This window comes from Eschscholzia californica, unplaced genomic scaffold (genome assembly GCF_041429995.1).
Source record: "Eschscholzia californica isolate CP2 unplaced genomic scaffold, dmEscCali1.0.p SCAF_5, whole genome shotgun sequence".
In the NCBI taxonomy this organism is placed as follows: Eukaryota; Viridiplantae; Streptophyta; class Magnoliopsida; order Ranunculales; family Papaveraceae; genus Eschscholzia; species Eschscholzia californica.
The window spans coordinates 50,025,362-50,132,066 of NW_028238472.1; the positions used below are offsets into that span (position 1 = coordinate 50,025,362).

Genomic DNA, 106,705 nt, shown 5'->3' on the forward strand with positions numbered 1-106,705 from the left:
CGTCAGCGAGTAAGCCCATTAGTCGTGAATTCCTTAGGCACTACTGGTGACGTATTTTGGCCCATACGGAGGGCATACGGTAAATGACCAATAAGCTAATAGTTGAATTCAGATTTATGTAGTGCTCACTAAGTTTTGATTACGTATGCTTAGATTTGCCATTTTTTTCATAGACGTCAAGATTCATTATGTGAATTGAAATAGCCCGATAACTACCATCACTACAAATATTTTGGATTCTAAAAGCCATATCAAGACCTTTAAGATATTCCTTTGATCTGTCATATAATGATTAGGTTCAATTTAGATACGGATCAATGGGTGTGCGAGGGGGTGCGGCCGCACCCCCCGGATCCTACCGAAAAAAATATAGTAGTAATAACTTTTTTCTTATATATATAAAGGTATATATAAATATATATCTTCTAATGTATTCAGATGATATAAAGAAAACCTTGGCTTAGCGGTTAAAGTGGGGGTTGGAGGGTGGTTGTAATTGTGTGGACATGAGTTCAAGCCACAACAAGGATTTTGAGTATTTCTTTTGAAATATATGTATTTATGTCTATATATTCTAACTGTGTGTATAAATATCATCGAGTATAGCTTGGTTTAGTGGTTGAGGTGTTGACTTGTGTAACACTGGGAGCTCTACCTCTATAAACTTTAGTTGATCTACCCAACAATCCAACTTGATTTTCTACCTCTATATATATCTCCCATTTCTTCATCTCAAACGCGCACCAAAATCACTGTAAGCATTTTGAAGTATTTTAACTTTTATATAGAAAGTATTTCCTATAAAATTCAATTCATCTACCCTATAAACTTCAATTCATCTGGCATAACACCCAACTATCCAACTCGATTCTCTACCTCTATATATATGTCCCATTTCTTCATCTCAAACGCACACCAAAATCACTTCTCCTCTACTACTACTTCTTCTTTTTCATCTAATCAAGTATTCAAGCTCAACTAGCAACTATGGAAAGATATTTTAAAACAAAATTTTCTTCGGGTTCGTCAATTTCAACACCAGAAGTTCCAGACTCGACTCCAACGTTATTTTTCATCCGCACCTCTTAAGTGAGAATCATGGATCCGTCTCTGGACTAAATAGTTATGATTATCCGGTTGAGATAACACTAAATATATCTAAGTTGAGTTACATGCATGTCATTTATGACGGACATCCAAAATAATAAAACTAAAAGAGATACGTTGTGAGAAACTCTTAGAAAATAGATGAAAGATCATTAGTTATTTGAATGAGCAATCAACTTCTCAAAGTATCGGTAAATTTTATTTCGGTCATAAGAATGGTTATTTCAGATGAAATCAATTGTTTTTGTGGAGAACTAACGAGGTTAGGTTGAGATGGACTAGGTTTTAGGTTTTACATACACTGATACGTACCAGAAAAGTTTGCACTTGTTTTTGTTAAAATCATTCAATAATTGGTGTATTACCAAGCATTGGTGTCTCATGAAAATTGTTCATGACAGCTTCCATCATGGTTTTGTACATGTTGAAAATTTTCTGGTTATAGTTCAAACTAAAATGGCTCCAAGTATAGTAAGTCAATTGGAACTGCTACAAATATTAGTTGTTGCGCATATTAGAATGGGAATATCTACATACCAAGCAGTAAGACGTCATAAATTAACTATCAAACTCATAATATTAGAAACTTATAATCCCATCTCAATACAAATATAATGTAAAACAACACATGATATCGGTCTCTCTTAATAAGAGTAAAGGTTGTACTCAAGTCAAATACTCCTTCCTAAGATATAGATCAAGCAAATATTCTCATATATATCATATATATCTCCAAGATAATGGATACATAAATTAGGGTTATTTCTATACTGATGTTAATTATTTTCAACCATTGTATTACTCTTCTATTATAACTAAACATGGAGGTATATGATTTTGTTCAACCAAAACCTAAACTTTCATGGTATCTGAGCTGCAAATCTCTAAAGAGTATTATTTCGATCTTATTTTGCTTTCGCTTAACCGGCAGCGGTAGCCGCTCCATGACTACCGTCCGTCGGAATCATAGTTATTTTTCTTTTCTCTTTTATTTTCTTCTCTAATTTTTTAATTGCTTAATTTATACTTCTCAATAAATCTAGTAAAGGTTTAGCATCGAAATTTTTTGATATATTTTTCAATAAGGTTTTAATGGTGGAGATTCTAGCTATCAATATTATCGGTTATGGGTTTGAGGGGTTTTTTGTTATCAATGATGGATGAACTATATATAATGGAAAGGGAATCTTAATCTTAACGAGTTTCGTGGATGAAGTTAAATTGGTCTTCAAGAAAGTTTAAGGTTAATTCACTATTGGTGCATGAACGGTAAGAGAAAAAAAAGTGATGGTTTTGGTTTTCTTATTCGCAGATCAATAATATCGGTTGTCGTTGTTTGTCATCATTTGGAGTCCAATGTTGTTGCCTCCTTGTCGGTGTTTTTTTGTCAGTTTGTCTTCACAAGTCAGACGTCTCGTGTTGTTGCCATGAGCCTCTGAACCCAGTGGTTATGCTCACTAAGTGCAACCTTTCTCGTTGTGATTATGTCATGTTTGGTCAATATTACTGCCGTAATATTTATACCGATCTACACAAAAAATACGTGTTCATCAGCCAATTCCATGATTGTCTTTATGAAAAATACGTCAAAGAATCGTCTTATCAAGTTATTTCCAAACTGAACTTTTAATCTAATCTTCGTTCAATTTGCGGGAGGGTAATAAGGGTAAAAGTTGTACTCAAGTCAAATAGTCCTACCCAAGATACAAATCAAAGAAATATTCTCATATATATCTCCAAGAAATCTATACACTAGAATTAGGATTATTTTTATATTTGATTAAATATTTCCAACCATTGTAATACTCTTCTATTATAAATAAACATGGAGGTATATGGTTTTCCTTAAGCAAAACCTAAATCTTTCATCTCTTGAATCTTCTAGTAAGACATCTGACTTCTTTTTGTTCATGACAATTAAAAAAATGAAGAAGATAATTGTTTTTCCTCTTTTACTCTTCGTGTTGAGCTGCAATATTCATAAAAGACACGTAAGGATGCAAATTGGCTCTTTAATAAGTAACCAATAATTTTTACAAGTTTGAAATATTAGGGAAATGTTAAGTGTACAAAGAATCTTTGACAAGATTCTTGACACGATGAGTCACACGGGTAAAATAATGGTCCAGATCAAAGTCAAACTTTGAAAAACTTTCAAAACTTTTGTATTTTAGTGAAAATGACTCATCGTGTTAAGGATTTTGTCATTGTCTCACGAAAATATTATACCAATTTAAACTTTTTCTACCTCATTTTTTCAGTCATACCTTACATTCATGGCATCGTTCTCTTTGGGGTTTACACCAATGATGGGTTTGATATCTTCTTTGTGGTTTTGCAATATTGCAGTAGGAGTCACAGTCACATCAATGACTGATTTGACATCTTTACTTCATTCCATTTCTCTTTTAACTTGTGCTTCCATTGGCTAACAATTAAACAAAAGTTAATAAATGTTTTGGAATCAGTCTTAATAATTGTTTGTCGAAATGATGTAACAAGCTCCTTCTCAAACTTGCTCTTTGTGAAAGTTTGTGAGATCAAACTAAATCGTTAGTAACGATGCATTTTCTGAAAATAATAGGTATTATGATCGTATTGATCCTACATTACTCAAAGTAATTGACTAAATTTTGACGAAATAATTCATTACTTATGGATTTTTCTTACAAAACAATTAAGTCTTCGAACATGAAGTCGAAGCACTAACCCAGAATTACCCTGAAGGTAATAAAGTAGATATATGTAAGAAATAAAAAATCATTTAGTCTATAAAGGGTTTGACCTCCATTTATAAATTTTCTATATGATTTAAAAAGTTCTCGAGTTGAGTTATGAAGTATTGATAAACATTATTGTGACTCTTGAAGAGCTTATCAAAGCTTCAGAGTAGATAGTTAAAAAAGATTATTCAAGTAAAGAAAGTCTTGAAAATAAATATATTCTAAAATACTAAAAAGCTTCAAGCTTCAAAACAACTCATTGTCTCGAGTTGTAATCTATCAAAGAAAATTAAGGTCCAGAAGTACCTAATGTGGTACAGACATTACATTGCGTATGTTGTAATGTGGTTTCAGAAAACAACCATCATTCATGTATAAAATGTCAATCGCGTTGTACTTTTTTTTTCCTTCGTCAAGGTTTTGTCCCTTAGGGGTTTCCTTGTCAAGGTTTTAATGAGACATTTTAATTTTCTAAAAGTTGTATTCTTTTTCCTTCATTCAGGTTTTGCCTGATTGGATTTTTCTGACAATGTTTTGGCGAGACAACTCTATTTTAAGACAATGTAGTCATCGAATGATAAATTTAACACCTCTTATGCGTGTCAAGTGGACTGTACAATGAAATGTAATAAGTACATCAATTTCACAAGATGTTATAGTTATCTTACTGATGTACATGATACACAACTACGGATCACTAAATAGTGATTTCAATTGGTATCCCTGAAGGATTTAACAAGTTTCAGTTTAAAGTATGCATGAACTTTAAGGCATTATATAAATGCAACTTGAAATGTCAAATGCTACTAATAATATTTTTGTGTAACCAAAAGGAAGCTGAGGATAAAAAGTTGAACAATGCTCTCAACCTTCATAAGGGGTAGCAAGTTTATGAAGACACTGTTCTCTTTTTCCTTCGTTAAGATTTTTTTTCCCACAGGGTTTTTTCTAACAAGGTTTTAATGAGACAGATTATGTGTTCATCAAAGATGTGCAGGAACAAAGAATTTGTTCTCTTTTTTCTTCACTATTGTTTTGTCCTATTGGGTTTTCCTAGTAAGGTTTTAATGAGACAATTTCTGATGTGGTGGACATCCAGGGGGAGTGTTATAAGTATTTGATTTATGGTGGATGCCCACCACACTTTGTAACTCTCACCACCATAAGTTCTCCACCATTACTTTGTATTCAAACACCATTATTGTGTGACTATTGATTATGTAACTCATATAGGTAAATGCCTATATAAAGAGGTTTCTTGTTAATGAAATAAATATACCAATGAATCAATATATCAAACCAATGTATCCAAGTATCAATATATCAAAGTTCAACAAAAAAACAGAAAAAAAAAATCAATATATTAAAGTAGAGAATTTTTTACAAACATAAGAATACAATCTAGTTCTTCTTGTCTAGCAATCTCTGAATCTATATTTTCATTGTATTTCTTCTTCCTTCTTTTATTTTTCACAATAGAGGGTAAAAAAGAAGTCATTCATTAGGTGAGTAACAGGATAGGAATTGGTTGTGCAAATTAAAGTATAACATTAGGTCCTTTGTTAGGTGGGTAGCAGGGTTGGAGATGTTGGTGGTGGTAATTAGAATAGGTATTGGTGAGTAACACTTAAAGTTAGAAGATTTGGATTTTTGAGTTGGATTTTGAGTGGATCTCAAGGGGCTGAAAATACTTTGAGGGTTAAAATTTGAAGCCCTTACCAATTAATAAGTGGAGAAAGACAAAGGGCAAGGGGTCCAGGCGCTTTAGTAGGTTATGGAAAACAATGACAAACAACATCTTTTTTCAATTAGCATTAACAACATAGCAGTAGTATTTATAAGGCCAGCTTCCTCCGCCACCTTCAAGTGTGTGGAAAATGTGAAAATGGCTTGTTCTTGATTTTATGTTCATGGACTCCTATTTAAAGTACCCAAGATATCACTATCAGTAAGATTTCTATTAGCATTGCATTTAAATCTGTATAAAAATGGAAGTACATACGATATTGATATTGAAATCGATGGATTGCATTTAGCATAAGTAAATTTTGGATAAACTATGGGGATACGCGGGAAGCTGGTTACAAACTAGGGGGCCATTTGAGAAATAACCCAAGATTAATACTTAAAATAAAAGCCTAAAATCATATCGTTATATGGACTTTACTTTTACTTATCCGAACGTAGCCTGAAACTTCTATAGTGTTTTAAGGATATCTGCGAGAGCAGTTGATGATCGTAAGTATATCTGTTAGTATTAGACGTTCTAACTACTCTACCTTTCTCACTACATGCTTTTTCTCATATATATTCTATAACAAGTTTTCAATCTGCAACTTGATGGTGTAAATATTTCGGGAGACCAGAGGCGTGGAAGAGGGGGTGCCATAGGTGCGACGGCACCGGGCCCCCCAAGCAACAATAAAAACTGAAGAAATTGAGGTCCCTCGGATAACTTAGTTGTAGCTCATTTGGTAACCTCATTGTTTTACAAACAAGAGGTCAAGAGTTCAGATCATACTATCATTTTTTTTTCTTTTCTAAATATCAATTACAAATATATACTTCTAGACTAATGATTCAAAGGAAGTTTAATAAGTATTGTTTTCGTCTTCTTTTTCTCAAAAATGATTCTTGAAATTTGTATAGAATTAAAATTAATGTTTTTTTCTTGAAAAAAAGATAATTGGTTGGCCACTTATTTTGTCCTAAATTTTTTTTAAATTGTCCTAAATACTTTGAAGCATCGAACATAGTCCATAGTTATATTCATTCACATTCATCTAAAATATATCAAAAATGGATTTAGTAACTAAAGTTAATTTTTTTTGTTAACTATAAAATGTATAAGAAATTATTTACCTCTTAGGTTGTGTTTGATAACAATTTGGAGAAAGGAAAAAAAATAGAGAAAAATTTTCTGTGAGAAACATTTAGTCCGAGAAAAATTTACTCTATGATTACTTTCATATTTTCTATTGTTTGTTTCGCTAAGACAAAAAAAATAGTTTTCAAATAAAAAATATTCTTACAATCTCAAAATTTATATATAAAGTACTCATACCATGAAGTTCTCTTGGTCCTAAAATCTTATGAGCCATTAGTTTGTTGGACAGTAAGGCTGACATAAATAGATACGGTTGTAGGCAAAGAGGAATTATGTGGTAAAAAGTGATTACAGGAAACTTAATAGTACTTTTAACTACTTAAATCATCAACATTGTGTAGGTTTAAGGTAACTCGGAAATCTAAATGTCTATAATTGAAAATGAGAAGGAAAAAACTACACTGGTATAGAGATATGCTAGAAGATCAATTACTATGGTATCCAAATACAAATAAAGCTACACCTTCAGGCCTCCCCCTCATATCACCTTCTCTCTCTATCTTTCCAATTTATTGATACAACAAAACAATGCCCACTTAACTCATGTCCCAAAGTTGCGGATCAATAGGCACAGACAAAACAAAAAATATATATATGTATGTGGAGAGAGATGTGTCTAACAAAAAAAAAAGAGATGTGTCATGTGTGGTTGTTGTTTATGTATAAAAGAAGGAATCATGTCCTGTAGAAGATCATAATTAGGGTATGCTAGTGAGGAAGAGTGCTGCTAGTGGTATTAGTAAGTTTTAGGATAGAGAGTTAATTAGGGAGACAGGAAGCTAGAGGAAGGTATGCACCTGAAAAGAAGTAAAGAGATAGAGAAAGTTTTACTCAGTTGGAAGGCGGGTAAAAAATTCCTCCTATTTTGGGGAAAGTTTGGAAAAATAACTCACGTGAGGACATAATTCTCTTCCCCTAAATTAGCTACCAAACAAAAGAAAAATGTAATTTTTAGAGTATTTTTTTTTATTTTCTCCTAGAAAAGGCCTATCAAACACACCCTATTTTATAGAGAATTTTATAGAGAATTTTTTATATTATCGAAGGGCCCCGAATAGAACTTCGAACCGGACCCCATTTTTCTCAACCACGCCACTGTGGGAGACCGAGAGTAAACCGTGGATGTATGCTAAAGTAAACTTTATAGGTTCATTCACATAATGTGCTTCAGTGCTTATTGGTGGCAATTTCTTACTCGTTAAGCTCGGACTTAAATGCCTGTACTTTAAACATGGTTTATACTTCTTGAACATATGAAAATGGAACATATTTAAATATTTTCAGACTTTATTTTTATTTTTATTTTATTTTTTGAAAAATATATTTTCACACTTTAGTAACAGTTCAAGAAAAAGCGTGTGCCGCGTTTTCTTCTTGTAACTTTTCAAGTTGGAAAAATCTAGATGGCCAGAAAAGACAGCCTGATGACTAGAATAATGACATGATTGTCTGAGAGTGTGGAAAATGAACATGTCACGTCATCAATCGGGCAATGCCTAGGCAACATTTTCGGGCCATGTAGCACCGTTGTTTGAGGTTATAGAACGAAATTTACTGGCTACTGTAGTAGATCAATTAATAGAATCTGAATACTGGAGATCTGCAAGATTCTACTCTAGCATGTAAGTAATTACTCCGCTCGAGTGACTTTGGAGAAAAAAATGAAAAAGAGAAATCATATTATTAATTAATTGAAGTAAGAATCTCATCAGGAAATAAATATAAGATTAATGCTAGTCGGACAAAAAAACATAAATTAAATATTAAACTCATATAATTAGATATTCAATTTTATATCAACGCAATTGTAATGTCATTAATTTGTTTTACACAAATTAATTTTATTAAAAATAAATGGAAAACAACACATGTTATATGTCTTTCTTCAGTCTCCTAGTAAGACATCTGATTTTCTCTGTTTCTGACAAATCAATCAAAGAGATGATTATTGTCCATTTTTTACTTCTTTAGCAGGGCTGCAATATTCATAAAAGACGCTTTTTAGTAACCCAATTATTTTACAAAAAATTTTAATACCAAATTAAACATTTTCTATTTCATATTTTCCATCATACCTTAAACTCATGGCATCCTTCTCTTTGGGGTTTACACCAATGATGGGTTTGATATCTTCTTTGTGGTTTTGCAATATTGCAGTAGGAGTCACAGTCACATCAATGACTGGTTTGACATCTTTACTTGATTCCATTTCTCTTTTAATTGGTGCTTCCATTGGCTACCAGTTAAGAACAAAAGTTAATAAATATTTTGAGAATCGGACTTAATAAATGAAAATGATTCGAAGAAAATTTGCTTCACTATCATGTTTAAATGATAAAATGTATATAAATATATATTGCTTACGAATTGTGATAGTTGATGCAACTACCTGAAGTTGTTCTTGTACATGTTGATGTTTTTCCTTCTCGCGACACTTCTGTAGTTCTTGGTTAATTGTTGCAAGCTCCTTGTCCATAGATTCTTTTTGTTGAAGTAGTTGTTGAATTATCCTAGGGCAACCTCCTACTGGATCTTGTTCCCTAACTTTAGCTTCAGCTATTATACTCGTAACGACAAGATGTCGCTCATCAGGATTCATATCTTTTAAGAGCTTTTTCAGATTAGGTATGGAATATAGCTTCCTAACTTTTAGAAAATCTTCCCACTTGCTAACCGGGAAGTGTTCGACTAAAATACAATCTGGGGAGCATTTTTTCTTTTGATACCTACAACCACAACAAGGAGATGACCTCCGTTTCGCAGACATTTCGAATTCGAATGAAAAGAAACCCTAAAAAGTATGAGAAAGATAGATCGAGAAGATGTTACGACTTAGGCGAGGCCTTTAGCATATATATAAGTATAGTGTTGATAGTTGAGGTAGGAGCAAGATCTAAAAGATGGAGGTATAATTAAAGAACAATCTTACTAGATATTCTAAAAGTTAAATTTTATTTTGTTCCATTGTTTGATTTGTTTTCATAATCTCTAAATTAAATAAATTATTTTTGCATGATTGCCTTATTTAAGAATACTATGATATCGACATCAACAAGATTGCTATGACCACTGCATTTAAAGTTGTACAAAGATATACATTCGTACAGTCGCTATTAGCATTAGTGACTTAAACTTGTAAAAAGGACTATTCACTTTTGACACACATATATATATTCTGAGAACTTATTTTTGTTCATCAAAACAAACAAGTTGGTTATGGAAAACGATAACAAACAACATCTTTTTTTATTAGCATTGACAACATAGCAGTAGTAATTTTAAGGCCAGCTTCCTGCGCGATCTTCAAGTGTGTGGAAAATGTGAAAATGGCCTGATTTAATGGGGAATCCCCTTCCACTACGAAGGGGGGGTGATTTCTTTCTCAGGGTTAACCCATTCAACCTACCGGCAGTGGATTTTATGAAAACAAAATTAGTTAGGGTTCAGGAGAAAGGAGGGAGACGAGGGAGAAAAAAAATTGAATAAAATTTTAAAAAATATATTTGTGTGGAAGGTGGGGAGAGGGAAGTACATAGAACAGAATGAGAGAAGTCATCTCCGCATTTCTCACTAACTAAATTCGACGCAGAAAGTTGATCCTAAAATAGGAGGACATACGGGAAATGACCAATAAGCTACTAGTTGAATTCAGATTTATGTACTGCTCAGTAAGTTTTGATTACATATGCTTGGGTTTACCATTTTTTCTCATAAACGTCAAGATTCATAACATTCAAATGGTATGAATACGTAAACATAATGAAGAAACACATGAATTGAAAAAGCCCGATAACTACTATCACCAAAAATATCTTGGACTCTAAAGGTCATATATAAAGACCCTTTAATGTATTCCTTTGGTTTGTCATATAATGGTTAGGTTCAATAGTCATGATTATCCGGTTGAGATAGCACTAAATATATCTAATTTGGGTTATATATTATCCACGACAGACATCCAAAATAATCAAACTAAAAGAGACATGTAGTGAGAAACTCTCAGAAAATAGATGAAAGACTATTAGCTATTTGAATGAACAATCAACACCTCAAAATATCCATAAATTTCTTTTCGAGCGACAGAATAGTTATTTCAGTTAAAGTCAGTTATTTTTGTGGAGAACTAACGAGGTTAGGTTGAGATGGAGTTGGTTTTAGGTTTTACATACACAGGTACGTGGCAAATACGTTTGCAAATATACGTCAAACCTTCACCTCCATAATTCCATCTCCACTTGAATAATCTAAGAAATGTCACGTGATGGGTAGTTCGGGAATGTGAGTCGTTTACGCGACTTAAATTGCCCATAGATGGACTCTAGTTTAATTACCAATTGCAAAAGGGGTAACTTAGAATTACCATCTTTTTTGTTAAAATTTCTTGCAAAAGGGGTAACTTGGAAGAAAAGTTACTAACGGCTCAACCAGACCTTCTTCTGTCTCTTTTTCTCTCCCTCTACTTCTTCTCCAGCTTCCTTCAAACATTCTTTTCAGTTTTAGGGTTTTCGTTTGATTACAGTAACACATTCCTTTTGTTTTCTTCTAACTTCCTTTGTTCTTGGATTCAAATTACTCTCCAATGCTTCGCTCTAAAGGTACAAAACTTGCTTACTGGCTTGCTCAAAGGTCTCTAAGCTCCAACTCCATTGGCGCCTCTTCAAATCTCGTAAGTTTTCTTCTCATTCCCTTATCAATCTCTCTTCATCTCCCATAACATCATCTTAATCTCTGTAATCTATTTGTTTTTTTGTAAAACAGTTGAATGATTCGTCTCGGCGAGTGTCTCAGAGGGGATTCGTTTCTGGAACTTGGAATTCAAATGCTAGAAATTTTCGATATTTGAATTCAGAAACTAGTATGTTTTTATGTGTATTGGATTAATCTTAAGTTCTTGTTCATAAAAAAAAAATTGATTTTTGATTTGAGTGGGGTTTTACAGCAAAATTTAGCAATGGTGGTGGGAAGTTATTCAATGGAGTTTTATATAGTAGTAATTTGGGTGCAACAACAAGAAGAATTCATGGAACTGGTAAAGCAAAATCCTTTTATTTGCATTCATATGATTAGCGAATTTAGGGTTTATATGTTAGTTAGGTTTTTATGTGGCAATGAAATCGTTTGATTGTGTAAAGATTTTTCACTTTGTTTTTGTTAATCAGCTTCAATGACATCAAGAAACTATTATGATAAACTTGGTGTTCCGAAGAATTCAAGTCAATGTGAAATTCACAAAGCTTATTATGTAGTAAGTCATCACTTTCGGGGCAATGTACTCTGAGTGTTATAGTTGTATTATCATTCAACTCTAATGAGCAAACTCATTGTTGTTGTTGTTGTGGTAATTAACATTTTCAATCATTAAATTGGTATCATTTGTATGGTTTTCGCAGCTTGAGAATAAGCTTCATCTAGATACATATAAAGGTGATGCTAATGCAGTGAAAAAGTTTCAAGAGGTTCAAAAAGCCTATGAGGTATAGTATTTTGTATGTTTTCATAAATCAATAGTTATCATCTTCTCGCACGTTTCCACTATATTAACTTTCTTTTGAATTGTTCACAGGTTTTGAAGGATGAGGAAAAGCGAACACTTTATGACAAGGTGTGTGGATATACCGTTTAAACAATACATTTGTTACTTTGATTATCTAATGCATTTGTATCTGCCTCTTAGTAACTTAGTATCTAATGCACCGTTTATTTAAATAGTTAGAATTAGTGGTTGTACGGTTGTACCTGGTTGACCGACTAGCCTCCAAATAAGGAATCAACTATATTGATTACATTTTATTCTATCTAGTTGCTTATTAAATAATTTAGTAAGCCTTTTACATGATGTTGGTTATCAAATAACGATTAGAATGTAATTCTAATAGGTTCTCTTGTTTGTAATGTTCAAACTTTTGTTTTCTGTTCAGTAATTTAGTAAAAGCCTGTTTCATGATGTTGGTTAATAAATAATGATTAGAATGTAATTCTAGTACTCATTTCAAAATGACCAAACAAGCAATACTATGCTTGCTTGAGTTTTTAGTTCATTATTTGCTTAAACTGGTCTAATGTGGAATTACATGGTTATATTTCAAGACTCATATTTGTTAGCAGTTATAACTAACTGGGATCTTCATTTGCAATTTTTCGCTTATGTTATTATCTTGAACAGTACTTGAAAGAATTCTCCAGGCGAAGAGGATTTGGAGGCCAAGATGTCAAGGACTGTGAGGTCTCTTTCACTATCTCAATCGATCCCTGTGTCTTCGTATGCGTGGGTGTGTTTACATGTCTTGAGATGATGTTGTGGTGGATTGGGAGGCATGGATGATGTGAGGAGTCTGTTTTTCACATTGTTCTCTTCCTCTTGTCTCTTTTTTTTTCGTTTTTTCTTTCCTTGTATAGCTCATTTTCGTCTTAATATATTCATTCAAATTTTCAAAAAATAAATGTGCATATATGAGCAGAGCGGTTTGAAGTATTTGAATGCAGTAATTTGTGAAGAATTTTTGTAACATTCCATGTTTCACGGTTAAATATATAGAAGACTAAGGTTGGTGGCCAATACGTGGACAACCGTTTTTCTTATATGGACAACTATCTTATGTGGAGTCAACAACCCTTGGTTGGAGTGGTAAGAGGTACAATCTTCCACCCTAGAGGTCAAGGGTTCGAGACACGCTGAACAATTCAAAAAAAAAAACTATCTTATGTGGACAACCAAAATAATTAATTTTTTTATATGGACACCAGTTTCTAAGGGGACAACTCTCTATTATTTTAGCTCAAGTCCTCTTAGAATTAGATGTATTATTTTAACACCTCCTTTTTTTCTCATAAACCCTAAGTAAGTTTGGCCTTTCTCTACTACTTCATCTTCATCATCAACCCAAAATTCTAGAGAGATAATTTTTTTGGAGAAGATTATGACGTCAAACAAAGGAAAGGGAATTGTTGAAGGATATTCCTAACCAGAATGATTAGATCTAAAACCCCTAAACCCCGTTAAACTTTTAAAACCTAGAAATCAAAAATTTCAAAACCCTAGATCTTTTTTACAAAGTAGAGTTGCTCGTGCTTCGTGGAAAATCGACAAAACACGAGAGATCTTAATTTCTATGTTTTTGTAAAAAAAAAAAAAAAAAAAAAAAACTGACTTTCCAATTTCATAGATTTCCTACGAAAATTTGGCAAAACAGAAGGAAACTTGCCACGAAGATCTAGCATATTTTCGTAGATTTCCCACGAAATTCTGGGAATTTCTTCTTCACTTCGATTTTTTGGCTTGAAATAGTTTTGTATTCTTTCACAACCTATCAATGTAGGGTTTGATTAAAACTCATCTAGGGTTTGATAAAAAACAAAGGGAAGTAGTAGAAACTATAGTTCACTAAAAAACAAAGAGAAGTGATAGAAACTATAGTTTACTAAAGAATAAGGGAAGTGGAGATTGATGAGTTTTATCTTCTTCATTCATCTAGGGTTTGATAAAAAAACAAAAGGAAGTGGTAAAAACTATAGTTTACTTTTAGTAGCAGTACAAGAATAAGAATAAGACTAAGAAGAAGGGAGAAGAAGAAGATGATGAAGAAGATGATGAAGAAGACAACTTAGGTTTTCAATTTTGAACTATTATTTTGTTAATGGTCCACAAGTTAGTAACTGTTAGTATTTAAGACTTTATGAAGTTGTCCCCTTATTAAATCAAAGTCAACTAAGTCAAGCATAATTGACTCGCACCGAACCCGAAAATAGTTGTCCATATAAAAAAAACAGTTGTCCATATAAAAAAAACAGTTGTCCACGTATTGGCCACCCTAAGGTTAGACGAAGGACCATATACTTTTTTCGTGGTTGGTTTTGGGAGGAAGAAGAAAGTCACATTAGGGGTTAAATGGTAACTAAGGGAGATTGAATTAATTGAGAATAATTATAGAGGGACTTGTTTATGAAGTAAATGTAATTGGAGGACTTGAAAAGAATTAAAATACATGGGCACTTAAGTAAGCAACATGTGGCAACCTCACTTTCTCATCTCATTTCGACCGGCAGAGGGAATAAAATTGGAAGGCTAGGGTTTTAGAAGTCTGTTCTTTCCGTCTTAATTAGTTTGCGCTCGGTGGCCGGAATTCAATGAAATTTCTTTCAGGTAATTCTATTCGATTTGTTCTACATATATAGCAGTTTAGAATTTTCTATTTCGTCCCAGTTTAGTGGTTTTATGATAGTTATTTCGTATACTATATAGTTGGGTCAGATTTTCATTTAGGTAAGTAATTTGGAGTTATTTAGACGGTTATTATTCAATTTCTTCGAATGATATATGTTCAGAAACATGTTTACGATATTATGGACTGTTTCGGGGTATTTATATATAGATGGGGCTGCCAAATTATTTTACTGCTCGAATTTCATATTTGGACTAGTTTTGGGAATAAATTGGAATAAAGATGGTTACCCGAATTTTGTCATATTTCATACAAATGGACAATTCCAGTTACAGATTTATATTGTGGGGTTCATTATATGATTTGTCAGCTTATGAAGACTCTGAAATGAAAAATAGCGTTTATGGGAAGTCGATTGGTTGGTTAGTATGCAATTCAGGTATTCAGTGGACATTGTTATGGAGTTAGAGAACGATCAAAATTCCGTTATATTTGATGTCTTCCTGCTTTACGAATTTGATTTTATATTTTAAGTTTTCATTGTTTTCTTTTATCTATTGTTTTTGTTGTACGAGAGTTCTTACCGAAGAACCTCGAGGATTCTTACCGAAGAACCTAATGTTTATATTGGTTGTTTGCGATTTTGATTGAGGGGGGAGCCGCAGCATATCGTTGACGATCATGTTACGGTTTCGACAGAGTTTAAGTACCGCCAGGTAGAGGTTCTGAATCCTTTATCTATCATGATTTTATAGATTATGAAATATGTTAGGGTTTATAGTTATATATATGCGTCATTATAACAAGAGTTTAGGTAGCATGAAATTCGATTTTAAGTGATGAACTGAAATGTGCTTAAATGATTTTACTGCGATATAAGAAAGGATTTCAAACCATTTTTAACGATTGTGAACTACTTGGGGTTTTCTTGTATGTACCCGACTTCGGATTATGTCAACCTACGGGCACGTAGCTATTGAGGTTAGGATGACATATAGACATGGGTGTAACCCGTGTGAGACCGGTGAGGTGGTGCGGACTAGTCATGAAACCCGTGGGTGTTGAGTGCTCCACTCGCTCGCCATTGGTTCTCGTGTCTCCAGCTCGAGGCTCAGGGTCGTACACCCTGACCGCTAGCTTGGGAGGTGACATTGATTGGGATTCCTCTGCTTGGTGTGCGATATGACTATTGGTTGTTCCATTTTCGTGTTGATAAGATAATGAATTGAATGAGAATATGGGTTTTGTAATATGAATGAAACTGATTTTGAAAGATCGCATTAGATGCATGACAGAGTACCGAAGAGAATAAGGTTCAGGTCCTTCCATGGGTATTGGGGGACGGCTCTCTTATTCGAACTCGATGATAAAAAACGTATTTAGGTACTTAAGGTATATATGTATCATGAGGTAAACTCTTCAATGATTGTAGAGCCCCTTGGTGTGAGAGAGACTTACCGGCTAGGGGTAAGTCTCTTTCTCAAGGAGATCTCGAGGAGATGTTAATGCATTAGCTAGTGCCGTTATGGGACGGTACTATCTAATGCACTTTAGATTTTTCTGAGGTACTCTATCTTAATTGGGAGCGCACCATGGGCGGACAACTAATCACTGTTATTTTTTGTTAGATTAAGGAAATCGATTTTGTATATAGTATATATAGTAACTGATTTGATAAATCGTTTTACATTATGTTTAGACCTTATTAAATGAACTTTTGAAAACGTGATGGGGTTTGGATTGGTCTTCTACCAGAATAACTCGTGTCGGTGAGTATTATGGCCCCCTACCAGTTGTTAGTGTGCAGGTGCTTTGTCGTAGCCTCGAGACGGAGTGCATATTCCGGTTGGTGATCTTGTCTAACGAGGCTAGTAGTGTTACTTCATTTTCTTTGGTGTTCGTTTATTGGCTTTATCGTTATTTAAAAGTTATCTAGTTATTTCAGTAACCAAACTCGAATATGTATATACATAACACTTAAAGTTGTTTATAAGTTGTATCGGTGTTTAAGAGGCTTTTGTAGTTTTTTTTATTAAACTATAATTTCATTCATAACAAAGATAAAAATTCTGGACATTACATGGTTGAGAAATTAACTCCTCTCTTCAAACAACATAAGAGTTACATAAGTGAAGTACAAAACTTCCAAATGTAAAGTACCTTATGAAGAGAAAGAAGTTGCAAGACATAAACTAAAAGAAAAGACCCTAAAGGTCGTAAAAAGAGAAGAACCTCAAGATACGAATGAAAAGATCCTATAGATCACAAAATATAATCGAACTAAAACATAAGAAGAAATTATAAACCAAAACAGAGAAGTGGAAATCGTGTGAGTATAGATTGATGATGGAATAAGATGTTGTTATTCTCATGATTTAATTGATGTTGTTATTCCTCTCTTGATTCTCTGGAAGAACTGATCGCTGATTTTTTTCTGCCATGGCAACCACTCCAATTCTTCCGTCGAAGGGGGTCCCTTCGTTGTCTTTTGTAGTTTTTTTTTTGTGGTTCGGGTTTCGACCCGAAACCGTGTTTGTTTAGTTTCCGCTCTAGTTTATTTTTTTTGTATATGTCAATGTATGGTTTAAAGAGAATATCTTTTGCAAGGAGATGTCCTTCGACCAAGAATGCAGTGCAAGCAAATTGTCGGATAGGACAATTAGTGAAGAAGATCATCAAGTCCAGTTGATTTAGGATCGTAATGTTTAGCTAGAAACCAACTAAGATCGTCGAATTACGAAGTAATTCGCGGCTAACCTCGTTGGATCCTACATCGGGTTACACATAAGAATGGGTACTTGATCGGATGTTATGACTAGTGGGAATGAGATATATAATCATGGGAGAGTCCCATAAACATGTCTCATAGGCCTAAAAGAAGTTTGGGGAAATAGCACAAAAGGCCCGAACGAGGGGTTTTGGGCCGGAAGCAAAAAAGGGGAGGCCATCTTTGAGTAGACAGTTCCACTTAATGGGGAAGATCAGATCTGCCTTTTTGTGCATGGTTTGGACGTCCACAAAGCAAGAGAATCGAGAAATATAAACTAGTTTATATTTTTGACTATTTCCTTAAACCTTATTCAAAAGGGTTTTTATGGAACTTCCAAAGAGTGGGACTCTTATTAGGGTTCTATATAATAGTATGAATACATCATGAATTGAAAATGTGATAGTCCCACATCCCTTGCAAGAGTGTCTGAAGACTGGCCTATAGGTGTACGTTCAAGTTTAGTAAGTGTCGAGGTTTTGGATGAGCTCCTGGAACTTTTGTCAAGAACAAAACAATGTTCCATCACCAAAGATATCTTGAATCCTAAAGGTCATGTAAAGACCCTTAAAGTAATCCTTTGGTATGTCATGTAATATAATGGTTAGTTTTAGTAGATTAGATTATCCTGTTTAAAAAAACACTAAATAATTCTAAGCTGAGTTACATGTTGTCCATGATATACATCCAAAATAATAAAACTAAAAGTGATACGTTGCGAGAAACTCTCACAAAATAGACGAAAGGCTTGATTTCCACAATTATTTATTTGCATGAGCAATTAACGTCTCAAAATATCCTAAGTTTCTTTTCGATCGACACATTGGTTATTTCAGTTAAAGTCAGTTGTTTGTGTGGAGAACTAATGAGGTTAGGTTAAGATGGACTAGGTTTTAGGTTTTACATAAACAGTCTCCAGCAACATTATTTGGACTTGTTTTTGTTAGAAAATAACTAGTGTATTTCTAAGCCTTGGTGTCTTGTGAGCACTGTTCATGACAAAGCTCATGGTTTTGTAGGTGTAGAAACTTTTCATGTTGTAGTTTGAAACTTTAATGGCTCTAGGTGTAGTAAGTTGGAGACTCTTTCTTCTCTGCAACAACTCCTTCAACATTGTCTTCAAGACTTCAACAACACCTCTGTCAGTAAAGTTAGTGATGATTCTATTCCTCTTAATTTCACAGTTACTGGCATTTTGCTTTTTAGGGTTTGGTTGAGCTAGTTTTTTCATCTTCGTAAGAGATAGATGAACCTTCTTAACCTATTTTTCAGTTGATCAAGATGAAATAGTTGTAGTGATTTTGAAAGAAGTAAATCAAAACTATCGAATTAAAATCCATTACTCTTGAAAGGTAGCAAATTTAAAAAAAAATATAAATCAGTATCCTTACACTTCGAAAGGGGGTAAGCTAAAAAAACTAATTCAAAAGACATTACCTCTTGCAACGAGCATCTTCGAAATGGACGATTTGAATTTGCAAATATACGTGAAACCTTCACCTCCATAATTCCATCTCCACGTGAATAATCTAAGAAATGCCTCTGTAACACGCGTGTGATGGGTAGTTCGGGAATGTGAGTCGTTTGCGCGACTTAAATTGCCCATTGATGGACTCTACCTCTCAAAGAGAGGAGGTAAGTTTAATTACCAATTGCAAAAGGGGTAACTTAGAATTACCATCTTTTTTGTTTAAAATTTCTTGCAAAAGGGGTAACTTAAATTGCTCATAGAAGAGAAGTTACCAACGACACAACCAGACCTTACTCTGTCTGACTGTCTCTTTCTCTCTCCCTCTACTTCTTCTCCAGCTTCCTTCAAATTTGCTTCTCAATTTTAGGGTTTTGAATTAGTTACAGTAACACATTCCTTTTGTTTTCTTCTAACTTCCTTTATTCTTGGACTCAAATTACTCTCCAATGCTTCGCTCTAAAGGTACAAAACTTGCTTACTGGCTTGCTCGAAGGTCTCTCAGCTCCAACTCCATTGGCGCCTCTTCAAATCTCGTAAGTTTTCTTCTCATTCCCTTATCAATCTCTCTTCATCTCCCATAACATCATCTTAATCTATTTGTTTTTTTGTAAAACAGTTGAATGATTCGTCTCGGCGAGTGTCTCAGAGGGGATTCGTTTCTGGAACTTGGAATTCAAATGCTAGAAATTTTCGATATTTGAATTCAGAAACTAGTATGTTTTTATGAGTATTCGATTAATCTTTAAGTTCTTGTTCATAAAAAAGAAAAAATTGATTTTTGATTTCACTGGTGGGGTTTTACAGCAAAATTTGGCAATGGTGGTGGGAAGTTATTCAATAGAGTTTTATATAGTAGTAATTTGGGTACAACAACAAGAAGAATTCATGGAACTGGTAAAGCAAAATCCTTTTATTTGCATTCATATGATTAGCGAATTTAGGGTTTATATGTTAGTTAGGTTTTTATGTGGCAATGAAATCTTTTGATAGTTCAAAGATTACTCACTATTTTGCTTTTTGTTAATCAGCTTCAATGTCATCAAAAGACTATTATGATACACTTGGTGTTCCGAAGAATTCAAGTCAATGTGAAATCCACAAAGCTTATTATGCAGTAAGTTATATTGTGTGAACTCGCAATTAGACAATATAGATGCGTATCAGGCGTAGATTATTGTGTAAATAGTCCCACATGGGAGAAGGGTGGTCTAGTAACCAAGTATATAATGTGTAGGTCATCTCAACTCATTGCAAAATTAATATTAAGTTGGATGACCACAAACTTAATAATTATCACTTTCGGGGCAATGTACCATTAGTGTTATAGTAGTATTATCATTCAACTCTAATGAGCAAACTCATTGTTGTTGTTGTTGTTGTTGTTGTGGTAATTAACATTTTCTATCATTAAATTGGTATCATTTGTATGGTTTTCGCAGCGTGAGATAAAGCTTCATCAAGATACAATCAAAGGTGATGCTAATGCAGTGAAAAAGTTTCAAGAGGTTCAAAAAGCCTATGAGGTATATTTTGTATGTTTTGCAAAACAATGGTTATCATCTTCTCGCACTTTTTTACAATATTTAACTTTCTTTTGAATTGTTCACAGGTTTTGAAGGATGAGGAAAAGCGGTCACTTTATGACAAGGTGTGTGGCTATGCTCCTTTCTCTAGCTCTACCCCTCTTTCGCACCCCTCTCTCTTTTCTCTATGCTTCACTTTCATAATTTAATCAAATATTTTGTTCGACTCCATTAGTATGGTAGTTTATGCTATAAGGACATATAATTGTATGTATCATTTATTGCTAATGTATATTACGAATATTTATATGCCGTACTGGTTTGTAATAGGTTCTCTAGTAGTTAGACTTAGTGCTTGTACCTGGTTGACCGACTAGCCTCCAAATAAGAGATCAACTATAAAAACGGTACATGTTGATTCCATTTTATTCTATTTAGTTGCTTATCAAATAAATTAGTAAGCCTTTTTCATGATGTTGGTTATTATATAACGATTAGAATGTAATTCTAGTACGCAGTTCACACTGAGCAGACAAGCAATACTATGCTTGCTTGAGTTCGTTAGTTCATTATTTGCTTAAACTTGTCTAATGTGGAAATTACATGGTTATATTTCAAGACTCGTATTTGTTAGCACTTATAACTAACTGGGATCTTCATTTGCAATTTTTCGCTTATGTTATTACCTTGAACAGTTCTTGAAAGACTTCTCCCGGAAAAGAGGATTTGGAGGCCAAGGTGTCAAGGTCTCAGATGTCTCTTACAGTATCTCACTCGATCTCGGTTTGTTCATATGCGTGGGTGTGTTTGTATATGAATATATGAGCTGAACAGTTTGAAGTGTTTGAATGCAGTAATTTGTGAAGTATTTCATTATGTGTATATTACATTGGATACGTATTGCTCAGTATGTTCGCCATTTTTTTTTCATAGATGTCAAGATTAATTACATTGAAATGGTATGAGTACATCATGAAGAAACACATGAATTGAAAATGTGATAGTCCCACATCGCTCGCGAGAGTGTTTGGAGACTGAGCTATAGGTGTACGCTCAAGTTTAATAAGTGTCGAGGCCTTTTGGATGGACTAAGATATCTTGGCCCTTGAAGGCCTTATAAAGACCCTTGAGGTAATCCTTTGGAATGTCATGTAATATAATGGTTAGTTTCAATAGTTAAAATTATCCTGTTTGGAAAGCACTAAATAATTCTAAGTAGGGTTACATGTTATCCATGATAGACATCTAAAATAGTAAAACTAAAAGAGATACGTTCTGAAAAACTCTCGGGAAATAGATGAAAGACTTGATCTCCACAAACCACAATTAGTCTTTTCGATCGACATAATTGTTATTTCGGTTAAAAAGTCAGTTGTTTTTGTGGAGAATTAATGAGGTTAGTTTGAGATGGACTAGGTTTTAGGTTTTACATACAGACTCCAAAAACGTTTGTACTTGTTTTTGTTAGAAAATAAGTAGTCTATTACTAAGCCTGGGTGTATTCTGAGAATTGTCCATGACAAAGCTTGTATCATGGTTTTATACGTATCGAAACTTTTCATGTTATAGTTTGAAACTTTAATTGCTCTAAGTATAGTAAGTCAATTGGAACCGCGGGATATTATCTATTCCCCATATTAGAATAGGAGTATTCATATGTCGTAGTTTGGAGGTGTCTTCTCGGAGGAATTAAAGGTGGAAATTCTGCAGATAAATTGTTACGCTGTAGTGTTTTAATGAAAAATGGTACATATAAATTGCAAATGAATGATAACAAAGAACATTGGGATGATTGATGCAACTATCTGAAGTTGGTCGTGTACTTGATGAAGTTGTACTAACCGTTGATGTTTTTGTTGTTCGCGACAATTATATATGTCTTGGTTAAGAGTTGCAAGCTCCTTTCGTGTAGCTTCTTTTTGTTGAAGTAGTTGTAGGATTATCCTACGGCAACCTCCTACCGGATCTTGTTCCCGGACTTTAGCGACAAGATGTCGGTGATAAGGATTTTAGCTCTTTAGAGCTTTTTCTCTAATAGGGAAGTATTCAAGCAAAATACAATCTTGGGAGCATTTTCTCTTTTGATACTTGCAAGCACAACAAGGAGATGGCAAACCTATTCACATACATTATGATTTCAAATGAAAAAAAAAACTAAAAGAATAGGAGAAAGATGGATTGAGAAGATTGTAAGACTAAGAAGAGGCCTATGGAATGTATAGGTCATTTTGATAGGTAAGCAGGAGAGAAGGATATAGAAGATCTAAAGGAGGGATGACAATTAATTGACAAAAATATTAAAATGATATTTAGATGGAACTCTATAAAATAAGTTATTTTTGCATGATTATACCGTTAGTAAAAAGTAAAAGAACATGCCATTTTGATGTTGAGATCGATGGATTGCATCTAGCATAAGTAAATTAAAGTTTCGAAAAAATATATTTCACTTTCGACATGCGTCTATTGCAGAATTCATGTTTTCGTTCATGTTTGTTCTTAACAAACAATTTTTTTCTTTTTTTTTTTGGAAATATAACTTCATTAATTGGGCCAAACAGCTAATGATAACGTACAAAGAATTTAAACAGACTAAACTTTCAACTCCAAACAAATGAGGGAGTGAAAGAGAATTACAAGAAGACAGTCCGGTGGCAGTTTTGTATTTGTTTATCAAAAGTGGGGTCCACCACCCTTTGGCGTAACAGTTGGAGACCCCTCTTAAGACCATGACGTCGTGGGATCGAGTCTCTTGGAAGCAGTTGCCATCAAGATTTATCCTATGTAATAATTTGTCGGACTTTAGGCCTCTTCGTTGTTGGCCTTTAGACCTTATTTATTCTCAGTTTAAATTAGGCGGTTATCGTGCTCATTACATCCCCATGATGTATCAATGTCTTGTAACGCGACTAGCGTAGTTCGTATTCTCATAAAAAACAAAAGGGGGAGCTAGTTTAGTATTTTATATTCATTGTCTAATTCTTTCTTAGGGCTTAGAGTTGCAGGAGTTGTTTGAAGATATTAGGGAACAGCCGAAGGTCAGACTTAATCGTGGGGCGAAATCTCCATTGTTAATGCTTCAAGAACCAATCTTTGCTATTCAAATACAATTGAAGGTTAGTGTTTTGGCTAAAATTAAAACCCTAGTTTTTTCTTGCATATCTCAACTATATCTTGGGTTGCTGATTTCAAGTTCAAATTCCAAAAATTGGGGGTTTAGGTATTCAAATTCATGTAGTAGTTTTGGTCAATTTAGTACTTGTGCACATCAAGTGTTTGATAATATGTCAAATAGACATCTACTAAGCATACCTAATTTTTTGAAGATTGGAAGAAGAGAAGATGGAAGAAGAGAAGAAGGAAAGTAAGCCAATTGTTAGAGACATCAGACGCTATTACTGTGAATTCTGTGGTATTTGCAGATCTAAGAAATCTCTCATCGCCTCTCATGTCCTCTCCCACCACAAGGTTGTTTTCTCTCTTCTCTCTTTTATATATGCTAATTCATAGATTTGGGTTGTACAACAGAATCAACTAGGGTTTTGTTGAGCTCATTACTTTGTTAATTGCGTGTACGTTATAGGAAGAAATGGAAGAAAAAAGAGTCAATGATAATGAGGAAAAAGATGAATCAAACTCAAACACATGTGAAGAGTGTGGTGCTAATTTCAGAAAACCAGCTTATTTGAAGCAACATATGCAAAGTCACTCTCTTGAGGTACCCTTTCTCTTATTATAAATAGATATGACCTAATTCGGATCTCACCCTTTTCAGTTTTCACTTTCATCATCTAATCTAATTCTTACTTTTCGTTTATTTATCTGAGTTATGAATAGTGTTTTAAAATCTTATACATAAAATGTTTATAACTTGTTCGATATTTCTTGTTTACTTCATCCTGATATATGCCCGTAAAACAGATTGTTTGAGTACTTTTCAGTATTCAATGTTGTTAATAGGTAGATAATGTTGCAGGCTTTAGGGTTTATATGGTCAAATTATCTTCTGAAATTTCGATGATGTATGGCGTGAAGCATTGGATCCCATATAAAGAACTCCAAAATGCGAAAGAGGTGGAATTCTATCTTGAATGGACTAGTAACAGGTTGGGGGACCTCCTGTGAAGCTCCTTCAAGCGAACCTCAATCACACGCTTGCTTAATCTCTGTGAGGTTTGGGGATTTATTTCGCAATTGATTATCATTCTTAATCTAAATTTTGATTAAACACCCACACACTTAAGGTTTAAATCCATAACGAAAATAAGTTTGACTTGTTACAGAGGCCATTTTTGTGCCCGATTGATGATTGTAACGCAAGCTATAGGAGGAAAGATCATTTGACCCGCCACTTACTTCAGCATCAAGGGAAACTCTTTTCGTGCCCTTTTGAAAACTGTAACCGCAGATTTGCTTACAAAGCTAACGTGAAGCGTCATGTGGAGGAGCTTCACGAAGATGAAGAATCTTCTTATGACGGTAATGATGACAAGAAACATGTTTGCCAAGAAGATGGGTGTGGAAAGGCTTTCAAGTTTGCCTCAAGACTGAGAAAGCATGAAGAATCTCATGGTAAATTTCTAACATTGGCATTGTTCGGAACTTTTCTGATTCTAACTGCAAAATATGGTGATAAATTAGAAGTATTAGTAGTCATGCACTCATGCTTTGCTAATTGTTGATACAAACTACAGTTAAACTGGACTCGATCGAGGCAGTCTGCTGTGAACCTGACTGCATGAAAACTTTCACGGATGCTGAATGCCTTAAATCCCATGTGCAATCTTGCCACCAGCATGTTTTGTGCACCATATGTGGTACTAAGCAGTTGAAGAAAAATTTCAAAAGGCATATGAGTATGCATGAAAATGCAGGTCCTTCTGATACTGAGAAGATAAAATGTAGTTTTGATGGCTGCCTGTGCACATTTTCAACAGTAAGATTCTAACTGCTTTCCTGATAAGTTCATATATTATGCATTTGGGGTTTCTTGGAAGATTGATGCTGACAGTAGTGAAACAAAATGCATGACAATTTGGTTAAGTATTGGGTTTCAACATTCCTTGGCCCTTGAGGAGTGTTAGTAAGTCGTCAATGCCTTATCTGTTTGTTTCTCGACATGCAGAAGTCAAATCTCATTCAGCACATGAAGTCTGTTCACCTTGAGCTTCGACCATTTGCCTGTCGAATTTCTGGATGCGATAAAAGATTTCCTTTCAAGCATGTGAGGGACAATCATGAGAAATCGGGGTGTCATGTTTATACTCATGTAAGTAATTTGGTTCTTGTTCTTCCTTCAAATTTCATCTTCTTGGAGGGACCCTTTGTAACATATGGTTTTTATCATGAATCTACAGGGTGATTTTGAAGAAGCAGATGAATTGTTCCGTTCAAGACCAAGGGGTGGGAGGAAAAGAACTTGCCCAACCGTGGAAACTCTACTCAAGAAGAGAATCACTCCGCCTGGTCAGACTGATCCACTTACTGGATCGGAGTACCTTGCTTGGTTACTTTCTTCGGATGACTAATGGAATGCTTGAGAAACGATTTTCTATATGTAGACATAGAGTAAATCGAGTTGAGTAATATCGTACAAAGTAGTTCACATCGACCTATCGATTTAGTATTACGCACCTGTTGTAGTAGTTTTAGTTGTCGATGTTTTTCTTTCTTGCGACAACTACATAGTTCTTGGTTGATTATTGCAAGCTCCTTTTCTGTATCTTGTGTTTGTTGAATTATTTCTAGAGCAGCCTACAACTGGATATGCCTCCCTAGCATTAACTTCGGCCATTATAGTCTCAACGACACAGCGTTGCTGATCAGGATTTGTAGCCATTAGGAGCTTCTTAAGATTACGTACTGGATAAAGCTTTATAACTTTTATAAAATCTTCCCACCTACTAGAAGGACTGCATGTGACTTTTAGATCTGTCGCTGACTGAGCTGGTTTATTATAATAGATTTCATGTAAGGTGTAAGCAAATGGACAGCGGAGAATCCACGTAAGAACAATTTGTTGTTAAACATTTTGACGATGAAGACGATATTCATGATGATGATGGGGAAGGATCAGAATCATCACCACAAGAAAAACACACTATTGGTTTCAAATATCTAATGAATGGGGGAAGCTACCACCAAATTTGATGGGGGGGGGAAACTAGCAGGGGTGGCCCTGGGCCAAAGCGAACAAAGCGTCGCTTCGGGTCACTGGTTTTTAGGGGCCACCAAGACATTAATTTCTTTAAGATATATATATAAGAAGCCAACTCTTTAAGAAAATTATAAGGGCCTCATTTAACAAATGTTAAGTAAAAAAGGACAACAAATTTGATGATCTTTAAATGAATGGTAGGTCCAATAGTTTGTTTGACTTATGGGAAAGTAGAGTAGAAAGTGTAAAGGCAATTAGGTTTCAAGCTCCACAACTGCGAGAAGCTTTAGAAGAACTAGTGGAGACAAGTGATGATTCAAAAACAATTCATGATGCCGAAAATATATTAAAACAAGACTTTGAAAATTTTGAATTCCTTTTGAGCATGGTTATTTGGCATATTGTATTGTTTGCGGTAAACTCTGTTAGCAAAACACTACAAACTGGAGATATAGATATTGATGTTGCATTAGTGAAATTGAATTAATTATTCGTTATCTTGAAGATTATAGAGAAGTGGGATTTGTAGAAGGCATGGTTGAAGCTAAAGAGATTGCCATTAAAATGGGAGTTGAAGCAACATTTTGGGAAAAACGTATTATTCAAAGAAAGAAACAGTTTGACGAGAATGCCTGTCAAGATCCATCAATGTCACCTGAAGAAGCATTTAGAGTTAATTATTTCATATACATATTAGATCAGACTCTTTCTTCATTTAAGAACAGATTCGAACAATTTCAGAAGTACAAAGAAATATTTGATTTTCTGTTTGAGTTAAAAAAAGTCAAACTCTCAAGATGATGGTGATTTGAGAGATTCATGTGTTCGCCTTGAAACCTTTCTCAAGTATAATGAGTCATATGACATGGACGGACTAGAATTATTTTTCTAAACTGAAAGTATGGAAGCGCCTTTTACCAAATGAGATCAAATGACTAATTAAAGTGCTAGATTTTTTGAAAGATATGAAAGGTTGTTACCCGAACACATGGGTTTCTTATAGAATTATGTTAACGATATTGCCTCCGCAAAAACAAGTTTTTCTAAGTTGAAGTTGATTAAGTCTTATAATCGATCTACTATGTCGCAAGAAAGGTTAAACATTTTAGCTATATTATCTATTGAGAAGGATATGGCTGACAATCTTAATTATTCGACGATTATTAGTGACTTTGCATCGAAACTTTAAGAAGAACAAAATTCCAGTGATTGTAATTATCAAAAAAACTATTTTGTTATATAAATATGATGAAAATATTTTGCGGTACTTACGGTTTTCATGTAGTACATTTATACTTTTTACAATTTGATAGAAAGGGCCACATTTTCATACCTCGCTTCGGGCCACCAAAAAGTCAGGGTCGCCCCTAGGGGAAAGATCAGTGAAATTTGATGGAGATCTTAGCGATGAAGACGATACTTTGAATTTGAAGAATATGGTGATGAAGATTTTGATGATGATGATGATGATGATCCTAATAATACCATTAATAAAAATATGAATTCCGAGTCTGTCATGGGCCTCATGGGTGGTAATGGTGGTCAAAGAGGAGGATCACATGTAATGGGGTGAAGATGAAGAAGGTAAAGTAAAGTGAGAGTGAAATAGGTCCAAATTTGGGGTAGATTTGATCTCGGAAATGTTAACTGACAGTTGATTACAACATAAAAGGGGAAAGTGAGGATAAAAATGTTAACTTTACCGGGTTATGAACAAAAAAGAAGAAAAAGTGGGCTATATGTGCATTTTCAGTAAACTAGGGGGTCAGATAGGAATACTGTCATAAAATAAGGGGCCATTTGGTAACTTGAAGTATCCCTCTTTTCGTTAACATTTTATTTATTCGTCAGACGCTTCGAGAAGCAGAAGTACCAACGAGACCTTTTTCCCTCTCTCTATCTCTCTATACTTCTCCAGCTTCCTTCAAACATTCTTCTCAATTTTAGGGTTTTCGATTAGTTACAGTAACACATTTCCTTTGTGATCTTCTAACTTCCCTTGTTCTTGGATTCAAATTACTCTCCAATGGTTCGCTCTAACGGTATAAAACTTGCTTACTGGCTTGCCCAAAGGTCTCTAAGCTCCAACTCCATTGGCGCCTCTTCATATCTCGTAAGTTCCCTTCTCATTCGTTCTCCCCCTCTTTCAATCCCATAACTTCTTCTTAATCTTTGCAATTTATTTGTTTTGTAAAACAGTTGAATGATTCGTCGCGGCGAGGGTCTCAGAGGGGATTCGTTTCTGGAACTTGGAATTCAAATAGAATTTTTCGATATCTGAATTCAGAAACTAGTATGTTTTTATGGGTATAGGATTAATCTTAAGTTTTTGTTCATAAAAATTGAATTTTTCGTATCACTGGGGTTTTACAGCAAAATTTAGCAATGGTGGTGAGTTATTCAATGGAGTTTTATGTAGTAATTTGGGTGCAACGACGAGAAGATTTCACGGAACAGGTAAAGCAAAGGGTTTTTATTTGCATTGACTTAATTAGCCAATTAGGGTTTATATATTAGTTAGGTTTGTATGTGGCAATGAAATCTTTTTATAGTTTAAAGATTTTCCGCTTCTATGTTTGTTTTATTTTCTAATTTTTCTTTTTTGGCTTTTTGTTAATTAGCTTCAATGTCATCAAGAGATTATTATGATACACTTGGTGTTCGGAAGAATTCAAGTCAATCTGAAATCAAGAAAGCTTATTATGCAGTAAGTTATTCCCCTTTGCCGCTATATTGTGGAGAGAAACTAGCCCCTTTCTCTCTCTAGGTGTACTTGTAAATGAAAGATGTGTCGTATATTGGTACTTACTGAAGAAGTTTATATTATGCGAACTAGTAATTAGACAATATAGATGTGTATCAGGTGTAGATTACCATTTTCAAGTCAATGTACCATGAGTGCCATTGTAGTATTATTCAACTCCATCAAGCAAACTCATTGGTGTTGTGGTTATTAACATTTTCAATCATTAAACTGGTATATTTGTATGGTTTTCGCAGCTTGCAAAAAAGCTTCATCCAGATACAAATAAAGGTGATGCTGATGCAGAAAAAAAGTTTCAAGAGGTCCAAAAAGCTTATGAGGTATGTCTTCAGTCTTCCATGTTATGGTTCTTAAAAATGTTAACTTTGCCGCCCTTTTCCACTATATTAAGTTATTAACTTTCTCATGTGTTCTTCACAGGTTTTGAAGGATGAGGAAAAGCGGTCACTTTATGACCAGGTGTGTGCATTTCTTCCTCTCTCTAGCTCTATACACCCTCCACTCCCCCCCCCCCCCCCCCCCCCCCTTTCTCTCCCATTCTTTTCTCTACATCATATACCATTAAACAATACAATCTGGTCACTTTGATTATCTAATGCATATAATTTCGTTGTATTCGCCATTTGTATCTGCTCCTTATCAACTAAGTACCTCCTAGACATTATCTAAATATGTACACTCCATTTATCCTTTATACATGGTTAACTGAAGCTAGGATTCTGTCGTTCTAGATCCAATTTGAAAGCCTAACCGTATCCAATATTCCAATAGTTATAACAACTACCAATTAGCATTCAGGCATATTGATATTGGACCTCGAATATGCTATTTCTCTTCCATGGTTCATTTTATCATTATATCCACCCTTCCGGTGTTATTATACAAGCACAGCAAATGCAACTTATAAAGTATGTTTATATAATTTTCATATTATTAACTTCTAGCACTTTGAATTTTTGCAACACTCATCTGTTGGAATTTACCCTATGTTGTTAAAGTTTTGACTTTTTTTGACAAAATTCCCTACTATTAGCAACTCCTCTCTTCCTCCTTGTCTAGTTGTACTCAACATCCTAGGTTCTGAAGTCCATTTAATTCTTGACTAGGTATTTGTCAGGCACAGTTGAGATGTCAAACAAAATCCTTGACTAGATGTTATTGAACTTCATTCTTTTATTCGTTAGAGGTCTCAGTTTGATCAATCATAATTTTTTTATAGTTAAGGAGTATTGGTAAGAAAATTATGATTGTTGTGTTGAGATGATGATCTAGCATATGGACTGGAGTCTTCAGTTTATTGATGTACTAATGCTTCACTTCAATAACTTAATTAAGAATTCTAAACTCGAGTTGTTCTGTTCTGTTATTATGGTAATTTATGCTATAAGAACATATCTATGTATATAGATCTATTGCTAATGTATATTATGAATTTTTAAATGCCCTACAAGTTTCAAGGAGGTCCTCTAGTTGTTAGGCTTAGTGCCTGTACCTGGTTGACTGGCTAGCCTCCAACTAAGGCATTAACTGTAGAAATGTTACATACTGATTTCATTCTATTCTACCTAGTTGCTAATTCTCGTCGCTATTTCTGTCTCTATATACACATTCCATAACCTCTTTTATATAATCTTTGGGGAATGTAAAAGGTTGGTCATGATGCATTTGAACAAGGTGCTGCTGGAGGTGGTCCATCCGGCAGTCCATTCGATGGTGGCTTTGGTCCGTTTGAGGATATCTTTGGTCGTGCTGGTGGAGGCGGTGGCGTGAATGATGTAATACCTTTTTTTCATCTAACCATTTGTGCATTTATGTTTTAAAGATTTTGAAACTTCTTTTATTTGTTATATGCTTTATTTTATTTTATTTGAAAATTACTATATGCTTTATTTTGTCTATATGGTCCTTAAAAAGTTTCTTGCACTCGTTATGCCGTTATTGGCCTGAGTTTATGTGCATGTTATACCTGTTGACTGGATGAAACTCCCTGTGGAAAATTTATATTTCATCTTAATTTAGCCAATGAAATATAATAAATTTATTTATGCTCAAGATAATGATTTTTTACTTTGAAGCAAACTCAAGACTTATACTGCTAGCAGTTATGACTAATTTGCAATTGTTTCGCTTATGTTATATCTTGAATAGTTCTTCAAAGACTTCTTCGGGCAAAGAGGTTTCGGAGGCCAAGACGTCAAGGTCTCTCTCTCTCTCTCTCTCCATATATATTCATGTACATGAGCAAAATCTGAAGTAGGCGGAGATTATATGTGTGTGTGTGTGTGTGTGTGTGTGTGAGCAGAACAGTTTGAAGTATTTGAATGAAAGTAATTTGCGAAGTATTTCATAACCTTGACCTTTTCTTTCATGATATTTTTGTGTGTAGGTTGCCCTTGAACTCTCCTTCATGGAAGCTGTCCAGGGGTGCTCCAAGACCTTGGCATTTCAAACTTCTTTAGCTTGTGAAGCTTGTGGTATGATGTAACCTTCAGCTGGTTCATTTTCTTTTCTAGAAACTTGCTACTTTTTGAAATAAAACCACTTCTTTTTGTTTGCAATGCTTTGTCGTGCAGGTGGTACAGGAGTTCCTCCTGGAACCAGACCTGAAACATGTCAGACCTGTAGGGGTTCTGGAATGGTTAGTTCTGGCTGTTGTTTTGTAACTTTTGAGTTTATTTTATTGTTATTCTTTGGGTGGTAAAATGATCTTTATCTTTTATCTGCAGATATCCATTCAAAAGGGTCCTTTTAGGTTGCAATCCACGTGTACACGTTGTGGTGGAACGGGAAAAACTGTAACGGTATAAAATGCCTGTTCTCTCTAGTTTAAGATAACTTGTTTGTATTTGTCAGCAATGATTTGCTGGGGTCTCTACATTCACACATTCTTGAACACGGCACTTTGTGTGGGGATTGTGGGATAAATAGTTATTCATATTTTAATCTTAAAATTTGAGTTCCAGCAGTTGAGTTTAATGATTAGTTAACTTCAAATAAGGTATAACCTTACACCACTTCCCACTTCCCTCCAATTGTAACCGATTAACTTATTAATTCTACAATTGTAACTGATTTTTGGATACTTGAAATGAATCGTACAATTCTACTGGTGTTGACCCATCTAACTGTAATTGGTTTTACCCCCTTAGGTGGCAATTAGTGTAAGTGATACAAAATGGTAGCTCACTATTTATCGCCACTTCATTGGTTTGAAAACCAAACTTAAAGCCATAACATTAATTGTATCAAGATATCCTTCAGGGTCAAATCAAGGAAAATTTAGTGGTCACAATTGTTTTTTGGGCTATATTTGCTCGATCTTATACTATTTTTTTTTTTTTGTAAAATATGTGAGCAGAGCTTCTGCAAGTCTTGCAAGGGAGATCGTGTTGTTAGAGGAACAAAGACGGTCACCATTGATGTGGTGCCAGGTAAGTTCTTAACTATATATTATGTTTCTTTTTCTAATATGACCTCTTGAACCATTCGTAGGCAACATGGAAAGAGATCAATCATATTCTTTGTTTTCTCTCCCAGCCAGAGATGATCTTTATTTTCATATTTGCTTTATTTGTTCTTGTTGACGTATTTATATGGTTAATATAAAAAGTTGCAGAAGAGTGTACTCTTTTTAAACATAAATTCCAGTTCGAGTTTTATAACTTCAAAGAAGTTTATTTATTCACCAATTGAAAACTTCATAACATAGAAAGAAATGTGTAATCCTCAAGAGATAACTAAAATAACCACTTCGAAGTGTAATGATACTAAATGGGATTTTCTCGAAAGTAGAAGAAACATACTAGAGGACGCAAAGATGCTGGAAGAGAGTATATTTATAATTCTTTATTTATTTTTATTAGGTTCATTTATGATTGCTCTCTACAGTTATGAAGTTTACTGGACTCCGATTGACCTTAAAGAAGGAACACGGGTTGCCTATTATAGAAATACAGCATTTAAAAGTTGCAGTGAAGCCATTGTCTCGACTTTGACCACTTAGTGTTACTCGTGATTGAAGGGCTTACCTAAAACCCTTGTTGATGAGACGTAATTCATAGAGAATCACACCCAATTTGTTATGAAAACCTAGAAGCTGGTTCTTGCAAGTCTTTAAAGAAAAAGGCTCAGAGTCTTTTAGTTAAAAACTTAAAGTTCCTTCTTCTGCCTCCTCTACTATTCCGATAAAAAATTATTGTATTCCTTTGAGGCTTTGACCACATTTCTCCCTGTGGGATGTCAAAACTATAAGCCCCAGACTTCCCTGAAATGTTTCTCACTCCAGTTCCATGATAAAATGGTGTTTTCCATTGGTTTAGTGGGTATGCATGCATATCTGAGTAGCCTCCTGCAAAATTCATTCTTGCTTTGAACATTTGTCTTTATATTTTGTGATTTTGCTGAACTGAATCTTCAGGAGTTGATGATAATGAAACTATAAAAATTCCTAGAAGTGGGGGCGCAGATCCCGACGGCAATCAACCTGGTGATCTTTATATTACCGTAAAGGTGACAGCTCTAACCTCCTTGTGTCAAAGTATTCCTATTCGACGGCAAGCTGTTAGCTAGGAAGAGTTATCTATGTCCATATATTGATATGAAATAACTCCCCAGGTTCGAGAAGATCCAGTTTTCCGAAGGGAAGGTGCTGATATCCATGTTGATGCAGCTCTGAGTGCTACTCAGGTAATCTGAATTAATCTGACATTGTTTATCATTTGGTTTTCAGTTTTCTGATAATGTATTAAGATATATTTTGTATGGGGACTGGGTAATGCTTCTTCCTTGAGTGAGATTCCTTAGTATTAGCATAAAATTTGCTGGGGCGTTGTACAGCTTATTGGTGTCCAAATGACTTGCATGGTGACCCTTAAGAATACCTTTTCTTGTGACAATCAAAAAAGGTAGCAGATTTGTGAGTGGAAGACCATTTGTATGAGTGTTTTGGATGAGAAATAGTGTTGAATATATGTAATTAAAACAAATGAGCATTATCTGTTATGTCTGCCGTGCCCAAGTTGCTTCTGGTTGAGTTGAATGTGCAATGATTCCGCAGTGGATCCAATTATGTGGAAGCCAAGTGTGAGGGTGCACTGGCACCACCAACTTAGAGGCTGTTCTAGTCATTTATGTGTTTACCATCTCGATTTAGCGGGGCAATCTTCGGTTATTACATCCGTTAAGCTGAGGAGTTAGAAGGCGTACTCAATTTTTGCTCTCATAACTTCATGACTGTAACTGGCATTTTCCCATTTGATATGGCCGAATCAACTTGTAACGGAGCTTCAGCTATAGAAAGTAGCGAACATTTTTTCCGTCTGTTTTTCTCTTACTCCTTTGGATGCAACCGTTGATTGGAAATTGCTTATATGCAGGCAATTTTGGGTGGAACCGTCCAAGTTCCGACTTTGACAGGAGATGTTGTTCTCAAGGTTTGTGCAAATCCTGTCTTCCTCTATATAGTGTTCTTATTTAAGGAAAAATTTGAAGAAAATAAATCGAATTGTATCCACAAGATATAATGCAATTCTGTAGTCAGCATAAGAAGTTCGACTGTTCATTTCTCTGTATAAAATGCTTTTCTCTCCAACTCACTGAACGAGTTAATTCTGTTTACAGGTTAATCCGGGTACTCAACCTGGCCAGAAGGTTGTGCTCAGGAGGAAAGGTAATTTGACTAAATGATTCTTCTTTCTTTCTAATGAATTGTAAGTTATGTGGTTCTTATTAATTGTCATTGAATGTTACAAGCCACAATATACTTGTCATATCTCCATCTCAAGATCTTCCTTCTTTTTTCCTGGACTTCTCATCCAAATCATAACAGGGGTTAAGGCCAGAAACTCGGGATCCTTTGGGGATCAATATGTGCACTTCAACGTCAACATTCCAACGTAAGTTTTTTTTTTCTTGTTCATATAACATGGTTTTACCTTTATGTGTAAGATTAGTTAGTGTGAGATGTTTGTCATTTGATAAAGAATCACAGGGTTCTTCCTGTTAGCAAGTAAACTTGCATAATGACTAAATTTCCATTACGATGGAGCAGTAACACTGTCAAAAATCCACCGTGATGGAGAAGAACATGTAAAAGTGAACAAATAAGTTTTTAAGGGCTTCTATATTGTTCTGAGGAGGCTCTTATGGTGTATACGACTCTCCCTTATGAGTGAGCTGCCTAGGACAGCTGTTTTAGTTAGCTCTAATTCATGTAACTTTTGTTTTCTTCGTTATAGTCTTCTAACTTTTCCTTAATAAGATCCATTTGTTTGCAGTTCCAAAACGAACAATTTCTATAGTGATAGATGTTATATTGCAAAAGTAATCAGCAATTAATTATCTAACACAGACAAATTTTGGTAACAGGAACTTGACACAAAGACAGCGTGAAATAATCGAAGAATTTGCGAAAGACGAACAGCGTGAAGACGACAAGGGTGCAAAGGCACAGTTTGGGTGAAGCTAAATATCCATATCGGGAAATTTCGCAGAAGTTTTGGTTGCTTGTAGGTCTCTCTCTGTCTCTTCCACATCTATCGGTTGGGAAATTCCTATCTTGTTGCTTTCTTTATTTATTCTGGTCAGAGTATAATATATGAAGACTAGAGGAAAATGTTAATGATTATGAATTCCAGAATCATGGGCCAATGTTGTTGTACATATACATACAAATCTCAATTTTAATATTAATTTGAACAGAAGAACGAAGGAATCGTTCCTGCGGCTTTCAACTTTTATTTTTTAGTCGATTATATGGTAATATTTAATATTTTTGTCCTTTTTAGTTGAAAATCAGCAATAGCAAACTCTGGTGGGCAATCAAAAAAGTTGGTTAAGTGAATGTATAACTACAAAAAAAGTGGGTTCATCCAAATAAATCTTTCTTGCACAAATGAAACAACAATCAGGTGAGACAAATCCCTACTTGAGAAAGTTTGATTAGTATCTGATTTGTTTGTATTTAATTGACATACCAAATGAAATTTATTTTTAATCTTTTTATTATTGGAATAAATTGTTGTGTTGTGTATAGATAATGTTGATGTATCTTTTAATCATAACAATTGTAGGCGCTTTCGGGATTTATCTCTCTTAAGCGCATGAGGTCGTGGGATCGAGTCTCAGTCAAACAGTTTGTCATCAAGATTAGACAATTTTAGGCGTTTTCGAGATTTATCTCTCTTGAGCGCATGAGGTCGTGGGATCGAGTCTCAGCCAAACAGTTTGTCATCAAGATTTATCTTATGTAATTTAGGCAATAAATAAAGTAAAGGTATAAGCAGATGGTTCAAGCCTCCGAAGAAGGCTTTAAGAGTCTTTATATGACCTTTAGGGTCCAAGTCCAAGATGTCTTAATTGGCGGTTATAATGCTTTATTGCTTATTTAAATTCATGATGCTTCAAATTATCAATGTCATTGAAATGTAATGATTTCTGGAGTCCAATCTCTCAAGAAAGAAACTTTGGTAGTCCGTATCAAAAAAGATGGACTTTCCCCTGTAGTGTTGTTCTCTATAATGTCTGGTCAATCCAAAGCTACCAACTAGAAACAAATAAAACCATTTCGTTCCGGATAAGATTTCTTCATTTCGAAGTAATAGTCGTAGTCTCTCATCAAAACAAAAAAAAGTAATAATCGTAACTACAATTCATAACAAAGGCATATTGAACTAGCGGTTCATAATAATTTTAGTTTACCCCCTTTAATACTTTTATTTTTTATTGAATTGTCAGCGTGGTTCGAACTTTTAGCTTCTAGAGTGGAAGAGTAAACATTTGACCACTCCAACTAATAGTTGTTGGCATGCCCTTTCAGACTTTTACTTACAAGAAATTAATGGAGCTCCACACAAACACTTATTATGAAAGTAAGAAGTTATATCAAAATTCTGCAAATTTCCCCCAAATGGAATTTTCCCACACAGTCTATTATAACTCACGTTCAAAAATTGAAGATCCAAATCCTTCAATCCCTCTGGTAATCTCCCAAATATTTTATTATGATTCAAATCCAAACTGCTTAAACCCTTTTGAAACTTCACATTAGTCAAATCAAATTCAAATTGATTCCTTGATAAATCAATTGTTGGTGTTGTACGATTAGGGTTGAACAAAAAAGATGGGTTTCCTACTAGTTTGTTTCTTGAGAAATCAATTCTGGCAAAATCAATATTGCCTAGAGATTTTGGGATTAACCCAGAAAGTTGATTATCAGTTAAGTAAAGATCAACTGAAGAAGAACCTGAGAATTTCCCAAAAGATTCAGGGATTGATCCAGTAAGTTGATTGTTATTAAGATGAAGAGCACGTAGGTTTTTAAGGGTAGAGAGATTTGGGGGAATTGAACCAGAAAACTTATTGAAAGAAAGTTCAAGGAAGTCTAGTTTAGGGAGTTGGTTGAGGAAATTAGGTATTGGACCTGAAAGATCATTGGAACTAAGACGAAGGATAGTTAGTTTTTTGAGTTTACTAATGGTGGGTGGGATTGAACCAGTGAGATTCTTTATGTGCCGGAAAACGAGAATTTCAAGGTAAGGAAGGTCACCGACGGCGGCCGGAATTTGACCGGAAATGTTAGCTATGAAAATGAGGAGTTGGTTAACACGGTTGGTATTTAGGGCACATTTAACAACTTCCCATCGACAGCAATCAGTGTTGGGAACCCATGAAGCTAAGTAAGAAGGATTGTTGAGAGATTGTTTGATATTCATAAGGGCTTTGTAGTCATTAGGGTTACATTTTCCAACACCTAGAGATGGGGTTATTAGGGAAAATGATGAGAATAAGAAGAGGAAAAGCAAGAAGTGGAGATGGTGAGATTTCATTTTGAGCGTTTGAAGTTTGATGAGATATTGGTTATGGGAAGTATGGTTTAATCCAATCAATTTATAGAGAAAAAGGACATTGGTGTTTGGATAAGGGACATTAGACTATTAGAGTGTGGATAAGGGAGAAAAAAAGTTTGAAACCAGTCATGTTCACTTGTTATAGGTATACAAATTGGGAAATGAGATATGCCCGACACGACTCCAGGCCGAATCAAGGCGAGCTAACGTGTCGGGCCATGATTTAGGGAGAGAAAGTGAAATCGTAGGAAAACCATATTTGGAAAAGAAAATTTTAAAATCGTACGCCCCTCTCAATTCGGAATTATCCCTAGTAACATTTTTCTGTAGAATTTTTTGATGCATTTTTGTGTACGCAAAACACGAAAATTCATTTCTGCTCGGGAAACAAAATCATGATACGTTTTTGTACCTTATTCTTTTTAGACATCATATATTGCATAAGTGAATATATTGTTATACATTCTTTAGTAGTGTTTATGAGACAAAAAATTCTCATGAACACACAAGAATCTAGGGACTCGTGTTTGTCACAAAATCAATATGGAAATATGAATATTAGAAATAACTTCTTACTAGAACCAATATAAGCTCCTTTCTTGAATAAGCTTAACTCCTTAATTCTTTACTTACTAGAAGATGAACTTGTATACTCTTTTCTCTTCTATTCTTCAAGCACTAGTGATGGAGATACTAGCTTGAATTAATGAGCAAGAGCATAGCTTTCCATCTTATTCTCCATCTCTATTTATACAAGTCTCTAATCCATCATAGAGTTCGTACAAGTTACTACATGGGTGTCATGTGTCCCCTTATGTGTCAAGCAACAACTCCACTAGGTGTCATTAGGTGTCATGAAACAAGACAAGTGTCCTTTATGTGTCAAACCACAAGACCATTATGTGTCAAGACACAAGACAAGTGTCCCTTATGTGCCAAACAACTAGACCATTAAGTGTCAAGACACAAGACATGACAACACAGCACACCTCATTAGTCTATACACCTCATGCTTATAGATGGGCCTTGTTGTCAACACATAGTTAGTGTCCATAGATTCAATATATGAATGAGTTTTATGAGCCCAACAAGTGTATACTTCGTCTTATTGTATGGGACATACTAATGGGCTTTGTTCATAAAAATTGGCGAATGGGCCTTGCATGAACATAGCCCATGTTTACATATATAACCTATAAAATAGAGTGCTCATCAAACCAATCTTGCTTGCACAATGGAAACAACAACCACGTTAGACAAATCACTACTTAAGAAAGTGTGATTACCATTTCATCTCTAAACATATCTTATTGGAACAAATTGTTGTAATTTATAGCAAAGGAAATTGGTTTAACCAAAATATTTTCAAAAATGATAAGAGGGGTTGAGACTTGAGAGTGAACGTTAAACTCGTATTGAAATAATTTGACAGACGGATGTGTTAGTCAACGGAGGTGTAGTGTAACAAAAGATTTTAACTTAATTTGTGACTTAATGACTTTTATTAAAAGACGATCATCATGTCAAAATCTAAATCAAGACATTTTGTAAGGACAATATTTATCTAGAGCCAAGTCTCTCTGGGTGGAATTTTTCTCTCTAGCTTGCACTCATTCGGGTTTTAAGAGTCTATATTGGCATCTCGAAACAGACCCAAACATTGAACTAGTAATCATAACTACTAGTACTTATAACAAAGGCATATTGAACTAGGAGGGTTCATAATAAACTTTACTTACAAGAACCTAATGGAGGTCCACACAAACATTTATTATGAAAGTAAGAAGTTATATCAAAACTCTGCAATTTTCCCCCTATTGGAATTTCCCCACACAATCTATTATAACTCACATTCAAAAATTGAAGATCCAAATCCTTCAATCCCTCCTCTGATAATCTCCCAAATATTTTATTATGATTCAAATCCAAATTTGTCAAACCCTTTTGAAACTTCACATTTGTCAAATCAAATTCAAATTGATTCCTTGATAAATCAATTATTCGTGTTTTACTATTAGGGTTGAAAAAAAAAGATGGGTCTCCTACTAATTGGTTTCTTGAAAGATCAATTATGTCAAAACCAACATTGCCTAGGGTTTTGGGGACTAACCCAGAAAGTTGATTATGAGATAAGTAAAGATTAGGTATAGAATCTGAAAATTCCCCAAATGATTCAGGAATTGATCCAGTAAGTTTGTTTCTATCAAGATGAATAGCAAGTAAGTGTTTAAGGGTAGAAAGATTTGGGGGAATTGAACCAGAAAACTTATTGTATGAAAGTTCAAGGAGGTATAGGTTAGGGAGTTGGTTGAGGAAATTAGGGATTGGACCTGAAAGATCAGTGAAACCTAGACTAAGCATAGTTAGGTTTTTGAGTTTAGTAATGGTGGATGGGATCGAACCAGTGAGATTTGTTATGTGCCGGATAGAGAGAGTTTCAAGGTAAGGAAGGTCACCGACGGCGGCCGGAATTTGACCGGAAATGTTAGCTCGGGAGATGAAGATATCCCTAATGCGGTTGGTTTTTATGTTACATGCAACATGATCCCAATGACAACAATCAGTGTTGGGATCCCATGAAGATAAGGCGTAAGGATTGTTGAGAGATTGTTTGATATTCATTAGGGCTTTCAGGTCATCAGGATTACATTTCCCAACACCTATAGATGGAGTTATTTGGGAAGATGGTGAGAATAAGAAGAAGAAAAGCAAGAAGTGAAGAGAGTAGATATGGTGAGATTTCATTTTGAGTGTGATGAGATATTGGGTATGGAAAGTATGGTTTAATCCAATCAATTTATAGAGAAAAGGACATTGGAGTGTGGATAAGGTAAGGATTGGAAAGAAAAAAATGAGTGAAAAACCCAAAAATCTAGACCCTAATAAGAAAAAAACCCACTCAAAAATAATAATGTCAAAAAAACCCATTTTTTGAACAATTTTCAAAATGTTCACAATATATGTAATTATGTTTTTTTTTTTTTTTTTTTGACAAAGAAACTTTAATTTCATTAATGATGGAGTACATCCAAACATCTTACATGGCTTTGATAACATCATGTGTTTACAAATGCAAATTACAACATGATGATTAGAGAGAGCACTATTACTGCCATAATTACACATACAAAGACCTCTAAAAGGCCATTACTAAACCCTAAAAGGCTATTCTAAGACCCTTAAAGGCCATTACAAGATCAAGATCTTTACATTATTTATACCATATAATCACAAATTTTTTACATATGGGTAATGAAGACCACCCATATGAATCGAATCCATGATCTCTTGGATTTCAGAGTACTATACCTCTAACACAATGATTAGTGGAGAACTTTGAGATTTGAAGAGTATGTGGAATAAGATTGTTGATCAAATACAACATTTCTTCTTGATTCTTCACTTTATAGTTTGTTGCCGATTCATCTCTCCTTGATGTCGATTTTGCTTTTCTTTATGTCGTAAACCTAGAAGAGATACAGGAAAACAAATACTACCTTCATGAGAGAATAAACCTTGTATTCCTTCCAACATCATCTTTCATATTTTCTTCAACCTTTTGTTACTCCAAAACTATGGTTAGATCTAACAAAAAAAAAACAATAAACTTCAACATAAAAAGTAAAGAGATCTCATCCGGTGAAGGGATAACCCTTCACCGGGAAAGCTTTGATTTTTTTGGGATTCTCTGGGATGCGGTTTATGGAGAGAGAAAGCGGTTTATGGAGAGAGAAAGCTTAATATATGTAATTATGTTGTTAACAAGACAACATATTTTTTTCATAATTCCATTTTTACCCTTATATGTTGACAACATATATCATTGTGTTGTTATAAAATGTTGACAATATCTATAATAATGTCTCGACTTATTATAAAATGTTGGCGTCATATATAATGTTCTTAACAACATATATAATGTATTAGTCAAAATATTATTTGTTCGTTAACGGATTTGTTAAATACAAAGGATAATATGCATAACATTTTAATTTTTGTAAAGGACAAATAAATAAATGCTTTAGTCTTTATATTTATGTCGAAGGCAAAACAAAAAATGCCGAAACCATTTATTTTTTCACAAGACAAATCGAAAAATGTTGTAGCCAAAATGTTTGTGTTAGTTTGTCTATGTAAAATGCAAAAGAAAAAAATGCGAAATATTTTGGCAAAACAATGTCTAAGCAAGAACGAATTTGTTCAAAAATTTACAAATTGTTGAGACAAACTAAGATTTGTTCAGAAGTTTACAAAATTGTCGAGAGCAAACCAAAGATTGTTCAGAAATGTTCAAAATTGTTTTTGACGTTGATTTGGGCGGAAAATTTCATTTTGGAGGGTAAAATTGTATTTTTACCTACTGGGTTTTTTTCCTCATTATTATTTAGTATTGGGCCTGATTCTCTTTAACTTCCCCCTTTTGGGCCTTATAATTACGGGCCCGATGGGAAAAGGGTGTGGGAACCCGAGACCCAGTTCTATCCGTCCGGACGGTTAGTATCCGAAGACCGAGTGCTACTCGAGTCGGACATACCCAGCCCAATGGTTCGGGCTATAAGGGCAGGACTCGGACAGGCCCTAATATCCCGGACCGATTTACCTGTTCGACATAATCCGTCCGCTACCCGATGGTTTAAGTAAGTCCGATGCCGAATAGAAATGATCTGCCTGATACCCGCACAAAGATCTGCGTGTTTTCATTTAGATCTCACGGCTGAGGTAAGGTGTCTCTTCAAAATAGACCTCAGTGGTTGGATCTAAATGAAAACACCAATTGGACTCCTATAAAAAGGCTTCTCAAACAGAAACTCCCATTTTTTACCCTAATCACCGTCTCTCTCTCTCTCTCTCTGCCTCTCTCTCTCTCTCTCTCTAACCAGTTACCATTTACCAGTAACCTCCGTTATCTATTAGTAATCCATTAATCTCATCTCATCTATTATCCTACTGTCTCTCGGTGACCACTGACGTGATCTCTGATCCCTCTAACTCTCTCTATTATCCATCAATAAAAGCTATAACAATGGTTAGTAAAGTTACTTCTCCGATCTACTTCTACCGTTCTACTTTTACATGTGGGTTACGAGTAAAGAAGACAAGATGATGTTCGGTACTTCAGTATACATCGATGATCTACGGATCAAATGACGTGGTTAAGCCTTTGAACTCATCTTAGACATTAGTTAAAAATATTTGTATGATTTTATTTTATGATGATATTATGTTGTTGTTGTTCTTTTACGGTTGTAAAATAGATCTTGGTTCTCACGAGTCAGATCTGTTTGATTAGACAGATCTAAATCATTGATCTGTCGGATCAAACATATCAATGATTTGTTTCAGGATGCTTTAAGTAATTAGATGTAAGTTTTGTTTTAATGATGTGATGATGATATGTATCTTTCCGAAACAGATCCGAATTCAGATCGGTTTGATCAGACATATCGAAATCGAACCATTGATTTGTCTGATCAAACAGATTTATGATCTGTTTCAAAAAATGGAAGAACTGTATCATTTGATTTGGTTGTATTTTTTATTTTATGATGATGATATGTAGCTTTCTAAAACAAATCTAAACTCATGTCATGAGTCAGATCTGTTTGATCAGACAAATCCAAATTTAACCATTAATATGTATGATCAAACAGATTTGTGATTTGTTCCAGAAAGATTAGAGAGATATCATGTATTATTTTTATGTGATCATGATGTAAGATGAATGATGAGATAAATTAGTGGAAATTTTAATTTTTTTTTGTTTCTTTCCGAAACAGATCTTACTCGTTTGAGTCGGACCTGTTTGATCCGACAGATCTAACTATTGATCTGTCTGATCAAACAGATCAGAGAACTGTTTCAGAACGATTATGTAGTTGATGGAGTAGTAATTGTTGAATAGTAGGTTTGTTGATGTCAAAATATGGTCTTCCGTTATATCAGCACGAAACAGGGAGTTGATGGATGACAGTCTCCGTTATGATAATATATTTTGTTGATTGGGTCGAGATTCCTTTGTCTGCCCCTGATTCCAGCTCTGGTTCTCTGTTTCCTCACTCCTTGCTCCTCGCTTCTTTCTCCTGCTCCTTGCTCCCGCTCCTTGTTCCTGTCCGTCGATTCTCAAATGGGGAAAAATCTACAAAAGGTTCGAAAACCGCTCTGACGCTCAAGACAGTCAGGGTGCTCTTTGCAGTAAAAGAATGAATGTTGATCGATCATTTTAGGGACGAGTTATGAGAACTCAGAGTTAATGGTGATCTTCTAGGGTTCAGAGATCGTATCCTGTGAAGGACGATATGGGGACCTTTTTTATAGGTTCAAGAGGCGACGGTGATTGTTGTTGAGGGAAATTTTTTCCTTTATGTTTATCTCGTATCTAGGATAGATGAAAGCTCCTAAGTTCAAGGATCTTCCATAGATATCCTGCCAATGTGTAGCGTACACAAAAGATTTTGACTTAATTTGTGCCTTGATGACTTACTTTTACTAAAAGACAATCATCACGTCACAAATTAAATCAAGATATTTTGTACGAATAATATTTATTTAGAGTCAATTCTCTCTTTCTCTCGGGGTGGAATTTTATCTATAGTTTGTACCCATTTTGGTTTAAAATTGCTCTTGGGCCATTTGAGCGCATCCCTTTTGACTCATCTTCTTTGTTTCTTCTTCTTTCTCTCTATTTTCTCTCTATTCAAAGATCTTGCAAGAAAAATCTAAAATTTTGGAGCTTGAAAATCCGAACTTATAGATCTAAGATCTAAATTTGCTACTCTTATTTTATTTGTTCCCTTCTTCTCTACAGCAGAAGGGTTTGATGCCCTTGGTTGCTTAATGCCTTGGATTTTTGAAAGCAAAAAAGCTCTTTTTCTTCTTTGCTAACCTAGATTTCTTTTATTACTTAGATTTCGAACTTGAAGGATCCAAGATCTTTGGAATGGTCAGTCCCATAAGGGCCTTTTTTGGGGGTGGTGAGTCAATGTAGATTGACCATGATCAATCTCTAGAGGAGGCCCCAAGAGGCCAAGAGCAATTTTGGGGTTCCCCACCCTTTTGGTTTCTTTCAACATGGACCTTTTGCTGCCCTGTCACTCTCTTAGGTTTCAATCAATGCAAAGCTACCAACTAGAAACTAATAAAAGCGTATCATTCTAGATAAGATTTCTTCATTTTCAACATAATAATCATAACTCTTTCATCAAAAAAAAAAAACATAATAATCATAACTACTACTCATAACAAAGCCATATTGAACTTGGGTTCATAATAAACTTAACTTACAACTTCAATACCTTACTTACAAGAACTTAATGGGGCTCCACACAAACACTTGTTATGAAAGTAAGAAGTTATATCAAAACTCTGCAAGTTTCCCCCAATTGGAATTTTCCCACACAATCTATTATAACTCACATTCAAAAAACCCAAATCCTTCAATCCCTCTGGTAAACTCCCAAATATTTTATTATGATTCAAATCCAAATGTGTCAAACCCTTTTGAACCTTCACATTTGTAAAATCAAATTCAAATTGATTCCTTGATAAATCAATTCTTGTTGTATTACTATTAGAGTTAAAAAGGAAAGATGGGTCACCTACTAATTGGTTTCTTGAAAGATCAATTGTCCCAAAACCAGGATTGCCTAGGGTTTTGGGGACTACCCCAGAAAGTGTTGGGGTCCCTCCTTATAATTAAAGGACTCCTAGTTGGAATAGGATTTCCCTTATTCCTTGTTTGGGGAAAAAATAGAAACTTCTATTTTTTCAAGCCTAAAAAGGAATTCCTATTTCTATTGGTAAACCTCCTTATTTAGTATTATAAATAGGGAATGAAAGGGAAGAGATTATACACAACAACTTCCAGAACAAAGAGAAGCCAGAGAAAGAGAGATTTCTGAAGTGGTTCTTTCAAGAGAGATTGAAAGAGCAGAATATTGGTTTGAAGAAAAGAAGATTATTAATCTTGTGAAGCAATTTAGTTTGTGGTTATCTTCTTCAACCTTTAGTAATCTAGGATTTGTTCAAATCCTAAGGAGTAAGAGATTTTATTTCTTTGTTTCTTTGTTCAGTTTATCCACCATAGGTTTGGTGAAGAGTTGTGTAACCCATTATTTAATTATAGTGGAAGATTTCTGGACTAGGTCCCGTGGTTTTATACCTTCTAGTTTGGAGGGGTTTTTTTGCCACGTTAAATAATCTTGGTGTCTCTACTTTTACTTTCGCATCGTTTATCTTCATATTCCTGAACAAGTTAATTAGGTTACTTTTCCTAACAAGTGGTACCAGAGCTAAGGTTGGATTTATTGTTCAGAAATATGGAAGTGAATACTAATCGCATGATTAGTTTAGATGGAGAAAACTACTTGATGTGGAAAGCAAAAATGGAAGATTTGTTATACTGCAAAGATCTAGCTGCACCCATTGAAAATCACGGTACAAAACCGATGAAGATAGATGATGAAGACTGGAAGGTATTAGATCGTAAGGTTGTTGGATTTATTCGACAATGGGTAGAACCCAGTGTTTTTCATCATGTATCGACGGAGACTTCCGCTTATAGTCTATGGAGGAAATTAGAAGAATTGTATGATCAGAAGACAGCTGCCAAAAAGGCTTACTTGTTCAGAAAGCTAGGAAAATTACAATATAAAGAAGGAACCTCAATTGCTCAACACTTGAATGAGATGAAAAGTCTAGTAAACCAGCTTTCTGCAATGAAGTTAGTTTTGGATGATGAGTTGCAGGCCTTACTTCTTCTAAATTCTTTACCAGATAGTTGGGAGACATTGGTGGTGTCTCTTAGCAATTCTGCTCCTGATGGCATAATGCGTATGAATCACGTAACAGGTAGTTTGTTGAATGAAGAAACAAGAAGGAAATCATCGTCAGACGAGTCTCATTCAGAGGCACTTGTTACAGAAAGACGGGGGAGAGGTAAAAGTAGAAAACCTCATAACCGTGATAAGTCAAGGGGGAGATCAAAACCAAAGAAAGAAGTTAGATGTTTTGGTTGTGGAAAAATGGGTCATTACAAGAGTGATTGCAGGAACCCAAAGAAGGAAAATAAAAAGGATGATGAAAAACAAGATAATGTTGCGGCAGTTGCCTCAGGTGATGACATTATCTTACTCTCAGGTTGTGGAGAGGATTGCTTAAGTATGACTGAGTCAGAACTAGAAACAACATGGTTGGTTGACTCAGGTGCTTCGTATCATGCTACTCCATGTAAGGATTTCTTTAGATCTTACAGAACTGGTGACCTTGGCAAAGTCAGGATGGGAAACTTAGGTTTCTCAAAAATCGTAGGAATTGGAGAAGTGAAAATTGAGACGAGCACAGGGAGTACATTGATTCTTAAGAATGTGAGGCATATACCAGATCTTCGATATAACCTAATCTCTACCGGAGTATTAGATGACGAAGGGTACCACAGTCACTTTGGTGATGGAAAGTGGAAGCTCACAAAAGGGTCAATGGTGATAGCAAGAGGGAAGAAGTGTTGTACTTTATACAGAACTCAAGTAAAACTGTGTAAAGGAGAATTGAATGCAGTTGAAAAAGATTCTTCCACTGATCTTTGGCATAGAAGACTCGGGCACATGAGCGAGAAAGGACTTCAAATCCTTGCTAAACGACAAGACTTACCGAACGTAAAAGGTATAAATTTAAACACTTGTTCTCATTGTTTAGTAGGAAAGCAACATAGAGTATCCTTTCAAAGGAATGCATCTGAAAGAAAATCCAGTGTTTTGGAGCTTGTTTATTCTGACGTTTGTGGACCTTTAAAGGTCAAAACACTTGGTGGTGCTTTGTATTTTGTTACTTTTATAGATGATGCTTCCAGGAAAGTTTGGGCATATGCCATAAAGACCAAAGATCAGGTACTTGCAGTTTTCAAGAATTTCCACAACATGGTAGAACGGGAGACAGGAAAACCATTGAAGTGCATTCGCACTGACAATGGAGGAGAATACATCGGGTCGTTTGAAGAGTATTGCAAAACCCATGGTATTCGACATGAACAGACAGTTCCCAAAACTCCACAACAAAATGGTGTAGCAGAACGCATGAACCGCACTATTGTGGAGAGGATCAGATGTATGCTCTCAGAAGCAAAGCTGCCTAAAAGCTTCTGGGGTGAAGCAATGCGTACTGCATGCTATCTGATTAATTTATCACCTTCAGCACCATTAGATGGAGATGTAGCTGAGAGAGTGTGGGCTGGGAAAGAAGTCAGTTATGAACACTTAAGGGTGTTTGGTTGCAGGGCTTTTGTGCATATACCTAAAGATCAAAGAGCAAAGCTTGATGATAAAGCCAAGCAATGCATCTTTTTAGGGTATGCAGATGAGAAATTCGGATACAGGTTATGGGATCCAGTCGATAAGAAGATTATTAGAAGTAGAGATGTGGTCTTTCTTGAAAATCAAACTATTGAGGACTTCGGGAAAGTTGAGAAGCATGAGAATCATAGTAATGATCTCATTGATCTAGATCCACATATCTCTTCTAAGGTTATGCATGATAATGCAGGTGAAGAACAAAATCATGAAGATGAAGCTCATGAAGATGTTCCTATGGGTGATGATGTTGAGCAAGGAATGGAAGTTCAACATGAACCACCAGCTGAATTGAGAAGATCGACTAGGGATAGAGCACCATCTACCAAGTATCCTCCACACGAGTATGTGATGGTTACAGATAGTGGAGAACCACAGTGTTATGAAGAAGCCATAAATGATGAACACAAGAAAGAGTGGTTGAAAGCTATGCAAGATGAAATTGAATCATTGCATAAAAACAACACTTTTAAGTTGGTTGAAAAACCTAAGAATAAGAAAATTCTTAAAAATAAGTGGGTTTTCAAAATCAAGACCGAAGAAAGAAATTCACAACCACGGTATAAGGCACGCCTAGTGGTGAAAGGATTTGGGCAGAAGAAGGGTATTGATTTTGATGAGATTTTCTCTCCGGTGGTGAAGATGTCCTCTATACGGTTAGTATTGGGATTGGCTGCAAGTATGAACCTAGAAATTGAACAACTAGATGTCAAGACCGCTTTCCTTCATGGTGACTTGGAGGAAGATGTGTATATGGAACAACCAACAGGGTTTGAAGTTAAAGGTAAGGAACACTTGGTTTGTAAGTTAGAGAAGAGTTTATATGGGCTGAAACAAGCACCAAGACAGTGGTACAAAAAGTTTGAATCATTCATGAAGGATCAAGGGTATCACAAGACGACTTCAGATCATTGTGTTTTCGTTCATAAATTTCCTGATGGAGATTTGATTATACTTCTACTTTATGTTGATGATATGTTGATTGTTGGTCAGGATGCTAATAAAATTAGCAGGTTAAAGAAGGAACTAAACAAGTATTTCGATATGAAAGACTTGGGTCCAGCAAAACAAATTCTTGGCATGCATATCTCTCGTGATAGGAAAGCTGGAAAACTTTGGCTATCACAAGAAAGATACATTGAGAAGGTTCTAGAAAGGTTCAATATGGACAAGACAAAACCAGTGAGTTGTCCATTAGCCAGTCACTTCAAGTTGACTCGCGATCAGTGTCCATCAACTAGAAGTGAGAAAGAAGAAATGGAGAAAATTCCTTATGCTTCAGCTGTAGGAAGCTTGATGTATGCAATGGTGTGTACAAGACCGGACATTGCATTTGCAGTTGGAGTAGTAAGCAGATTTCTTGCTAATCCAGGCAAAGAGCATTGGTTAGCAGTGAAGTGGATTTTGAAGTATCTTAGAGGTACGTCTAAAGCTCGTATATGTTTTGGTAATGATAAGCCAGTATTAGTCGGTTACACAGATGCAGACATGGCAGGAGATGTAGACTCTAAAAGGTCCACATCAGGCTACTTATTTACACTTTCAGGGGGAGCAGTGTCATGGCAATCTAAATTACAAAAGTGTGTAGCTTTATCTACTACAGAGGCAGAATATATTGCCATTACAGAATGTTGCAAGGAGATGTTATGGATGAAGAGGCTGTTAGAAGAACTTGGTATGAAACAAGATAATTATGTTATTCATTGCGATAGTCAAAGTGCCATCCACCTCAGTAAGAATTCTAGTTTCCATTCCAAGTCCAAGCATATAAATGTGAGATACCAGTGGATCCAAGATGTTCTTGAAGAAAAGGTGTTGAAGATCGAGAAAATCCATACTGACGACAATGGTTCAGATATGATGACAAAACCATTACCCAAAGGCAAACATGAGCTATGTAGCAGTGTTGCAGGTTTGGGGATGGTAGGTCCCGCTTCATAAGTCGGGAGGGGGAGTTTGTTGGGGTCCCTCCTTATAATTAAAGGACTCCTAGTTGGAATAGGATTTCCCTTATTCCTTGTTTGGGGAAAAAATAGAAACTTCTATTTTTTCAAGCCTAAAAAGGAATTCCTATTTCTATTGGTAAACCTCCTTATTTAGTATTATAAATAGGGAATGAAAGGGAAGAGATTATACACAACAACTTCCAGAACAAAGAGAAGCCAGAGAAAGAGAGATTTCTGAAGTGGTTCTTTCAAGAGAGATTGAAAGAGCAGAATATTGGTTTGAAGAAAAGAAGATTATTAATCTTGTGAAGCAATTTAGTTTGTGGTTATCTTCTTCAACCTTTAGTAATCTAGGATTTGTTCAAATCCTAAGGAGTAAGAGATTTTATTTCTTTGTTTCTTTGTTCAGTTTATCCACCATAGGTTTGGTGAAGAGTTGTGTAACCCATTATTTAATTATAGTGGAAGATTTCTGGACTAGGTCCCGTGGTTTTATACCTTCTAGTTTGGAGGGGTTTTTTTGCCACGTTAAATAATCTTGGTGTCTCTACTTTTACTTTCGCATCGTTTATCTTCATATTCCTGAACAAGTTAATTAGGTTACTTTTCCTAACAGAAAGTTGGTTATGAGATAAGTAAAGCTCAGGTATAGAACCTGAAAATTCCCCAAAAGATTCAGGGATTGATCCAGTAAGTTTGTTTCTATCAAGATGAATAGCAATTAAGTGTTTAAGGGTAGAGAGATTTGGGGGAATTGAACCAGAAAACTTATTGAAAGAAAGTTCAAGGAAGACTAGGTTAGTGAGTTGGTTGAGGAAATTAGGGATTGGACCTGATAGATCAGTGAAACTGAGACGAAGGTAAGTTAATTTTTTGAGTTTAGTAATGGTGGGTGGGATTGAACCAGTGAGATTTGTTACGTGCCGGAAAAGGAGAGTTTCAAGGTAAGGAAGGTCACCGACGGCGTCCGGAATTTGACCGGAAATGTTAGCTTGGAAAACGGTGAGTTGCTTAATACGGTTGGTTTTTAGGTCACATTCAACAACATACTATTTACAGCAATCAGTGTTTGGAACCCATGAAGCTAAGTGGTATGGGTTGTTGAGAGATTGTTTGATATTCATTAGGGCTTTGTAATCACTAGGGTTACATTTTCCAACACCTAGAGATGGGGTTATTAGGGAAGATGATGAGAACAAGAAGAGGAAAAGCAACAAGTGGAGATGGTGGGATTTCATTTTGAGTGTTTGAAGTTTGATGAGATATTTGTTTTAATAAAGAAGTTTGATGAGGAAGTATGGGTTGATCCAATCAATTTATAGAGAAAAAAGACATTGGTATCATGGTATGGATAGGGTTGGCAAAAAACTCAAACCCCTCATGTGCATCCGAGTCAAATATAGTCCTCAATTTCGATTTTGCTATTAGGGGGTCCGTGAGTCTGTCTGTTATAGTCCACAATCTCTGCATGTTAGAACTAATTGGTTGGTCCACCGCCATCTTTTGGTGTAGTGGTACGACATCCCTCTACATCCTATGAGATCTTTAGATCGAGTTTACATCAATGCCTTGTAACGACTAATGTAGATCGTAGTCGATTTCTGAAGAAAAAAAGGAATTAGTGGGTCGAAATCTACTCTATACCTGAGCACAACTGCACAAGTCCATCACTTAAATGGATAAGTTATTTATCCACCAAGTCCATGAGTTAGCCGGACAAGTTATTTATCGATTAGACGCGTCTCAAGTGACGATATGATTTTCTATAGACTATAGCTAACTTCATGAAAAATAGTTTTTCCAATCAGTAGTATTAATTAAATAAGAGCTAGTTATTAATGTGTTGTTTTGTAAACAGCAATTCAAAGTATCCGTCTAACAAGTGGAGCAATAGACATGTGTACATGGGCATAGTGTATCCCTACTTCATAAATTCAATTGACCAATTGTTAGGCTTGGAAGCACTATACAACAAACACAGTAGTCTCCACCAAAGATTAAAGGTTAAATGGTTATGTTATAAAGCCATCTCGGTGGCGAGACGCAGTGTGATTTTTCCCTTAAGAAGTTAAGCCCTCGTGAAGCGTTTTAAAACCGTCAGGTCAAGGTGTGCCAAGATGGACATCGGATGTACCAAAATGGATGGTATCACTAACAAACCAGAAAACTAGTCCACATTATCTCATAACACGTTATGGATGGCTTGTGCTATTGACTGATTGGGATGGACAATTTGTCCCAAGACACAACTGGCTTTTGTACTTTTTGTCATTATAGCAGTAAGTAAGAAACCAGAAATCGAAAAAGCAAAAGCAGAAAACTACTTATACGCCATTACTGACTTTTTCTCAAGAATCTGATGCAGACCACATGTGAGACAGTGAGAGAGAGAGAGAGAAACTGACTACCAAGCAAAAAAAACAAAATCTTTTTAAACATGTGATTATCTTGTTAGAACCATGCCTGAGAAATCCAGACTTGTCCCAATCAGACAAGGTTTCTCCCTTTCCATTATAGAAAGAGAATTATTGGTGAAGTCTAACACCAAGGGGCGAATCTCCCTCCCGTCACAGAAAACCTTTGCACGCGTCACAGAAAACCTTTGCACGCCTCCGTTACTTGGGAAAGGTCCCAACAATGCTCAAACGCCTACAGACCAAACTGTCTCACGACGTTCTGAACCCTACTCACGTTCCCGCTAGAATGGGCGAACAACCCAATGGGAACATACTATAACAGCCTCAGGTGGCTAAGAGCCGACTTCAAGGTGCTCCTATTAGATTTCGGAATATTATAATATTTGACTTTAAACTGATGTGTACAAATAAGAGGGCCCAATATCAAGAAGGGGAATTTGGTCAAAACTCCCTAAGAAATTATGACTTTGGTTAAAAAGGATTCATCAAAGTTTTTTAGGCTTCACCTCCCAGATGGCAATTATGTAATTTTCTATTTCAGTAAAAAGACCAACCTAACCCTAGTCTAAGAAAATACCTTGCAAACACCTTGCACTGCCTTGCAAACACCTTGCATGGTTTTTGCAAATACCTTGGGTAGCCTTGCAAACAAATTGCAGAGCCTTGCGAACACCTTGCAGAGCCTTGCAAAAACTTTGCAGAGCCTTGCGAACACCTTGCATGACTTCTGCAAATACCTTGCACAACCTTGCGAACACCTTGCAGAGCCTTGCAAAGCGTTGCAAACACCTTGCAGAGCCTTGCAAACACCTTGCAATGCCATGCAAATGGTTTGCAAATTAGTTTTTGAATTGATTTAACATGAAATTTGTTACAAATTATTATATATTGTCTAATAGAATGTTGTATCGAAAAACTAGCTAAAACCCCTACGAATTCATAAGAGTCATTTTAGAAGCTCTAGCACCATCATTTTACATTTCTTTGAAAAACTTCCAAAACTTTCATGAAATTCTCAATTTGAACATAAATACCAATCATGATTGTCCAAGAAAATATATTTTTCACAGGCATTACATCTAATAACTTTATAGCTATTTCAACCAACCGAAGTCCTGTATAACCAACTAACGTTGCATTCCAAGCAACAACATCTCTTTCAAGTATTTTATCAAACACATTGTTTACATCAACTGTACTTTCACAACTTCCATATAAATCCAACAAATAAGTTTGAACATAAACATCAAAACTAACAAATTGTCATCCATCATTCACAACTCAATGAAAATAAAGCAATGAAGAAGTTGGATTATACCTTGAAACACTATCAAATTCACCTTCCATTGAAAGTATATAAAACTTTCTCTCTCTAGAATTTAGAACCAAAAACTAAATCAAATCAAACCCCTTAAAAGCCTCTTCAAACAACAAGCAAATAGATTAAATCACCAAAACTTAAAAACATCAACCTATATTATAGCCAAAATCGATTCAAACCCCAGAAATTCTAATCGGCGTCGACAATCCAACTCGGTTCATTCATGAGAAAAATTCAAGTTCCTGATTTATTAGTTAGATTATTACTAGGTATTTCTAATTGAATGAAGGGTATTTTTAACTCTTAAAAAGTTTGTGCTTTTAAAAATGTCCTTCAACCTTATTTTTATAACTTACTTGGAGCCTAGCTAGTTAAAAAGATGGGTTATCTTTTTAACAAAAAAAATACAAGAAATTGGACCTGCCACCCAATTTCCTGTATCAAGAAATGTGAGACGACCTAGGTTTCTTTGGCAAGAATATATGAAACCTATAGAGTCAGGAAACACAAAAACTAAACTATAGATAGTGTGAATTGGGCACAGGGGCTTGATGGGCTCAAAGAAGGCAGGCTTTGGGCTGGCTAGAGCAGCAAAATAATTAGGCCAGCGCTTTGGGGAAAGCTAAATAGTTTCCGGGGTGTGAAGACTTAGTGAAAAATTAGTCAATTTTGTTTGACAATTTTATTTTGTAAATTGTTAGGGGGAAAAATACAAAATCTCCACCTCACCATCTTCACCGGCAAAGGTCGCCGGCCGGTCAATTTTCCGGCCGGCGACCTTCAAACATTAAAAAAAAAAAATTTCTCTCTCCTCTCTCTCTCTCTAAAAAAAAAAAAAAAAAAAAATTAATTTTAAGACCTAGATCTGGTCTGTTCTTGAAGAACAGACCAGATCTTGGTATGTTCTGTTCGTGAAGAACAGACCAAGATCCGATCTGTTCTGTTCTTCAAGAACAGACCAGATCTAGGTCTTAAAACAATTTATTTTTTTTTTTAGAGAGAGAGGAGAGAGAATTTTTTTTTTTTTTAATGTTTGAAGGTCGCCGGCCAGAAAATTGACCGGCCGGCGACCTTCGTCGGTGAAGATGATGAGGTGGCAGAGATAGAAGATGAGATGGAGGAGAGAGGTGAGGTGGAAAGTTTTTTATTTTTATTTTGAAACATATTCCCCATATAATTTATTTCCCCGGAAAATCTCTAAAATTCTACATATTCCCTTTAAAATTTCACACCCCGGAAACTATTTAGCTTTCCCCAAAGCGCTGGCCAATAATTAACGGTACAAGCACAGCTTAGATGCACACCGTGTATGTTACCAAGAGATGGTATCGGCTCATCTTTACTAGATCCCAACCAGCTTATAGATGGACCAACATAATTTAGAGAAAACTAGAGCTCAAGAGTTTACCAGCCTCGGGGCAGAGTATCACATCCCTGAAACCCTAAATCTCCCCCTTCCTCTGTTAATGACTGTAAAATTTGATAGTAATAACTGGTGCACTCTCATCTGAAAACCAAACAGAGACTATTGTCTACCAAACAGGAATTCACATTTGAGTATCACCACCAATACATAAAAATTCATAAGATTAGTTTCAGAGACAACAGGTGAATACAGACAGTGCTAAATAATCTTATTACTCTGTTTCGATAAACTTAAAACGTAACATTACATCCATGTAGTGCCCTAACTTATGACTAGTAAGTCGGAACCAACGGCCAAACACCCGACGAGTTCTTCAAACACAAAATGGGGGGCTCTATAGATCCAGAAAATCAGCCTACTGCTTGCTTTCCGATCGAGGATATTACTACAATAACACATTCGGGAATTAGAAACCGAGATAATATTTTAGCAACATCAATTTCTTCTAGATGTCGATCAACTCAAAAACTATACAGGCTTGTGGTAAAAAATAAAAATACAAGGGAAACTATGTCTAAGTAAATATGTCATCCGTCTGATAGGAATAACAAATGAATATAACGAAAGACAGCATCTTGCGTTTATTATTTATTACCACTTTCACCATCAGATGCATCTGCGAGCCTAGCTATTGCATCAATCAGTGTTTGCTCATGTTCCTGCCATTTCAAACAAAAAATATTCAATTGGAATAACTATAGGAATGGAAGTGACAAAGAGCTTGTTAATTCTTACTTTCAGCATTTTCTTTGCCTGTTCGATCTCTTGAAGATCAGGATGACTAGACTCAAAAACCATCTCCACCTGCTCAAAATAATTCAGAACAGAAAGACAACGAAATTGTTTAGCATGTTTGCAGTTAACAATACAAGATAAGTTGCTAACAGCCAGACTTCCAAATTGGAAGTTCCAATACTATGAACGAAATCTCAGAGTCACTGCCAAAAGAGACTAGGATCGCACTCGTTTTTTAAATCAAGATATGTATATAATATTGGCATACAATATACTTATCCACTATCGTTAATTTAATACACGTTTTTCAGCATTTCTAAAACCATTTCATGATTTCCTTTAGCAAAGCTTTAACCCAATTTGTAACTAATCCACGAGTTCGGCAAAATTGTGTTCATATTTGAATCCAAATTTAAAATTGGAACTACAAATACTCATATCCACATCCTATTCTGCCAAATTTTCTGAGGGATAAATGAACATTACTCGAGCATAAACAGGGATCGGAACAATCCACAGAAAAACTCCGCAAGATTCCATATATAGTTAAGTTATCACAAATTGGTTAAACTTTAAATATTGCAAGTGGATCTTAAAATCTCTTCACGTAGAAAATAGAATTGAGTAAACATTGTGGCAGAAGAAAAAATACCTTTTTAACTACAGTATCTGTGGGAAGCATTTCAATATCATCAAGATTCTTCTTTCCGGTGCTGTTCTGTGATGGTAAGAGATCATTTTTGTGCTGATCTCTTATGGTTTCTCTCACTACTCCTGCCCCTGGAACAGAACCATCACGGGTCATGGATCTTCTAGGTCCACGACCAATTCCACCACGACCACCTGGACGAGAAATCCCAATATCCTCGGTAACCCAACGGATATCCTCGTCGGATAGCTGCCATTTATCGTCACTATTAGGAAATCCACCAAAAACAAAACTTGTCGAAAGCTAGAATGCCACTTTCACTAAATGCCAATACCACATGCAAGTCAGCACTGACCCCGAAAACGCTATAATTTATAGCTTAGAATTAGAACCCTAAAATAACCCTAAAATAACCATTTTACGACGGTCTTGAATCAACCATCTTACTGCTGATCTTGGGTTATTTTTATTCCTTAATTCTAAAAGCGGGAATATGTGTTGCTACTTGCAACTATGTCCAGTACTCCAGTTTTACCAAAAGGAACGGTTGCCCGACTACAGTAACTTATTATTAGATGTTACTAAAACTCTTCGTTATAGCTTTCACACCCATAATTCACTAGTAAAAAAAGAATAGAAGATGGAGTTCAAAAGAACTACAACAACAAGAGCACAATAAAGATTGTGACATAGAACCAAAAAATGCATAAAGGTGTAACTAGTCAGTCACCTTGAACCTAAATACTTTTTCTTTTTATTTAACATGAGTGACATGGCCCTAATAAAAACTTCTTGTTACAGATTAGAGAAGGTATTGCAAATGAAAGGCAGTTAGAAAGCTGCAGCAACCATGCACACAAGTTCGCGCGAAGATTTACATTCACAAGCTTTGAAGTTATCATTATATTTGTGACTGCGTGAAAGTTGACAATTTTCTCAAGAAAAAATAGCAAATGCGTATGGAGAAAGCTTATCAAAGCACAAGTGAATAGTACGAATTTTTACCTCTTTAATATTAACCCATTCCAATGACTCATTTTCCGTGCAAATATCATAAACGAATGCATGCAGGCCCTGGCAAAGATTAAAGAAAGATGAAGCAGGGAACAAAAGCCAATTGAGATCATGAACATTCAATAATCAAGCTTACCTTTACAGGATCATAATCAGTTATAACAGCTTCATAGAAATTGTTATCAGCAGGCCACCTTATCATCACTTTCCTCCCAATATATGGATCACTAGTAAGACCCGAAGAAGGGTACTGTGCTGACTTTGACCCCTGTGAATAAGAAGAAAATAGAAAAAGAAAAGGCAAATGCATGTTAAATACATGTTCTACAATACCTGTATCTTTAATATGTAACTTACAGATTTAGGCTGCTTGCCCCTGGCTCCTACCGCAGCACCTCGTTTTGCAGAGGACAAAGATGGCTGCATTGATGCAGCTACATTTTGTGGATTCAATGATAGTGAAGGTAGCGGGTGTGATGTCTTTTGCTTCTTGCGAGATGCGGAAACAATGGGGCTGTGTAGTGCGCCAACTTGATGACCTCCTGATTTTCTCCATTCCCTTAAGAAATTACCAATATACTTCATTTAAAGAAAGAACTCATCAAATCTAATAATATTTTGGAGGAAAAAGAAGAGTTCAATCCATAATATTCCCAAACCTTATCCTCATAATGACTTCGTCAGCATTAACCCGGCCAAGCAGTTCCCTGTGTTCTTCATCTGACACTCTCAACTCTTTTCTAAGTTCTGTTATCAAGCCTTCCTTCTCCTGAAGAAATTACAGCTAAAAGATCAAAAAATACTTCAAAAAAGTAGATCGATAAAGGAAATTAGACGGCATGGGAACATCGTAATGGTAAATACCCAGGAAAGGGCATCAGATTGAGCTTTAAATGCCCGCAGGACTGCACAGTACGCTTCTTGCTCAAGATGGTGGATCTGGGTATCCATTTCAATATGAGATCTTGAGAACGGGCCTGAACCAACTGCTGATCTTCCGTTCCCAGTTACACGAACAGCTCTTGGAACTCGATTCTGATGTGGAGGAAGATCATCATCAGTGCCTGCAGTCGCTTTGAAGAAACATCAACATATCTTATCTAAGAGTATAGGATACTAGTAAGCCATTTGTGTACTTCAGACAACAAAGTTTATTCAGGTTTTGGAGGGAAAAATTCAAATATTGCATCCAACAATTCAGGCATCATTATCAATTCATGAAAAAGTTCGCCAAATCAGGTGTATAACCTGATCCGGAAGGAAATAAGCAAGGATAAGAGATATTGCATCGCCATATCAAGCCATTAATCCCACACGATGGTTACTCCCTCTAAAAAATATAGAAGATTTTCAACTTTATACGCATACTCTAAATACTAAAGAGCAAGCAACTCGTGTGAAATGCCTAGCAGACCACTAAGAGTAATTCCCTCCTAAAAATTAGAGGAGTATTTTATGCACACTCAAAGAAACAAGCAGCGTGAAATGATTCAGCGGGAAATCAATAGTAATGTCCACCTCGCAATGTACCGGAACATAACTCAAGTTTCACTGACCAAGAAAACATTATAATTTCAAACCAAGTGGATTCTGTAGCATCGTTCAAATTCTATATGCTTACTGCTTGTCTTTTACAGCAGAACAACTAGTACATGCTAAATCGTTACCAGGATTAACATGCAAGTCATTCATAATCAATTCAATATGGCAGCAAAGGTTTATTATTAAGAGTATTCAGATTCTTTATAAGCTTAATATTCTGAAAAATAAATAAAATGTGTAAATCTGTTGTTAACAAACATAAATGAAAACGTGGACCTAATGATCTCATCGGCATATTATTAGGACAACAGACCTAACTGTCTTGAAGGGTGTATCTGCCAGGTTAGATCAGAAGTAAAAAAGGTTATAAAAGCTAGATCAGAGACGGTGTATGTTTATAACATCAGCTATCGAGTCTATTATATGTAAGGCCAGCTCAACCACTTAGGGCCACTTCAGCATGCTGTTAGCTTGTGACTGATCCAACAGACTAGCTGTCCTGCCATCATGAGTCGCATTATTCTATATAATGTTTATATGGTGTCAGAGGTATAAGCCCCCAACCCCCGCCCTAGCCTAAAGTTCACATGTCACTAACATATCAACATCAAAGGCATAACTGACTTATTGATTGTGGATGAAGGAGAACATCCCTGGATGACCTGCTCCTTTATTTCTCCTTCCTATCTATAATTCAGCAATTTTGTCTCTCAAAAGAACCTAAACCTAGTATCTCGTAGAGTCACTTGACTAAATCAGCGAAGCGATAATACGATACATGAAGCTATTCGGTTTTGGCTTAATTTGACGGTCATCTAGATATCTACATGGGCTACCTATAGTCCCAAGGTAATTCCCCCAATAAATCAGCAACTTAACCAAATTGGTTTCACCTCTCGGTTTGTATATACAGGAACGTTCTTAAAGCTAGGTTTTGTGACAGCTACACTTATTTTTGCGAAGTTTTGGGTATAGTGGCAGCTTTTGGGAGGGGTGAGTAAAGAATCAAACTAATCCCTGCTTCTTGATTTTCTTCTTGTTCTCCAAGAGTAGGAGTAACTTACAATTTTAACAAGGCAAATAAATGATAAAAAGAACATTTTTAATTCAAAATTTCCATTGCGATCAGCAATCTATCAAATTCAAAACCCTAATTCCTCTACTTCACAATATCAACTGCAAATCTCACAACCCAGCTCAAATAACAAAAAATTTCAAAGAAAAACACAAAAACGCAGAGGAAACTACCTAACCCTAATCAACTATCTAAATTACCAGTTAAAACTCAGAAAACATGAAAAAGATCACGACTTTTTAAGCAACTAACCACTGCTATCGGAGAGAACGTAATCCATAACGAGATTTTTCCAAAGAGATCCTACCGCAAGCAAACTGAAGAAACCCTAGAATCCACCACGCATGTAGAAAGAGAACGATAAAGTCTTCAGCTTCGACAACAAATCAGCTAACTATAAGAGTTTAATCATCTGCAAACATCTCTCCGAATCAAAACGATTCACGGATTGGGAAAATTTGCGGAATTAGGGTTCAGGATTAGAACGACGAAGAGAGAATATTTTCACTCGAACTAGTTGAAAATAGAGTGGGAAAAGAAGAACGAAAGCGGGAAAGAAGGGAAAATTGGGGGAAATACGGACTCAAGGTCAGGTATATATAGAACCCGATTTCCTGTTTTTGTTATTCGGGTGGAATAAAGACCGTTATTCGGATTTGTACCCGACCCTTATGGATTCTGTGGTGGATATTTTCTTAACCTCCCATGGCATAGATGGACATACCAGACCCTGCCTCATATGGGCTTGGAGACGTGAAGAAAGCCCGTTGCTTAGTGACATGGTATACATGGGCCGCGTTGCTCGTTCGAGTACCATACATGTGCACTCTAGTGGTATTTTTTAGAATAGTCATTGGATATATATATTGAAAAAAGAGTTTTTGTTCCTTAAGTTTGTACCTGCGTGACCTGTCGCTCGACTACTCTTTGGGCTCTTCGGTGTCTTTTGGGCCCATAAATTTCTTAAGTACTGGGTTTGAGTCTGCCCGATAGTACTAATGTGCAATTAGATTTTTATCTTTGGTGTGACAGACCCTAGTACCCACTCACTCCCTGTCTCCTCGGGTCCCCCGCACACCATATGGACAATAATGTGTAATGGATTGGCACAACGCGTATTGGTATGTGAATTTTGCTAACATCCCATATTCTTGTGTTTTGGAGATTGGACTCTAACAGTGATTACATTGAATTACCAATTATGGCATGTAATTTGATATACATGGGTAGTAGATGTTATGAAAGGTTAAAGTATTTGATCTATGTTTTAGTTTGGGTGTCAAAATGATGTAATTACAATGGGAAGTACTAATCTTTGTGGTCCAACTATTACTACTTCAATTGGAAGTAGCAAGTACTATCTTATCTTTATTGATGACTACATTAAAAATATGCTGAGTATGCTTATACAAAAGTCAAAAGTATATGTCCATAACAAGAACTAGACAATTTAGTTTGGAACACAAAGTGAGTCCATTAAGTTTCACATTACTTTTAAGTTTTTTTTTCTAGTGAGGTTAGACATTCTCTTGTATATTCGGTCTCGTATATATAATAGTTTGTAAAAATACAACAAATGCGAGTGCGGTCCAAAGAAAGGAACAAGTCATGTCACTTTGGTTTTCTAGGAATATATCATTTAGATCAGGACGATGATATTCACACTAGAATAGTATAATGTGAGACTAAGGTGCTTTTTGTTTTTTTGTTGTGTCTGAATCTGAAATGGCTGAACTTGAATTGGCTAAATTGAAATGACTGAATTTTTTCCAAGTTAGAATGTTTAATTTTTGTCTGAATTATTTTGTCTGAGTCATCAATTTTGACACTTATACCCCCACTGTTAAGTTTCTTGCCTGAGTACATCCTAATAGAAAATAGTGAACCAAGTGGGAAAATTTGGGTCAGACTTCTTCACACGAAAATTAATTCCTCCGTTCTCTTAACCTCAAACACATGCTTAATTTTTCTTTCTACTTCTTCAGATAAGCATACTTAATTTCTTTGAAATTGTCCCTATAAAATTTGATTTGGGCGACCAAAAATACAAGATTAGTTTATAACCATTGAGATCGGATCTAATCCTCTTTAACTTCAACAAAGATTGATCAGATTTCAAAACCCCTTGAAGTTTGTACAAAAACTCTATTATCAAACACTATTGGTTCGTATATAATCTAAGCAACAAGAAAAAACATAAAAGGGTGAAAACCTTTTTTTTTCTACCCAAATAGATTTGAAGATCATGGATTGATTATAAGGATTAAAGCATAAAATTATAATTCGAAAATCATCACTTTCAATACCAACAAAATCTAGAGGTGGAAGTTTGAGATCAAATGGAACTGGTTTTCGGGACGAAGAAATAATATCTCCATCACAATGATCAATTACAGAAGAAGATATGACACAATCAGTACCACGTTCGTCTATGGTCATCGATGGCAGTCTTGATATCACCAGAACCAACCGGAAAACCCGGACCGTTGAATGACTACACTGTAGTACTGTACTGATTAAACTACTAATCATTAGTTTTCAAATTAATATGAATTTGTTGATGATCGCCGACATTATGATTCAGGTTTGGATGATCAAAAGAGAGAGACACAAAAGAAGAAAGTGGTGGTGTGGTCGGTGGTGGTGATGTCGGAGGTGGTGGTGCGTTAAGAGGTGGTGATGGTAAGGTGGAGAATGCAGAGATAGAAGTAACTTTTAAGATTTTGCAGGGGTAAAAAAGTCATTTTGTATATTTTAGAATCCTCCCTTATTTTCAGACTTGTTTTTAAGTCTAACAAAAAATAGACTTTATTAAGTCGTTTCAGACCCTCAAACCCATTCAGCAGAACTTTCAGATTTTGGTAAAGAAAAAAAAAAGCAAACATATGAAATCTGAATTGGACCATAATTCAGATTTCAAATCTGAAAATTTTGAAAAGCAAACAACACCTAAGGATCCAAATGGAGATTGTGACGAGTTTTTTTTGTGACGTACTTGAGGCGTCACAAATGGTCTTTTGTTGAGTTTTCTTCTCATTTGTCACGACTTAAAGTCGTTACAAAAACTCTACCTGCTTTATAGTGATTGTAAATTCATTCACTAAAAAAATAGGTGTTTATTGGTTAAAATTTGAAAGAAAGAAAAATGAATATGAAGGCAAAAAGCAATACAGTCAGAACCAATAACTTCAAAAAAATCAACAACCTTAACAATTATGTCAACAAGAGCAGAAAAGGGTGGGAACTTTGGCGAAAGATTAAAACTATGAGGAAGCAAGAATATCATCATTAGCCGAACAACCCTTATTGCGACAACACTAAATACCTTAATTAGCAAACAACAAGTTGTGTAGCTGCAACCACAATCGAACACCAAGTTTTAAATTGAACCTCTCTGTTCAGTTTGTTTCCACAGTTTCCAAAAGAACACATATACGACCAAACTGATTGGCTTTTAGAATTTCACAACTACACCAACCCACTCATGGTTTGGTTCGGTTTGAAAACCGACTGAATCGGTTTAGATGAATTTGAATAGGTTGGTTTGGTCTATATTTGCACACCCCTACCTACTATACACACATTTCTATTTAACCCCTTAACTTATTGACCACTAGCCATCTTCATCCTCTAACTACTGTTTGAAATTTGAATTGAATTGAGTTGGATGAGAGTTCATAAATAGGGAGTAACGTTTATCAAGTCATATTCCAGTCTGACTCATCACCCGTAAAAAAAGATTCAGTTTTTATTTCCTTTTTCTTGTTTGTTTCTTCTATACGCATGTTCTGCTTTTGTATTTCCCCTAGAACTTTTCTTCTCTTCCAGGTTTGCTTAAAGTCGAGCTTACCTTTTCTCTCTCTCTCTACTCTCCTCGACTTTGCTGTTTTACTCTCTGAAATTATTAGGGTTTCATCTACCAGAGCAATGGAGGTTCGAACTCATTTCATAACTTAAAGCTACTTTTACTTTCATCAATCATCAGTCTGAGTATGGTAAAGCTATAGTAAGAATCGAAGGAAGTTAGAAACAGAGTTTGAGTTTTGGTTCGGAGGTTGAAAATGTCGGCTAGTAGAAGTAATAATGATCAGCAAACGCCGCAGAGGCGGATCATGCGGACTCAAACTGCTGGAAATCTTGGTGAATCGATTTTTGATAGTGAAGTTGTTCCGTCATCTCTTTCAGAGATTGCACCTATTCTTCGTGTTGCTAATGAAGTTGAACCTCAAAATCCTAGAGTTGCTTATTTATGTGAGTTTTTTTCACAGTTCTTTCTCTATAATCTGTCGAGTTTAAGTTTCATTTTTTTATTCATCTTGTTAAATGTTAAATTTGTATCTTTTGCTTTTAGAGTTAGCTCTAATGAAGGAAAAGATAGTTCATTTCACTAGGTTTAGTTTTCATCTTGTATTGAGATTCTTCTGTGGTGTGTTTTATATAAAACTCCATATATCTGCAATTTGATTGTTGTTTTTGGTAAAGGTCGATTATATGCGTTTTGGTATAATCTGATGTTTATAAATGTTGTTTTGGTAAAGGTCGATTCTATGCGTTTGAGAAAGCTCACAGGTTGGATCCTACATCTAGCGGACGTGGTGTTCGTCAGTTCAAGACTGCACTTCTACAACGTCTAGAAAGGGTGAGTAGGAAATTTCTTTGTAAGGGTACTAATTATAACCCCATTTTGTTTCATTGTGATTCCTTGCCAAGAGAATTTTCCCTTCTATTTTACAAGTTAGGCAACGTCTTAAATGGGAAGTACAAATTGGCATAACAACTTATGTCTTAAGCACTCCGGTTCTGACCGACAAAATGCATGGATACCATGGTACACACCTCATCACTAACTACTAGCAGTCAAAGTAGTTCAACTTGTTGCCGAAGTGAGTATAGATGTAGTGAAAACTGTATAACATATGATACTACCAAGACATGTTGGAAGTGCGGGTTCCAGAAATCTGCCCGATTCATTCGAATTATGTTATTGTTATACTTGGGGCTGCCTGGGCTGCTGGGCACGAAATCAGATTCTTACTCTTGTATCAATCTATCACACTATGGCGTGGGCCATAAAGAGCTGTGAAGTTGTAGTGTAACCAAAATAACCAAGCATTTAGGCTGAAGTCCACTCTCTACTTTTGTTTGTCTTAGGTCGATGAAGCTACATGCTCATATTTTTTTTTGAATGATTGGAATTAATTAAAAAAAATAGTACAACTGCCGAAGCAATTTGTCATGGGCTGAGGTCGAATAGGCTTCTGTTGGCCAACTGACAAAACAGCTCTATGTTCATATTACTTCTAATTTATGTTTGTACTTAAAAATTCTGGCTGAAGTTTGTCATGATGTCTTTGAGGGCAATGAAATAACAGACCCTCATTTACTGGAATGTAATAGCATCTTTCTGATATATTAAACTAGGCACTGCAAACATCGTTGGGACACTGTTACTGAAGGAATTTGTTGTGGTTGAGAATTGAAATCACATTATAGCAGTTCCAGGCACTGGACTTTTGATTTTCGAGTATGGAGTTAAGACAATTGAAATACAGAAGTAGTGTCGTGCTTATAACCTTACTGTTTTGTACTCTCAAACTCTCTTTCAGCTTGATGAGAAGATCTGGTGCCACTCAGTTATAAGTTTCACATTTTTTTTAATTTTGCACGAAAACCTTCTTTTATCCAAGGAATGAAATTTCAAAAAAATCCAGTGGAAATTTGCGAAATTGGGAATATAGATTAGGTGCGCGAAAGCACACTTACAACTATATTGTGCATAGTTTCCACAAACAGGAGGAGAATTTTGACCAAAATTGTTGGAGATCTCGAAATTTCTACTGACATGATGGAAATTTCCACCGAAATGCTTCATTATGCTCTAATAATCTTATCAATATACAATTGCATCATATTTCTATCATTTCCATGGATTTGTAAAAATTTCCACACTAACCGAAATATTGCCATTTACCCACTGACCAAAATTTTGTTCCTTGCTTTTATCATCTTTTGCATGATAACTGAAAATATATACCACAAGAATTTCCGTAGCTCACTTCCTCACTTCACATTCACTTCTTTGACGTTTTTACCTTTAATTGCTCATATTTTGTCTGCACGAATTGCTTTACGAGTGTACGACGTGATGAAGCCATTTGTGTGTATGTGTCTTTTCCATTTTGTGTTCACTAAGTCTTCTTCACGTTTTCAGGAAAATGATCCAACTTTAATGGGAAGAGTAAAAAAGAGTGATGCACGTGAAATGCAGAGTTTCTATCAACATTTCTACAAAAAATACATCGGAGAATTGCAGAAGGCTGCTGATAAGGCTGATCGGTTAGTTTGCTGTTGCGAACCCATAGATTGCTTGGAAAATATATGCGTCATGTGGTATAATTTTGGTTGTTAATATTTATTTCCATAGTGCACAACTTACCAAGGCATATCAAACTGCTGCTGTTCTCTTCGAGGTTCTGAAGGCTGTGAATCTAACACAAGCTGTTGAAGTTGATCATGAGGTGAACCACATAACATTTCCATTATGTAACTTATGGTTTTTCCTACAAGTTCCTTCACCTTTTAACCGTATTTCCATGATTTCCCTTGCTTGGTGTAGATTCTAGAAGCTCACACGAAAGTCGAGGAGAAGACACAAATTTATCTGCCTTACAATATCCTACCTCTTGACCCGGACAGTGTAAATCAGGCTATTATGCGATATCCTGAGGTTTGTGTTGGACATTTTTTCTTGTTCATAAAAAGTATACTGATCTTCTTTTTCTAGCTGTCTTGTTTTTCTGCTCCACGGCTGTTTAGTTCCTGTTCTTATTTCAATGATCCAGATTCAAGCTGTTGTATATGCACTTCGCAACACACGGGGTCTGCCATGGCCCTCGGGGGCGAAAAAGAAAGTAGATGAAGACATTCTAGACTGGCTTCAGGCTATGTTTGGATTTCAGGTAAATAAGTTGTTTACGTAATGTGTCTTTAGTCTCTGTTAGTTCACTAGGTTTTGCTGAGTTTGTTTAAATTAATTGCCATATACCTGATACACCCATGATCTGTTGTCTATATAACCAGATCCAACATTCATGATACTTGATATTACAGAAGCTAAGCGGTTCATTGTGTACTGCTCTTCTAATTATCATGTTGAGTGAATACTGGAGAGAAACTGAAGGCCAGATTATGGTCACTTAAGCAGTAAAGTTAGTTTTTGAGATTTATTCTGAGTAATTGGACAAGCTCCATAAATAAGTCCCTTCTCCTCTTTGAACACTACACACCTTGTGTTGGTAATCATTCAGTTTATATTTAGTAAATTAATTAGGCACACCCATTTCTACATAGGGTAGCTTTTCCTATATCAATGGGTTTTAAATTTTTAATCAAATTCTGTAAGGAAAGGTGTTAATCTGTTGATTTAATCTGTGTTCACCATTCCAGCATGTTGATTTTTATTGTAAGCCTTTCAATTTCTATTAAATTTCATAAGGCCATTTTTGAGTAATTATCTTAGTTTTTGTGCGCAAATCCGCAAAGGATTAGAGAGTGCTGGTAATACTGGCTAACCTTAGGAATTGACACGAGGTTAAGCTCACAGATAGGAAAAAGAACAGAGAAAGAGAATGAAGAAGAAAAAGAAAACAGAAAAGAAAAAGAAAACAGAAAAGAAAAAGAAACACTTGTTTTGTGTATCTTGTTGTGCACATACTCCTTTTTAGTGTTTTTATCTCGTGTTCAATACTTAAAAACTTTTTTTTAAGTCTAAGATACTCTTGTTGGACCCTTGTCGTTATTACTTCTATGCTTATATGAGATCTAAAAATATATAGGTTAACGTCTTTTGTGTATTATTTCACGTCTGTTGATCTAGAAATAAAACATAATATTATAAATAAAGCACCTAATAACTAAAACGAGAAAATGTATTTGGATAACCGTGTCCCTTTTTGGCCTTTGTTCATGTTACATTGGTACCTTCACTTTTTCGAGGCTCACAATTTCACAATTATTTCACGTTTATGAATTCACAGAAGGACAATGTGGCTAATCAAAGGGAACATTTGATTTTGCTACTTGCAAATGTGCACATACGGCAATTTCCAAAGCCTGATCAACAACCCAAGGTTTATCTTTATCCCTTTTTTTTTTGTAAAAGCTGGCATGTTCTATTTAGCAATTACTGATTATCTACTTGTTCTATCTGTGTTTGCCTGCTTAGCTGGATGAACGAGCACTAAATGAAGTAATGAAGAAGCTGTTTAGAAGCTACAAGAAATGGTGCAAATATTTGGATCGTAAAAGTAGTCTCTGGTGAGGATCCAATTCTTTTTGTTGCATATTCTTTTATTTGACTGAACCAGTGATGATCTTACCTATGGGGTCTAACCGTCTAATGAAAATAGTAGTTTTAGACTTTTTTATCATTAGATTTTAGTTGTTCAATACGATAGGATTCTTTTTTCACCTCTGGAGGTATAATAGTAAATAGTAGTTTTATCATCTACTTTTTAGGTACCTTCTGATTACGTTTCCTTCAAAATTAAAAGATTTTCTTTTCCTTGTATAATTTATTTTTGTCAAAACTGTAGGCTGCCAACTATACAACAGGAAGTTCAGCAACGTAAACTTCTCTACATGGGTCTTTATCTTCTTATTTGGGGTGAAGCTGCAAACTTGAGATTCATGCCAGAATGCCTTTGCTATATTTATCATCATGTACGTATATATGGCGGATTTCACCTGCAGATATTCACGAGTAATTGTATCTTTCTTGAAAGATGAATTTCTGTTTTGCTGCGTACCTGTGTTTCCTATTTATGTCTAATCATACCTTAATAATATTGCTCTAACATAACCGTTAACTGATTCTACATAGGATATTCACCACTATTATCCATTCTGCTCGCCTCTTGTGCTTTTTTTTAAATCACTACTCTGTTTGCGCCAGTTATCTGGAATTTCGTTTACAAATGCTCACTTTTTTGTTTTAGATGGCATTTGAGCTCTATGGAATGCTTGCTGGAAATGTCAGTCCCATGACTGGTGAGAATGTGAAGCCGGCCTATGGGGGCGAGGACGAGGCTTTCTTAAACAAAGTTGTAACTCCAATTTATAATACGATAGCAGAGGTAGTGCATGTTTTCCCTTTCCACTAGTTCTTCTCTAAGCCTTTTCTTTCTTTCTTTCTGCCTTTCTATAAATCCTATTCAACATTGTTCTTGCTGATGTGTAGGAAGCTCAAAGGAGTAAAAAAGGAAAATCCAAACATTCCCAGTGGAGAAACTATGATGACTTAAATGAGTATTTCTGGTATTTTGTTGCAGTTTTTGTTGATTCTGGCTCTGTTCATCTGTAGCTATTTGCGATTTCTAAATTACTTTGTACGCATAAAACTGTAGGTCAGTTGATTGTTTCCGTCTAGGTTGGCCGATGCGGGCAGATTCAGATTTCTTCTGCGAGCCTTTAGCAGAAGCTAGACAGAAAAATGGGGTGAGCAATATACATGCTGCTACCTATGGATTTTCTTTCCATTGTTTCTCTGTTACATGCCATAATTTTCCTTCCTTCTTTGTTTTACTTACATGTCAATATGTTCAGACTTCATGGATGACTGCACTACACCTTGAAACTTAAGTTCGGATAATGTCCATATTTATCATAATATATTGGTACATAATAGGATATCAGAAACGTTAAGGTGAGCTCCATGATTGAACCCAATTATGTAATTTGTGCCAATTTACCTCTAAGTTGAGATTATGCCTAAATGCTTACTACTGTTTGAGAAAGTTAGTGATATGATTTAAACAGATTCTTGCATGAGATGCCATTTAGTTCCTTATATATGTCAAGGAAAAACTCTATCAAGCTAATTTTTATTGTGAAATTTTATGTTATGCAGGATACTAAAACAGCAGCAGGAGCAAGCAGTTGGGCTGGCAAGATTAATTTCGTCGAGATACGCTCATTTTGGCATATTTATAGAAGCTTTGACAGAATGTGGTGCTTTTTTATCTTGTGTTTACAAGTAAGGCATCTAAATCCTGTTGTTTGGCAGCATCAACGTAATTTTCGTGCCTCTTATACGTTGTGATTTGTCTTCTGAAGGCAATGATTATAATTGCATGGAATGGGACGGGAGATCCAACTGCTATCTTCGAGGGTGATGTTTTCAAGAAAGTTTTGAGTGTCTTCATAACTGCCGCAATATTGAAGCTTGGAGGAGGTCAGCTAGTAGTCAATCTTATATTGCTTGTCTATTTTATTTATTATACTTCGGTTATCATTTGTTATGCTTTCCTAATATAGCTTCCAACTTTCTACTATTATACTTTCATTCCTTTTACTCTTGCTTCTACACTAGGTTTCATTTTCTATTAAAACATTTTTTGTTCCTGTTTGGGCTCTCTTTGTGATCTTCTGTGGGCCTCAACAATTATTCGTTCCATGATGTCTTTGAATCAAATTGTTTATATATAATATATTCACAGCGTCAGTCAGCTAAACAAGTTAGTGTGGTCACAGTTCACTGAAGATAAGAATTTTTTATCTTTATGGGTTGCCGGTCATATTTTTTTTTTGAAATATGTTGGTTTTATCAATTGTACTGGATTTTCTGGGAGTATCTTGACTCAGCTTAATATCTCACCTGGTGGTGCGTCACGTGTCAAACGGGTGACTGATTGAGGATATATTTAACACTGGAGATAGGTAAGTAGATATCTTGGAATGTACCAAGTACAAACAAGGACTTGAGTAAATGGTCTTTTAAAAGGGATTAACGTATATGTTATTTTGCCTGATTGCTAACAGTACCCTATGGCACAAAATTGAGATGTTTGTTTGGCTGACTTATTGTCAAGATAAACTATACCTCGTATCCTATATGGATTTCAGAGTAGAGTGAGTGTCGTCTACGAGACTCTTGAAATCTATGTAAAGCAGCATACATGTGAAGACTGCTGTGAATCTTATTTCCTCGTCATTATTTTCTTCTTCCTGTTTTAACATTATGGTACGAAATAGAAGTACTTATTTATCATTGGGTTCCTTCACTTTTCAGCTTTTCTTGACATAATTCTGAGCTGGAAAGCAATGAGGAGTATGTCATTGTACGGGAAGCTCAGATATATCTTAAAGCTTGTGTCAGCTGCTGTATGGGTGATAGTTTTACCTGTAACGTATGCCTATACTTGGAAGAATCCTCCTGGATTTGCACTAGCTATCAGGAGATTGTTCGGGAATAACAGTGATTCACCTACATTATATATCTTGGCTGTGGCCATATACTTGTCACCAAACATGCTTGCGGGATTGTTGTTCCTGTTCCCCTTCATTAGGAGGTTTCTTGAAAGTTCAAATTATAAGATCGTGAGCATCATGATGTGGTGGTCTCAGGTATGGTAATTGTGTTATGAATGTTTTTTCAGGTTATTTTGTATATCACTCAAAGTTTTCCATTTTACTTCAGCAGTTCAGATCATGTTATCTCATATCTGTGATTTATAGTCTGACTAAAGTTTCCTGATACCTTGCAGCCTCGGCTCTATGTGGGAAGGGGAATGCATGAGAGTGCCTTTTCACTTTTCAAGTAAAGGAGATAATAATTGAAAGTTGGGAATATTTGGTGTTCATTTGGCTAAGGATCTCACGTTTTTTTTTTCAATTTCAGGTACACAGTTTTCTGGATACTTCTTTTGCTTACAAAGATAGCATTCAGTTACTACATAGAGGTATCTATCCTATCCTTATAAGTAACAGTAAGGGCTCTCAGGAAGTCAGCAAGTAGGATATGCTAGTACTAGAAAGGGACTCAAAAGCGTTGTTGTAGCCAGAATGTCAGATCTGGTTAATTTGCGGAACTCTCACACATCTAACTTTATAATTATTAGTATATTACGTCTGACAAGAGGCAACTGTAATTGGAGAAGAGAACAAAATCCAACCTACAAAGTAACCAGAATAGAGAAAAATAATAGAAGTCACTTTGAGGAACTAACCACAAACTAGAAAGGCTTAAAGCAACTAAATAGTAACCCGTAACCCGTACTATAATTGGAAAGTTGAAACTACATCTGGTAAAACAGAAAATAACAACAATTGAAACTCCTGAAGGAGTGAGGAGGAATTCTCGTCCCAGTTTGAAAAAAGACCCATTTGGTGCCCCAAATGATTGTTGGGCTAGCTAAAGATAGTTTGCTTTCTTTTTCAGTTTGAAATGTTGTTTATTCCAATGCAGATAAAGCCTCTTGTGGGTCCAACAAAAACAATCATGGCAGCTCATATATCAAAATTTCAATGGCACGAATTTTTCCCTCGAGGTAATTACCTGAGTACAGGGCTATTATATTATTACTGAAGAAATATTATTGATGATTTTCTTCTTTGTTTGCAGCGAAAAACAACATTGGTGTTGTTATTGCACTTTGGGCTCCGATCATTCTTGTATGTTTATTGCTCATCTAGGACTTGCTCAGATTCTTTCATTTTCATCACATCACGGTTGAGTTCTGACACTGATTTTCTATCCAGGTCTATTTCATGGATACACAAATTTGGTATGCTATTTACTCAACATTATTTGGAGGTATCTATGGGGCCTTTCGGCGCCTCGGGGAGGTACATGGATCTTCATTTCGTATCTTTATTTTTTAAAACTTCGGAATTTGAGTGAGTATGTACAATATAGCTTAGATACCTTTTTAGTTGGGTCTTCTTTTCCCATTGATGCGAAATTATATCGAAGCTCAGTACCTTTTAACCTGGCACAAATAGCTTCACTTGTTAGAAATTCTCATACTTCAATAGTGATTCATGATTTTGTGAAGTCACCTGATGATGCTATGGTCTTTGTCGACATCGCCTGTTTGATCCTTAATCATATCCTATCAGAAAATAGACTTCTTCTGATTACTTTGTTTCTTTTCCAGATTCGATCGCTAGTGATGCTGAGGTCTCGATTTCAGACGTTGCCCGCGGCTTTTAATGCTCGCTTAATTCCAGTCGAAAAAAGTGGAGCTAAGAAAAAGGGACTGAAAGCGACATTTTCTCGCAAATTTGACGAGGTAGAGTTTCCTATATGTCGTTTATGACTAGTGTCCTTGTCAATGCCTAACTCAATTCTGGATCTGTTGCTATGGTATATCTTTTACTACTCAATTGTAAACTCCTCATGGCTGGTGTTTCAGGTTCCAAGTAATAAGGAGAAGGACGCGGCAAAATTTGCTCAGTTATGGAACAAGATAATTAGTAGTTTCAGAGAGGAAGATCTAATAAGTGACAGGTACTCTAAATTTAAGAACGGCTTCATTGGCCTGGGCTTCTTGAGAGTCGAAACTCTTACCTCTTGTGAAATGAATCCTTGATTTGTTCTTTTTCTTTACCCCAGCTGGTTCTCAGTATTTGCTACCAAATGCTAGAGGAAAACACTGTTATTCTATATTAAGTGTTAACAGCTTACACATAATTTTGCCATGGAATTTGGGTCTTTTCAAAATGCAGGACTTTTCTACGAGTATATACTCATCAAATTGCATGTACTAAAAAAACATTTGGGTGACTGCAAACTCTCATCATATTGTATTATGCCTATTATCTTAATCAGTGCTACATTATGCAAATTTCAGGGAGATGGACTTGTTGCTTGTTCCGTATTGGGCTGATAGGGAATTGGGCCTGATACAGTGGCCTCCGTTCTTACTTGCTAGCAAGGTTAGTATTTATTTGAGGTGATTTTATCATTTTAACTGGTTCTTTCATGCTAACTTCTTATACCCCTCTAGATTCCTATTGCCCTAGATATGGCTAAAGATAGCAATGGTAAGGATCGTGATCTGATGAAAAGAATCAATAATGACGAGTATATGAAATGTGCTGTTCGTGAGTGCTATGCTTCTTTTAGAAATATAATTAATCATTTGGTGCAAGGGCAGCGTGAGAAAGAGTAAGAAAGTCTTATTCTGTGATCCATTCCCAATTATTTATGTAATGAAGTGCAAAATTTTGAACCTTATGCGTAATGTCTTTACATTAGTTATGTATAATGTCCAAAATGCAGAGTTATAGATGATATATTCTCCGAAATTGACAAACACATAGAGGCGGGGACTTTGATAAGTGAGTTGAAAATGAGTGCTCTTCCTAGCCTCTACGCTCATGTTATTAAGCTCATAGAGTACTTGGTAATTCTTTACAACTAAGAAAATATTCATGAATTCATTATTATGTATTTAAACTTATGGTCAGTGTTTTTACTTGGTTAGTATATTTTTCACAGTTAAACAATAAGCAAGAGGATAGGGGTCAGGTGGTAATCCTTTTCCAGGACATGCTTGAGGTCATGACTCGCGATATAATGGAGGATCAGATATCTAGGTGAAGCATTTTAATGTCTCTGAGCTTATTTTTATCTAATGGGCTAACCAAGGCTTGTCATACTTTTCGCTTCCACTTTTCACTGTCAAGATTCTTCTTGGTCATCTCACAGGCCAACACAACATAGTATATCATAATATTATGTCAAGCTTATTCAGATACGGTTCTAAGCCTGGTATGACTAATATGTTAAAGTCCAAGGGCCATCACCAAGAAATTGACTAGCCAGTAGGTATTGCCAAGCAGTTATGTTATAAATTAATATGAAAAACATGCTAGATAGGTGTGTTATCCACAATTCAGGCTCCATTAATTGCGAATTTTGTACTTACAAGGTATCTTGTTGTTGACTAGTCTTTTAGATTCAAGTCATGGTGGAACATATGGATACGAAGGAATGACACCCCTTGAACAACAATATCAGTTGTTTGCATCTTCAGGGGCAATTAGTTTTCCAGTTGAGCCAGAAACAGAAGCATGGAAAGAGAAGGTACATTTTTCCAGTAAATGTACAAGCTTATAAACTAATCTGACTTCTCTGTTATGTTTCTGATATAAATTTGAATTATTTTTTCATATTGCTGTTTAGATCAAAAGGCTGTATCTATTGCTTACTGTAAAGGAGTCCGCGATGGATGTACCTTCTAACTTGGAAGCTAGAAGGCGTATATCATTTTTCTCGAATTCATTATTTATGGACATGCCTGATGCACCGAAAGTTCGAAACATGCTTTCCTTCTCGTAAGCTTTCTAAACATTTGATTACTATTATTGAAGACCCTCAATGATCCAATTTTTTTTAATTGAAGAACCTCAAACCACAGTTACATTTTATATTTCCCTTCTGACACAAAATACACGGTTACATGGACAAATACTCTACCCTCCTAGCGTACCGTGTATTGGATCCCACGTACCCTTTTTACGTGGGTTCGCGATCCATCAAATTTGGCGTATAAAATCCCCTTCCTTGACTATCCCAATTTTTTTTGCAAAAACCTATGAGCTAAACTAGTTGAGTTGTTAGCAAAAAGATTTTTGGTTAATTCCCTAAGATTGTAAGTTCAATGAAGATAAAATGGCTGAGAGTAGCTGTTTCTAAATTTCGATCTTATATTCATCTACTAAAGAGGTATACCCCTAGTGGCCTAGTCTACCAGATACTCGCATGGTAGCGTACCTTGTAGCTGGTACTCGTATCACGTATCAGAGCAAATTGCATACCATGTAACATCGGTTTGGGCAATAGGGCAAATACTTGTTCTTGAGCTTTCTAGACTTATTTTTTCGGTATTGGACAGCATTTCAGGCCCCAAGATAACCAGGACGTAAAATTCCGTTATCTGAGAGCACCCATTTGAACCTGGTGTGTGACATAGGGGCCCAAGAGATGGAATTTGTACAACCTAGGGTTGCAATCCAGAAAAAGGATAATGAAGTGCTCGTGGATAAGTGCATGCGGAAAAAAATCAGTTATCTGAAGTCACCCATTTAAACTCCAATCCTTGCTTACCTTTGATGTGGCTCCTCTTTATGAATCTATGATCATTTAGAAGTATCACGAAGCAAGGAGTTTAAGGCGGAAATGACCGAAATATTGCCATTTCAATGCCACCAGAAATTTGCACCGAAACCGAAATTTAATTACGTTCTCTACCTTAACGATGCCTGATCAAGGAATTAAGTTTTAAAATATTTAGGCCGAAATTTTCCATTTCAACACCTACTGAAATTTCCGTCGAAACCGCATTTTCGTTCCTTGTCGCGAAGTACATTATGTATGTTTGTCCCCCAGTCATCTGTTCCTGGAAATCTGAATACAGTCCCTAGTGAAAAGATTTCTCTTCGTGAATTATTCTCGATGGTCTGTCCTTGGTGGTTAACCTCCGCGAGAGGCCATCCATCACATTTCCACATGAGATGGTTATCGGGAATCCTCTGAGCTTTTCCATACCTATTCACCATGCCTTCGTCTACCAATGATCCATATGCGTCCTTTGGACCTGTCTGGCTTAATATCTGTTGTTCCGACCCCGTCACTCCCTCGTAACTCTCACACTAACCATCTTGAGATCTGCTTGTTTTGATTTCCTGCGGTAGTACCATATTGCCATACAGAACTTTCTTGGTGATATTTCCAAATGAACGAGTAAGCATCGAACAATTTTTTTTGAAATACGTACCAAGCAGGCTAGACTCACAATCTTTAGCTAGTAATGTTATAGGGTAGCTTATTAAAGGAACTGAACTGAGTAGTCCACTTGGGAAACACTGATGGGGTTGTGTTGCAGACTGATTAATGTCTTCTTGATTTGGTGTATTGTAATTCGGGGGCAATCAATCCTATAGAGAATTTCATAAGACAATTCCCTCTGTTTCTCTAGTGTTTATTCTGTTATTTTTTTTAGGCCTTCCGATATTGAAAAAATATGTGAATGTTTGAGACCACCAACATACTTCAACTAACCTAGATAACTTCTATTTGTAGTGTTTTGACCCCATACTACACAGAAGAGGTTCTTTTCTCCCTACATGACCTTGAAGTGCAAAATGATGATGGGGTTTCCATCCTTTTCTACTTGCAGAAAATATATCCAGGTTCGCTTAGATCTTATTGTCAACTTTAGTGAGTTATGTCTACTTATGATCTTATAGATATATCTTTTATATTAAAAGAAACAATGTAATACAGATGAACAGATGATAAGTTTATCCTATATCTAACAAGACCATGTATTACAGATGAATGGACAAACTTCTTGGAGCGGGTAGGGTGCTTTAATGAGGAAGAACTCAAAAGATCGGAGGACCTTGAAGAAGAGCTTCGCCTTTGGGCATCATATAGAGGGCAGACTCTCACAAGAACCGGTGCGTGTCTGGGTGTCTATTTGATAGTCTTTCAATACCTCTTTCTCTTTTTGTTGATGACATATACACTGACTGGGCATTTTCCACATGGATGTTATACCTGGTATATTTGAAATGCCAGTTAGAGGCATGATGTACTATAGGAAAGCTCTGGAACTTCAGGCCTTCCTTGATATGGCCAAGGATGAAGGTAAGTTTTGTTTAATCGGTTACTTGCTTTACTTCTTACTCAAATGTGGAACATCATTCATACTCTTCATGATGTCTTTCTGTACTTCATTTCTCTAGATCTAATGGAAGGCTACAAGGCAGCGGAAAATAATACAGAGGAGCAGGCACTGGGTGAAAGATCATTATGGGCACAATGTCAAGCCGTGGCTGATATGAAATTTACATATGTGGTGTCCTGCCAAAAATATGGAATCCATAAAAGATCTGGAGATCATCGGGCACATGACATTCTGAAGCTCATGACAACGTATAACGGAAGAAAAATAGTTTCACTGTTTGACATGTCACAGCAAAGGCTTACACGTCAATTTATTTTCATGTGCCAGGTACCCATGTCTGCGTGTTGCGTACATTGATGAGGTCGAGGAGCCAAGCAAAGATAAATCTAAAAAGATGAATGACAAGGTCTACTATTCTGCACTTGTAAAGGCTGCCTTGCCAAAGTCTAGCAAGTCATCTGATCCTCAACCAATACAAAATTTAGACCAGGTAACATGTTACTTTGCGGATTAAGTTGTTCAACATGGAACTTTATATATAAATATTTTCTTCCAGGCAAGCTGCTAGCAACAAATAGGCTAAAGTAATCATTAGGCCTCAAAACCATTTTCGCTATAGTCAATTATATTCTCTCTAGTTTCGACATGGTGATTGTTTGAATATGAACTATGAAGCAGCCGTATTTTATTCAGAAGTTGGAAAGTGTGACTGATAAGTTTTTAGTGATTCTGTTCTGGCCTCCCGCAGTACTGTGTCACATACTTTCTATCTTCTCCCAAGAAAGATTATCTTATCTAAGGATCACATTCAGTTTCTGGTGGAGACTTGGAAGCTGGGCCCTGCAAGACTTAGAATTGGGATACACATAAGAGTTATATTTATACCTAATAATATATCTATTATGTAGCTATTGATGTTTTATTCATTCTCTTTAAGTTAAATTCTAGTGAACTGTGTAAAAATTTTTTTTACTCTTCTCACACTCTCACTGTATTGGGACCCGGTGTGTTCCCATATGCAGGTTATTTATCGAATTAAGCTTCCTGGACCTGCAATGTTGGGCGAAGGGAAGCCTGAAAATCAAAACCATGCTATTATTTTCACACGTGGGGAGGGTCTGCAAACAATTGATATGAACCAGGTATAAGCGCTTGACATCTATTACATTTATATTATGACCTCAGTTTCCCAGCATACTGTTTACCCGGGATAGTGCCTTTGAAGGATAACTACATGGAAGAAGCTTTTAAGATGAGAAACCTGCTAGAAGAATTTCTTAAAGTACACGATGGTGTGAGAAAGCCAACGATACTTGGATTGAGGGAGCACATATTTACTGGCAGGTAATAAATTTGAACCTCGATAATGCATTCCTCAGAAAACTAGATCGATAAAGATTTCTAATTGAAATCCACTTACGTTGTCATCTTTATGCTGTTTTTTCGCAGTGTTTCTTCTCTTGCATGGTTTATGTCGAATCAGGAGACAAGTTTTGTAACTATTGGGCAGCGACTGTTAGCTAATCCTTTGAAGTAATATCTCAATCCTGAACCATTTTCGTTAGATTGCGAGGATATGGAAAAAGTGTTGTTATACTTGTTAAGTTACGTTTAATTTAATGTCCATGTATCGTTGAAATAGTTTATAGCTATGTCTATGTAGTACTTTTGAGGTGAATGTTCTTCAATTTGGTAACAACGTCATTCATGTAAGGCTCTACATGACATGGCTGTGTTTAGTAGAGCAAATTTCTAATGACACGTAATTTAGAGATAAATAAGGAAATTTGAAGAACTCATTTGGATAAAATCAAAATTATAGGTGACAAATTGAAAATAGAAACTTGCAAATTAGAAAATAAGAAATCCTAAGGCAAAGACCTAGTCAGCTAGGACTTGTGTCTGTCGGCCCCATGTCGTAGGACGAGTATAGAGCTACAACGAATCGTCTAATAAGTAAATCCAACATGATAATATAAGTCTGAAGTCAGTTAAACTTGCTTCTTTCTCTGAATGTAAATAGAGATTCGATTTAAAGTAGTCTCATTCATTCCCAGTCGGAGGGGCAATCTATTTTGCTTTCTTGCTGGAGTCTCATGTTACTTTGTTGTAGGATCTCTTATTATCTCTGCTCATTTTCTATCTTCTATTTTTGTGTCTGCCAAGGGTCCGCTTCCATTATGGCCATCCAGATGTGTTCGATAGACTGTTCCACCTGACCAGAGGTGGTGTTAGTAAAGCTTCGAAGGTCATCAATTTGAGCGAGGACATTTTTGCAGGCATGGTTGAAACTTCAAATTTCACCAAGTGAGAAGTTCTTTCACAACTTACTGTTCTAATTTGAAAAACCGTGTCCTTGTCACTTGTAGGTTTCAATTCTACTCTACGTGAAGGGAATGTTACTCATCATGAGTACATGCAAGTTGGTAAAGGAAGGGATGTGGGCCTCAACCAAATCTCCATGTTTGAGGCAAAGATAGCTAATGGAAACGGCGAACAGACATTGAGTCGTGATATATATAGGCTTGGTCACCGTTTTGATTTCTTCCGAATGTTATCATGTTATTTCACTACAGTTGGTTTCTACTTCAGTACCCTGGTACGATATATTGCTTTTTAGTCCTTTCATAAACATTCAACGATTTTTTATTGATGTCTGATATTGTTTTTGGTATTCCTCGACAGGTGACTGTGCTTACTGTCTACGTGTTTCTGTATGGCCGACTTTACCTTGTTCTTAGTGGACTAGAAGAAGGACTAAATTCCCAAGCAGCTATTCGTGATAACAAGCCTCTTCAAGTTGCTCTTGCTTCTCAGTCGTTTGTACAACTTGGCTTTCTAATGGCCCTCCCTATGATGATGGAAATTGGTCTAGAAAAAGGATTCCGTACTGCACTAAGTGAATTTGTACTGATGCAATTACAACTAGCTCCTGTATTTTTCACATTTTCTCTTGGTACTAAAACTCATTATTATGGAAGGACATTGCTTCATGGTGGTGCAGAATATAGAGGTACAGGTCGTGGATTCGTAGTGTTCCATGCAAAATTTGCTGACAATTACAGGCTATACTCTCGCAGTCACTTTGTCAAAGGGATTGAGATGATGATTCTGCTAGTTGTTTACCAAATCTTTGGGCAATCATATCGAAGTGCAATTGCATATGTCTTCATCACTGTATCTATGTGGTTTATGGTTGTGACATGGCTTTTCGCTCCCTTTCTTTTCAATCCATCGGGATTTGAATGGCAAAAGATTGTCGATGATTGGACTGACTGGAATAAGTGGATTAGTAACCGAGGAGGAATTGGTGTACCTACTGAAAAAAGTTGGGAGTCATGGTGGGAGAGTGAGCAAGATCATCTTCGTCATTCTGGAAAGCGTGGTCTTATTGCGGAAGTATTATTATCACTACGGTTTTTTATATATCAGTATGGGCTTGTATACCACTTAAACATAGCGAAGACAAAAAGTGTACTGGTGTGTATGACCTACAGTTTTAAAGCTTCTTTATTTCCTGTCTTTATCAAGTTAATTGAGGTTTCTTCCTTTTGTTGAATTTCAGGTCTATGGCATGTCATGGCTTGTCATTGCCGTAATACTGCTCGTAATGAAGGTAAGCAAGAACACTTTGCTTCTGGTTCTGTTTTTCAAAGGGAAAAGTGGCATCTTTTGTAACTGTTGCCATTTCTGTTGTATATGAATGGCTTTATTGGTTATTTTAGTTAGTTTATAGAACAAAAGAATTTCAAAGATAGCAAGGAAGTCCATAAATCACAATGGATCTGGAAATTTGACTAGGAGAATGTCAGATTTGGAGCGGTTTTAGGAAGACAGAGTAGGATGGTTCGAGAAAAAAGATAAATATTATTATTAGAGCAAATTTATCGGAAATACCCTTTCTTTCCTAGGTGTGGGTCTTCATTGCCCCCAAGCGGTCTTGGGCCTCTCTCACCCCAATAGCTAGCTCAAGAGGTGAGGCTTTTCCTCACACTTATAAAGTGACCACCGCCTCCTCCCGCAACCAATCTAGGACTAACTCCAACAATCTTCCTTCACACACCACGACCTAGAAAACTATATCCCTCCAATGGGACCTGAAAGACTTGGGTAAACATCGGTTCTGATACCATTTATAAGTGTGTTCTTGGGCCTTCCTTAGCCCCAAGTAGACGTGGTCCTCTCTCACCCCCAGTAAGTAGCTCAAGCAGTGAGGCTTTCCCTCACATTTATAAGTTAGGCAATCCTCTCCCACAACCAATGGGGGATTAACTCCAATACTAGAATGCAGGTGTAAATTGTAATAAAAGCGATATCTACTCTTAATCCCCCTTTCTTATGGTTTCACTGTAAGGTTTTTGGGTGGAAAGTGTAAGCACCACTAAATTGTGGCTTTGTGTCATTGTAGATTTCTTAGATGGTTGGTTTACTAAATATGTCGGGCAAAACTGATCCTTAGTCCATATCATGTGTACTTTTTCTTTTCTTCTTTATGCTATTTCTAAAGATGGGTGTTATTTGACTTCGCAGACTGTATCAGTTGGAAGGCGAAAATTCAGTGCCGAGTTTCAACTTGTTTTCCGTATAATCAAGGGGCTTATCTTCCTGACATTCGTTGCAATTCTCGTCACTCTGATAGCACTTCCACATATGACCTTCCAAGATATCATAGTTTGCATTCTTGCTTTCATGCCAACAGGATGGGGTTTACTTTTGGTCAGTAAATAACTTTTCTCATCAATTATTTCTTTCCTTCGATTCCCTGATAAAATGATTTATAATCTAGTTTGTTGCTTGATTTTCTTCTCATTTATCAGATAGCACAAGCTTGTAAACCTATTGTTGTCAATGCTGGTTTCTGGGGGTCAGTTCGAACACTTGCTCGTGGCTATGAAATCGTTATGGGTCTACTTTTGTTCACTCCCGTTGCTTTTCTGGCGTGGTTTCCATTTGTTTCGGAATTTCAAACACGTATGTTATTTAACCAAGCTTTCAGTCGAGGTCTTCAAATTTCTCGTATTCTTGGTGGACAGAGGAAAGAGCGGTCGTCCCGCAACAAAGAGTGAAAGTATTTGCCAGCCTGATCTTATGCATTGTCTGGTGTTTTTGTTTAGATATATCAGATGATACCTTTGTTGGGTATACAGAGTTAAGATTTTGTTGTATACTATATAGAAAGAGAAACGTGTCGGAAATTTGTTAGCCTGTTAACTCCATCTAACCATGTTAGATTATACAGTTATGTCTTTGTAAGTTTATCAATTTTGATGGCAACTGAGTTGTATTGATCCAGACATGATATTATGAAATCTAAACCTTTTTAACATGAAACCATATGGAGTTCTGTATTGATCGAGAAATGATAAGATGATAAATTTGTGAGAATAGTCCAAGGGTAACTAGTAACCAATAATAATATAATGTATATGATATTTTATGGAGAGGAAATAATCATTTGAATGTTGAAATATAAGGGGATGGGAAAGACACAATTGAAGCTCTCAAATATGGGACTATCAATGGAAAGTCAATGATACTATGTAAATTAGTTGTCTAATCCGATGTTGAGATTAGATGTCGAATGCTTGGACATGTAGAAAATTTAGATATTGGGTCTTTTTTTTTTACTTGAAGGGACAAAAAGTGGGTGTTCAAGTGAGTTGAGTTGGCTCGGACGAGTTGAATCAGAGGCGTACCAACTCGTAGGCGCTTTACCCTCGTACTAATTTACCACTCTGCACATTCATTGACTATCCATCGACTGGGTTTAGGTAGCATGTAAAAAATTTCCGATGGGTTCTCTTAAAAGACAAAAAGTGGGTGTTCGAGTAAGTTGAGCTGGCTCAGCCGAGTTGAATCAAGGGCACACCAACTCGTAGTCCTTCCACTGTCAAGAGAGGGAAGTCTTCGCTGCTCTGTGAAACCAGCCTGGCGCTTTGCCCTCCACTCTAAGAACCACATCAAGCTAGGCCTTCGCCCAACTCACATGTATCAACTCCTAACTTGGAATGGGCGAGTCAGGCAATTGCACTCACCTGATCCTGCTGAGCCAACTCATTCAATGTCCACACACTCTAATGCCCCCACATGGGTTACAAGCTCTTGTGACTTAGCTCGGCAATATGCTTTTACTTCTAAGCATATTAAAGAGTTAATCTTTCATTTTGATTTATCAATGTGGGATGAAATATGATTGTTTTCTTAATTAAATTGTTTTAAGTTTAGCAAACTTTAACTCATTCTTTTTAGGACTATTAGAGCTCAGCCCAATTTCCAATTGATTGAGAAGTTCTAGACACTTTACAAATCCCGACCGTGAAACCCTCTTGACATGGTCCACTCGCTTGGATCAAGTCTCTTTGCTAACAAGTGCTGGTTGGAAATCCAGGAGAAGGGGCGCGGGCAGCACGGGTGGGCCGAAGTGTCTCGGCTTTTAAGTGAAGGGATCAAGTCTCGTTGCTAAACCAAGTGCTGGTTGGAAATTCAGGAGAAGGGCGCGGGCAGCACTTGCACTTGGTGGGTGTTCAATTTTTTTATTGATCCCTCATGGGCATTCATTCATCCTTTTACATTTAGGAAAAATGCTGAGATGAACTCTTGAAGAGACAAAAAAGGTGGGTGTTCAAGTGAGTCGAGTTGGCTCGGCTGAGTTGAATAAGGGGCACACCAACTCGTAATCCTTCCACTGTCAAGAGGGGGAGGTCTTCGCTGCTCTGTGAAGCCAGCCTGGCGCTTTGCCCTCCACTCTATGAACCACATTAGCCAGGCCTTCGCCCAACTCACATGGATCAACTCCTAACTTGGAATGGGCAAGTCAGTCTATAGCACTCACCTGATCCTACCGAGTCAATTCAACTACTGTTCACCCACGTTCATGCCCCCACATGGGTTACAAGCTCTTGTGACTTAGCTCCGCAATAAGCTTTCTCTTCTTAGCATATTAAAGAGTTAATCTTTGATTTTGATTTATCAGTGTGGGACTAAACGTGGTTATGTTAATTAAACTGTATTAAGTCTAGCAAACTTGAACTTCTTTTTAGGTCTATCAGAGCCAAGCCCAGTTGACTAACATATGCCATGATCCAGCTCAGCCCAATTTCTAATCGGTTGAGAATTTCTATAGGCGCTTTACAAATCCCAACCGTAAAACCCTCTTGACATGGTCAACTCGCTTCGATCAAGACTTTGCTAAACCAAATGCTGATTAGAAGTTAGTAAGGGCAGCACAGGTGGGTCGAAGTGTCTCATCTTTCAAGTGGAGTGAGAAAAAATGTTAGAAAAAAAGTGTTTTTTGCTTGTAAACCTAACACTTGGTGGGTATGTTTGATTATCATAGAGTTCGACCTTTAAACTTAAAGGAGCAATAGCTTCTTCTACTCCTAAGATTAATTTTCTTTGTTGAATGTCCCTCGTGGACATCCATCCTCCTACAAAACATAATTGTGTTTTTTCTTCATGCAGTTTCTTTTTTTTTTTTCCCACAAACACAAACGTAGAGGTTTATGAAAAAGAATATTTCTCGAAACAATCACTATCTTTTAAGAATTATTTTTCAATTGGTCACGTAAAATAGAGTCAGTTTTCCACGCTTTTTACTAGTCCAGGAAAAATGCTAAGATGATCTCTTTTTAAAATTTTACGTCGATTAACTATTAAGACGTCTTTCAACAAAAAAAAAAAAAAAATATTAAGACATAGTTAAGTGGGTTTTGAATTTCAACCAATCCACTCAAGTTTGGTAAAATGTTAAGGACTATTCTAATGTGTTTGGTACCAAAGAAACTTCATTTCTACAAATTCTATGAAAGTGATTCACTAATGGAAGCAAAGAAATGAACAAATCTATAAACAACAACATTTGTCTCTGTTTTGAGTTCATTTCCATAAGAATGGAATTATGGTGATTTAAAATCCCCCTATTTCCTCATAAATTAAGGCTACCAAACACACCCTTGAAATAACTTGAATTGGGCAACATCCATTTTTTCCTTGGAAAATCTTTAACCTAAGCTCGGCTAGTTTGGGCAGTCAGGCAGTGTGCTTGGTGCAAGATGGAACCAGTTTTAGGGTTTAAGTTGGCGATTTAGAGCTCAATTGCTTGGTCTGGTTCAACCTCACTATTGCTCAGTGGTTTCACTTCTCTATCAGATCACCTGGATTTAGGGGTTTTTTGCTTCTCCATTCTCTCTCTCTCTCTCTCTACAGCATGACTTCCGCCATTAAAACAGGCTGCTTGAAAGGAAGTTCTTTCGCCACCTCTACTTACCTGATGAGAACTGCTCTTTTTCATTCAACACCTGTTTCTGATCGTAAAAGACGAACCTTTTGGGATTCTGTGAGTTTGCCTTTTCTTCAAAGTTCATTCCTTTAATTGTTTTTTAGGTTAAATTTAGGTGAAACATTTCATACTAATTGTCTTCCAGCATAATCATCTATCAAGATATTGATAAATCTCTATTATATAAGAATGCCAAAATGAACCCTATACTCTAAATTTACCCTTTCTTTTCTTTCTTTTCCATGTTTTTTTTTTCTGATAGAGATGAACATTAGTATAACAATGAAAACGGAAACCTAAATATATGAATGTTTTTTCATGGTTTATGTCATTTTTCGTACTAGGCATATATGGGCAATGTTTCAAAAAACTCTCAAGGATTATGCCTCACCAGGAGGCCAGTCGCTCACCTGTTGCCTCCAGGCATACGTATTTGAACCCGAGAATAAAACGTGTGCATCTGAAGTCACCTATTAATTTCGAGTTGTTGAACAACAGAAACATTAGTACTTTTTTTTGTTGACCACTTGTGACATTATATTATGATAGTAAAGATACATAACTAACCCAAACCCAACGGCCGAAACCGCCGGAAGATTACATAAAGATAAATTTTGATGCCTCGTTTGTTGACGTTCGACAATCATCAGCAGTAGGTTTCACTGTATATGACAAGTCAGGCAACTGCATTGCGGGGAAAGCTCAAGTGGTAAGAGTTCGGTAGGTGGATGAAGGAGAAGCCAAGGCAGCCTTTAAGGGACTACAATGGGCAAAGGACAAAAACATTACCAAAGTAGTGTTGAAAGGAGACGCAAAGAGAGTCATTGAGGCGCTGAAAGGAAATAAATCGAATCACCATTGGACGGCAAAAAGTACAATTTCAAAAATCAGGAACAAACAAGTGCAGTTTGAAGACCTCAGATTCTTCTTCATGGGAAGGCAAGCAAATCGAAAGACGGATATATTAGCTAACGAAGCTAGGAAATCTGGAACAACTATCTGTTTGGATGAGACAAATCCAACTGATCACCTAAATGTAATTATTAATAAATCGAAAGAGAGTCGTCGATGCGCTAAAAGGAAAGAAATCGAATCACCATTGGACGGCAAAAAATGCAATTTCAAAAATCAGGAACAAACAAGCGAAGTTTGAAGACCTCAGATTCTTCTTCAGAGGAAGGGAAGCAAATGAAAAGACGGATATATTAGTTAAAGAAGCTTGGAAATCTGTAAGAACTATATGTTTGGATGAGACAAATCCAACTGATTGCGTAAATGTAATTATTAATAAATCAAATAAATAAAAGGTGATTATTTCAAAAAAAAAAATAAGTAGAAAAACTACGTTATGTCACTTTCCTTGAAAAAAAAAACTATTTTACGCCTCGAGGCGCCACCTCGCCTTGTGAGAGCAAACCACCTTGAGGCGTAAGAATGTATTTTGGAACACTGTAAATGGGAAAGAAAACCGAAAAAGTTTATCATTTTTAGTTGACTGATATTCAAAAGCGGCGGGTTTTTATGGTGACTGAGTTATGGTTCTTAAAAATGGTATTGCTTTTAGGTGGTGTATTCCTGCAAGGAGAAAAAGAGAATTAAAATGGGCATTTTGTCTTCAATCGAGATCTTATAACGTGCTTACATGTTGGTTCAAGTTGATTTGATTTTTGGAATGAGACTATTAGTTTCCCTTGTTAATGTGGGTTACTAATGAAACTATGTTTTGTGGTTTGTGGTTCCAGCTTATTGACCAATAATGTTTAATGCGAATTTTGCACTTGAAAATAGAAATTCAGAAATGTTTTAAGCTTGATATATGTGTTTAGGTAGTGAGACTTATATTATCTAATGATCAGAACTCCTTTAATTTTTGCAGGGAGGAGGAGGTGCTTCAAGTTCAAACAAGGTAGAAATCTATTTAATGCTTTCTAGTTTCTATACCTGAGATGATGCAATTGTCATTTGATTAACTTCGCCTTCGTTACTCCAAGCCATGTTCACCCCATATGAATCGGGAAGACAAAAAAGTTTAGCATGGTTATACTGAAAGATACTTGAATCTTGAATTCTTGACATCAATAGTAAGATACTTGATGATGTGGTTGTGGCCTTAGGCCTTCCTTGCTCCCAAGTGGTATTGAGCCTCTCTTTTCCCAAAAGCTGGCTCAATAGGTGAGGCTATCCCTCCGATTAATGAAGTGACCACCAACCCCTCCCACAACCAATGTGGGACTAACTAGCTTCTGACTACCCCCCCCCCCCCCCCCCCACCCCCCCAATAAAATATCTCGCTTCTCGCCAATATTCATTTTTCACCATACAAGGCTCAGGCATGTTAAAGGGTTTTGTTTTGTATCTTTAAAATAAGATTTTTCCTGCATGGAAATTAGAGACGTCCTCCGTGAAGCTATTTCTTTCTTATTCAGAAAATTTATATCTTAGACGAAAGTTAATGTTGTGTTTTGTAGGAGTACATGTAGGCAGTTCTTTCATGGTGTATTAGTAAATCCTGTTCTGAAGCAATCTGTTTAAGAAAAAGAGTTCCTCTTGGCCAAAAAACACAAAGAATCATATGTTCAATGCCATCTTAGTGCAATGCTTTAAATGCATTGCGTCTTTCTTAGTTGATGGAGTATGTTATCCACTTTTTTTTTCCTTCTAAAGAGTTTGTCATTTTCAGAGATCTAATAATTACTCGAAGAGAATCAGAAGGATGCATGCAAAAGAATCATTATTACGCAATGTCGGTGCTTATGCAGAGTCTCTGTTCCAAGTATCCCCATTAACTACCTCCTGAGCTTTTATTTGTTTTTTTGTGAAACTTTGAATTAATATAGTAAAAAATAAAATATGTACAACAGATTATAGGTTATTGGTCATGGTACATGTTACGTATCCATGCCTCCCAATTAACCACTACATCACTACATGATAAGGATTTAAAAGCTTCTAAATTTCTTGCCCAAAGAAATATAGTTCTTTTCACATCTTCAATATCTAAATTACTTGATAAGTACATACCCTTGAATTTTTTTTGTTCCTGTCCTTCCCTAAGTTCCATACTATAGCTATTGGCACAAGATTCCAAATGTCTCTTCTGTTGAGCTTCTTCTTCAGCACCTCCCATTGTTCCAACAACATCCCAATACTCCTAGGTCTACACCATTTCACTTTTAAAGTTGAGATGAAGAAGTCCCGTGTATTTTCGGCAATTGGGCAGTGTAATAATAGATGGTCTGTGGTGTCCTCCTCTCCCTTGCATAATATGCAGCTGTTCACCACGTTAAATCCTCTTCTCTTGAGGAGGTCCATTGTTGGCAATTTGTGAATCAACATTGCCCACCGTTGGCTTTTATTTGTTTCATTCTCTAGCTTTAACAATTTTACTTCCACTCATCTTTTCTATACAAGAAGTTAAGTTCAAATCCTTAGGTGCTAACTTTAATATAATTCGGTTGGTTCTATTTGGACGGTATTTAATAACCAGAATAGCTGTTCTTGTAGAAATCAGCAGTTAGTGTATTGAAACAGAAGATTCATGTACAAGGCATTTAGTCTGACATTACCTCGGAAAACCTTCCAAACCTGGATTATAAGGTAAGACTTCATTGCACATAATGGCTAGGCCTTTGGGTGGATTTGGCTCCCAGATGCTGGATTGGTCAAGTTGAAAAGCTTGGGGTGGTCTAGGGCCAGTCCATTCCAAGGAGAGTCCTTGTACCATGTTGAACTAGACCAGTGGATCTAGGTGGTGCCTGACTCAAGGACAGTATCGCTGTTTTGAGATGTCTGTGTCATCCGTTAGTGTATCAAAATGACCCCGGGATTTCCCTGTAAATCATGTCTGAGTTTGCACCTATGTGAAAAATGGCTACCGCAATTCAATTAATAAGTCTTCCAAGTTTGCAGTTCTTAGAACTTCAAGCAACCACTCTCTCAGAGGAAGAGATTAATAAATGATAAGAACATAAAGAAAATCAATGAAATGTTCAAATCAAAACCTGTATATGCTTCGACCCTATGAAGAAAAAGTCGGGATTAATCCCCGAGTACACCCCGACTACTCCTCAGTCCCCATCTTGCCGACTCGACTAGGAGCCAAAACCCTAGTCCCGTGGAATCCCGAGTAAATCCCCGACTTGGTCCGACTAGGACCGAGACGACTAGTCGGGCCAGTCGGGATTATTTAGCTGAGCTTTTTTTCCTTTTGCTCAAATCGACAAAGGTGGTTTAGGATTTGCTCATTCGGCTTTTCACCCTTCCTCTCCCCTCCAAATATCCTTATAACCAGATTGAAGTAATTTTGAAGTTTTCTTGCTCTCCAAACAAGATTCCAAGTTTCTCTATCTTCTCAATCTTTTTTCACTACTTCTTTTTAGAACCCATATTGTACTCTTTTTCTCTATAAACTCAAATAAATGTTAGTTGTTAGTGTTTTATACTTCATTAATGTTGTAGAACTTGTTGATAAGTATATGTGTGCTTCTTAGGGATGAATTTTTAGTGTTTATACTTCATTAACACCAAATACTTATATTTATACCTATATATAATTATATATTTATATTCTACGACTAGTCCCGTGTAAATACGACTAGTAGCGACTATGCCTAGTCCCATGTCCGCCGACTAGTCCCCCTTGCCGACTTTTCCAACATAGCTTCGACCATCCTTCAAATGTTTTCCTAAACCTTAATATCTAAATTTTGGTTAATGTCTCTTTTCTCTTGACTTCAGAACTGGCGAGCTGATGATGATTATAGTGAACCATCTTCAAGTAAAGGAAGTTCGTGGTTCAGAAAACAACACAAAGGGCCAAAGAAAAGTTTCTCCCAGGGACCTCGATGGGAAACTTATAGATGTAGAGGAGGTAAGCATTTTTATTTCTTTTGTCAATGTCATGTTTATGTACACCCAACACAGTCAAAAAGAGCTGTTTAGGTTGGATGGCCAAGATAGGGGTAAAAATATGTCTTTCCCATTCAATCAAGCTTATGCATTCTTCTTGCCTTTAACCACAACGTTACCAACATCCGCAGAGATGATATATTAGATGGGAGAGGCAGAGAGAGAGAGAGAGAGAGAGAGGGAGAGAGAGAGAGAGAGAGAGAGAGAGAGAGACTAGGCAAAAATATCGTATCTTGTTCACTCAACTTCCTCCTACCTCTCTACTATCTCGACACTTCTTTCAAACACCCCTTGTCTCATTTGATTTTTAATTTCACTCTATAGCCAAATCAAGAAGAAAAGGTATTGATACATACCAGAGAATAAGTGACGAATCGAGTGCGTCAGATTCCAAGTACTGAACTACTTGACCATGCGGATTTTTTCAAAAGCAATTGGGTTAGTTGACGGTACGCCAAATTTAGAGTACTCGGTCGCCAGCGGCTGAAGTAGCCAAAAACAATATTGTTCATCTGATAAGAGTTACGTAAGGGTGATAAAGTATGTAATTACAAGTTTCTTTAGTAATTATTGGTTTTGTGTATGATGGAATGTCTCGAGAGTAAGTTTATCTACTATATGCATGATGCATCATAGAAAATATATTCTCTTGATATATAGTCAACACATTGGGACCCAGAATAGCGTTATACCCCTAGCGTACTGCATGTTGAACATACTGAAATAGTACTTGTGTACTACATATCATAGTGCATAAACCCGATCCAGTTCTTATGTAGAATATGCATTTGAGGATTTTCATTCGTCCCATGATGTTCATACACATACACATACTAATACCATTTAATTTTGTTGACGAGAAGGAGTCTTCCGCTTCTGTGATGGCCCCGATGAGGAACTTGAGAAAATATTTCGAACTGCATTTGGTGGTGAGACATTCACATATAGTTCCTTTATTAATGATGATTATTATCAGAGGAACTCGTCAGACTATTCTAATAGTCGGGGAAGCTCTTGGAAATGGAGACACAGTCGTGAAGATGATTATGACTCCTACGAACATTATGATGAGACTTCTCACTCTTCTAGCTCTGTTGCATCTGATCGGTTAGCCCTTGGATTGAGTACATCAGGCCCTCTCAAACTTGATGATGTCAAAGTCGCGTAAGTTCTCTCTTGTTTTGTATTTGTCAGTTCTCCTACAAGGTCTTGGACCCATCTGTTATATCATTTACGATAATCCATTAACCATTTATTCATTCAAACTTTAAAAAAAAATACCTTAAGGACATCTCTAATGTGTGTATCATTTGTCTTCAGATATCGAGCATGTGCCTTGAAATGGCATCCAGACCGTCATCAGGGTTCTTCTAAGGTATATCTGCGTATTAGCCACAAAGGCATTTTTCTTTTTTTCTTTTTTTAATCGTAGTGGTTTCGAATTGTCTACCTATTCTTACACTAAAATGGGGGTTAGGAGGGGGTATCCATGAACCTTATATGACATTTTTGTGATAAATGAACAGGCCGTTGCCGAGGAAAAGTTCAAGCTATGTAGTGCTGCATATCAGTCATTATGCGATAAGCTCGTCTAAAGAACTTCACACCAGATGCGGCAACTTAAAATCAATCTTTCACCCAGTTCGCTCTATAAGGCCTCTTGCTCATCATATTCAAAACCAAGCATCTACTTGAATAAAGTAGGGCTAAGTGCCCTTGGGGATTTGAATTCATGGCATGGAGTTGCATTTCACTCATTTTTCTTGCTAGGCTTTAGTTCCCTATCCCATCTTTGGATAACAAATATCATTTTTGTTATTTATACTTGAAGGTTAACTGTTGTCACCTCTAGTTTGCTTCCTTGAGTAAAGTTTTTGGTGGCCAAGGAAAATGTAATTTTTATTAGACTATGGAGAATGTAGTGGAAGGCGGGGCATCAATGTGTTCGCTATTTATACTTGTTGAACATCTCGCTCGGACTGTTGTGGTTACGGGTGATGACAATAATAATTTCTTTGCTTTCGATCATTCAAATACTTATATTTATAACATTCCGTTAATAAATATTGGCCTTTCATATGATGTTCTATTACCAATTTGGAACAATATAAAGCCTACTTCTGAGATAGCACCTTGTATATTTTTTAGAATCTTGGAATTTTATTTCTAGGTTCTTTGTTCTTTCAATTTCTAGTATGTTGTCTTCTCGGGTTATTTTCCCTTTTCCTTGCAGTCGCTATACCCAAATCGTTAGGGTATCGGGCTAAATTCGAAAAAAAAAATCGTTAGAGAATCAGGTCTAATGTCAAACAAAAATGAGGGACACGTCCGAAAATCAGCTTCAGTCTGGCCAAAAATTTCTATTGAAATAGTATGTAACACTTCGGAGTAGAAAAAAATGAAACCATCCAAAAAAATTATTTAGAGTAGAAAGGAATATTGATATGCTGAGTAAACAAGTGAGATTGAGAAAAGCTAGGCACAATGCCCCTCTTGGAAGTCTGGGAAAACTGAGGTGACCACTCTCTTAATACAGTCTTTTCAGATATGGGTTTTGAGAATTTAACACCACAGCTCAATCATCTTTCATGGAAACACTTACTGTCTCTGCAATTATAGTCACTAACATGGGTTAAATAGCTTGTTAAAATTATCGACAAACATCAAAATATAGAGTCGAAATAAGTATTCGAAAGCTGACAATTCTTTGGTATAACAGTAACAACCAAAGTAGATCAAGCATGTATAATGATAGTGAAAGGAAAACTTTTCGCCATAATTCTTATCCATCTTCTTTGTTATGTAGAAAACAGGTCGGTTGCACATGGAATAACCAAGATCTACTTCACTTTTTTTCGCCTTTAAATCTAGTAGTTAGTTCAACAATATACACACGGGAGTCATATTCGTTTTGTGTCTCTCCACCTTTTATCCACCGTTATTTTTTAAGTTTCTCCTTGAGATGGAAGCAAGACATGGACTTAAAAGACGGACCTAAATATTAGATAATCTAGAATGGTGATTATTACGATTTAGTTGTTCTCCCTCCATTCAGTTTTCATTCTTTTATCGGATGAATTCACATTATAATTGGGATCAAAGCAGGATGAATTCACATTACAGTCGGGATCAAAACAACAAAAGGTCTACAAACATCTTGCAGTAAATACTGATAAGATTCAATTAAGAGTAACCATGAATATCTTATTCATAACCAATTATGAAGCTTATACCATTCTAAGAAAGGGAAATGTAATTGAAACACGATTAAGTTTCGATACTAAAAACAGAACTTTACCAACAACAAGCTATTATAACAAAATCAACGATTACATGCCCGAGAATTATCGTTAATCGGAGAGAGGATCGTTTCATACAAGACATAAGCTAAACTGCTAAAGGTCTTAAAATTTCACTTATGCTACAAATTACACACAAAGTTTCGATAGGCTAAATACTTCATAGAAGGCAAATGCAGCAAAAAATTTATTTGATAAGATACTTCATACACCAGCATACTTACCAGACAAGCCCTTTTCTTGAATATCCTCGCCAGAACCATCGTCGTCATCTCCACGAATAAGCTGCTTAGAAACTGCAGAATCATGTTGAGATGGAGAATTACTAACTCCGGTTACCGATTGCTGATAAAGAACTCCACCCACAATAGTGAAAAGCAAGCAAACCAAGCCAAGAGGGGTAGCATGTTTATCCCAAATCAAGACATTAATGGCAACTGTAAGGAACTTATTAACCACACCAGTAACAGTAAATGCAGTTGCAGAAACAGCTTTTCTAGCTGCGAACCCAAAGAAACTTATGAGCAATCCAAACAAACAAGATAACGATACGGCAATAAACGCACTAGATCCAATCCAATCGCCAGAACTCGAATTCCAAGCGGAGAAAACATCGACGTATTCTCCTGTTAAGATCCAAAGCAATGGAGCCATCATCAAAGACAACAAATTGTTGTAAAACACAAAACCCCAAGTATTTAATCCAAGATTTGTCACCATATGTTTGATATAAACCATCTCAGTAGTAATAGTTACTAAATAAGCAAATGCCCATGAATAAGCAGTTAGGGTAAAACCATCATCTGTTGATACATATCCAATAGCACCACCCAAGATAATCAACAATGACATGAAAGTAAGTTTAGATGGACAAGGTTGTTTTCGAAATGCAGTATCAGCTAAAGCAACCAATATCGGAGTTAAAGATCGAAAAACAATGAAAGTATCGACATTGGCATGACGAAGAAGATTCGTATTAGTAAAGATAGCAAGGAAGAAAACAGTAGCTGCAGGAAAGAACTTTTTTGCAGTTTCAAATGTGAATGGATCATGATACAAAAACCCTAATTTCCCAAGAACCCAAACACCTAAACAAGATGTTAAGTATTGTAAAGCTGTTAATAAACCAGGGAAATTGAATTTAGTAATGGCGAATTTGTTAATCACTGCTAATAAACTAGAACAAAGTGCATAACCAAGAACTAAACTGCTAGTTGCATAATATTGCTTTGTTGAATCAAGTTTAGCAGAAGCCATTGTTGTAAACCTAACAGATCTAATAACTAGTAAGAAAGATCCAAACTTTAAACAATCATTGCCCAAAAAACTGAATCTAAGAAATGGGTTTTCTTTTTTGTTACTGATTTGGCAGAAATCGAAGCAAATAATAATACCCTAAGCTAAATTGAGAGAGATAAGGGGAATATGAAAGAAGTGGGAAGGTACTAAAATTGAAACCCTAACAAGTGAAGAATCTGGGTATGAGCAGTAGCAGCACCGACAGTCGTCATCATGATAGTGGTGCAGATCACGATCTCCGACAAAATGAAAAGAGAGGATTAAATAAGGGTGAGAAGATCTGGTTTTATCAAGTCATCAAAGACAAGCTTTTTTTTTTTTTATGAAAAAACAAGGAAATTGGTTTTGGCTCCTGAAAAATAAGAAATTTGGTTTGGCTCCTATAAAGCAATAAATAGGAGCTAGAAGACCAAAATTTTTGTTTCTTTTCATCCAAATTATTAACAGAGAAGTCAATATATTAAGAGAACATGTTTTTTTCGTATCAAAAATTTATTTCTAACTGTTTGGTAGGTGGGAGAAAGTCCGAAGAAGAATACTAAAGACACCAATTGTTATTGTTGTTCCAGTTTTTTTACACGACCACGATGGCAATAGCTCTAGGTGTCTTTAGAACATAGATGCACAGATCTCTCTCTTTCGATCTCGTTATTACTATCATGGTACGTGGGAAGCAAGTAAAATCTTGTAATTAGAGTTAATGGGATGTAAATCGTTATTGTTGATGGTGGTTTTTTACACCTACAAGGAATGGTGATGGCAATAGCTCTAGATGAGTTTAGAACATAAATGTACATATCTCTCTCATTCGACCTTGCTATTATTATCATGGTTCATGGGAAGCAAGTAAAATCTTGCAATTAGGGTTAATGGGATGCAAATCATGAGCAATCTGTCCCACTCATTCTTGCAATTAGGGTTGATGGTTCCACAAACAAAATCTTGCAATTTGGTGGTAAAAACTTTCCCCTTTTTCACACTTCTTTCTACAACGAGACGTTAACTTTCACACTTATCTTATTTAACCGAACAACGAAAAATCAAACTTCGTAGGACAATCGATTTTTCTACCATATTTTCACACGTATCAAATGGATCCCAAAAGTAAATAGGTGTGGGATGTTAGCCTGAAAACCTAATACTCGATCTGAAACCATCCGAGTACTAAAGAAGTTCCAAATTATCGTTCTCAGATTAACCAGTTGCCCGATCAACCAATTATATAAGTGTTTACGGTGGGTTTCTTGCGAATTATTATCAATTTTGTTTATCTTACAAACTCCGTCCTTGACATATTAGAGTTTGGAGCGCCCGACCCGAAGTCTTGCGTGTCGAGTCTGGTTGGTGTTCTTTAAACATATTAGCACTGTTGAGATGACACAAATTAAGGGTGATTATTGCTCGGTTGTGGACCATTTATTACTCAACTCAAATTAAGCTTCGAGCCTTCCACCAATTTAATTAGTTTGGTTTGTCTCGGCTGGTTAGTCTAACTGATTCAAAATATTAATAATTTTAGATATTAAATACTTCTTACAATCTTATTTCAGAGACAAATTTCAACAAATTACTTATTCTATAATCTTATTTCAAAAGGCCAGATTTTCGATTAAAAAAGATAATTGTCCGTGATATAGAATTTCAGGAAGAAGTTTTCGGTGAACTTTTTTTGTTTCCCCTAACACCATTTCTTATTCATGCTAGTAAGAGACTAAGAGTAGTTGACAAAGACAAAGTGTTATTATTGGCAATCTTTTCTCCACAATGAGTCGAGTTGATTGTGGAGATTTGAACTGTCCTTTGGTAGCAAAAAACCTAATTTTGTTAACGATTCTAAGTTAGAATGGTTAGCAAGCTGATTTCCACCTTTGAGGTCTTAGATTAGAGACATGGTGTCATGCTCCTTAAAGTATGATGACAGTAAAAAGTAAAATAAAAATACCCATTATAGCTTCAACAACTCACCTTTATGTAGGGGTGGGAATCGGTCCGGACCGGTCGGTATCGGACTCTAACTTCATCGAACCGGTCGACTCGGACATAAACTGTTGGTGACCACCTATTTACTCGGGCGGACTCGGACGGTCACTCTCAAGAATTCTTTGTCCATTGACCGTCCAAGACCGTTTATTTTACCGGTCTAGTCGGATACCGGACGGTCTCGGTCCGGACTTTCCAATAAATTTACTTAATTCAGAACTTTATTTTTATTACCACAAACAAAATTACTTACAAATGAAGATGTTTAGCCAAGAAATCAAAAGTAAATATAAAAAGAAAAAAACACAGTTGATCATCATTTGACAAGATATAATTAAGCCATTCATTAATGTTTGGTCTTCCAGAGGACTATATGACTATAGCCAACGATCATCATATATTTATGTCTATAAAATTCAACGGTCAACTTCTAAAAATGAGGACAGTTTAGTCGGTCAACCTATTCGGTCACTCGTATCGGTCGGTCAGCGGTCGGTCCTTCGACATAAAATTTTGACCGTGACCGTCCGCCAATTGTTTCGGGCCGGTCGGACACTGACCGTTATGACCATCGGGTGTCCATGGACACTTTTTATCTCGGTCGAACGGGTCGGATAGCGGTCTTCCGGATTTTTTTCCCACCCCTACCTTTATGAGACTTATGATCTCCCTTTACAAGTAGACTGACCTTCCATTATGAAAATAATCGATCTCCCCTCAATGGAAAGTTACCTCCCATTAAGGGAGGGATTTTATTTCTGGTGTTGATGAAGCTCACTTGGTGCTCCTAAGTTTCTTCTCTCATCTAATATTTCTTTTATCTGAAGAACAAGACCAATCAATCAAGGGTTTTTGGAAGAGCTGGAACTTCCTACCCATTTAATCCCCTTCTTATCCGGTAAACATTACTTCTTCCCTTGTTATAGACATGGGTTTAGTTAAGAACATGGAGTTACCCAAGCAAAACTGTGGGTTCCCTATGAAGAAACACAGAAGCTTGGGTAAAATGGATAATTTCAGAATCCAAACAAACCCAGATAGTGATTCTGTTTTTCTGATTTGGGTTTTTAATTTAAAGGGAAATTTTCTCTGTTTGGTGATTGAACTTCTAACAAGTTGTAGTTTTGTGCATAGATACTATGTTTTATAAATATTTCATTAAACCCAAGTAGCTATGGTTCAGATTTATAGTAGTACACCTTAGTGTTTGATGAAATGCTCCTAGAGTTTTTTTTTTTTTTTTTTTTTTTTTTTTTTTTTTTTTTTTTTTTTTAAGTTTGAAAGTGAAGTAATTCTCAACCATCCACACATTTATTTTTGAAGGGAAAATACTTCAAAAATTTTGTGGATTTCATGTCCCTCACTGAATTCATGACATACCCTTTATCTAAAGAGGAATTAAACTTCAAAATATTTCCATTTCCATGCCCATCGAAATTTTCGTCGAAACCAAAATTTATTTCCTTGACAAGGCATTCCATCAAAACCTAAATTTAACTAAGTTTCTCATACTTTATGCCTTGTCAAGGAAATAAATTTTGAAATATTTTGGTAGAAATGACCAAATTATGTCTTCATGAAGGTGATAATAAAGAAAATATGATACATGATGGATGATTTTTCACAAATGTAATCTTATTACTGAAATTTTTCCCTTTATTTGGCGAAGATGAAGATGCTTATCGAAGCAAGCTCCAGAGGCCTCTCTAATTACCACATGATCAGCATGGCAGTGTCACTGAGTCATTCAGCTTGCTCTGCACCCTCATTTTTCTGGAAGAAACATTCTCCCCAGAGCTTCACTGTTTCCACTCCCTTTCGTTCTTTATCTTCTTCTGCTTTGTCTAGACAACCCGTTGTTTCAGCAATGGAGATTGGTGGAGTCAGGATTGTCAAAGATGGTAAAATGCATCAGCCTCTCAAACTGATATTTATCGTTTGCCCATTTTGGCTCTTTCAATTGATATTAGGTTTTCTGGTAGTTCAATAACGTTATGGTCTGTATTTATAACATGGTAGATGTTGTAAAGGATGATCCCACAAACAATGTTCCGGATTCTATATTCTCAAAGCTCGGCTTGCAACTTCACAGGAGGGATCAACACCCACTTGGGATCTTGAAGAATGCAATATACAACTACTTTGATACAAATTACTCTGCCAAATTCGTTAAGTTTGATGATCTTTGTCCAATTGTTTCAGTAAAAGAGGTATAATTATCCATTATCTATTTCATTAGCTACTGTTTTGTCATTACGCTTATATTTTAGGTTTTAACTATGCATTGTTATTTTAATTGAAATGCTCACTCTCCTTTAGTTGTGCTCTCCTAATTCATTACAATATGAAATGCTTGTTGTGGTTCGTGCTCATGATTCTGATCCACTGAACAACGAATCACAACCATATGGGATTTTTGCCAGAGTCCGCCTGGTTTTTCTTGTCCCCTAGCATTACTCTTACAATATCTCTATTTACAATCTCCCAGTACTTTTGTTGTACATATTGAATTTATTACGCTGTGTCTTAAATGGAGACCAGGTGAATACAAGGCTGACTGACATTAAATATTAATATCTTGAGTTCGTTTGCAAATTGAATGCACAATCATTTGAACTATTCATCCATCTTCCATTAATTGGTGACATGAAACAAGGGAACCAAAATTATTGTTTTAGGATTGTAAGGTCGCATCAAAGAAATATCTTGATTTCATGTATCGGCTTATGCTTTTGTGACCCTGGTGTCTGACAGTTTTTTGCTGCATAATTACAAGCTATCATTTTCGAGTAGTACTAAAAAGCAAAATCTTTGGCGAAGTTGCAATAAAACTGGTTACTGACGTAACTCCCTGATAATCTAAATTATTAACTCAATTTACAGATAGTTTTTTGGTTTTTGGGAAAACTTGTAATATTTGCAAGTCTAAGATTGATCAAGAGAGATTGTTCATTCCTTTGACTTAACCTTTACTTCTTGCAGAACTTTGATGATGTGTTGGTTCCTGCTGATCATGTAAGCAGGAGTTACAATGACACATACTATATCGATGCTCAAACTGTCCTGAGGTGCCATACTAGTGCTCATCAGGCAGAACTATTGACGAGAGGAAACACCCATTTTCTTGTGGCCGGGGATGTGTATCGTAGAGATTCTATTGATTCGACTCATTATCCTGTTTTCCACCAGGTATTTCTTTTTTTGTTTATATTCAGGTCATGAAATCCTCTTCAGTCTTCCATGGAAATTCAATTACTTTGATCCAGTATTTTACCTGATGAACTGACTGTGAAGATGGAAGGGGTTCGTGTTTTCTCTCCCGATGAGTGGGAAGCATCTGGCATGGATGGTACAAGTTATGCAGCAGAAGATCTAAAAAAGTGTCTCGAGGGTTTGGCTCGCCATTTATTTGGTAAGCTGTTTTATAACCCTTCTCGTTCTACTGAAAAAGAGAACTTCTCTTTTGATGTACTTGATCACCGATTTCCTGGTATTACTAGTAGTACTTGAGCATGCATTATTTCATGAATGACTATTTATTGTAAACTTACAGGTGCTGTGGAAATGCGATGGGTTGATACTTACTTTCCATTTACCGATCCGTCCTTTGAACTTGAGATATACTTCCAGGTCGGTCATTTATTGCTTTTTGAAAATACAGGTACATGAATGAAACTGGCAATCCGGAATTTTAATGTCGTTAAATAATATAATATCGAACAAAGAAGTTCTTATGACATATTTGTACATTTGATATGAGCTAAACAAATAAATACAGTAGGCAGTAGCATTCCATAAATGACGATCACCTGAAAGTTCTTGTGATAAGCCATTCAATATATGTAGCTGTTTTTGTTTTGTTTTTGAATAAACTCTGCAACCATGTGGTACTTATCAATGAAATTTCTGACACTCAGGACGAATGGTTGGAGGTATTAGGTTGTGGAGTGATGGAGCAAGAGATATTAAAGAGAAGCGGTAACGTTGATAAGGTTGCATGGGCTTTCGGACTAGGGTTGGAGCGACTTGCAATGGTTCTTTTCGAGATACCTGATATTCGTCTTTTCTGGTCCTCTGACGAACGATTTACCTCACAAGTATGTCTATCTACATATATAAATATATACATTCTTTCTTATTTTGTGCTTCATACCCACATTATAACCTGTTCATAACTGAATCATACTATACTGATTTGCATCTTATGTTCAGTTTTCTAAAGGTCAGCTTGGGCTCAAGTTCAAGCCCTTCTCAAAGGTATGGGATATTTTAAGTAAAGCATAGACAGTTTGTTATCATATATATATATATATATATTTATATGTATAATATTCATAGCATTATCGTTTATGTATTAAGTATGGTGATTTGTTTCCACCCATTGCATGTTCAAACTTCTACTACTACTATGGCCCTGTGAAGGATAAAACTCGTTTGTGTTGACTGTTAACAGAACAATATGACACAAAACATGAAAATGTGTGCCCAACCACTTATAGAAAGAACAGTAAATCAGGTCGAAGACTAAATGTCATGTAGATATTGATCAGAAAGACAGGCCAGCATTTTCTTAGGCTTCGGCTCCATGTTCAATACTTCTTTTTTTGGCTTGGGCTCTCTCTGCAAACCCGTGCTAACCTACGCAACAACATGCAGTATCTGTGTGAACTTTACTCGCGCAAAACTCTGCAAACCTTACTAGGGAGCTGAGGCCTAAAAAATTATTGTTTCTTTTTTGACAAAAGAAAATTTAGCTTCGGTAGTTTTTGACCTATTTTTCCATCATTGACTAATACATAGAGGACAATGTTACTTATTATGAGTTATCTTGTTGTCTATAGTAGTACTGTCGACGCAACATAGACACCAGTAGGTTTATTGGTATCTAAAACTGGTTCAAGGTGTCGGATACAATGAATGGAGAAAAGCCAGTATGGCGATAATGTTAGGCTGCGAGAAACCATATTTTACTTTCTTACCTAGATCCTCTATTCAATGTTTTAAAAACCTTCGAGGCGTATGCCTTAAGGCGCGCCTCGAGGCGAGGAGGCCACCTGGTACCTTGAGGTGTACGCGATTGAAACCGAGGGAAAAACGTGCGCTTCTGAAGTATTTGAGTTGTTGGACAACATAAAACACATCAGTAGTTTTGTTTATTAAACACTTAAAGACTTTATATTATGGTAGTAATGTAGAAAAACTATGTTATGTTATATTTTTACATAATTGATGTCATTTCCGTCACAAAAAAATAGTTTCGCCATTTACGCATCAAGGCATACGCCTTGAGGCGCCGCCTCGCCTTGTGAGAGCAGGCTTCCTTGATGCCAAAAAATGTATTTAAAACATTTCCTCTGTTCTTTACTTACAGTTAGTTTCTTTTAATTTTGGATCGACCATTCTTACCTAGAGTGGTATTTGGGCCCTCACAAAGTTGTGTGAGAATTCATCCAAAACCTCACATTATATAACGGAAGAGCCTGTAAGTTGCTTAAATTTTTGACATTTTTCGTATCATGCATTTTGAATTAAAATTGTTTATTTTGCAGTTTCCTCCATGTTATAAAGATATGAGCTTCTGGATTAATGACTCTTTCACCGAAAACAACTTATGTGAGATTGTCCGAGGAGTTGCTGGTGATCTTGCGGAGGAGGTACGCCTTCTAACAGACAAATACACACCGAACAGAGAAAACAAAAGGGGGTGTCTTGCTGTCTTATAAGATAGCCATACTCATGCTTCTGCAGGCATCTGGTTTCAGCCGAATAATACTTTGGCCAGTAAAACCTCAACTGAAATATTTCAAAACAAGACATGGAACAAATTGGTCAATTCATTCCTGTCGCTGTAGGAATATTGTACCCTAGATGAAAGTTTGAAACATTCACAAGCTCTTGAACCTAGGAATTTTATATAATAATATAAAAACATCAAGTGATGCTAGTAGTGAAGACAATTAGAGATATAGACATTGAAAAAAAATTATAACTACCCACATTGATTAGGTCATTAGACTGTAGGATTAGGAAATGCAGTTATGATGTTATGGCCCGTATGGCCATGAAAAGTTCTGCAATTCCATCCTGAAATAATCAGACAAGTTCAGTGTTTCGGCAAGAGCAAAACGAGATGGTGTGTTGAGATAGTTTATCTTGACACTTGAGCAATGTAATTGGGAAGCCTAAGAAAAGTGAAAAACCTTCTTCCCTGTTTGGATGCTTCAAGCATCCTAGCCTACCAAACTCGGAAGGATCATTCACGATATTTTGACTTCAAGGTAATTCTATGGTTCTTATGATTACCACTGGTCGACGATTTTAAAGTTACCCACTCTACTCTTGACAAAAAAAAGCAGAAAAACATAAACAGACCACTCTATAACATTATATGAACCTGAACTTGTCTGGTATGATTGGTTTTTGTTGAAGATTATTTCCAATTGATGCATGCATTATATTCGAGAACGATCATCGCCTATTGATCTTATAATTGTAAGGATAACTAGGTCACAAATGGTGAGTGATTTTGAGACTCGTGAATTTTGCATTATATCCTCGGTCTGTACTTCTTTTTTTTTTTTTTTTTGAAAATCCTCGGTCTGTACTTAAAAAATTTAACTCTGATTTCTATATAAACTAATAAACCATCCTGATTGACAGGTGAAATTGATCGATAACTTCACAAATAAGAAAGGAATGACAAGTCACTGTTATAGGATTGCATATCGGTCAATGGAACGGTCGTTGACAGACGATGAGATAAATCAGTTGCAGGTAAATAACAACTTCTAGGGTTTCCTTTTCTATGTTGTTGTTGTCAAGTTAGCAACCTTTCTCATACTTTATGCTTGTTGTTGCAGAGTAATGTAAGGGAAGAAGTGCAAAGCAAGTTGAATGTTGTTCTCAGATGAATTTTTTTTATCGTAAACATGAGAAAACACTACTTTACTTTTCTTTTTGTTATTTAAGCATTCTCTGCCTCAAGTTTAGAGGATAATTTCTTCTTTTTTTGGGAAATATTGTGAGAATTTTAAGAGCATTTTGAGTTTATATTAAAGCTTTGAAACTAATTCAATTGATCTTTTCGTTCTAAGCTCGATTAGTGGTGGTGGAGGTTTTTTTTGACCTTACCCCTCAACACTGATTGGTAATTGAGTTTACTTTCTCTTGTGTTTATTACTTGCACTTAATATTTTAGGTAAAAATACTAGGACATGTTTGACGTAAAGGAATTGAAATCATAAGTTAAATACCTGATAGAAAAAAAAGTTTTTATGAACCATATTCTTGACTAAACCTAAAACTATAATAAAATATTACAATTTCTAAAATCACATTACCCGAGCTTTATCTTTGTTGTCCATTCTTTTCCACACGCCAAACATAGATCAAATTAACAAAGATAGAAAGCCAAGAAGGTAGCCTCAATTACCCATTATTGAAGAAGGTAAACTCAATTACCAATTAGAGCAAGTGTTGAAGAAGGTAAGTTCAATTACCAATTAGTACCCACTGTTGAAGAAAGTAAACTCAATTACCGATTAATATTAAGAGATTAAATTGAGAAAATCCTAATTCTATTTTTTTTGTCCGCTCTTCAGCAATTGAGTAGCTTAACCGATTAGTATTGAGAGATTAAATTGAGAAAATCCTAATGCTACAAAAGATTTTTGTGAAAAAAGTGTAAAACTAATTTTTTTTTTTTCCGATGAGATAGTGTCAAACTAGTTTAACCTAGTTGATTTTATTTCGTTAAGAGATATCTTCAGTACCCCAAGTGTAACACAGTTTTCGGTCCCATCTCTCTTGGAGCGGTGGGGATTATTATTATTATTTCTTTTTGTGGTTGACACCCTTTCTTCACAAACTTAGGGTTTCCATAATAGCACAAAAACCTTTTTCTTTGGTAGGCCTCACCTTATATTTAGGTATAACAATGCATGAAGGAAAACCTTTTAAACAAAAAAAAATGTGTATGAATGAAAACTAATGTTTGTGGACTTTATCAAAATGTCTAATAGAATAGAAGAATGACTTCCATTATTTATCCACTTTAATAACATTTGATTTAGTCGTTTAGCCAGTCACATGGTAAGATTCCAATACCATCAAACATTTTCTTCCCTAATCGATACCATCAAACTTGACTTCATGTCTTCATCATTATGTGAGTAAAACAAAAGTTTAAAAGAAAAAAAAAAAGAATAGAAATGGGATCTTCCAATTGACCCCACAGGATTCCCTAGTTGGAAATCTACCAAACTAATTAGAGGAATCAACCCTCCCAAGTCCAAACTAATCTTTAATTTTTCAACAACAAAAAAAAAACTAATCTTTAAACAGAGTATAGTGATAAAAGGTGTGAATTTTTTTAAGGTGTGATAAAAGGTGTGAATTGTGATTACTTCTTACAATTTTATGGTCAGTTCAAAATGTTCTTATTTTATCAAATTGTCCTTATATTTTTATTAATCATTTCTGTGATATTGTCCAATGGTTGTACTTCTTGTTATTGTTCAAAAAAATACATAAATTTCTATGTTATGTTTTGTTGGAAGGTCTACTCCACTCGGCTAAACCGAGTGGATTAGGTCC

At 35.9% G+C, this 106,705-nt stretch overlaps 9 protein-coding genes, 1 long non-coding RNA gene, 2 other non-coding genes and 1 pseudogene across 27 annotated transcripts; 6 read left to right on the forward strand and 7 right to left on the reverse strand.

Moving 5' to 3' along the window:
• The first annotated feature begins 11,131 nt into the window (after positions 1–11,131).
• Positions 11,132–36,280, forward strand: LOC147540185 (chaperone protein dnaJ GFA2, mitochondrial-like). 5 transcript variants are annotated; one of them, XM_086639741.1, is made up of 18 exons: positions 11,252–11,383; positions 11,476–11,572; positions 11,657–11,746; positions 29,416–29,501; positions 29,795–29,878; positions 29,979–30,017; positions 31,208–31,333; positions 31,707–31,757; positions 31,945–32,032; positions 32,132–32,196; positions 32,285–32,359; positions 32,917–32,989; positions 33,976–34,067; positions 34,173–34,244; positions 34,934–34,990; positions 35,178–35,226; positions 35,386–35,452; positions 35,925–36,280. In XM_086639741.1, exons 1-18 carry the CDS (start codon positions 11,297–11,299, stop codon positions 36,016–36,018), a joined length of 1,392 nt encoding a protein of 463 aa, XP_086495867.1. In that variant the 5' UTR covers positions 11,252–11,296; the 3' UTR covers positions 36,019–36,280. The 5 variants fall into 5 exon arrangements, with proteins under 5 accessions (XP_086495871.1, XP_086495867.1, XP_086495868.1 ...); XM_086639742.1 differs by lacking the exons at positions 11,252–11,383; positions 11,476–11,572; positions 11,657–11,746 and adding exons at positions 19,391–19,647; positions 19,731–19,827; positions 19,919–20,008; XM_086639743.1 differs by lacking the exons at positions 11,252–11,383; positions 11,476–11,572; positions 11,657–11,746 and adding exons at positions 19,420–19,647; positions 19,731–19,827; positions 29,168–29,251.
• LOC147540186 (transcription factor IIIA-like) lies at positions 23,442–26,359 on the forward strand. Of its 3 annotated transcripts, XM_086639749.1 has the most exons (8): positions 23,633–23,753; positions 23,964–24,105; positions 24,221–24,355; positions 24,614–24,805; positions 24,921–25,209; positions 25,332–25,573; positions 25,763–25,906; positions 25,995–26,359. In XM_086639749.1, the coding sequence occupies exons 4-8, from the start codon at positions 24,701–24,703 to the stop codon at positions 26,163–26,165; spliced, it is 951 nt and encodes a 316-aa protein (XP_086495875.1). In that variant the 5' UTR covers positions 23,633–23,753; positions 23,964–24,105; positions 24,221–24,355; positions 24,614–24,700; the 3' UTR covers positions 26,166–26,359. The 3 variants fall into 3 exon arrangements, with proteins under 3 accessions (XP_086495872.1, XP_086495875.1, XP_086495874.1); XM_086639746.1 differs by lacking the exon at positions 24,614–24,805 and having other exon boundaries at positions 23,442–23,753; XM_086639748.1 differs by lacking the exons at positions 23,633–23,753; positions 24,614–24,805 and having other exon boundaries at positions 23,970–24,105; positions 24,225–24,355.
• Positions 36,281–37,120: 840 nt separating the features above from the next.
• Positions 37,121–38,814, reverse strand: LOC147540187 (polygalacturonase inhibitor-like). Its single transcript, XM_086639750.1, has one exon. The coding sequence runs from the start codon at positions 38,381–38,383 to the stop codon at positions 37,379–37,381; it is 1,005 nt and encodes a 334-aa protein (XP_086495876.1). The 5' UTR covers positions 38,384–38,814; the 3' UTR covers positions 37,121–37,378.
• Positions 38,815–40,108: 1,294 nt separating this feature from the next.
• Positions 40,109–41,200, reverse strand: LOC147540188 (polygalacturonase inhibitor-like). Its single transcript, XM_086644322.1, has one exon. The coding sequence runs from the start codon at positions 41,147–41,149 to the stop codon at positions 40,136–40,138; it is 1,014 nt and encodes a 337-aa protein (XP_086500448.1). The 5' UTR covers positions 41,150–41,200; the 3' UTR covers positions 40,109–40,135.
• Positions 41,201–45,260: 4,060 nt separating this feature from the next.
• LOC147540189 (uncharacterized) lies at positions 45,261–52,322 on the forward strand. Its single transcript, XR_015225961.1, has 2 exons — positions 45,261–46,074; positions 51,307–52,322. It is a non-coding gene; the product is annotated as an uncharacterized LOC147540189 (long non-coding RNA).
• Positions 45,541–51,928, reverse strand: LOC147540190 (polygalacturonase inhibitor-like; annotated as a pseudogene). Its single transcript, XR_015225960.1, has 2 exons — positions 51,295–51,928; positions 45,541–46,062 (listed from the first exon to the last, which is right to left on the reverse strand). The product of XR_015225960.1 is annotated as a polygalacturonase inhibitor-like (transcript).
• Positions 52,323–55,936: 3,614 nt separating the features above from the next.
• Positions 55,937–61,460, reverse strand: LOC147540191 (protein EMSY-LIKE 3-like). 7 transcript variants are annotated; one of them, XM_086641881.1, is made up of 10 exons: positions 61,122–61,460; positions 59,117–59,316; positions 58,912–59,021; positions 58,610–58,811; positions 58,389–58,520; positions 58,244–58,312; positions 57,242–57,487; positions 56,590–56,658; positions 56,450–56,513; positions 55,937–56,239 (listed from the first exon to the last, which is right to left on the reverse strand). In XM_086641881.1, the coding sequence occupies exons 1-10, from the start codon at positions 61,147–61,149 to the stop codon at positions 56,205–56,207; spliced, it is 1,155 nt and encodes a 384-aa protein (XP_086498007.1). In that variant the 5' UTR covers positions 61,150–61,460; the 3' UTR covers positions 55,937–56,204. The 7 variants fall into 7 exon arrangements, with proteins under 7 accessions (XP_086498007.1, XP_086498013.1, XP_086498008.1 ...); XM_086641887.1 differs by having other exon boundaries at positions 58,640–58,811; positions 59,117–59,287; positions 61,122–61,440; XM_086641882.1 differs by having other exon boundaries at positions 58,640–58,811; positions 61,122–61,439.
• A 3,069-nt stretch (positions 61,461–64,529) lies between these two features.
• LOC147540192 (callose synthase 3-like) lies at positions 64,530–83,677 on the forward strand. Of its 2 annotated transcripts, none has more exons than XM_086641548.1 (42): positions 64,530–65,120; positions 65,408–65,508; positions 67,081–67,205; positions 67,294–67,387; positions 67,486–67,596; positions 67,712–67,828; positions 68,906–68,998; positions 69,094–69,185; positions 69,464–69,590; positions 69,866–70,003; positions 70,108–70,184; positions 70,274–70,364; positions 70,777–70,902; positions 70,983–71,100; positions 71,938–72,272; positions 72,413–72,465; positions 72,547–72,607; positions 73,114–73,195; positions 73,270–73,319; positions 73,407–73,493; positions 73,805–73,939; positions 74,063–74,157; positions 74,501–74,585; positions 74,657–74,817; positions 74,932–75,055; positions 75,151–75,248; positions 75,603–75,738; positions 75,838–75,989; positions 77,737–77,846; positions 77,991–78,116; positions 78,238–78,306; positions 78,405–78,594; positions 78,674–78,836; positions 79,369–79,488; positions 79,572–79,690; positions 79,796–79,879; positions 80,513–80,625; positions 80,716–80,945; positions 81,032–81,826; positions 81,912–81,962; positions 82,877–83,062; positions 83,164–83,677. In XM_086641548.1, the coding sequence occupies exons 1-42, from the start codon at positions 64,931–64,933 to the stop codon at positions 83,410–83,412; spliced, it is 5,859 nt and encodes a 1,952-aa protein (XP_086497674.1). In that variant the 5' UTR covers positions 64,530–64,930; the 3' UTR covers positions 83,413–83,677. The 2 variants fall into 2 exon arrangements, with proteins under 2 accessions (XP_086497674.1, XP_086497675.1); XM_086641549.1 differs by having other exon boundaries at positions 64,592–65,120; positions 74,063–74,103.
• Positions 83,678–84,158: 481 nt separating this feature from the next.
• LOC147540193 (signal recognition particle RNA) lies at positions 84,159–84,465 on the reverse strand. Its single transcript, XR_015226599.1, has one exon.
• Positions 84,466–84,956: 491 nt separating this feature from the next.
• On the reverse strand, positions 84,957–85,262 carry LOC147540194 (signal recognition particle RNA). The gene has a single exon (XR_015226576.1).
• Positions 85,263–86,166: 904 nt separating this feature from the next.
• LOC147540195 (uncharacterized) lies at positions 86,167–93,560 on the forward strand. Of its 2 annotated transcripts, XM_086641551.1 has the most exons (7): positions 86,167–86,681; positions 88,501–88,530; positions 89,305–89,397; positions 91,362–91,494; positions 92,396–92,696; positions 92,853–92,907; positions 93,059–93,560. In XM_086641551.1, exons 1-7 carry the CDS (start codon positions 86,553–86,555, stop codon positions 93,125–93,127), a joined length of 810 nt encoding a protein of 269 aa, XP_086497677.1. In that variant the 5' UTR covers positions 86,167–86,552; the 3' UTR covers positions 93,128–93,560. The 2 variants fall into 2 exon arrangements, with proteins under 2 accessions (XP_086497677.1, XP_086497678.1); XM_086641552.1 differs by lacking the exon at positions 89,305–89,397 and having other exon boundaries at positions 86,262–86,681.
• Positions 93,561–94,825: 1,265 nt separating this feature from the next.
• GONST4 (golgi nucleotide sugar transporter 4) lies at positions 94,826–96,624 on the reverse strand. Its single transcript, XM_086641550.1, has one exon. It carries the CDS (start codon positions 96,086–96,088, stop codon positions 95,036–95,038), a length of 1,053 nt encoding a protein of 350 aa, XP_086497676.1. The 5' UTR covers positions 96,089–96,624; the 3' UTR covers positions 94,826–95,035.
• Positions 96,625–98,762: 2,138 nt separating this feature from the next.
• LOC147540197 (phenylalanyl-tRNA synthetase class IIc family protein) lies at positions 98,763–105,180 on the forward strand. Its single transcript, XM_086640979.1, has 11 exons — positions 98,763–99,008; positions 99,780–100,011; positions 100,130–100,320; positions 101,093–101,299; positions 101,405–101,522; positions 101,664–101,740; positions 102,028–102,207; positions 102,323–102,367; positions 103,660–103,764; positions 104,771–104,884; positions 104,971–105,180. The coding sequence occupies exons 2-11, from the start codon at positions 99,780–99,782 to the stop codon at positions 105,019–105,021; spliced, it is 1,320 nt and encodes a 439-aa protein (XP_086497105.1). The 5' UTR covers positions 98,763–99,008; the 3' UTR covers positions 105,022–105,180.
• Positions 105,181–106,705: the final 1,525 nt, after the last annotated feature.

Coding starts and splice junctions, on each gene's coding strand:
- LOC147540186 (XM_086639746.1), top strand. CDS start 23,980: ATGGAAGAAGAGAAGAAGGAAAGTAAGCCAATTGTTAGAGACATCAGA. Junction 25,210..25,331: donor AAAGCATGAAGAATCTCATG/GTAAATTTCTAA, acceptor TACAAACTACAG/TTAAACTGGACTCGATCGAG. Junction 25,574..25,762: donor GCCTGTGCACATTTTCAACA/GTAAGATTCTAA, acceptor CTCGACATGCAG/AAGTCAAATCTCATTCAGCA.
- LOC147540192 (XM_086641548.1), top strand. CDS start 64,931: ATGTCGGCTAGTAGAAGTAATAATGATCAGCAAACGCCGCAGAGGCGG. Junction 74,818..74,931: donor CAAGGGCAGCGTGAGAAAGA/GTAAGAAAGTCT, acceptor TCCAAAATGCAG/AGTTATAGATGATATATTCT. Junction 78,307..78,404: donor TGATATGGCCAAGGATGAAG/GTAAGTTTTGTT, acceptor TCATTTCTCTAG/ATCTAATGGAAGGCTACAAG.
- GONST4 (XM_086641550.1), bottom strand. CDS start 96,088: ATGGCTTCTGCTAAACTTGATTCAACAAAGCAATATTATGCAACTAGC.
- LOC147540188 (XM_086644322.1), bottom strand. CDS start 41,149: ATGAAATCTCACCATATCTACTCTCTTCACTTCTTGCTTTTCTTCTTC.
- LOC147540191 (XM_086641881.1), bottom strand. CDS start 61,149: ATGGATTACGTTCTCTCCGATAGCAGTG. Junction 58,812..58,911: donor GAAGTCATTATGAGGATAAG/GTTTGGGAATAT, acceptor TAATTTCTTAAG/GGAATGGAGAAAATCAGGAG. Junction 57,488..58,243: donor AATGGGTTAATATTAAAGAG/GTAAAAATTCGT, acceptor GATAAATGGCAG/CTATCCGACGAGGATATCCG.
- LOC147540185 (XM_086639741.1), top strand. CDS start 11,297: ATGCTTCGCTCTAAAGGTACAAAACTTGCTTACTGGCTTGCTCAAAGG. Junction 29,879..29,978: donor AGGTCCAAAAAGCTTATGAG/GTATGTCTTCAG, acceptor TGTTCTTCACAG/GTTTTGAAGGATGAGGAAAA. Junction 35,227..35,385: donor GGTTGTGCTCAGGAGGAAAG/GTAATTTGACTA, acceptor AAATCATAACAG/GGGTTAAGGCCAGAAACTCG.
- LOC147540187 (XM_086639750.1), bottom strand. CDS start 38,383: ATGAAATCTCACCATCTCCACTTCTTGCTTTTCCTCTTCTTATTCTCA.
- LOC147540195 (XM_086641551.1), top strand. CDS start 86,553: ATGACTTCCGCCATTAAAACAGGCTGCTTGAAAGGAAGTTCTTTCGCC. Junction 86,682..88,500: donor GACGAACCTTTTGGGATTCT/GTGAGTTTGCCT, acceptor TAATTTTTGCAG/GGAGGAGGAGGTGCTTCAAG. Junction 91,495..92,395: donor AACTTATAGATGTAGAGGAG/GTAAGCATTTTT, acceptor GTTGACGAGAAG/GAGTCTTCCGCTTCTGTGAT.
- LOC147540197 (XM_086640979.1), top strand. CDS start 99,780: ATGAAGATGCTTATCGAAGCAAGCTCCAGAGGCCTCTCTAATTACCAC. Junction 101,741..102,027: donor AACTTGAGATATACTTCCAG/GTCGGTCATTTA, acceptor TCTGACACTCAG/GACGAATGGTTGGAGGTATT. Junction 103,765..104,770: donor CTGGTGATCTTGCGGAGGAG/GTACGCCTTCTA, acceptor CCTGATTGACAG/GTGAAATTGATCGATAACTT.